The following is a 104538-nucleotide window of genomic DNA, read 5'->3' as shown; positions in this document are numbered from 1 at the left end:
ACAACCCCAAGAGAGGCTTCTACATCAGGTACTCATTAATACTGCACTATACATAATATACAACCCCAAGAGAGGCTTCTACATCAGGTACTCATTAATACTGCACTATACATAATATACAACCCCAAGAGAGGCTTCTACATCAGGTACTCATTAATACTGCACTATACATAATATACAACCCCAAGAGAGGCTTCTACATCAGGTACTCATTAATACTGCACTATACATAATATACAACCCCAAGAGAGGCTTCTACATCAGGTACTCATTAATACTGCACTATACATAATATACAACCCCAAGAGAGGCTTCTACATCAGGTACTCATTAATACTGCACTATACATAATATACAACCCCAAGAGAGGCTTCTACATCAGGTACTCATTAATACTGCACTATACATAATATACAACCCCAAGAGAGGCTTCTACATCAGGTACTCGTTAATACTGCACTATACATAATATACAACCCCAAGAGAGGCTTCTACATCAGGTACTCGTTAATACTGCACTATACATAATATACAACCCCAAGAGAGGCTTCTACATCAGGTACTCGTTAATACTGCACTATACATAATATACAACCCCAAGAGAGGCTTCTACATCAGGTACTCATTAATACTGCACTATACATAATATACAACCCCAAGAGAGGCTTCTACATCAGGTACTCGTTAATACTGCACTATACATAATATACAACCCCAAGAGAGGCTTCTACATCAGGTACTCATTAATACTGCACTATACATAATATACAACCCCAAGAGAGGCTTCTACATCAGGTACTCGTTAATACTGCACTATACATAATATACAACCCCAAGAGAGGCTTCTACATCAGGTACTCGTTAATACTGCACTATACATAATATACAACCCCAAGAGAGGCTTCTATATCAGGTACTCATTAATACTGCACTATACATAATATACAACCCCAAGAGAGGCTTCTACATCAGATACTCGTTAATACTGCACTATACATAATATACAACCCCAAGAGAGGCTTCTACATCAGGTACTCATTAATACTGCACTATACATAATATACAACCCCAAGAGAGGCTTCTACATCAGGTACTCATTAATACTGCACTATACATAATATACAACCCCAAGAGAGGCTTCCACATCAGATACTCGTTAATAGTGCACTACATACTATATATAACCCCAAGAGAGGCTTCTACATCAGGTACTCATTAATACTGCACTTAATACTATACACAGCCACACAAATGCAAAACTGCTACTGCCAGGCTAGTACAACACTATGTACTATATACAACCGCAGCACTGCTACTACCAGAGCATGACAACCCACTAGACTCCAAAGAAAAGCTGTACTGCTTCTATAACTGTCTTCTACCTCTCCTCCATCATTTCCAGGGCCCTGTTTGACTATGATAAGACAGCAGACTGTGGTTTCCTGAGCCAGGCGGTGGGCTTCAGGTTTGGTGACGTGCTCCATGTCCTGGACTGTGGTGATGAGGAGTGGTGGCAGGCCAGACGGGTCAGTCCTCCGACAGAAGCTGAGGAGGTCGGCTTTATTCCCAGCAAACGCAGGTCAGACACCTCACAGCAGGTGTGTGTGTGTGTGCCTGTGTGTGTGTGTGCGCCTGTGTGTGTGCGCCTGTGTGTGTGTGTGTGCGCCTGTGTGTGTGTGTGTGTTGAAGTTTGTGTGTGACTGTATTTCGATCAGCTTTTTCCTTTTAATATACTATTAGTTGTTTTGCTTCTGTATGGGGAACTGCATAGACAGCATGATTGATGCTGTTTTCTATGGTCATGTAGCAGATGTTTGACTTTCAGCTGTTCACACGCTCCTTTCTTTCTGTCTCCTGCTCTTTCTGTCTCACTCTCTTTCTCTCTCTCTGCCTTTTACTGCCTTCTTTCATTCCTAACCCCTTCAGGGTAGAAAGGAAAGAGTGGTCTCGCATGGGCACAAAAGAAAGGGTAAGCACATTAGTTAGTGAGCATCTATGAATGATCTTACATCAGTGTCTTCTGTCTCTGTCTAAACATCTGTTTTCTCTGTGTTGTGTAGGATCGCAGTCGAGACAGCCTCGGGTCTCAAGGTAAGCAGGCGTACAGGAGGGGAGTGGCTCAACCATCAGTAGAGGAAGAATGACATGGGGGTAGCAGCTGACTGACTGCTGACTGACTGACTAGCTGACTGTCTGACTGACTGTCTGTCTAACTTGCTGACTGACTGCTGACTGACTGACTAGCTGACTGACTGACTGACTGACTGGCTGACTAGCTGACTGACTGACTGACTAGCTGACTGACTGACTGTCTGACTGACTGACTAGCTGACTGACTGCTGACTGACTTACTGACTAGCTGACTGACTGCTGACTTACTGACTAGCTGACTGACTGACTGACTGACTGCAGACTGGCTGACTAGTTGACTGTCTGACAGACTGACTAGCTGACTGACTGCTGACTGTTGACTGTCTGGCTGACTGAATGACTGACTGACTAGCAAGACTGACTGTCTAGCAGACTGACCGAATGACTAGTTAACTGACTGCTGACTGACTGACTGACTCACTGACGAGCAAGACTGACTGTCTAGCAGACTGACTGAATGACTAGTTAACTGACTGTCTGACTAGCTTACTGACTGTTGACTGTCTGACTGACTGACTAGCTGACTGACTGACTAGCTTACTGACTGCTGACTGACTAGCTGACTGTTGACTGACTGCTGACTGCTGACTGAATGACTGACTGTCTGTCTGACTAGCTGACTGACTGACTAGCTGACTGACTGGCTGACTAGCTGACTGACTGACTGACTGACTGACTGTCTGACTGACTGACTAGCTGACTAGCTGACTGACTGCTGACTGACTGACTGTCTGACTAGCTGACTGACTGCTGACTTACTGACTAGCTGACTGACTGACTGACTGACTGACTAGCAAGACTGACTGTCTAGCAGACTGACCGAATGACTAGTTAACTGACTGCTGACTGACTGACTGACTCACTGACGAGCAAGACTGACTGTCTAGCAGACTGACTGAATGACTAGTTAACTGACTGTCTGACTAGCTTACTGACTGCTGACTGTTGACTGTCTGACTGACTGACTAGCTGACTGACTGACTGACTGACTAGCTTACTGACTGCTGACTACTGACTGAATGACTGACTATCTGACTAGCAGACTGACTGTCTAGCAGACGACTGAATGACTAGTTATCTGACTGACTGACTGACTAGCAGACTGACTGTCTTGCAGACTTACTGAATTACTAGTTAACTGACTGTCTGACTGACTGACTGACTGACTAGCTTACTGACTGCTGACTGACTAGCTGACTGCTGACTGAATGACAGACTATCTGACTAGCAGACTGACTGTCTAGCAGATGACGGAATGACTAGTTAACTGACTGCTGACTGACTAACTGCTGACTGACTAACTGCTGACTGACTAACTACTGGCAGATGGCTGACTAGCAGACTGGCTGGCTGACTAGCAGACTGGCTGACTGACTAGCTGGCAGATGGCTGACTAGCAGACTGGCAGATGGCTGACTAGCAGACTGGCAGATGGCTGACTAGCAGACTGGCTGGCTGACTAGCAGACTGGCTGGCTGACTTGCTGACTGACTGACTGACTAGCTGACTGACTGACTGCTGACTGACTCTCTGACTAGCTGACTGACTGGCTCTGAGTGACTGGTATTGTTGTGTTCTGCTTCCAGGGAGGGATGATTCTCAACACAGCTATGAAACAGTCACACAAGTGGAGGGTGAGAATACACTCTGAAGTACTATCCTTTCACACTATACTTGTGTTTCTGCTCATTCCATGTCTTTATGTATCCCCTTACCTCTCTCCTCTCTCTCTACGTAGTCCATTATGCGAGGCCCATCATAATATTGGGTCCTATAAAGGACAGGGTAAATGATGACCTGCTGTCGGAGTTCCCTGACAAGTTTGGATCTTGTGTCCCTCGTAAGTATTGACCCTTCACAGAGTAACCATTTGCCTGCTTAGTACTCCAGTGGTTTACATTGATCTATTGACAGGGTGATTGATTGACAGCCTGAATGACCACTTGGCCCTTCCCCCACAGACACCACACGGCCCAAGCGTGAGTACGAGGTGGACGGGCGGGACTACCACTTTGTGTCGTCACGGGAACAAATGGAGAAGGACATCCAGAGCCACCGTTTCATCGAGGCGGGCCAGTACAACAGCCACCTGTACGGCACCAGCGTTCAGAGTGTTCGCCAGGTGGCAGAGCAGGTACAGACAGCACAGACCCTGTGAATCAAGCTTTGGAGATGCATTATCATTGTGATATTTATGTTGTATTTACATGAGAGGGATGACATGAGAGGGTAGCCTAGTGGTTAGAGGTTGCAAGTTCAAACCCCCGAGCTGACAAGGTGACAAATCCCCAAGCTGACAAGGTACAAATCTGTCGTTCTGCCCCTGAACAGGCAGTTAACCCACTGTTCCTAGGCCGTCATTGAAAATAAGAATTTGTTCTTAACTGACTTTACCTTACGTAAAGGTAAAATAATAATAATACATTAGGCCAATCTACATTATTTAATATGCTCACAACAACAGCTGTTCTGTATTGATTGGCTTACGAAGTGAAAAGGGATCTGGCTGATTGAATCCCCTGCCTCTGTTCTCTCCCCCTTCTCTCTCTCCCTCCCTCTGTTCTCTCCCCCTTCTCTCTCTCACTCCCTCTGTTCTCTCCCCCTTCTCTCTCTCCCTCCCTCTGTTCTCTCCCCCTCCCTCTGTTCTCTCCCCCTTCTCTCTCTCCCTCCCTCTGTTCTCTCCCCCTTCTCTCTCTCCCTCCCTCTGTTCTCTCCCCCTTCTCTCTCTCCCTCCCTCTGTTCTCTCCCCCTTCTCTCTCTCCCTCCCTCTGTTCACCCTCCCCTCTCTCCCTCATTCCTCTCTCTTCCTCCATCTCTCCCTCCCCTTGCCCCTCCTTTTCTGTGAGTAGCAAGGAAAACACTGTATACTGGACGTGTCGGCCAATGCTGTCCGCAGACTACAGGCCGCTCAGCTTCACCCCGTTGCCATCTTTGTCCGGCCCAAGTCACTGGAGAATGTCCTGTATGTACACACACACACACACACTTACACACACTTACACACACTTACACACACACACACACACACACACACACACACACACACACACACGGACACACACACACACACACACACGGACACACAGACTCACACACTAGCTATATAATTGTGTGTGTGTGTTGTTGTTGTGCAGAGAGATCAACACTCGACTGACAGAAGAGCAGGCCAGAAAGGGCATGGACCGTGCTCTCAAACTGGAACAGGACTTTCTAGAGTGTTTCTCAGGTAACACTGTCTAGAACACTGTGGGCTGTAATTCCTTTAAGCAGGAATGTGTTGACCTAATTAGCCTCTAACACTGCATGTGTAGTGTGACTTGATCTTGATGTTTGCTCAATTTTTTTTTATTTGTGACACCACACACAGATACATATCTGACATTCTCTCTCTCTGTCTCTCTCTGTCTCTCTCTCTCTCCCTGTCTCTCTCTCCCTCTCTCTCTATCACTCCCTCTCTCCCTCCTTCTCTCTCCCTCTCCAGCTGTGGTGGAAGGAGACAGCTTCGAGGAGGTTTACCACAAGGTGAAGACGGTGATCGAGGAGCAGTCGGGGCCTTACATCTGGATCCCCACCCGGGAGAGGCTGTGAGGCTGCCCCATAACCCACCCCCATCCCCCCAACCACCCTCAGACAGTCTGCCCTCCAGCCCAACCAGGGCAGAGAGACAGAGAGAGAAAGACACAGAGAAAGACAGACAGAGGGACACGTGAAGATAGAGACAGGAGGGTAAACATTATCACACACAGAGAGTGAGAGACACAGAATAAGAGACACATGAATAGAAACACAGAGAGATAGACATGGACGGTATTTAATAAATATGAATATATCATCAATGTGTGGTGAGTACTGACAAAGACTGGACAGGGGTGACCCAGTTGGGTGTGGCAGGGCGGGGCAGGGGGCGTCCCCGGATTAGCACAGGGTAAATGATCCACCATCTCTCCCTCTCCTTCTCTCTGTCTTATTGGCTGCCTTTGACATCCCCGCCGACAAGGTGGCAAAACCATCAGCATCCATCTGATCCTTCCTTTTTTATATCCCTTAGCCTTCTCTCCTCCTCCTGTCTCCCCTCTCCTTTCAGGACATGAAAAGGAGGGAGAGAGAGAGAAGGAGAGTGCATAGACTATGGAAGGACACACAGATCCTATTGGGTTCCTCTAATCCAGAGGAGGCTCTTTTCTAGTGAAGAGACTTTGCTCTATGAACAACATCCCACTAACCAAGACAGGCATTTGCTCAATCACCCACGAAAAGCATTGCAAGAACATTTTTAAAAAGCAGCACAAATGAAAACTCAGAAGTTGAACTTGTGCATGCGTCCTCAGAGGACTCAGAGATGGGAGTTGAGGAAAATGGCGGATATTATGAAGACCCTATAGAGAAAAAGAAGAAGAAGAATGGCCACCCGTCTTTCTGTTTTTCCCTCCTTTTTGATGGTGGGAGGTTTTTAGCATGTCTCTACAGAGAGAGGAGCAGAGCGGTGCAGACAGGGAAAGAGGGGGGTGTCTTTCTTGTGTGCAAACTCACTGTGTGCATTGACAATGGAAGACCTCACAGTATAACCACTGGGTCTCTTCTGTACCGCACACACAGTCAGCCGTACAGTAGTACCATTCTAATCCACCTGGCTGTTCTCCAAAAGCACTGGTTGTTCTGCCTGTTTGCAACAGGCAGGTAGATCCCAGGCTGAATGTTCTCTTAATGCACAACAGCAGAATTCTTATGTTCAGCTCTTTAGTGTGAAGAGCACCGCAGCCAATTCTCTGATCACTCTTCCAAAAAGACCCCTCAACAACCCACACACAGTGTTCTCACTGGCCGCTCTGAGCAGTGGTGTGTGTGTGTGTGTGTGTGTGTGTGTGTGTGTGTGTGTGTGTGTGTGTGTGTGTGTGTGTGTGTGTGTGTGTGTGTGTGTGTGTGTGTGTGTGTGTGTGTGTGTGTGTGTGTGTGTGTGTGTGTGTGTGTGTTCCTCTTCCTCCCGACCACTCTTTCTCTGCCTCTTTCTTTCTTTCTCTCGCTCTATGTTTCGTCACACATGAAGGCAACTTATATATAACACATTTAACAGACAAAATGGCCTATATAAATATATATTTTTAATGACGATTTCTAACAGGAGTTGGAGACTGTAAAATGTAAATCTCTTGAACAATTTTCCATTGCTTTCTTTGGGTAATGTTTCTCTTGTGTTTGGGGATTTGTTTTGGTCATTGACTTTGCTTGATTTCCCCCTCCACACAACACAGTCCTGACAAACAAACACACAAAGAAACACATAATAGCTGAACTGTACCTGAGAAATACCTGAGCTATACCTGAGCTGTACCTAAACTATAACTGAACTATAACTGGACTATACCTGAGGTATACCTGAGCTGTACCTGAGCTGTACCTGAGATATACCTGAGCTATACCTGAGCTGTACCTGAGCTGTACCTGAGATATAGCTGAGATGTACCTGAGATGTACCTGAGATGTACCTGAGCTATACCTGCGCTATACCTGAGCCATGCCTGAGATATAGCTGAGATATAACTGGACTATAACAGAGATGTAACTGAGCTATAACAGAGATATAACTGAGCTATAACTCGATTATAACAGAGATGTAACTGAGCTATACCTGAGCTATAACTGAGCTATACCTGAGATATACCTGAGATATACCTGAGCTATACCTGAGCTATACCTGAGCTATACCTGAGATATAGCTATACCTGAGATATACCTGAGATATAACTGGACTATAACAGAGATATAACTGGACTATAACTGAGCTATAACTGAGATATAACTGAGCTATAACTGAGATATAACTGGACTATAACAGAGATATAACTGAAATATAACTGAGATATAACTGAACTATAACTGGACTATAACTGAGATATAACTGAGATGTAACTGAACTATAACTGTAACTGAACTATAACTGAGATATAACTGAAATATAACTGAGATATAACTGAGATATAACTGAACTATAACTGTAACTGAACTATAACTGAGATATAACTGAAATATAACTGAGATATAACTGAGATATAACTGAACTATAACTGGACTATAACTGAGATATAACTGAGATATAACTGAGATATAACTGAACTATAACTGGACTATAACTGAGATATAACTGAGCTATAACTGAACTATAACTGAAATATAACTGAACTATAACTGGACTATAACTGAGATATAACTGAGATGTAACTGAACTATAACTGTAACTGAACTATAACTGAGATATAACTGAGATATAACTATAACAGATATAACTGAGATATAACTGAGATATAACTGGACTATAACTGGACTATAACTGAGATGTAAATGTAACTGAGATATAACTGAGATATAACTGGACTATAACTGGACTATAACTGAGATGTAACTGTAACTGAGATGTAACTGAGATACAACTGAGACATAACTGGACTATAACTGGACTATAACTGAAATGTAACTGAGATGTAACTGAGATGTAACTGAACTGTAACTGAGATATAACTGGACTATAACTGAGATGTAACTGAGATGTAACTGAGATATAACTGGACTATAACTGAGATGTAACTGAGATGTAACTGAGTCTCAATTATTTATCTCCAGTTACACATCTCACTTCCTGGTTGGAGGTGTAGTATATAGTACAGTAATATTGGATGGGATAAAAAAGATGGTGTGTGTTGTATGTGGGTGGTTGTGCAACTGTGAGTGTCTGTGTGTGTTCTTTCTCGTGTGTGTGAGTGCCAGGCTCTTGAGATTTAGTGCAATGGTGTAATGATGATATGCAATGAGAGTGGGTTCGTGTGTCTTTAAAATATATACAAGCCTAGTAATAATTTGCACTGATAGCATTAATACAGGTATTGAGTGAGAATCAGACAGAATACAACATGAATTCCAGGGGTTTACAGACACTAGTTTGCGTTTATTTAAACATTGTTTATAACTTTTGATTTGATGTTTAAAAGAGTGAAGTTACAGGTGGAAATGACCGTTCATATTTATTGTACCTTTATTTTGGCTCACTTGCTTTTCCCAGTGAGAGATGGAAAGTGTTAATGTTTTGGATTGATTATTTATTGTTAACTGCTCTCGCTCTTTCAGTTTTACTCACTTAGAAGTCTGTATATTTTCTTGTATACTTTTTTGTTGTTGCACATTCTCAGTTTAGGGGGACTGGCCAGAACTATTGTAAATACAGAGATGTTGGGGTCGTGTGGGGCGTGGGACTCTGGCCATGCACACTGCTGATTGGACATTAGAGAAACCATCAGAGCCTCAGCACTGGGACCTGAGCCCACAGCCCTGCAACAACCTCTAATACACAGGAACACGTCACTTTGGGTGGGTCACACACACACATGCACACAGACATGCACACACACACACATGCACATACACACACATGCAGACACACACACAAGAACAAACATTCTACATGAATGGAATAATATGCTATCAATTTGTTTATTTGAAAAATCTAATGTATTTCTTATTCTCTGTTTGTCATCCATATCATAGTGTGATACTCCGAAACAAAATATATATTCATTTTTACTGAAAAGACTGATGATAAATTACGACAAAGTCAACTGATGCTGAAAATATGTTTAAAATTATTTATCTTGCAAAAGATAACAACATCAAGCAAACTAATATGTTTAATTTCAGTGAATTGCTTGTTGTAAATGAGCTATAAAAACATTACAATAATTAAAATAAGCTTTCTGAAAAAAAGCAGTGTCATGGCACCTTTTTGGGGAGGGGGGTTGAAGAAGATTCCATGTTGTTATTTGGTACCAAGCCAGAAACCATGCAGGATAACGTTGGTCCTCAGCCTGGGAAGAGGAAAAATACATTTGGCCTCCAGGGGGTGCTCAAATGTAATTTTTGTAAGAACTTCTCTGCAGTCTCCAGTTCTACCTACTGCAGGCTCTTATCTTCTCCAGTTTCACCTAATGCAGGCTCTTATCTTCTCCAGTTCCACCTACTGCAGGCTCTTATCTTCTCCAGTTTCACCTACTGCAGGCTCTTATCTTCTCCAGTTTAACCTACTGCAGGCTCTTATTTTCTCCAGTTTAACCTACTGCAGGCTCTTATCTTCTCCAGTTTAACCTACTGCAGGCTCTTATTTTCTCCAGTTTAACCTACTGCAGGCTCTTATCTTCTCCAGTTTCACCTACTGCAGGCTTTCATCTTCTCCAGTTTAACCTGCTGCAGGCTCGTATCTTCTCCAGTTTAACCTGCTGCAGGCTCTTATCTTCTCCAGTTTCACCTACTGCAGGCTCTTATTTTCTCCAGTTTCACCTACTGCAGGCTTTCATCTTCTCCAGTTTAACCTACTGCAGGCTCTTATCTTCTCCAGTTTCACCTACTGCAGGCTCTTATCTTCTCCAGTTTCACCTACTGCAGGCTCTTATCTTCTCCAGTTTCACCTACTGCAGGCTCTTATCTTCTCCAGTTTCACCTACTGCAGGCTCTTATCTTCTCCAGTTTCACCTACTGCAGGCTCTTATCTTCTCCAGTTGCACCTACTGCAGCATCTTATCTTCTCCAGTTTCACCTTCTGCAGGCTCTTATCTTCTCCAGTTTCACCTACTGCAGGCTCTTATCTTCTCCAGTTTCGCCTACTGCAGCATCTTATCTTCTCCAGTTTCACCTACTGCAGGCTCTTATCTTCTCCAGTTTCGCCTACTGCAGCATCTTATCTTCTCCAGTTTCGCCTACTGCAGCATCTTATCTTATCCAGTTTAACCTACTGCAGGCTTTTATCTTCTCCAGTTTCACCTACTGCAGGCTCTTATCTTCTCCAGTTGCACCTACTGCAGCATCTTATCTTCTCCAGTTTCACCTACTGCAGGCTCTTATCTTCTCCAGTTTCACCTACTGCAGGCTCTTATCTTCTCCAGTTTCACCTACTGCAGCATCTTATCTTCTCCAGTTTCACCTACTGCAGGCTCTTATCTTCTCCAGTTTCACCTACTGCAGCATCTTATCTTCTCCAGTTTCACCTACTGCAGGCTCTTATCTTCTCCAGTTTCACCTACTGCAGGCTCTTATCTTCTCCAGTTTCACCTACTGCAGGCTCTTATCTTCTCCAGTTTCACCTACTGCAGGCTCTTATCTTCTCCAGTTTCACCTACTGCAGGCTCTTATCTTCTCCAGTTTCACCTACTGCAGGCTCTTATCTTCTCCAGTTTCACCTACTGCAGGCTCTTATCTTCTCCAGTTTCACCTACTGCAGCATCTTATCTTCTCCAGTTTCACCTACTGCAGCATCTTATCTTCTCCAGTTTCACCTACTGCAGGCTCTTATCTTATCCAGTTTAACCTACTGCAGGCTCTTATCTTCTCCAGTTTCACCTACTGCAGCATCTTATCTTCTCCAGTTTCACCTACTGCAGGCTCTTATCTTCTCCAGTTTCACCTACTGCAGCATCTTATCTTCTCCAGTTTCACCTACTGCAGCATCTTATCTTCTCCAGTTTCACCTACTGCAGGCTCTTATCTTATCCAGTTTAACCTACTTCAGGCTCTTATCTTCTCCAGTTTCACCTACTGCAGGCTCTTATTTTCTCCAGTTTCACCTACTGCAGGCTTTCATCTTCTCCAGTTTAACCTACTGCAGGCTCTTATCTTCTCCAGTTTCACCTACTGCAGGCTCTTATCTTCTCCAGTTTCACCTACTGCAGGCTCTTATCTTCTCCAGTTTCACCTACTGCAGGCTCTTATCTTCTCCAGTTTCACCTACTGCAGGCTCTTATCTTCTCCAGTTTCACCTACTGCAGGCTCTTATCTTCTCCAGTTTCACCTACTGCAGGCTCTTATCTTCTCCAGTTTCACCTACTGCAGCATCTTATCTTCTCCAGTTTCACCTACTGCAGGCTCTTATCTTCTCCAGTTTCACCTACTGCAGCATCTTATTTTCTCCAGTTTCACCTACTGCAGGCTCTTATCTTCTCCAGTTTCACCTACTGCAGCATCTTATCTTCTCCAGTTTCACCTACTGCAGGCTCTTATCTTCTCCAGTTTCACCTACTGCAGGCTCTTATCTTCTCCAGTTTCACCTACTGCAGGCTCTTATCTTCTCCAGTTTCACCTACTGCAGGCTCTTATCTTCTCCAGTTTCACCTACTGCAGGCTCTTATCTTCTCCAGTTTCACCTACTGCAGGCTCTTCTCCAGTTTCACCTACTGCAGGCTCTTATCTTCTCCAGTTTCACCTACTGCAGGCTCTTATCTTCTCCAGTTTCACCTACTGCAGGCTCTTATCTTCTCCAGTTTCACCTACTGCAGCATCTTATCTTCTCCAGTTTCACCTACTGCAGCATCTTAAATGTGTTTATTTTTCCTTTTGCTTGTGGTGTTTTTGTGTGTTTCCCAAATTCATTGATTTCCTTTTTTCTATCTTTCTGTGTCCCCCCCACCTTGCTGACACTCAGGGGAGTTCAAGTCCCACCCTTATCCCTTTAGGAAATCACACAACAAAGATGCTTCGTGTGTGTGTGTGTGTGTGTGTGTGCGTGCGTGTGTGCGTGTGCGTGTGTGTGTGCGTGCTCAGTGAAGCCAGAACACATGGCACTGCAATGTGTGAGAGGATGAGGTGAACCCCCCACCTCTTACATTGTAAACCACTTTGAGCTGGAAAATCACTAATCAACAAGTCCTTCACGTGTGTGTGGTCTGTGTGTGTGAATTTTTGTGGATGTGTGTGGCCTGTGGATGTGTGTGGCCTGTGAGTGTGAGTGTGTGTGTGTGTGTGTGTGTGTGTGTGTGTGTGTGTGTGTGTGTGTGTGTGTGTGTGTGTGTGTGTGTGTGTGTGTGAATGCTCTGGCATGTCCCTTCACCTGCGCTCTGTGCTGATGTTCCACCCCACCCTCATGGTGTACAGCCTTTGTTTCATCCACATGTTCCTTACTGTGGTTCAGGACTTCAGGTCACAACAACAGTATTCCATTACTGTTTCATTTATGAGCACATTATACCGTCAGAACTGGGTCAGCTCCTCATAGGGTTGGTTAGCGCAATGAGATTTGAAATCCCAGGACTACGGATGGATACCTCTGTTAAAGGGATGGGATTACATAAGAATTTACAATAATACTACCATTATCATAGGTATTAACCATAATACCTGGGTTTCCTCCCTTTAAGTCAGTATTTAACATCGCTGGTCCTCCAGTACCCCCAACAGTACACATGTATAGTGTATCCCTGGACAAACACATCTCATTCAGCTCATTGAGGGTTTGGTGATTAGTAGACAAGTTGAATCAGGTGTGCTGGTCCAGGGTTACAATATATATGTGTACTGTTGGGGGTAGTGGATGACCAGGGTAACCATATAAATGTGTACTGTTGGGGGTACTAGAGGACCAGGGTTACATTATAAATGTGTACTGTTGGGGGTAGTGGAGGACCAGGGTAACCATATAAATGTGTACTGTTGGGGGTAGTGGAGGACCAGGGTAACATTATACATGTGTACTGTTGGGGGTAGTGGAGGACCAGGGTAACATTATAAATGTGTACTGTTGGGGGTAGTGGAGGACCAGGGTAACATTATAAATGTGTACTGTTGGGGGTAGTGGAGGACCAGGGTAACCATATAAATGTGTACTGTTGGGGGTAGTGGAGGACCAGGGTAACATTATAAATGTGTACTGTTGGGGGTAGTGGAGGACCAGGGTAACATTATAAATGTGTAGTGTTGGGGGTAGTGGAGGACCAGGGTAACATTATAAATGTGTACTGTTGGGGGTAGTGGAGGACCAGGGTAACCATATAAATGTGTACTGTTGGGGGTAGTGGAGGACCAGGGTAACAATATAAATGTGTACTGTTGGGGGTAGTGGAGGACCAGGGTAACATTATAAATGTGTACTGTTGGGGGTAGTGGAGGACCAGGGTAACCATATAAATGTGTAGTGTTGGGGGTAGTGGAGGACCAGGGTAACAATATAAATGTGTACTGTTGGGGGTACTAGAGGACCAGGGTAACAATATAGATGTGTACTGTTGGGGGTATTAGAGGACCAGGGTAACAATATAAATGTGTACTGTTGGGGGTATTAGAGGACCAGGGTAACCATATAAATGTGTACTGTTGGGGGTAGTGGAGGACCAGGGTAACAATATAAATGTGTACCGTTGGGGTACTGGAGGACCAGGCTTACAATATAAATGTGTACTGTTGGCGGTAGTGGAGGACCAGGGTAACAATATAAATGTGTACTGTTGGGGGTACTAGAGGACCAGAGTAACAATATAGATGTGTACTGTTGGGGGTATTAGAGGACCAGGGTAACAATATAAATGTGTACTGTTGGGGGTATTAGAGGACCAGGGTAACCATATAAATGTGTACTGTTGGGGGTACTGGAGGACCAGGGTAACAATATAAATGTGTACTGTTGGGGGTATTAGAGGACCAGGGTAACCATATAAATGTGTACTGTTGGGGGTACTAGAGGACCAGGGTAACCATATAAATGTGTACTGTTGGGGGTACTGGAGGACCAGGGTAACAATATAAATGTGTACTGTTGGGGGTACTAGAGGACCAGGGTAACAATATAAATGTGTACTGTTGGGGGTAGTGGAGACACCAGGGTAACAATATAAATGTGTAGTGTTGGGGGTAGTGGAGGACCAGGGTAACATTATAAATGTGTACTGTTGGGGGTATTAGAGGACCAGGGTAACAATATAAATGTGTACTGTTGGGGGTACTGGAGGACCAGGGTAACAATATAAATGTGTACTGTTGGGGGTATTAGAGGACCAGGGTAACCATATAAATGTGTACTGTTGGCGGTACTAGAGGACCAGGGTAACAATATAAATGTGTACTGTTGGGGGTAGTGGAGGACCAGGGTAACAATATAAATGTGTACTGTTGGGGGTAGTGGAGGACCAGGGTTACAATATAAATGTGTATTGTTGGAGGTAGTGGAGGACCAGGGTAACCATATAAATGTGTACTGTTGGGGGTACTAGAGGACCAGGGTAACAATATAAATGTGTACTGTTGGGGGTAGTGGAGGACCAGGGTAACAATATAAATGTGTACTGTTGGGGGTAGTGGAGGACCAGGGTAACAATATAAATGTGTACTGTTGGGGGTAGTGGAGGACCAGGGTAACATTATAAATGTGTACTTTTGGGGGACTAGAGGACCAGGGTAACAATATAAATGTGTACTGTTGGGGGTAGTGGAGGACCAGGGTAACATTATAAATGTGTACTGTTGGGGGTAGTGGAGGACCAGGGTAACAATATAAATGTGTACTGTTGGAGGTAGTGGAGGACCAGGGTAACCATATAAATGTGTACTGTTGGGGGTACTAGAGGACCAGGGTAACATTATAAATGTGTACTGTTGGGGGTAGTGGAGGACCAGGGTAACAATATAAATGTGTACTGTTGGGGGTAGTGGAGGACCAGGGTAACATTATAAATGTGTACTTTTGGGGGTACTAGAGGACCAGGGTAACAATATAAATGTGTACTGTTGGGGGTACTAGAGGACCAGGGTAACAATATAAATGTGTATTGTTGGGGGTAGTGGAGGACCAGGGTAACAATATAAATGTGTACTGTTGGGGGTAGTGGAGGACCAGGGTAACATTATAAATGTGTACTGTTGGGGGTAGTGGAGGACCAGGGTAACATTATAAATGTGTACTGTTGGGGGTAGTGGAGGACCAGGGTAACCATATAAATGTGTACTGTTGGGGGTAGTGGAGGACCAGGGTAACAATATAAATGTGTACTGTTGGGGGTAGTGGAGGACCAGGGTAACATTATAAATGTGTAGTGTTGGGGGTACTAGAGGACCAGGGTAACATTATAAATGTGTACTGTTGGGGGTAGTGGAGGACCAGGGTAACCATATAAATGTGTACTGTTGGGGGTAGTGGAGGACCAGGGTAACATTATAAATGTGTACTGTTGGGGGTAGTGGAGGACCAGGGTAACCATATAAATGTGTAGTGTTGGGGGTAGTGGAGGACCAGGGTAACAATATAAATGTGTACTGTTGGGGGTACTAGAGGACCAGGGTAACAATATAGATGTGTACTGTTGGGGGTATTAGAGGACCAGGGTAACAATATAAATGTGTACTGTTGGGGGTATTAGAGGACCAGGGTAACCATATAAATGTGTACTGTTGGGGGTAGTGGAGGACCAGGGTAACAATATAAATGTGTACCGTTGGGGTACTGGAGGACCAGGCTTACAATATAAATGTGTACTGTTGGCGGTAGTGGAGGACCAGGGTAACAATATAAATGTGTACTGTTGGGGGTACTAGAGGACCAGAGTAACAATATAGATGTGTACTGTTGGGGGTATTAGAGGACCAGGGTAACAATATAAATGTGTACTGTTGGGGGTATTAGAGGACCAGGGTAACCATATAAATGTGTACTGTTGGGGGTACTGGAGGACCAGGGTAACAATATAAATGTGTACTGTTGGGGGTATTAGAGGACCAGGGTAACCATATAAATGTGTACTGTTGGGGGTACTAGAGGACCAGGGTAACCATATAAATGTGTACTGTTGGGGGTACTGGAGGACCAGGGTAACAATATAAATGTGTACTGTTGGGGGTACTAGAGGACCAGGGTAACAATATAAATGTGTACTGTTGGGGGTAGTGGAGACACCAGGGTAACAATATAAATGTGTAGTGTTGGGGGTAGTGCAGGACCAGGGTAACATTATAAATGTGTACTGTTGGGGGTATTAGAGGACCAGGGTAACAATATAAATGTGTACTGTTGGGGGTACTGGAGGACCAGGGTAACAATATAAATGTGTACTGTTGGGGGTATTAGAGGACCAGGGTAACCATATAAATGTGTACTGTTGGCGGTACTAGAGGACCAGGGTAACAATATAAATGTGTACTGTTGGGGGTAGTGGAGGACCAGGGTAACAATATAAATGTGTACTGTTGGGGGTAGTGGAGGACCAGGGTTACAATATAAATGTGTATTGTTGGAGGTAGTGGAGGACCAGGGTAACCATATAAATGTGTACTGTTGGGGGTACTAGAGGACCAGGGTAACAATATAAATGTGTACTGTTGGGGGTAGTGGAGGACCAGGGTAACAATATAAATGTGTACTGTTGGGGGTAGTGGAGGACCAGGGTAACAATATAAATGTGTACTGTTGGGGGTAGTGGAGGACCAGGGTAACATTATAAATGTGTACTTTTGGGGGACTAGAGGACCAGGGTAACAATATAAATGTGTACTGTTGGGGGTAGTGGAGGACCAGGGTAACATTATAAATGTGTACTGTTGGGGGTAGTGGAGGACCAGGGTAACAATATAAATGTGTACTGTTGGAGGTAGTGGAGGACCAGGGTAACCATATAAATGTGTACTGTTGGGGGTACTAGAGGACCAGGGTAACATTATAAATGTGTACTGTTGGGGGTAGTGGAGGACCAGGGTAACAATATAAATGTGTACTGTTGGGGGTAGTGGAGGACCAGGGTAACATTATAAATGTGTACTTTTGGGGGTACTAGAGGACCAGGGTAACAATATAAATGTGTACTGTTGGGGGTACTAGAGGACCAGGGTAACAATATAAATGTGTATTGTTGGGGGTAGTGGAGGACCAGGGTAACAATATAAATGTGTACTGTTGGGGGTAGTGGAGGACCAGGGTAACATTATAAATGTGTACTGTTGGGGGTAGTGGAGGACCAGGGTAACATTATAAATGTGTACTGTTGGGGGTAGTGGAGGACCAGGGTAACCATATAAATGTGTACTGTTGGGGGTAGTGGAGACACCAGGGTAACAATATAAATGTGTAGTGTTGGGGGTAGTGGAGGACCAGGGTAACAATATAAATGTGTACTGTTGGGGGTTGTGGAGGACCAGGGTAACAATATAAATGTGTACTGTTGGGGGTAGTGGAGGACCAGGGTAACATTATAAATGTGTACTTTTGGGGGTACTAGAGGACCAGGGTAACAATATAAATATGTACTGTTGGGGGTACTAGAGGACCAGGGTAACAATATAAATGTGTACTGTTGGGGGTAGTGGAGGACCAGGGTAACAATATAAATGTGTATTGTTGGGGGTAGTGGAGGACCAGGGTAATAATATAAATGTGTACTGTTGGGGGTAGTGGAGGACCAGGGTTACATTATAAATGTGTACTGTTGGGGGTAGTGGAGGACCAGGGTTACATTATAAATGTGTACATATGGGGGTACTAGAGGACAAGGGTAACAATATAAATGTGTAGTGTTGGGGGTAGTGGAGGACCAGGGTAACAATATAAATGTGTACTGTTGGGGGTAGTGGAGGACCAGGGTAACCATATAAATGTGTACTGTTGGGGGTAGTGGAGGACCAGGGTAACAATATAAATGTGTACTGTTGGGGGTAGTGGAGACACCAGGGTAACAATATAAATGTGTACTGTTGGCGGTAGTGGAGGACCAGGGTAACAATATAAATGTGTACTGTTGGAGGTAGTGGAGGACCAGGGTAACAATATAAATGTGTACTGTTGGGGGTAGTGGAGGACCAGGGTAACAATATAAATGTGTACTGTTGGGGGTAGTGGAGGACCAGGGTAACAATATAAATGTGTACTGTTGGGGGTAGTGGAGGACCAGGGTAACATTATAAATGTGTACTTTTGGGGGACTAGAGGACCAGGGTAACAATATAAATGTGTACTGTTGGGGGTAGTGGAGGACCAGGGTAACATTATAAATGTGTACTGTTGGGGGTAGTGGAGGACCAGGGTAACAATATAAATGTGTACTGTTGGAGGTAGTGGAGGACCAGGGTAACCATATAAATGTGTACTGTTGGGGGTACTAGAGGACCAGGGTAACATTATAAATGTGTACTGTTGGGGGTAGTGGAGGACCAGGGTAACAATATAAATGTGTACTGTTGGGGGTAGTGGAGGACCAGGGTAACATTATAAATGTGTACTTTTGGGGGTACTAGAGGACCAGGGTAACAATATAAATGTGTACTGTTGGGGGTACTAGAGGACCAGGGTAACAATATAAATGTGTATTGTTGGGGGTAGTGGAGGACCAGGGTAACAATATAAATGTGTACTGTTGGGGGTAGTGGAGGACCAGGGTAACATTATAAATGTGTACTGTTGGGGGTAGTGGAGGACCAGGGTAACATTATAAATGTGTACTGTTGGGGGTAGTGGAGGACCAGGGTAACCATATAAATGTGTACTGTTGGGGGTAGTGGAGGACCAGGGTAACAATATAAATGTGTACTGTTGGGGGTAGTGGAGGACCAGGGTAACATTATAAATGTGTAGTGTTGGGGGTACTAGAGGACCAGGGTAACATTATAAATGTGTACTGTTGGGGGTAGTGGAGGACCAGGGTAACCATATAAATGTGTACTGTTGGGGGTAGTGGAGGACCAGGGTAACATTATAAATGTGTACTGTTGGGGGTAGTGGAGGACCAGGGTAACCATATAAATGTGTAGTGTTGGGGGTAGTGGAGGACCAGGGTAACAATATAAATGTGTACTGTTGGGGGTACTAGAGGACCAGGGTAACAATATAGATGTGTACTGTTGGGGGTATTAGAGGACCAGGGTAACAATATAAATGTGTACTGTTGGGGGTATTAGAGGACCAGGGTAACCATATAAATGTGTACTGTTGGGGGTAGTGGAGGACCAGGGTAACAATATAAATGTGTACCGTTGGGGTACTGGAGGACCAGGCTTACAATATAAATGTGTACTGTTGGCGGTAGTGGAGGACCAGGGTAACAATATAAATGTGTACTGTTGGGGGTACTAGAGGACCAGAGTAACAATATAGATGTGTACTGTTGGGGGTATTAGAGGACCAGGGTAACAATATAAATGTGTACTGTTGGGGGTATTAGAGGACCAGGGTAACCATATAAATGTGTACTGTTGGGGGTACTGGAGGACCAGGGTAACAATATAAATGTGTACTGTTGGGGGTATTAGAGGACCAGGGTAACCATATAAATGTGTACTGTTGGGGGTACTAGAGGACCAGGGTAACCATATAAATGTGTACTGTTGGGGGTACTGGAGGACCAGGGTAACAATATAAATGTGTACTGTTGGGGGTACTAGAGGACCAGGGTAACAATATAAATGTGTACTGTTGGGGGTAGTGGAGACACCAGGGTAACAATATAAATGTGTAGTGTTGGGGGTAGTGCAGGACCAGGGTAACATTATAAATGTGTACTGTTGGGGGTATTAGAGGACCAGGGTAACAATATAAATGTGTACTGTTGGGGGTACTGGAGGACCAGGGTAACAATATAAATGTGTACTGTTGGGGGTATTAGAGGACCAGGGTAACCATATAAATGTGTACTGTTGGCGGTACTAGAGGACCAGGGTAACAATATAAATGTGTACTGTTGGGGGTAGTGGAGGACCAGGGTAACAATATAAATGTGTACTGTTGGGGGTAGTGGAGGACCAGGGTTACAATATAAATGTGTATTGTTGGAGGTAGTGGAGGACCAGGGTAACCATATAAATGTGTACTGTTGGGGGTACTAGAGGACCAGGGTAACAATATAAATGTGTACTGTTGGGGGTAGTGGAGGACCAGGGTAACAATATAAATGTGTACTGTTGGGGGTAGTGGAGGACCAGGGTAACAATATAAATGTGTACTGTTGGGGGTAGTGGAGGACCAGGGTAACATTATAAATGTGTACTTTTGGGGGACTAGAGGACCAGGGTAACCATATAAATGTGTACTGTTGGGGGTAGTGGAGGACCAGGGTAACATTATAAATGTGTACTGTTGGGGGTAGTGGAGGACCAGGGTAACAATATAAATGTGTACTGTTGGAGGTAGTGGAGGACCAGGGTAACCATATAAATGTGTACTGTTGGGGGTACTAGAGGACCAGGGTAACATTATAAATGTGTACTGTTGGGGGTAGTGGAGGACCAGGGTAACAATATAAATGTGTACTGTTGGGGGTAGTGGAGGACCAGGGTAACATTATAAATGTGTACTTTTGGGGGTACTAGAGGACCAGGGTAACAATATAAATGTGTACTGTTGGGGGTACTAGAGGACCAGGGTAACAATATAAATGTGTATTGTTGGGGGTAGTGGAGGACCAGGGTAACAATATAAATGTGTACTGTTGGGGGTAGTGGAGGACCAGGGTAACATTATAAATGTGTACTGTTGGGGGTAGTGGAGGACCAGGGTAACATTATAAATGTGTACTGTTGGGGGTAGTGGAGGACCAGGGTAACCATATAAATGTGTACTGTTGGGGGTAGTGGAGACACCAGGGTAACAATATAAATGTGTAGTGTTGGGGGTAGTGGAGGACCAGGGTAACAATATAAATGTGTACTGTTGGGGGTAGTGGAGGACCAGGGTAACAATATAAATGTGTACTGTTGGGGGTAGTGGAGGACCAGGGTAACATTATAAATGTGTACTTTTGGGGGTACTAGAGGACCAGGGTAACAATATAAATGTGTACTGTTGGGGGTACTAGAGGACCAGGGTAACAATATAAATGTGTACTGTTGGGGGTAGTGGAGGACCAGGGTAACAATATAAATGTGTATTGTTGGGGGTAGTGGAGGACCAGGGTAATAATATAAATGTGTACTGTTGGGGGTAGTGGAGGACCAGGGTTACATTATAAATGTGTACTGTTGGGGGTAGTGGAGGACCAGGGTTACATTATAAATGTGTACATATGGGGGTACTAGAGGACAAGGGTAACAATATAAATGTGTAGTGTTGGGGGTAGTGGAGGACCCGTGTTACAATATAAATGTGTACATATGGGGGTAGTGGAGGACCCGTGTTACAATATAAATGTGTACTGTTGGGGGTATTAGAGGACCAGGGTAACATTATAAATGTGTACTGTTGGGGGTAGTGGAGGACCAGGGTAACATTATAAATGTGTACTGTTGGGGGTAGTGGAGGACCAGGGTAACAATATAAATGTGTACTGTTGGAGGTAGTGGAGGACCAGGGTAACCATATAAATGTGTACTGTTGGGGGTACTAGAGGACCAGGGTAACATTATAAATGTGTACTGTTGGGGGTAGTGGAGGACCAGGGTAACAATATAAATGTGTACTGTTGGGGGTAGTGGAGGACCAGGGTAACATTATAAATGTGTACTTTTGGGGGTACTAGAGGACCAGGGTAACAATATAAATGTGTACTGTTGGGGGTACTAGAGGACCAGGGTAACAATATAAATGTGTATTGTTGGGGGTAGTGGAGGACCAGGGTAACAATATAAATGTGTACTGTTGGGGGTAGTGGAGGACCAGGGTAACATTATAAATGTGTACTGTTGGGGGTAGTGGAGGACCAGGGTAACATTATAAATGTGTACTGTTGGGGGTAGTGGAGGACCAGGGTAACCATATAAATGTGTACTGTTGGGGGTAGTGGAGGACCAGGGTAACAATATAAATGTGTACTGTTGGGGGTAGTGGAGGACCAGGGTAACATTATAAATGTGTAGTGTTGGGGGTACTAGAGGACCAGGGTAACATTATAAATGTGTACTGTTGGGGGTAGTGGAGGACCAGGGTAACCATATAAATGTGTACTGTTGGGGGTAGTGGAGGACCAGGGTAACATTATAAATGTGTACTGTTGGGGGTAGTGGAGGACCAGGGTAACCATATAAATGTGTAGTGTTGGGGGTAGTGGAGGACCAGGGTAACAATATAAATGTGTACTGTTGGGGGTACTAGAGGACCAGGGTAACAATATAGATGTGTACTGTTGGGGGTATTAGAGGACCAGGGTAACAATATAAATGTGTACTGTTGGGGGTATTAGAGGACCAGGGTAACCATATAAATGTGTACTGTTGGGGGTAGTGGAGGACCAGGGTAACAATATAAATGTGTACCGTTGGGGTACTGGAGGACCAGGCTTACAATATAAATGTGTACTGTTGGCGGTAGTGGAGGACCAGGGTAACAATATAAATGTGTACTGTTGGGGGTACTAGAGGACCAGAGTAACAATATAGATGTGTACTGTTGGGGGTATTAGAGGACCAGGGTAACAATATAAATGTGTACTGTTGGGGGTATTAGAGGACCAGGGTAACCATATAAATGTGTACTGTTGGGGGTACTGGAGGACCAGGGTAACAATATAAATGTGTACTGTTGGGGGTATTAGAGGACCAGGGTAACCATATAAATGTGTACTGTTGGGGGTACTAGAGGACCAGGGTAACCATATAAATGTGTACTGTTGGGGGTACTGGAGGACCAGGGTAACAATATAAATGTGTACTGTTGGGGGTACTAGAGGACCAGGGTAACAATATAAATGTGTACTGTTGGGGGTAGTGGAGACACCAGGGTAACAATATAAATGTGTAGTGTTGGGGGTAGTGCAGGACCAGGGTAACATTATAAATGTGTACTGTTGGGGGTATTAGAGGACCAGGGTAACAATATAAATGTGTACTGTTGGGGGTACTGGAGGACCAGGGTAACAATATAAATGTGTACTGTTGGGGGTATTAGAGGACCAGGGTAACCATATAAATGTGTACTGTTGGCGGTACTAGAGGACCAGGGTAACAATATAAATGTGTACTGTTGGGGGTAGTGGAGGACCAGGGTAACAATATAAATGTGTACTGTTGGGGGTAGTGGAGGACCAGGGTTACAATATAAATGTGTATTGTTGGAGGTAGTGGAGGACCAGGGTAACCATATAAATGTGTACTGTTGGGGGTACTAGAGGACCAGGGTAACAATATAAATGTGTACTGTTGGGGGTAGTGGAGGACCAGGGTAACAATATAAATGTGTACTGTTGGGGGTAGTGGAGGACCAGGGTAACAATATAAATGTGTACTGTTGGGGGTAGTGGAGGACCAGGGTAACATTATAAATGTGTACTTTTGGGGGACTAGAGGACCAGGGTAACCATATAAATGTGTACTGTTGGGGGTAGTGGAGGACCAGGGTAACATTATAAATGTGTACTGTTGGGGGTAGTGGAGGACCAGGGTAACAATATAAATGTGTACTGTTGGAGGTAGTGGAGGACCAGGGTAACCATATAAATGTGTACTGTTGGGGGTACTAGAGGACCAGGGTAACATTATAAATGTGTACTGTTGGGGGTAGTGGAGGACCAGGGTAACAATATAAATGTGTACTGTTGGGGGTAGTGGAGGACCAGGGTAACATTATAAATGTGTACTTTTGGGGGTACTAGAGGACCAGGGTAACAATATAAATGTGTACTGTTGGGGGTACTAGAGGACCAGGGTAACAATATAAATGTGTATTGTTGGGGGTAGTGGAGGACCAGGGTAACAATATAAATGTGTACTGTTGGGGGTAGTGGAGGACCAGGGTAACATTATAAATGTGTACTGTTGGGGGTAGTGGAGGACCAGGGTAACATTATAAATGTGTACTGTTGGGGGTAGTGGAGGACCAGGGTAACCATATAAATGTGTACTGTTGGGGGTAGTGGAGACACCAGGGTAACAATATAAATGTGTAGTGTTGGGGGTAGTGGAGGACCAGGGTAACAATATAAATGTGTACTGTTGGGGGTAGTGGAGGACCAGGGTAACAATATAAATGTGTACTGTTGGGGGTAGTGGAGGACCAGGGTAACATTATAAATGTGTACTTTTGGGGGTACTAGAGGACCAGGGTAACAATATAAATGTGTACTGTTGGGGGTACTAGAGGACCAGGGTAACAATATAAATGTGTACTGTTGGGGGTAGTGGAGGACCAGGGTAACAATATAAATGTGTATTGTTGGGGGTAGTGGAGGACCAGGGTAATAATATAAATGTGTACTGTTGGGGGTAGTGGAGGACCAGGGTTACATTATAAATGTGTACTGTTGGGGGTAGTGGAGGACCAGGGTTACATTATAAATGTGTACATATGGGGGTACTAGAGGACAAGGGTAACAATATAAATGTGTAGTGTTGGGGGTAGTGGAGGACCCGTGTTACAATATAAATGTGTACATATGGGGGTAGTGGAGGACCCGTGTTACAATATAAATGTGTACTGTTGGGGGTATTAGAGGACCAGGGTAACAATATAGATGTGTACTGTTGGGGGTAGTGGAGACACCAGGGTAACAATATAAATGTGTACTGTTGGGGGTAGTGGAGGACTAGGGTAACAATATAAATGTGTACTGTTGGGGGTATTAGAGGACCAGGGTAACAATATAGATGTGTACTGTTGGGGGTAGTGGAGACACCAGGGTAACAATATAAATGTGTACTGTTGGGGGTAGTGGAGGACCAGGGTAACAATATAAATGTGTACTGTTGGGGGTAGTGGAGGACCAGGGTAACCATATAAATGTGTACTGTTGGGGGTAGTGGAGGACCAGGGTAACAATATAAATGTGTACTGTTGGGGGTAGTGGAGACACCAGGGTAACAATATAAATGTGTACTGTTGGGGGTAGTGGAGGACCAGGGTAACAATATAAATGTGTACTGTTGGAGGTAGTGGAGGACCAGGGTAACAATATAAATGTGTACTGTTGGGGGTAGTGGAGACACCAGGGTAACAATATAAATGTGTACTGTTGGGGGTACTAGAGGACCAGGGTAACAATATAAATGTGTACTGTTGGGGGTACTAGAGGACCAGGGTAACAATATAAATGTGTACATATGGGGGTAGTGGAGGACCAGGGTAACAATATAAATGTGTACTGTTGGGGGTACTAGAGGACCAGGGTAACAATATAAATGTGTACTGTTGGAGGTAGTGGAGGACCAGGGTAACAATATAAATGTGTACTGTTGGGGGTACTAGAGGACCAGGGTTACAATATAAATGTGTACTGTTGGGGGTAGTGGAGGACAAGGGTGGGGTTACTAGTTGTATGGATAGGGTGTCACAAGGATATGGGGTAAAGTGTGGGGTTAACAGACACATACTAGAGGTAATAGGCAGAACTGGTCTGTATTTGGTAACGTTGTTACATCCATCTCAAACATTTGGCGGTGTTAGGATATATTAGGATATATGGGTGTTTGGATTGTGGTGGGTTGTTTTACGATGGGTGGGGCTAAAGGTTTGTAGGGAGGGGTTGTAGTGAAGGGGGGTGGGGTGTGTTTATGTTATGTTGGGATGGGATGGGGGTAGAACCTGGTATGGCAGCATAGTGTATGTTGTATGGTCTGCAAGACTCAGAGGGTCTGGTTTTGTTCGATTGACTTATTGCTGTGTTCTGCTGAAAGTCTCCCTGCTTGCCAAACACGAGACCATGAGCCATGAAACAGCCCTTTCACAGCTCTCTCACCTCTCTCTCCTCTCCCTCCCCCCTCCCTTCCTTCTCCCTTCTCTCTCCCCTCTCTCGCCTCCATATCGGCTACCCCCCTCTCCCCTCCCTCTCCCCTTCCCCTCACACACCCACCCACACACTCTCTCTATGTGTCCTTCATGTCCTTCTCCTCTCCCCCTCCTCTACCTGACACGCTCACTCTCTCTTCCTGTATCCTCTGTGTCCTTCTCCTCTCCCCATCCTCTACCTGACACGCTCACTCTCTCTTCCTGTATCCTCGGTGTCCTTCTCCTCTCCCCATCCTCTACCTGACACGCTCACTCTCTCTTCCTGTATCCTCGGTGTCCTTCTCCTCTCCCCCTCCTCTACCTGACACGCTCACTCTCTCTTCCTGTATCCTCTGTGTCCTTCTCCTCTCCCCATCCTCTACCTGACACGCTCACTCTCTCTTCCTGTATCCTCGGTGTCCTTCTCCTCTCCCCCTCCTCTACCTGACACGCTCACTCTCTCTTCCTGTATCCTCGGTGTCCTTCTCCTCTCCCCCTCCTCTACCTGACACGCTCACTCTCTCTTCCTGTATCCTCGGTGTCCTTCTCCTCTCCCCCTCCTCTACCTGACACACTCACTCTCTCTTCCTGTATCCTCGGTGTCCTTCTCCTCTCCCCCTCCTCTACCTGACACGCTCACTCTCTCTTCCTGTATCCTCGGTGTCCTTCTCCTCTCCCCCTCCTCTACCTGACACGCTCACTCTCTCTTCATGTATCATTGGTGTGTTTCTGATCCTCTCTCATTCCCATCCTATCCCGCTCTCTTTTGCGTAATGAACTATTTGGTGTCTGCGTTATTATTTTAATCATGCATTCCACAGCACAATTTACTACCCTCCCCACACCTTTCTACCCTCCCTGGTCACCATGGCAATGCCATATTTTCAAGTTGTTTCCATTTTGATATCCCAATTACAGATGTGATCATGGTGGGAAGAGGGGGGCTGAGGAGGATTGCAGATGAAAGCATTGGGGGGAATTACAGAGACTGTGCAGTTATAAATTAGTCATTAATATTATGGATGGGAAGACTATTATGGATGGTATTGTGTGGTGCATTTGGTAGAGCATGGCACTTGCAATGTTGAGGTTGTGGGTTCTATTCCCCTATAGGACCAGTCTGAAAAATGTATGCACACGCTGTATGCACACTTTCAGTCGCTTTGCATAAGAACGCCTGGTAAATGACTTAAATGTTGGGATGAGTGTCAGAATCAAAGGGATATCTGAAAGTAGCTATAAACCTTTGGTCATTGCTACCTCACACCTGCTCCACTGTCGGGGGCTAGATAGATGATGGAAGTGTTTTGGCCCGGACATAACAGTAGCATCAAATGCCCTGAAGCCATGGTAGAACAGTGGCTGCTTGATGGCCTTCCCTCCCCATTCACACCACACATGGACTGACGTTGAACCACAGCAGACTTCACACCTCTGTGGCACTGTGCCAGTCTCAGCTCTTCCCGATGTGTCTTTCTTTCACTTATTATTGTGGTTTCCTCTGTTCTGACCTCCACCATGTCTCACCTCCACCGTGTCAGTCTCACCCCAGAGAGAAAAGTCTCACGCAACACCCTCTGAGCTTTTACCATTATATGCGAGGGAACATGGGGTTTATGGCTCACTTTGGATGCAGGCCTTCTCTGAGAAACTTGCTGATCCAACCTTATTCCAGGCCAACTTCTTCCTTGAATGCACATTAACACAGTGGCAGATAGGGTGTTTTCCTGCTGCTGTTGTGTTGTGGGTCGGCAGCCGGGGGTGTTTGTTTTTTAAGGAACTCAGTCCGACTTACTCGTGGAAGTTGTAATAGTACAATGCACGAGGTGACATTTCTAAATTGGGTAGTGCATCATCAGTTCCTCTTCTCATGTCAGTCATTTCATACCTTAGAGAGCTATTTAGATACTAAACAAACATATAAACGCAACATGCAACAATTTCAAAGATTTTACTGAGGAAATCAGTCAATTGAAATATATTTATCAGGCCCTAATTTATGGATTTCACATGACTGGGAATACAGATATGCATCTGTTGGTCCCAAAAAAAGTAGGTGCATAGATGAGAAACACTCAGTATCTGGTGTGACCACCGTTTACCTCGTGCAGCACGACACATCTCCTTCGCATAGAGTCGATCAGACTGTTGATTGTGGCCTACGGAACATTTTCCCACTCCTCTTCAATGGCTGTGTGAAGTTGCTGATATTGGAAGGAACTGGACCACACTGTTGTACACACCAATTCAGAGCATCCCAAACATTCTCAATGAGTGACATGTCTGGTGAGTATGCAGGCCATGGATATTTTTAGCTTCCAGGAATTGTGTACAGATACTTGCAACATGGGGCTGTGCATTATCATGAATTTAGTTTTATTTTACCTTTATTTTACCAGGTAAGTTGACTGAGAACACCTTCTCATTTACAGCAATAACCTGGGGAATAGTTACAGGAGAGGGGATGAATGAGCCAATTGTAAGCTGGGGATGATTAGATGACCAATATGGTATGAGGGCCAGATTGAGAATTTAGTCAGGACACTGGGGTTAACACCACTACTCTTACAATTAAGTGCCATGGGATCTTTTATTGACCACAGAAAGTCAGAACGTTTAACATCTCATCTGAAAAACAGCAACCTACACTGGGCAATGTCCCCAATCATTGCCCTGGGGTATTGGGATATGTTTTTAGACCAGCGGAAAGGGTGCCTCCTACTGGCCCTCCAACACCACTTCCAGTAGCATCTGGTCTACCATCCAGGGACTGACCAGGACCAACCCTGCTTAGCTTCAGAAGCAAGCCAGCAGGTGGGAAGCAAGATGGTATGCTGGCATAAAAGCAGCATGAAACATGAGGTGATGACGGCGGACGAATTGCACGACAACGGGCCTCAGGATCTCAGGATCTCGTCACGATATAGCTGTGCCTTCAGATTTCCATCGATAAAATATAATTGTTTTGGTTGTCCGTAGCTTCTGCCTGCCCATACCATAACCCCACTTCCACCACGGGGCACTCTGTTCACAGTGTTGACATCAGCAAACCGCTTGCCCACACGACACCATACAAAATGACATTGGAGGTGGCTTATGACATAGAAATTAACATTAAATTCTCTGGCAACAGCTCTGGTGGACATTCCTGCAGTCAGCATGCCAATTGCATGCTCTCTCAAAAATTGAGACATCTGTGGCGTTGTGTTGTGTGGCAAAACAGCACATTTTAAAGTGGCCTTTTATTGTCTCCAGGGATGTATACAAATGTGTGCACAAAATGTAAGAGGAATAAGCTTTTGGAAATTTCTCAGATTTTTTGATTTCATCTCATGAAACATGGGACCACCACTTTACAAGTTGCATTTATTTGTTCATTATATCTTGTCAGAAATGTCCAGATCAAAACACCGTTTTTTTTAGCTAGATTTTTTAGCCCATTTTGTAGTAATGTTCGAGTCACTCAAATATCACATGAATACATATTAGACATGGCAAAATGTACAGAATTTCAAGAAAATTTGCATTAAAACTGCAAAATGTGTAGAATTGCAGGAAATAAGCTTTAAACCTGCAATCAAAATGTCTCTCCGCTAACAAGGTTTGTGTCATGAACAGTGCTTGTGCCCATTGAAGTACTGTACACGTGGCATGCACGGGATGTTGGCCAGAGTGAAAAGTTTTGCAACCCCTGTAGTGTCTGAACGGAATCGTGCCCAGGAGTGTGTGTCACAGGATACCATGTGCTTACAGCCGTAAGACAGGCCCGGGATTAAAGCCCAGTCAGACCTGACCCCATTAAACACATTCCTTTGACCCAGTTTATCCACGGGCCGAGGCTTTTTTTGGGCCACCTTGGACTCAAGAGCACAACCGAGTATGCTTCTCACTGCAACACACAGCTGCCTACACCATCTGCACAATGAGCATAGTAGGTAGAGGCAGGTAGCCTAGTGGTGAATAATCTGTCGATGTGCTCTTGAGCAAGGCACTAAACCCTAATTACTCATTTATGTTGATCTGGAGAAGTGTCATCTAAATGAGTAAAAATGTAGGTATGGTTGTGTGCATACCGCTCATATAATATTATTTGTTTAGTTATTTAACCAGGCAAGTCAGTTAAGAACAAGTTCTTATTTACAATGACGGCCTGTCCCAGCCGAACCCTAACGACGCTGGGCCAATTGTGCACAGCCCATGGTACCCCCAATCACAGCCAGTTGTGATACAGCCTGGAATTGTACCATGGTCTGTAGTGACACCTCTAGCACTGAGATGCAGCACCTTAGACCACTGTGCCACTCGGGAGCCCATTTGTGACATATAAGTGTTTCGGGCAAAGTACAAAGTACAGAGCAAATAGCTCAATTCAACACCATTGCTTATAATTCCTTTATTATACACAGTCGATTTATAAGATTATTATCACATTTAGCAAGGTACATTAACTTACATTACAGCATGTTCTGTGTAGGACAAGGAGTTTTAACTCACCTAATGGCTCAAGAGGAAATGCCTGAGAGATATGTGTATGTTAATTCGTCTATGTGTGGTGTGAAAACATTTGTAGAACATTACAAACCATGAAGAAATTAATAAAAAAATTACTTAGAACACAGGAAATGTCCTTGTGTGTCCTGCAGACCAATTCCATAATAAAGGCCAATCATAGTATAGTAAATGTGTATCATAATAAGCATTGTTTATACTTTCAGACACATAGTTTAGACCTAATTAATTCTCAAGCTTTCTCGTTCTCAGCCTGCACTGGCAGTCTTTCGCTGCTACTAATTGTTTTCCACCATGGGTCTTCCAGATCATTTACATAAGAAAAGGACCAACCGCTCCATAACTTTAATGAAGTCACTGCCGAGGAAATAACAGGCCAATCCACAATGCGGCTTCCTGCGACTCTGCATGGAGATAGCGCATTTGCATGGGAATGACATGAAACCAACAACATTCAGGTTTCTTTTCCATGGATATTGTAGTAGCCTGTATTTTTTTATATATATAACTAGGCAAGTCAGATAAGAACATATTCTTATTTACAATGACGGCCTACCCCGGCCAAACCCTAACGACGCTGGGTCAATTGTGCGCCCCCCTATGGCACTCCTGGTGACGGCCGGTTGTGATACAGCCTGGATTCGAATCAGGGTCTGTAGTGACGCCTCTAGCACTGAGATGCAGTGCCTTAGAACGCTGCGCCACTCGGGAGGCCGAGTATGTATTGCTTACAGAGCAGACTGGAATGAAACTAAATATCATATAAGAGAACACTGCAAAAGTATATCAAAAACCTGTTGGCTATTTCAATTTGTGTGTCATGAATGAAACATGATAACTCTCTGGTATGAACAATATCACTCCCGGCACTTAGGCTACCGAAGCTCGCAACAACGAAAAGGAAGTAACAGCTCTCCCCTCTTACATACACAATTGCAAAAAATATCACAAAAATGGGTCGGGCGAATGCGTTGATTTTCATATTCTTTTGACTTACAGCTCGAATTGACCTATGGTTGGCCGAAACTGTGTGCGTGGAGGCGGGGCGTAAGCAGTCAGTGTGTGTTAGTGCTATTCGGCTCTGAATGTGTTGAAATATCCCTAGTGAGAGGTTACTGAGTGGACGGGGATAAGTGCATAACTTTTTGTTTCTAGTTTATTTTCTTGAGAGTGATTTCTCGTAAAAAAAATCTTTCAGCTCTGTGATTTGTACATCGTTCTACATCATTGGGAACAGCCTAAAGACAAGGGCAGAGACACGCAGTTGTTCCCGACCAGCTATCCACTTAATTTTTGGGGAGGAATTTACAGAAATATCAATACAATTTTGGATCTGGTCGTTTGTAAAGAAACAAACAGAACACAGCAGTAACATGATTTTCATTCATCTCGACAATTGAGTTTTTTTGCAAGTGCCTTGACTGCAGACATCGAATTGAGAGGAGATTTGGGAGAAGTCGTCGAGGGTTCATGGACAAAGAGTGGAACGAATACAGCCAATGATACGATAAGTTTTATCTACATGCGTCCCCCTTCTTGAATGTGACAGGGGGGACATGGGACAAGATCATAGGACAACTCCGCTATATAATTGTATAGCCACTATATGCAATATGTTCTAGTGCTATATAGCAACGTTTTTCTTAGTATGAAAGTTAATACTTTATTGACTATTCTAGATTAAAAAAAACTGGTGTTTTTTTATTTTTATCGACTTATTCCATGAGACATTGACTTCCCACCGTCAGTCAGTCAAAGCGAGGTTTTCCTTGTAATATTGTGACCACATTTTTTTTCACTCCTTCCCCAGTGAAACTGGTGTTTGAACTGTTGTCCGTGTCAGATGTGGTCAGTGTTGCGGCCAATGGGTACACGGCCCAGTTGACGGTGCCTGTAATTCACCAGTTTAACCTTTTTGACACACACAACCGAAGCAGTTCGTTTATATTACGGATATTCTGGATGCCATTATGGAGTTCATATCCAGTCGCATTGCCCCACTTTGGCTGGTCCTGCTGGAGTGTTTGCTTCTGTCGACAGCAGAGGAAGGTAGGTCGGATTGGTTCATATGACCTCCTCTACAACGTTCTCAATTAAAAGGCTTCATGTACTGCTTATTGTCGAAGAAAAATGTACTGTGGCGTTATTAGGCCACCTAATAGCTTATTGAAAATATGATTTAGTCCAATTTTTCCTTCAACTTCAGATTGTTGTTACATTGAAACAGCATCACATATTACATTGTAACAACTGCACTGTTACGTTGTAACAGTCGCACGTGCTTGTTACAATGTGACATGCCGGTTGTAAATCATCATGATGGTTAATCAATCCTACACTCCTAAGTTTTTACTGTGTCATATTTTTATTTGTATGAAGAATCATAAGCCTCCACTATCTAACTATTGCAATTAAACTCTGAGTGAGACTTTGCCATTATTGAAGATTCACTTGTTGCACGTGTCTTTATATATATATACACAGTACACACTACCAATCAAAGGTTTTAGAACACCTACTCATTCAAGGGTTTGTCTTTATTTGTACTATTTTATACATTGTACAATAATAGTGAAGACATTAAAACTGAAATAACACAAATGGAATCATGTAGTAACCAAAAAAGTGTTAAACAAATCTAAATATATTTGAGATTTGAGATTCTTCAAAGTAGCCAACCATTGCCATAATGACAGATTTGCACACTGGCATTCTCTCAACCAGCTTCATGAGGTAGTCACCTGGATTACATTTCAATTAACAGGTGTGCCTTGTTAACTTCTTATGGCTGCCATCCCGTTAACGGGATAATTGTCATCAACGACCGCTGAATTGCATAGCACCACATTCAAATAATATTACAAAAAATATTTTTATTAATGAAATCACAAGTGCAATATAGCAAAACACAGCTTAGCCTATTGTTAATCCACCTATCATGTCAGATTTAGAAAATATGCTTTACAGCGAAAGCAATCCAAGCGTTTGTGTAAGTTTATCGATCGCTCGACAAAACATTATGTACACCTAGCATCAAGTAGCTTGGTCACAAAAATCAGAAAAGCAATCAAATTAATAATTTACCTTTGATGATTTTCGGATGTTTTCACTCACGAGGCTCCCAGTTACACAATAAATATTCCTTTTGTTCCATAAAGATTATTTTTATATCCAAAATACCTCAGTTTGTTTGGCGCGTTATGTTCAGAAATCCACAGGAAAGAGCGGTCACGACAACGCAGACAAATTCCAAATAGTATCCGTAATGTCCACAGAAACATGTAAAAGTTTTTTATAATCAATCCTCAGGGTCTTTTTAAAATATTTAATTGATAATATATCAACCGCAACTGTCTTTTTCAGTCAGAGAGGGAAAGGCAATGGCAGCCTAAACTCTGTTACGCATACAAAACGCTGCTGGCACCCGGCCATACAATGACACAATGTTATCTTTCTCGCTAATTTAAAAAATAAAAGCCTGAAACTATATCTAAAGACTGTTGACACCTTGAGGAAGCGATCGGAAAAGGAATCTGGTTGATATCCCTTTAAATGGAGCAAAGGCAGGCTATGGAACATGGAGTTTTCAAAATAGAAGCCACTTCCTGGTTTGATTTTCCTCATGGTTTTGCCTGCAATATCAGTAATGTTATACTCACAGACAATATTTTGACAGTTTTGGAAACTTTAGAGTGTTTTCTATCCAATACTAATAATAATATGCATATATTAGCAACTGAGACTGAGGAGCAGGCTGTTTAGCTTGGGCAACTTATTCATCCAAGCTACTCAATAAAAGACCAAGTCCATATTATGGCAAGAACAGCTCAAATAAGCAAAGAGAAATGACAGTCCGTCATTACTTTAAGACATGAAGGTCAGTCAATATGGAACATTTCATTAACTTTGAAAGTTTATTCAAGTGCAGTCGCAAAAACGATCAAGTCCTATGATGAAACTGTCTCTCATGAGGACTGGCACAGGAAAGGAAGACCCAGAGTTACATCTGCTGCAGAGGATACGTTCATTAGAGTTACCAGCCGTAAGAAATGCATCTCACATCTCAACATCAACTGTTTAGTGACTACATGAATCAGACCTTCATGGTCGAATTGCTGCAAAGAAACCACTACTAAAGGACACCAATAAGAATAATATACTTGCTTGGGCCAAGAAACATGAGCAAGGGACATTAAACCAGTGGAAATCTGTCCTTTGGTCTGATGAGTCCAAATTTGAGATTTTTGGTTCCAACCGTGTCTTTGTGAGACGCAGAGTAGATGAACGGATGATCTCCACATGTCTGGTTCCCACCGTGAAGCAGGGAGGAGGAGGTGTGATGGTTTGGGGGTGCTTTGCTGGTGACACTGTCAGTGATTTATTTAGAATTCAAAGAACACTTAACCAGCTTGGCAACCACAGCATTCTGCAGCGATACGCAATCACATCTGGTTTGCACTTAGTGGGACTATCATTTGTTTTTCAACAGGACAATGACCCAACGCACCTCCAGGCTGTGTAAGAGCTATTTGACCAAGGATAGTGATCATGTGCTGCATTAAATGACTGGGCATCCACAATCACCATACCTCAACCCAATTGACATGGTTTGGGATGAGTTGGACCGCAGAGTGAAGGAAAAGCAGACAACACGTGCTCAGTATATGTGGGAACTCCTTCAAAACTGTTGGAAAAGCGTTCCAGGAGAAGCTGGTTGAGAGAATGTGTGCAAGCAGTTATCAAGGCAAACTGTGGCTACTTTGAAGAATCTAAAATCTATTTTGATTTGTTTAACACTTTTTTGGTTACTACATGATTCCATGTGTTATTTCATAGTTTTGATGTCTTCACTATTATTCTACAATGTAGAAGATAGTAAAAATAAAGAAAATCCGTTGTATGTATAGGTGTTCAAAATTTTGACTGGTACTGGAAATATATATTTATGTATATACAGTTGAAGTCGGAAGTTTACAAACACTTAGGTTGGAGTCATTAAAACTGTTTTTTTCAACCACTCCACAAATGTCTTGTTAACAAACTACAGTTTTGGCTAGTCAGTTAGGACATCAACTTTGGGGCATGACACAAGTAATTGTTCCAACAATTGTTTACATGAAGATTATTTCACTTATAATTCACTGTATCACAATTCTAGTGGGTCAGAAGTTTACATACACTAAGTTGACTGTGCCTTTAAACAGCTTGGAAAATTCCAGAAAATTATGTCATGGCTTTAGAAGCTTCTGATAGGCTAACTGTGGATGTATTTCAAGGCCTACCTTCAAACTCAGTGCCTCTTTGCTTGACATCATGGGAAAATCAAAAGAAATCAGCCAAGACTGGTTCATCCTTGGAAGCAATTTCCAAACGCCTGAAGGTACCATGTTCATCTGTACAAACAATAGCACACAAGTATAAACACCATGGGACCACGCAGCCATCATACCGCTCAGGAAGGAGAAGCGTTCTGCCTCCTAGAAATGAACATACTTTGGTGCGAAAAGTGCAAATCAATCCCAGAATAACAGCAAAGGACCTTGTGAAGTTGCTGGAGGAAACAGGTACAAAAGTATCTATATCCACAGTAAACAGAGTCCTATATCGACATAACCTGAAAGGCCGCTCAGCAAGGGAGAAGCCACTGCTCCAAAACCGCCAGAAAACAGCCAGACTACTGTTTGCAACTGCACATGGGGACAAAGATCGTACTTTTTGGAGACATGTCCTCTGGTCTGATGAAACAAAAATAGAACTGTTTGGCCATAATGACCATCGTTATGTTTGGAGGAAAAGGGGGAGGCTTGCAAGCTGAAGAACACCATCCCAACCGTGAAGCACAGGGGGTGGCTGCATCATGTTGTGGGGGTGCTTTGGGACTGGTGCAGGAGGGACTGGTGCACTTCACAAAGTAGATGGCATCATGTGGGAGGAAAATTAGGTGCATATATTGATGCAACATCTCAAGACATCCGTCAGGAAGTTAAAGCTTGGTCGCAAATGGGTCTTCCAAATGGACAATGACCCCAAACATACTTGCAAATTTGTGGCAAAATGGCTTAAGGACAACAAAGTCAATGTATTGGAGGGGCCATCACAAAGCCCTGACCTCAATCCTATAGAAAATGTCTAGGCAGAACTGAAAAAGAGTGTGCGAGCAAGGAGGCCTATAAACCTGACTCAGTTACACCAGCTCTGTCAGGAGGAATGGGCCAAAATTCACCCAACTTATTGTGGGAAGCTTGTGGAAGGCTACCCAAAACGTTTTACCCAAGTTAAACAATTTAAAGGCAATGCTAATTGAGTGTATGTAAACTTCTGACCCACTGGGAATGTGATGAAAGAAATAAAAGCTGAAATAAATTATTCTCTCTACTATTATTCTGACATTTCACGTTCTTACAATAAAGTTGTGATCCTAACTGACCTAAAACAGGGAATTTCTATTAGGATTAAATGTCAGAAATTGTGAAAAACTGAGTTTAAATATATGTGGCTAAGGTGTATGTAAACTTCTGACTTCAACTGTATATACACTACCGTTCAAAAGTTTGGGGTCACTTAGAAATGTCCTTGAATTTGAAAGAAAAGCAAAGTTTTTGTCCATTAAAAGAACATCAAATTGATCAGAAATACATTGTAGACATTGTTAACATTGTAAATTTCTATTGCAGCTAGAAAGGGCTGTATTCTTATGGCGTACAAAGGCCCATTATCAGCAACCATCACCCCTGTGTTCCAATGGCACGTTGTGTTAGCTAATCCAAGTTTGTCATTTTAAAAGACTAATTGATCATTAGAAAACCCTTTTGCAATTATGTTAGCACAGCTGAAAGCTGTTGTCCTGTTTAAAGAAGCAATAAAACTGGCCTTCATTAGACTAGTTGAGTATCTGAAGCATCAGCATTTGTGGGTTAGATTACAGGCTCAAAATGGCCAGAAACAAATAACTTTCTTCTGAAACTCATCAGTCTATTCTTGTTCTGAGAAATGCAGGCTATTCCATGTGAGAAATTTCCAAGAAACGGAAGATCTCATACAACGCTGTGTACTACTCCCTTCACAGAACAGATCAAACTGGCTCTAACCAGAATAGAATGAGGAGTGAGAATGGGATGCATGGAATAGCCTTCATTTCTCAGAACAAAAATAGACTGACGAGTTTCAGAAGAAACTTCTTTGTTTCTGGCCATTTTGAGCGTGTAATCGAACAACTAGTCTAAAGAAGGCCAGTTTTATTGCTTCTTTAATTAGCACAACAGTTTTCAGCTGTGCTAACATAATTGCAAAAGGGTTTTGTAAGGATCAAATAGCCTTTTAAAGTGATAAACTTGGATTAGCTAACACACCGTGCCATTGGATCACAGGAGTGATGGTTGCTGATAATGAGCCTCTGTACGCCTATGTAGATATTCCATTAAAAATCAGCAGTTTCCAGCTACAATAGTCATTTACAACATTAACAATGTCTGCACTGTATTTCTGATCAATTCAATGTTATTTTAATAGTCCAAAAATGTGCTTTTCTTTAAAAAACAAGGACATTTCTATGTGACCCCAAACTTTTGAACGGTAGTGTATATGTATATATATATAAATATGTATGTATATATTTGTATGTCTTTTAAAAACAGTCTAAGACAACATACCTACATGGATTCATTAAAGATAGAGAGGTGATAATAAATTAGGTGTGTGTGTGTGTGTGTGTGTGTGTGTGTGTGTGTGTGTGTGTGTGTGTGTGTGTGTGTGTCTATGTGTGTGTGTGTGTGTGTGTCTGTGTGTGTGGGAGCATGTGCGTTTTGGAAAGGTGACCCCGCCAGTCCACAGCCTGTATATGTGCACCCTGCCCAGTTCTGTGGTGTTCCACTACCAATCAATCCTGAACGGCATGGCTCCGATTAGTTCCACACTGCATGCTGAAATGGAGACACCTGGTCCCTTCTATCTACAAACAATTAACATGGTGCTGTTTGACAGGCATCGATAACACCCGAGCACGGCTATGGCATTACAGTAGACTTGAAGGGATTAGTTTGGTATGCCTACTACAAGGTCACTAATTAGCCACAGTAACACCACAATCAATTCATGATTATGTTTCATTTTTAAAATTTCAGTTCAGGTCATTGTAGGTCACTATTACGATTCACTCTGCATCTTAGCCCACAACGATACTCTGTAGGCTTGCTTCACTTACCGTTGAGAAGAGTTTTGAGGATCTAGGCCTAGACTGTAGAAAACCCACCTCTAACATCTGCTCTCTACTTTCCTTCTCGACTCACAACAAAAGGAGTAGAAAGAGAATCCGTGAGCTGGGAGTTAGGCTAATCTATTGAATGTGACCTCTTTCCCTTAACTGTGTTAGGGTTTGAACAAACAGGGTAAAAACTGAAACAGACGACTAGAAAAAGCTCAAACCAAGTTTATTCAACACATTGGGTGCCTCAGCTGCAAGCACAACTTATAAGTCACACTAGCACATATTTATACTTTCCGACTATTTTTTATTTGAACCTTTACTTAACTAGTGACAGCCTACCCTGGACAAACCCTCACCCAATTGTGCTCCGCCCTATGGGAATCCCAATCGCGGCAGGTTGTAATACAGCCTGGAATCAAACCAGGGTCTGTAGTGACGCCTCTAGCACTGAGATGCAGTGCCTTAGACCACTGCGCCACTTGGGCGCACTTGGGTCTTCTCCTTGCATGTCTAAGATAAACAATCCTTCTCTGTTGCTAGGCAGAAACTCAGTTGGTTCCTCTTACTGGTATTGTCATGGCCCTGCCTAAGTCCAGGACCCTCATGGGCATGGAAGTGAGTGTGTATGGGACATGACTGTAGTCTGATGGTCTTCGGTGTGGCCCCTATGGCCCCCCCTCCCAGCAGTGTCTTCTCTCTTCAACTGTTGACATTCTTTAGAGTTGAGTTCCACATCCCTCATTGTCCTAGTTCCACAGCAACTTGCCTGCCCTATCAGCAACTGAAACTAGACTGTTGCTCTTGGCCTCTTTCCTTAGAAATATGAATATTCAGCAATAACATGTTTGAACAGAATATGAACTTTCACTTTCCCTTGTCTTACTTAATAACTTTCCATACACAGAGTTCCTATTCACCCTTCATTGACCCCAACATATACATTCCTTATACATGTAAAGTCATCAATAAGTTGTAGCATGGTAACATGAATAGGTATATTTCCAGCCAGAATCCAACAACTGTTAAAGATATATATATATATATAAATGAAATAATATTCAAACAGCATGTGATCATTTTTTAAGCGTTACCTCCATGTGGTCCCTGCAGGGCTGTGAAGGTATTAAAAAGGGCAATGCTGGTAATTATTCATTTGGCAAGTTAAGCTAGGCGTCCGTGGGGTACATTGGATTCGGTCCACAGGGTTAAAATCCTCAAAAGGGCCCTAAACCCTCTGAGATTAGTGTGTGTGTGCGTGCGTGTGTGTGTGTGTAAATGATTAAACAAAGGTTGATCCCTGCGCATATCGTATAACAGATATTTAGTGGTCTTTGTTGAGAAGAGTTTGATGAAAAAACAGACTTCCATCCCAGTGAGCCATTGAGCCAGTGAGCCTTCACAATCAGCCTCCATGATAGAGCTAAACCTCAAAAAAACACCATCCTCTCTGTTGCTTTTCCTCCACCTCCTCTTTTCTCTCATCACCCCCTCGCTCTTTCTCTCTCTTCATACCTTCTCTGTGGATAGAGCGCCGCGATGAGTGACATTCTGCTTCACAGCCCATAAACTCAGTGTCTAAAACCAGCAAACGCTGAAAGAATGTTTTTTATTCAGAGTACAAGAGGCCCTATGTGAAAGAGTTAGGGCCTCGTCGCCCCTCCCCTGCACTCTTTTATTTTGTTACTCTTTCCATCGCCCCTCTCTCTGCTGTGTGAGCGTGTCAGTGCAGTCAGGACTTGCCGACTGTCTCCCCTGCCGCGGAAATGCGGATCTCTTCCCAGAAATCCTATTAAATGGAACCGATTTTTATAAGAAAAGGATTTGCATTTTAAGCAATCCTCCCCCCTCACTGACACCCCCAGACATCATCCTCTGTGGCTTAATCCCACGATTAGCCCCTTGAAGAGTTAAACAGGCATCCGAGTGACGCAGCTGTAATCTACAGGCCAATCGGCCTCTACTCCAGAAACACTTGTTCTCTCTCTCTCTCGCTCTCTCTCTCTCTCTCTCTCTCTCTCTCTCTCTCTCACACTCTCTCTCTCTTTCTGTTTCTTCGCTCTCTCTCACTCTCTCTCTCTGATGAAGTTGCCTCTGCAGACTGTGGCCTCGTCCTAGGCAGATTTTTCTGAGTGGGTATGGGTTGGTTATCAATGATATTTTAGTCACAAATGAGATGTGATACACATGGAAATGTGTCTGGTGGACGGCAGTCTGGTGGACGGCAGTCGGGTGGACGGCAGTCTGGTGGACGGCAGTCTGGTGGACGGTAGTCTGGTGGACGGTAGTCTGGTGGACGGCAGTCTGGTGGACGGCAGTCTGGTGGACGGTAGTCGGGTGGACGGCAGTCTGGTGGACGGTAGTCGGGGTTGATGATGGGAATGAAACAGCCACCAGGCCCACCACCACCACCCCTCCAAGCAATGCATCAATGTCAGTGACACGCTGACAGGCTGGCATGGGGCAAGGCAGGCGACCCTAGTGCTCTCCCCTGCTCCTCCACCCACATGCCACTCAATGTGAGAGGGAGCACACAGAGGAGAGGGAATGAGGCCACAGCCTATCAAATAGGACAGAGCAAGAGAATGACTCTTATGGAGAGGGTCATTTCTGTCAGAGGGTGTCGAGGAGAGACTGTTATCATGTCAAGTAGAAATTAGAAATGGGCTGACAAAAAGTGAGAGGGTGTGTGTGTGTTTTAATGTGTGTGTGTAGTAGGTTACCAACCTTTTCCAGTTACTGTACCACCAATTTAATTTTGCTCTGCCCGGAGTACCCCTGAAGTACCCACTCATGTACATTATACCAGTAAGCCTATGGTCTCATGAGTCTTCTCAAGTACTCAAGTCCTAATATCCCTGGTTGGGAACCACTGCAGTAGGTGATCTGCACCTGGCTGTGAGACAGAGGTGTGCTGTGTGCTGTGATTCATACAAACATTCACACACACACAGAGCATACACATTACATGTTCACACTAGTAATTTCATCCATCATCATACAAGGTTTCATACAAGGTCTTATTTCAATTTGGAACCTAAAAACCTTCCAAAAGGGTTTAGCTCTTCAAAACTCCCTGTCTTAAGCCTCTAAGAACAGAGAACATTGGAAGGAAGATCATGAGCTCTAGGAGGAGGAGGTGTCAAATGAAAGAGGAGACCCATGGAAGTACTCTGTTGTATCAGGGTTTGGATGTGTAGATCTTTGAATGTTTTTTTAACCTGAGTCTGTTGTGCCATTCAGACTGACTGTCCTCCAGCGTCAAGCTGTCCACCTCCCACTGCGGATTAGTCACTGTGTGTGTGTGTGTGTGTGTGTGTGTGTGTGTGTGTGTGTGTGTGTGTGTGTGTGTGTGTGTGTGTGTGTGTGTGTGTGTGTGTGGTATATCTGCATGTTTTCTCTTGTGAAAATATCTATATACAGTTGTAACACAGTTTGTATTACTCTATAACCAATGAGGACCCCAACGTTGATATGGTCAGTATGCCAGACGTTAGCGAGTGGAACCTGACAGTAGATGTTGGTCATATGATTTCTGCAGTCGATGTGTGTACTTTTGCGTCAGAGCACATTTGAGTGCGTATGTAGAAGTGTGTGTGAGAGCTGACCTTTTCTTTGGTTTACGTCTCGGTATTTAGTGTGCTGGAGAATCTCCCAGTCGGTCTGTCATGGAGATACATACAAACCATTTTCTGTACAGAGCTTCTTATAAGGATGAGACTTGAGTGATGTTTGGGGGGAGAAATGGGTCAAGATTGAACAACAGAACCACAAAAAGGAAAAGAAGCACTAAAACACACGACAGTCAACATGCTGAAAGCATATGTAGATTGTGCACACTTTGAAAACAATCCTGTGTGTCCCCTTCAACACACGATGATAATCGTGAACTACTCTTTATAAACTTGTTATAAACCCTTATAAACATCATGAGTTATCTCTGTCACGTTCGTTACCATTGAGTCCCTATCAGTTAAACAGAAACAATTACAGAGAAACAAGGATCCCTTTGATTTGAAGTTGACTTAATCCCAAACCCTTTGTTTTAAACATCAACAGTGGCTCTGGTTTAGTCACGATGCCTATCAAACCATGCCAACTGTACCACTGTCTTTCTCAGTAGTCGGTGAGGCTCCTTGATCATGTAGAAAGCTGTTCCACTGTGTGTCTCTCTCTAGGGAAGGGAGGGAGCTTCTTTGTTCCACTCCAGCTCTCCTTAATTGGTCTTTTATGAAGTTTAATCTCACCCATAGCTCAGTGTCTTTTGTTAGCCAGGGAGGGAGATGTGGGAAGTCATCTGGACTCTTTCAGATCCCCCCCTTTGGTGTGAGATTAGCTACAGAACTAAAATCCAACCAGGGAGAAGAAAAAACCCAGAACATTACTACTGTCAACTCTTGAACAATCTCAGCAATTAGCTCACTGCAACGTGACATAAATGTTGAGTTAAAGCTGCAATATGTAACTTTTTAGGTGACCCGACCAAATTCACATAGAAATTGGAGTTATAAATCTGTTATTCTCATTGAACGCAAGTCTAAGAAGCGGTAGATCTGTTCTATGTGCGCTATTTCTATGCTTCACATTCATAAATTTAGTTTTGCGTCTTTTACTTTAGGTTTTGCAAAATATAACGAACAGTGGTTTAGATGGTACATTGATTCTCTACACTATACTTGCTTGTTTTGTCACATAAACTGAAATTAGGCAAACTATTCGAATTTTAGCAACCAGGAAATGGCAGAGCAATTTCTGCATAGTGCACCTTTAATATTTTCCAACGTTCTGCAGACAACAGTCTATGAATGTTTAAAATTGTTGTCTGTTGTGTGGAAATTCTGCTGTTTCTACTTGAATAAGTTCTGCTGTGGCACAGACATTTCAGCCACCATATTACAACGTTACCCAACATTCCAGGCATTGAGTCAATTGTAACTTGCACATTTCTGAGCCCAAATGAATGCCAGACATGTAGGGTAGGTTTAATACACTTAATCCCCACTGCTAAGGTCAGCCATTTTGGTTCACAGCTGTGTTATTCAACTCTGGCTGAACACCCACACAGAATGGACCCTGTCCAGTAGCCAGTAGCCAGCTCCCTACAGTAACTGGGTCAGGTGATGTCCTGGGAGAGGAGAGAACAAGGACAGTAGTACCACCGGGCTGTTTGACATCCCTGAAGAGGAATAGATGAGTTGGAGTAGGAATAAAGGAGGAAAACATATCTCTCTCTCTCTCTCTCTCTCTCTCTCTCTTTCTCTCTCTCTCTCTCTCTCTCTCTCTCTCTCTCTCTCTCTCTCTCTCTCTCTCTCTCTCTCTCTCTCTCTCTCTCTCTCTCTCTCTCTCTCTCTCTCTCTCTCTCTCTCTCTCTCTCTCTCTCTCTCTCTCTCTCTCTCTCTCTCTCTCTCTCTCTCTCTCTCTCACATGTAGACAGTCACACAGGTCCATGCGCTATCATCTTATGATAAGATTAGAGAGTGAAGTGTTATGTTTTTCTCAGAGGGCCTCTCACTCGGCCTGCTGAATGCACTGTGAGGATGTCAGTCCATCACTCCTCAGCTCCCTTCAGACCAGGAGAGAAGCAGGAAACGGGAAGGAGGGGTGTGGGATTATAGGAGAGGGGGAGACCTAATCTCACAGGCTCAACTCTATGTCAAACACACATAAACAGACACACATCAGGTTTTGAACATACACTACAGATGTAGGATCTTAATTTGAGCCAGTTTGCTACAGCAGAAGAAAAATCCTGCAGCAACAGGAAATGTGAATTACTACGTGGATTATAATGAATGGACATTTGTAGGGGTTGATACATTTTTCATTACGGCAAATCAAGTCTGAAATTTCTACGTGGAAATTACAAACTTTAAAACCCTTTTAAAAACTCAAATACACTGCAAGTTTCCATTTCCTGCTGTGAAGGACAATTCTCAGCAACAAAAGAGTGATCAAATTAAGATCTTACATCTGTATTGTGATATATGACGCACACTCTTGTGCTTGAAGACACACACACGCACACACGCACACACACACACACACACACACACACACACACACACACACACACACACACACACACACACGAAGACTGCAAGGTGGTGTCTTAGTGGCCAAATGCCCTGATAAGCTCCACTAGTCTTTTTTCATCTCTCCTTCTCTGCCTTCATCTGTTTCTGTCTGTTTCTCCCTCCCAGCACTCCCATACATCCTTAACCCAGGTCAGCGCTGTCCAACACTCCTGCACTCTTCTCCCCACCCCTGACTTTCTCTTTCCCTCTCCTCTTAGCATGTTCTCCCATCCTACCCTAACCAGAATCTCCGTTCTCTCCTTCTCAGCCACCTTCCCACTTTATCTCTTCTCTATCTCTCCTCGCTCCTTCTCTCTCTAGGCGTGTAGGGGGTAATTGGCACTCTGGGTTTCCTTAATTAAAGCATGGGTCTAATTGTAGCCAATGCAGAGCGAAGGCTCACAGGCCTATCATTTCCTTATGACACTCCAGAGCAGCCAGAGAGAGAGAGAGAGAGAGGAAAAGCGAGAAAGTGGAAGGGCAAGTAGCAGAGAGGTAGAGAGGAAAGTGAAGAAGTCGGTCTGTAATTAAAGAGAGGGTTTGTGTTCCAACTCTGAATAGGTTGGGTCATGCAGCAGCTATCATATTCAAGGTCACTTATTTAAAGACTGGAGACGTGGGTTTATTCACCTGCTGTGTGGAGTGGATGGAGTTGGAGTCTTTGGAACAGAGCTGGTAGTATGGTAGGGTTCTTCTACAGCAGGGAGAGCCCTGTCCGGAGTCTTTACTGCTCTCTGAGGTCGTGAAAGGTCCGGAGTCTTTACTGCTCTCTGAGGTCGTAGAAGGTTCGGAGTCTTTACTGCTCTCTGAGGTCGTAGAAGGTCAGAAGTCTTTACTGCTCTCTGAGGTCGTAGAAGGTTCGGAGTCTTTACTGCTCTCTGAGGTCGTAGAAGGTCAGAAGTCTTTACTGCTTTCTGAGGTGGTGGAAGGTCAGGAGTCTTTACTGATCTCTATGGAGGTGGAAGTTCAGGAGTCTTTACTGCTCTCTAGGGAGGTGGAGGATCAGGAGTCTTTACTGCTCTCTGGGGTGGTGGAAGGACATGAGTCTTTACTTCTCTCTGTGGTGGTGGAAGGCCAGGAGTCTTTACTGCTCTCTGAGGTGGTGGAAGTTCAGGAGTCTTTACTGCTCTCTGAGGTTGTGGAAGGTCAGGAGTCTTTACTGCTCCCTGAGGTGGTGGAAGTTCAGGAGTCTTTACTGCTCTCTGAGGTGGTGGAAGGTCAGGAGTCTTTACTGCTCTCGGGGGAGGTGGAGGATCAGGAGTCTTTACTGATCTCTAGGGAGGTGGAAGTTCAGGAGTCTGTACTGCTCTCTGAGGTGGTGGAAGGACAGGAGTCTTTACTGCTATCTGAGGTGGTGGAAGGTCAGGAGTCTTTACTTCTCTCGAGGGAGGTGGAGGATCAGGAGTCTTTACTGATCTCTAGGGAGGTGGAGGATCAGGAGTCTTTACTGCTCTCTGAGGTGGTGGAAGGACAGGAGTCTTTACTGCTCTCTGAGGTGGTGGAAGGACAGGAGTCTTTGCTGCTATCTGAGGTGGTGGAAGGTCAGGAGTCTTTACTGCTCTCTAGGGAAGTGGAAGGTCAGGAGTCTTTACTGCTCTCTGAGGTGGTGGAAGTTCATGAGTCTTTACTGCTCTTTAGAGTGGTGAAATGCCCAGAGTATTTTCTTATCTCTGGAGTGGTGGAAGGTCAGGGGTCTTTACTGCTCTCTGGGGTGGTGGAAGGTCAGGAGTCTTTACTGATCTCTGGGGTGGTGGAAGGTCAGGAGTCTTTACTGCTCTCTGGAGTGGTGGAAGGTCAGGAGTCTTTACTGCTCTCTTGAGTGGTGGAAGGTCAGGAGTCTTTACTGCTCTCTGGAGTGGTGGAAGGTCAGGAGTCTTTACTGATCTCTGGGGTGGTGGAAGGTCAGGATGAGGTACGGCTCCATCTCCAATTCGAATTTGAAATAAAGGAAATATAATTGAATTCAGTGAAATTAAATTAAATTAATTTCAAAGGCCTCTTCTATTCTATATTATGTGTAGTCTATACAAATATACATATTGTACATAAAACATCAAACATGTTGTTAATTACATGCATACAAAATATTGTTGAAATAATTGGTTTTCCCTGATAAAGGAAAATGAAACCTGTATGTGAATAGTCTAATTTTAATTATATTTAGTTTCACCCTCAAGTTGACCCTAAGGCCTTCAAAAAGAATCCAACCAAAAGAAATGGTTGGTGTAAATATACTGTAACTGGCTATTCTAAGCAGGAAGGTTAAAAGAGTTTATGAACATTGTTTCCAGAGAAATGTGATATATTGTTTGGTATCTGGAAGTGTGACCTGTCAGATATAATTCAACTCTCATGTCATTTGACTGACTGGAATGTATTTGAATTGTACTCAGTTAAATCTTCTTCCTGTCACTCAAACTCAAATTCTATATCCTGTGAGGTGTGGCCAAATCAGTTTGAATTTCAACTCATGAGTTGGATGGGAGTCAATTCCAATATTCTGAATTGATCCCAACCCTGCACGGTGCTATCTAGAATCTAAAAGGGTTCTTTGGTCGTCCCCATAGGAGAATCCTTTGGAACCAACAAGGGTTCTCCAATGGGGACAGCCGAATAACCCCTTTGGAAGCCTTTTTTCTAAGAGTGTGGTGTGTGTTTGTGTGTGTGTGTGTGTCTGTGCATGTGTGTGTGCTCAGTCAGCCCCAGTGTGTTCAGTCAGTCCCAGTGTGTTCAGTCAGCCCCAGTGTGTTCAGTCAGCCCCAGTGTGTTCAGTCGGTCCCAGTGTGTTCAGTTGGTCCCAGTGTGTTCAGTCAGTCCCAGTGTTTTCAGTCGGTCCCAGTGTGTTCATTCAGCCCCAGTGTGTTCAGTCGGCCCCAGTGTGTTCAGTCGGTCCCAGTGTGTTCAGTCAGTCCCAGTGTGTTCAGTCAGTCCCAGGATGTTCAGTCAGTCCCATCTCAATGATATCCTCCATTTACTGTTGGATGGGCTGTACTGTATCATATAGTTTTACATGTCTGTACATGCATATATATAAACCCTCAGACAAACACACACATGCATCCTGTCTCATAAAACATAATGATAGAGCAGTGATAAACACTGATTACACACACACCTCATACACCCGGCTGCCGTACCGGGCTGTGCCTGGAGGGGGTGACTGCTTTGTTTCTGCTGCTCCTTTTGAATGATCATCATAGGACATCAGCAGGAGCAGGTGAGGAATGGCACAGTGTGTATATGGGTGCGCACGTGACTCCATTCTAAAGTGGTGCACCAGTTACCACCATGAAGACGCTGTATAATTTGTTTTCCTGTGAACTTGAGGCAGAACACAAACTGGGGAAACACCTCACCACCATACCTTCCCATTCCTCCATTCCCCAAGGATGGAGTTACACTTTTTACACTCCTGTCTAAAGCTGAGAGCGACCCTGCCGCTCCCTACATCAGCCCTCATCCTCCTCAACCCTTCACCCCTCATCCTCCTCAACCCTTCATCCCTCATCCTCCTCAACCCTTCACCCCTCATCTTCCTCAACCCTTCACCCCTCATCCTCCTCAACCCTTCACCCCTCATCCTCCTCAACCCTTCACCCCTCATCTTCCTCAACCCTTCACCCCTCATCCTCCTCAACCCTTCACCCCTCATCCTCCTCAACCCTTCACCCCTCATCTTCCTCAACCCTTCACCCCTCATCCTCCTCAACCCTTCACCCCTCATCCTCCTCAACCCTTCACCCCTCATCTTCCTCAACCCTTCACCCCTCATCCTCCTCAACCCTTCACCCCTCATCCTCCTCAACCCTTCACCCCTCATCCTCCTCAACCCTTCACCCCTCATCTTCCTCAACCCTTCACCCCTCATCCTCCTCAACCCTTCACCCCTCATCCTCCTCAACCCTTCACCCCTCATCCTCCTCAACCCTTCACCCCTCATCCTCCTCAACCCTTCATCCCTCATCCTCCTCAACCCTTCATCCCTCATCCTCCTCAACCCTTCACCCCTCATCCTCCTCAACCCTTCATCCCTCATCCTCCTCAACCCTTCACCCCTCATCCTCCTCAACCCTTCACCCCTCATCTTCCTCAACCCTTCACCCCTCATCCTCCTCAACCCTTCACCCCTCATCCTCCTCAACCCTTCACCCCTCATCCTCCTCAACCCTTCATCCCTCATCCTCCTTACCCTTCATCCTCCTCACCCCTTCATCCCTCATCCTCCTCAACCCTTTATCCCTCATCCTCTTCACCCTTCATCCCTCATCCTCCTCAACCCTTCACCCTTCATCCTCCTCAACCTCCTCACCCATCATCCTCGTCTACCTCCTCACCCATCATCCTCCTCTACCTCCTCACCCATCATCCTCCTCAACCTCCTCACCCATCATCCTCCTCTACCTCCTCACCCATCATCCTCCTCCATCTCCTCACCCCCCCAACTCAACTCTCCTTGCCTCCCGGGTGTCCATCTCTTTATTCAGGGTGTTGGACTGTGGTTATCAGCCCTCTGCAGCCTGCTAGTCCCAGGGAAGGATGGGAGAAGAGTGTAGTTGAGAGACGGAGGGAAGGAGGGAGAAAGAGAGGGAGGGAGATGTCAGGGCTCTCAGGGACTGTCAATGGAGAAAGCAAGAGATATGGAGAGAGAGAGAGAGAGAGAGAGAGAGAGAGAGAAGGAAGTGTTTAGCCTGTCAGAGACAGGGAGGGAAGACTGTTAAAGCCAGGCACAGGTATCAAATGAGCCTCAGTGTAACGACAATCTGTCAAACCTGCAGGATTCTTATCAAATTGGAATTATTGATGGCATGATTCTGCTCTGTTCTAAAGACAGCTCACCCAGAGACACACACGTGATAGAAACCTTTCATTCTATCTTTCCAAAAGCAGACTGTGCCAGAGAGTGTACCAAGATAGATAAAAGTAATTCCCTTTTGAGACAAAGGCAGGGTGGGGTGAGAGAGAGGAAGGAAGGAATTGAAGAGATAAAGAGAGATGTTGGTATTTGTGCACGGTGCTCTGAGGAGGTGTAATCATAGATCAAAGGAAGCCTGGTAGTGGGGAGACGATGTGGGCACGGCTGGGGATGGTCATGTGACTGGCTTACCTGCAGACAAGCCTGACCCCTGAGAAGGACCCCTGCAGGGAAACCCCTTAGGTATGGACAAACAGGACACGGTTTTAAAACACACCACTGGGCTTCAGATGGAAGGAAACCTCATCCCATCAATAACTAATGGTCAGCTCACAATACAGGAGCGAGCCAGTCTACTGAGGGACAGCTGGAGGAAGAGACATTTTCACAGGAAAAGAAATCATTTCAGTTCCGCGTGCCTGTGATATTTCTGCATTGTTCCTCCTCCGTTCTCAATCCGTATTGAATTACTCAATCATAGCAGAAATGTTCTGGCTGTAAGAGAGCTGGTATTCGGCCGACGCTTCAGGAGATTACACAAAATCATTTCATTTTTAATCACAGCTCACGGCTGGAGGGGTGTGCATGTTGTTCAGTAGGTGTAGGCGCTATACAAGCGTGTTTGTGTGTGCTCTGTGAATACTTGAGAGTGAGCTTGAGTGTTGTGTGTGTGTCTGTTGTGTTGTGTATGTGCAATTGGAATATCCCCTTGTTCCCACAGCTAGTCCCAATGTCCCCCTCTCCCCCTGAGGACAGAGAGGTTTCTCAGCAGGTTATTTTTAATCTAGAAACAAGGGGGAGGCATTAAGCCAGACCTGTATGATACTGACCACAGACATGGAGGAACGGGAGGGAGGGTGGGAGGGAGCGAGGGAGGGGGAAAGAACAGGGTCTATTTGGCACAGAACTCTGTTTTTCACTGTCTAATGTCCCTCTCAGTAGTGACGTATCATCAACCCCCCGTTACATTGAAGCAGTGGGTATAGCTAGAGCTACTTGATTTATACATGACACAGTTCTACTGCCTCAACCAGTGTGTATATCTGTATTAAAATGTCTCTGGGTCTACTGTTGAAGTGTGTGTGTCCTTAGCATGTTGTTACATGTCTGTCTTCACAGAGGTCCTGATGAACACTAAGACAGAAACGTCAGATCTCAGATGGACCGTCTACTCCCATGACAACCCTCAGGTGTGTATACTGACCCCCAAATGGTTCCTCTCATTATCTTCTACTTTCTTTCTGGGAGATTCTCAATTGGGAAAAAGTCTGTCCTCTTCTCAGCTCCTCTGATCCTCCTGGACCCGGAAACCAAGGTCGAGTGTCAATTCGTTAGTAGGTGAACGGAGGGCTATGCTCCCCCTCCTCGATTACCTACTTCTGCAGAGGATTCACAAGAGCAACACGAGTTGAGATTTCATTTCAATTGAAAAGTTCCAATATAATAAAGACATTTCACTTCATATTAGGTCTATATACAGTATTGTAATGATGTGCAAATAGTTAAAGTACAAAAGGGAAAATAAATAAGCATGAATATAGATTGGATTTACAATGGTGTTTGTTCTTCACTGGTTGCCCTTTTCTTGTGGCAACAGGTCACAAATCTTGCTGCTAGATATGGGAGTTTATTTGTTTTCGAATTCTTTGTGGTTCTGTGTAGTCTGAGGAAAATACTGTTGAAGTCGGAAGTTTACATACACCTTAGCCAAATACATTTAAAATCAGTTTTTCACAATTCCTGACATTTAATGATAGTATAAATTCCCTGTCTTAGGTCAGTTAGGATCACCTATTTATTTTAACAATGTGAAATGTCAGAATAATAGAGAGAAAGATTTATTTAATCTTGTATTTCTTTCATCACATTCCCAGTGGGTCAGAAGTCTACATACACTCAATTAGTATTTGGTAGCATTGCCTTTAAATTGTTTAACTTGGGTCAAACGTTTCGGATAGCCTGCCACAAGATTCCCACAATAAGTTGGGTGAATTCTGGCCCATTCCTCCTGACAGAGCAGGTGTAACTGAGTCAGGTTTGTAGGCCTCCTTGCTCGCACACGCTTCTTCAGTTCTGCCCACACATTTTCTATAGGATTGAGGTCAGGGATTTGTGATGGCCACTCCAATACCTTGACTTTGTTGTCCTTAAGCCATTTTGCCACAACTTTGGAAGTATGCTTGGGGTCATTGTCCCTTTGAAAGAACCATTTGCGACCAAGCTTTAACTTCCTGACTGATGTCTTGAGATGTTGCTTCAATATATCCACCTAATTTTCCTACCTCGTGATGCCATCTATTATGTGAAGTGCACCAGTCCCTCCTGCAGCAAAGCACCCCCACAACATGATGCTACCACCCCCATGCTTCACGGTTGGGATGGTGTTCTTCGGCAAGCCTCCCCTTTTTCCTCCAAACATAACGATGGTCATTATGGCCAAACAGTCCTATTTTCATTTCATTTAATTTTCACACCAGAGGACATTTCTCCAAAAAGTACGATCTTTGTCCCCATGTCCAGTTGCAAAACGTAGTCTGGCTTTTTTCTGGCGGTTTTGGAGCAGTGGCTTCTTCCTTGCTGAGCGGCCTTTCAGGTTATGTCGATATAGGACTCCTTTTACTGTGGATATAGATACTTTTGTACCTGTTTCCTCCAGCATCTTCATAAGGTCCTTTTCTTTTGTTTTGGGGTTAATTTGCACTTTTCACGCCTCCTATCTGAGTGGTATGATGACTGCATGGTCCCATGGTGTTTATACTTGCGTACTATTGTGTGTACAGATGAACGTGGTACCTTCAGGTGGAAATTGCTCCCAAGGATGAACCAGACTTGTGGAGGTCTACAATTTTTTTTCTGAGGTCTTGGCTGATGTCTTTTGATTTACCCATGATGTCAGTACATCCACAGGTACACCTCCAATTAGGGTCGACCGATTATGATTTTTCAATACCGATACCGATTATTGGTGGACCAAAAAAGCAGATTAAAAAAGCTGAAAATTCCGATTAATTGGCCGATTTTTATACATATATATTTGTGAAAATGACAATGACAACAATACTGAATGAACAATGAACTTAACATAATACATCAATAAATCTATTTAGTCTCAAATAAATAATGAAACATGTTCAATTTGGTTTAAATAATGCATAAACAAAATGTTGCAGAAGAAAGTAAAAGAGCAATATGTGCCATGTAAAAAAGCTAACGTTTAAGTTCCTTGCTCAGAACATATGAAAGCTGGTGGTTCCTTTTAACATGAGTCTTCAATATTCCCAGATAAGAAGTTTTAGGTTGTAGTTATTATAGGATTTATAGGACTATTTCTCTCTATACCGTTTGTATTTCATATACAGTGCCTTGCGAAAGTATTCGGCCCCCTTGAACTTTGCGACCTTTTGCCAAATTTTTTTGTGAAGAATCAACAACAAGTGGGACACAATCATGAAGTGGAACAACATTTATTGGATATTTCAAACTTTTTTAACAAATCAAAAACTGAAAAATTGGGCGTGCAAAATTATTCAGCCCCCTTAAGTTAATACTTTGTAGCGCCACCTTTTGCTGCGATTACAGCTGTAAGTCGCTTGGGGTATGTCTCTATCAGTTTTGCACATCGAGAGACTGAAGTTTTTTCCCATTCCTCCTTGCAAAACAGCTCGAGCTCAGTGAGGTTGGATGGAGAGCATTTGTGAACAGCAGTTTTCCACAGATTCTCGATTGGATTCAGGTCTGGACTTTGACTTGGCCATTCTAACGCCTGGATATGTTTATTTTTGAACCATTCCATTGTAGATTTTGCTTTATGTTTTGGATCATTGTCTTGTTGGAAGACAAATCTCCGTCCCAGTCTCAGGTCTTTTGCAGACTCTTACAGGTTTTCTTCCAGAATGGTCCTGTATTTGGCTCCATCCATCTTCCCATCAATTTTAACCATCTTCCCTGTCCCTGCTGAAGAAAAGCAGGCCCAAACCATGATGCTGCCACCACAATGTTTGACAGTGGGGATGGTGTGTTCAGCTGTGTTGCTTTTACGCCAAACATAACGTTTTGCATTGTTGCCAAAAAGTTCAATTTTGGTTTCATCTGACCAGAGCACCTTCTTCCACATGTTTGGTGTGTCTCCCAGGTGGCTTGTGGCAAACTTTAAACGACACTTTTTATGGATATCTTTAAGAAATGGCTTTCTTCTTGCCACTCTTCCATAAAGGCCAGATTTGTGCAATATACGACTGATTGTTGTCCTATGGACAGAGTCTCCCACCTCAGCTGTAGATCTCTGCAGTTCATCCAGAGTGATCATGGGCCTCTTGGCTGCATCTCTGATCAGTCTTCTCCTTGTATGAGCTGAAAGTTTAGAGGGACGGCCAGGTCTTGGTAGATTTGCAGTGGTCTGATACTCCTTCCATTTCAATATTATCGCTTGCACAGTGCTCCTTGGGATGTTTAAAGCTTGGGAAATCTTTTTGTATCCAAATCCGGCTTTAAACTTCTTCACAACAGTATCTCGGACCTGCCTGGTGTGTTCCTTGTTCTTCATGATGCTCTCTGCGCTTTTAACGGACCTCTGAGACTATCACAGTGCAGGTGCATTTATACGGAGACTTGATTACACACAGGTGGATTGTATTTATCATCATTAGTCATTTAGGTCAACATTGGATCATTCAGAGATCCTCACTGAACTTCTGGAGAGGGTTTGCTGCACTGAAAGTAAAGGGGCTGAATAATTTTGCACGCCCAATTTTTCAGTTTTTGATTTGTTAAAAAAGTTTGAAATATCCAATAAATGTCGTTCCACTTCATGATTGTGTCCCACTTGTTGTTGATTCTTCACAAAAAAATACAGTTTTATATCTTTATGTTTGAAGCCTGAAATGTGGCAAAAGCCAGCCTTTGACAATTGGATGTTATAATAGGTACTTTAGTATTGCCAGCCTAATCTCGGGAGTTGATAGGCTTGAAGTCATAAACAGCGCAATGAAGAGCTGCTGGCAAACGCAGTAACGTGCTGTTTGAATGAATGCTTACGAACCTGCTGCTGCCTACCACCGCTCAGTCAGACTGCTCTATCAAATTTCAAATCATAGACTTAATTATAACATAATAACACACAGAAATACGAGCCTTTGGTCATTAATATGGTCAAATCCGGAAACTATCATTTTGAAAACAAAGTGTTTATTCTTTCAGTGAAATACGTAACTGTTCCGTATTTTATCTAACGGGTGGCATCCATAAGTCTAAATATTACTGTTACATTGCACAACCTTCAATGTTATGTCATAATTACGTAACATTCTGGCAAATTAGTTCGCAATGAGCCAGGCGGCCCAAACTGTTGCATATACCCTGACTCTGCGTGCAATGAATGCAAAAGAAGTGACATCAATTCCCTAGTTAATATTGCCTTCTAACCTGAATTTCTTTTAACTAAACATGCAGGTTTAAAATATATACTTCTGTGTATTGATTTTAAGAAAGGCATTGATGTTTATGGTTAGGTACAGTCGTGCAACGATTGTGTTTGTTTCGCAAATGCGCTTTTGTTAAATCATCCCCCGTTTGGCAAAGTTGGCTGTCTTTGTTAGGAAGAAATACTCTTAACACAGTTCGCAACGAGCCAGGCGGCCCAAACTGCTGCATATACCCTGATTCTGTTGCAAGAGAAGTGACACAATTTCCCTAGTTCAAAGAAATTCATGTTAACAGGCAATATTAGCTAAATATGCAGGTTTAAAAATATATACTTGTGTATTGATTTTAAAGAAAGGCATTGATGTTTATGGTTAGGTACACATTGGTGCAACGACAGTCCTTTTTTTCGCGAATGCTCTTGTTAAATCACCTGTTTGGCGAAGTAGGCTGTGATTCAATGATAAATTAACAGGCATCGCATCAATTATATGTAACGCAGGACAAGCTAGATAAACTAGTAATATAATCAACCATGTGTAGTTAATTAGTGATTATGTTAAGATTGATTGTTTTTTATAAGGTAAGTTTAATGCTAGCTAGCAACTTACCTTGGCTCCTTGCTGCACTCGCAAAACAGGTAGTCAGCCTGCCACGCAGTCTCCTCGTGGAGTGCAATGTAATCGGCCATGATCGGTGTCCAAAAACGACAATTACCGATTGTTATGAAAACTTGAAATCGGCCCTAATTAATCGACCATTCCGATTAATCGGTTGACCTCGACCTTCCAATTGACTCAAATGATGTCAATTAGCCTATCAGAAGCTTCTAAAGCCATGACATCATTTTCTAGAATTTTCCAAGCTGTTTAAAGGCACAGTCAATTTTTTGTATGTAAACTTCTGACCCACTGGAATTGTGATACAGTGAATTATAAGTGAAATAATCTATCTGTAAACAATTGTTGGAAAAATTACTTGTGTCATGCACAAAGTAGATGTCCTAACCGACTTGCCAAAACTATAGTTTGTTAACAAGACATTTGTGGAGTGATTGAAAAACAAGTTTTAATGACTCCAACCTAAGTTTATGTAAACTTCCGACTTCAACTGTATGTGTCTCTAATCTGGTCATACATTTGGTGGAGGTTAAAGGTGCAGTTCAGTTTCCATCTCATTTGGTGGGCAGTGTGCACATAGCCTGTCTTCTCTTGAGAGCCACTCTCTCTCTGTAGACCATGGGTCCATCCAATCCTGGGTCCATCCTCCTACCTTTGAACTCTCTTTATACCCTGCATACCTACTATATAATGATGTGTCATTCATGGTCATTCATGGTATCTCTTCTCCTCACTTTCCGCCCTTTGTCTCAGTGGGAGGAGGTGAGTGGTCTGGACGAGGAGAACAATAGCGTGAGGACCTATCAGATCTGCCAGATGGATGGCGCCTCCAGCCATTGGCTGCGCAGCGGGCTGATCCAGCGTCGGGGAGCGTCCCAGGTGTACGTGGAGCTGCGCTTCACCATGATCGAGTGTTCATCCAGAGTCACACACCACCGCAGCTGCAAGGAGACCTTCAACCTCTTCTACTACCAGGCCGACTCTGACGAGGCTACACCCACTCACCCATCCTGGATGGAGAACCCCTATATTAAGGTACACAGCTACTGTACACACACACACACATCAACAGTCAATGACAAAACCCTCCTCGATGGGGAGAACAGCTGTACACATGCTGACATACACACCTACACTGAACACACACGGACCCACTGGAATGGGAGCTCTTCAAGTAGACTTTTGGGATGTTGAATTCTATGTAGAGATATTACTTCCTGTGTTTGTGTTGACCGCCTGCCTCTCCCTCCTGTCATCCTGTAGGTGGACACAGTGGCTGCAGACTTCCTGCTGAGGAAGGGCGGGGAGCGTAAGTTCAATGTGAAGACGCTGCGGCTGGGGCCTCTGTCTAAGAGGGGCTTCTACCTGGCCTTCCAGGCCCAGGGAGCCTGCATGGCCCTGCTGTCTGCCAGGGTGTTCTTCAAGAAGTGTCCCGCCCTGGCCAGCTCCCTGTCCTCCTTCCCTGAGACTGTGCCCCGTACCCTGGTGCAGGAGGCCCAGGGGGTGTGTGTGGACAACGCTGCCCAGCAGGGGCCCCGGCCACGGCCACCTAAACTCTTTTGTGGAGAGGACGGCCAATGGGTGGGCCAGCCCACTACCTCCTGTGGCTGTCTGCCCGGGTACGAGCCAGCCGACGGACACACCCGTTGCTCAGGTAAGGGGGGTTTGAAGACAAGAGAGGATAATATGCTGTCTCATCTGTTTAGATGGGAAGCTATTCTCTCTGTCCTTTTACTCACTCACTCACTCCCTCTCTCTCTCTCTTTCTCACGCTCTCTCACACTCACTCACTCATTCTCACCCTCTCTCTCTCTCTCTCGCTCACTCTCTCACTCTCCCCCTCTCTCTCTCTCTCACACTCTCTCACACTCACTCACTCATTCTCACCCCTCTCTCTCTCTCTCTCTCTCTCTCTCTCTCTCTCTCTCACGCTCTCTCACACTCACTCACTCTCCCTCTCTCTCTCATGCTCTCTCACACTCACTCACTCATTCTCACCCTCTCTCTCTCTCTCTCTCTCTCTCTCACGCTCTCTCACACTCACTCACTCTCCCTCTCTCTCTCTCTCTCATACTCTCTCACACTCACTCACTCATTCTCACGCTCTCTCTCTCTCTCTCTCTCTCACGCTCTCTCACACTCACTCACTCATTCTCACCCTCTCTCTCTCTCTCTCTCTCACGCTCTCTCACACTCACTCACTCTCCCTCTCTCTCTCTCTCTCATGCTCTCTCACACTCACTCACTCATTCTCACCCTCTCTCTCTCTCTCTCTCTCTCTCACGCTCTCTCACACTCACTCACTCTCCCTCTCTCTCTCTCTCTCATACTCTCTCACACTCACTCACTCATTATCACGCTCTCTCACACTCACTCACTCTCCCTCTCTCTCTCTCTCTCATGCTCTCTCACACTCACTCACTCATTCTCACCCTCTCTCTCTCTCTCTCTCTCTCTCACGCTCTCTCACACTCACTCAATCTCCCTCTCTCTCTCTCTCTCATACTCTCTCACACTCACTCACTCATTCTCACGCTCTCTCACACTCAATCAAATAAAAAAGACAGCAATACTAACAATGACATTCATTGTACTGTTGAATGGGATGGCCAATTTAGAGGACAAAACAAAACTTAACTCACACATACACAAAATAAAACAAAATCCTAAAATCCTCTCTCTCTCTCTCTCTCTCACACACACGCACTCTCACACTCACTCACTCATTCTCACCCCTCTCTCTCTCTCTCTCACTCTCTCACGCTCTCTCACACTTACTCACTCTCCCTCTCTCTCTCTCTCTCTATCTCTATCTCTCTCTCTCTCTCTCACACACACGCACTCTCACACTCACTCACTCATTCTCACCCCTCTCTCTCTCTCTCTCACTCTCTCACGCTCTCTCACACTTACTCACTCTCCCTCTCTCTCTCTCTCTCTCTATCTCTCTCTCTCTCTCTCTCATGCTCTCTCACACTCACTCACTCACTCTCACCCCCCCCCCTCTCTCTCTCTCTCTCATGCTCTCTCACACTCACTCACTCATTCTCACCCCTCTCTCTCTCTCTCTCTTACTCATACAGAGAGAGCTGAGGCTTAAACAATGAAACAATGGAGGCGGTGGGTGGAGATGGAGGGCAGGCGAGCGGGGGACAGAAGAGAAGAGGCTTACATAAGCAGTATTATACCAGTGAGAGTGATGGGGCTGGGCCTGGAATATTGAGGGGACTGAGGGAGGTCAGGGGGCGCAGGGCAGAGGTCAGAGGTGAGGGAAGTGTCACAGGGCTAGGTGGCTTAGGGTGGCGTTTAGGACATTGTAGGACTGTTTGTCAGTCAGACCCAGTGAATCAGTCATTAATGGAGGGAGGAGAAGAGAAGAGAAGAGGGAGGAGAAGAGAGGAGGGAGGAGAAGAGAGGAGAAGAGAGGAGGCAGGAGAAGAGAGGAGAAGAGAGGAGGGAGGAGAAGAGCAGAGGGAGGAGAAGAGAAGAGGGAGGAGAAGAGAAGAGGGAGGAGAAGAGAAGAGGGAGGAAAAGAGAAGAGGGAGGAGGGAGAAGAGTAGAGGGGGGAGAAGAGAAGAGGGAGGAGGGAGAAGAGTAGAGGGGGGAGAAGAGTAGAGGGAGGAAAAGAGAAGAGGGAGGAGGGAGAAGAGTAGAGGGGGGAGAAGAGTAGAGGGAGGAAAAGAGAAGAGGGAGGAGGGAGAAGAGTAGAGGGGGAGAAGAGTAGAGGGAGGAAAAGAGAAGAGGGAGGAGGGAGAAGAGTAGAGGGGGGAGAAGAGAAGAGGGAGGAGGGAGAAGAGTAGAGGGGGGAGAAGAGAAGAGAGGATGGAGGAAAAGAAAGGAGGGAGAGTGAAGGTAAAGCATCTTCCGTTACCGGTACATCAAAGCCAACCTGACAACAGAGAGAGAAGCAGGGGGGGTTTTCCCCTTGGGCACTACAACTCCCATAATGAGATGAATTATCCATGTACAGCCACACACACACACACAGGTGGAGAGGGACAGATGGACAGAAATGCAGATACAATGAACAATTCCATGGTGTTCTATCTTCCCCTCCTCCATGTCAGTGGTTAGATGTGGGATGATGCTGCTCTGACAGGTCCCTCTCAGCAGGTTGCTACTGGAACACAACAGCAGATGACTGAAAATGGAAGATAAGAGCACGATAAGGCAATACATCTCTGCCATTCTAACACACTCACACACACACACACACACACACACACACACACACACACACACACACACACACACACACACACACACACACACACACAATGCCACAGGCAGTGGGTTGCCTCTGTCTAGCTAATTAAAATTATGTGAACTTTCAATAAATGTAAATTTTTTCCCGAAATCCCGGTTGGAAAATTCCCAGATTCAGGAAGGAATATGCAGGAAATCCAACCAGGATTCTGTAAAACCAAGGAATTTTTTGAAAGTTCCCGGAATTTTGCAACCTTAGTCACATTCCACACACTGCTCTAAAGAGAAAGGGAACACACACACACTCTATCTCCTCCGCCTCTCTCTCTCTCTCCTCTCTCTCTCTTTCCTCCTTTCTCCCTCTCCTCTCTCTCTCCTCCTCTCTCACCTCCTCTCGCTCACCCTCTCTCTCCTCTCTGTTTCTGTCTCTTAGCACATCAGAATAAACACACAGCCATGCATATCATTCAGCAGACAGTGTTTTAGCTAACTTCTATTGCTGTCTTCTTGTTTTAATGTCTCTCTCCACCAGAGAAGAGGGAAGTGGGTGGTAAAAGGCAGTGTGTTTGTTGATGTATTGAGAGTGTGCCATCAGCGGGAGGGGGGATAGGTCATAAAGCTCTTTAAGTGGCCCAGCTCGAGCCTATCTGTTAGCTATAAACCTCTTCCCCCTGCAGCATCCCACCAGCAGCCAGCCAGTTAGAGGGTATTTATGAACAGCACTCTGATGTCTCTGTCTCTGGGTGGCTGTGTTGCTCCCTGGACTCTGGTCACAGAGGTTGGGCTTGTTAGGGGAAACTACAGATGTAGGATCTTCATTTGATCAGTCTTTTGTTGCAATTTTTTTTTTTTTTTAGTTTTAGAAGGCTTTTAATGTTTGTAATTTCCACTTAGACATTTCAGACTTGATTTTCCCTAACAAAAAAATGTATCAATCCCTATAAAAATGTCAATGAATTATAATCCACATAATAATGCACAGTTCCTGTTGCTGCAGGTTTACTTTCCTGCTGTAGCAAACTGGCTCAAATGAAGATCCCACATCTATCAGTATGATCCTAAGAGCAGTTCCACTCTCTGTCAAAGCCTTTCATTAAGATACATTGTAGACTATGCAATATGCAGGTAAGATTTATTTGATGATTCTTTTGTGATTCTGTAGATATACTTTTGTGTTGCACTCCATAGCTGTTTGCACATGGTTTTAACCCCTGCACTGCTTGGGTACATGAGTTTTTACACAAAGGACCAGCTCAGACACAATAGGGAGAGGGGGAAAGAGAGAGAGACAGGTATAGAGAAAGAGAGAGAGAGAGAGAGACAGGTAGAGAGAAAGAGAGAGAGACAGGTAGAGAGAAAGAGAGAGAGACAGGTAGAGGGAGAGAGATAGACAGGTAGAGAGAAAGAATCAAATCAAATCAAATTTTATTTGTCACATACACATGGTTAGCAGATGTTAATGCGAGTGTAGCGAAATGCTTGTGCTTCTAGTTCCGACAATACAGTAATAATCAACAAGTAACAATTCCAAAACTACTACCTTATAGACACAAGTGTAAGGGGATAAAGAATATGTACATATATAAAGAATATGTACATCATATATATATGAGATGAATAATGTAGGGTATGTAAACATTATATTAGGTAGCATTGTTTAAGTGGCTAGTGATATATTTTACATCATTTCCCATCAATTCCCATTATTAAAGTGGCTGGAGTTGAGTCAGTGTGTTGGCAGCAGCCACTCAATGTTAGTGGTGGCTGTTTAACAGTCTTATGGCCTTGAGATAGAAGCTGTTTTTCAGTCTCTCGGTCCCAGCTTTGATGCACCTGTACTGACCTCGCCTTCTGGATGATAGCGGGGTGAACAGGCAGTGGCTCGGGTGGTTGTTGTCCTTGATGATCTTTATGGCCTTCCTGTGACATCGGGTGGTGTAGGTGTCCTGGAGGGCAGGTAGTTTGCCCCCGGTGATGCGTTGTGCAGACCTCACTACCCTCTGGAGAGCCTTACGGTTGTGGGCAGAGCAGTTGCCGTACAGGATGCTCTCGATTGTGCACCTGTAGAAGTTTGTGAGTGCTTTTGGTGACAAGCTGAATTTCTTCAGCCTCCTGAGGTTGAAGAGGCGCTGCTCCGCCTTCTTCACAATGCTGTCTGTGTGGGTGGACCAATTCAGTTTGTCTGTGATGTGTACGCCGAGGAACTTAAAACTTACTACCCTCTCCACTACTGTTCCATCGATGTGGATAGGGGGGTGTTCCCTCTGCTGTTTCCTGAAGTCCACAATCATCTCCTTAGTTTTGTTGACGTTGAGTGTGAGGTTATTTTCCTGACACCAGAGAGAGACAGGTAGAGAGAGAGAGAGGTAGAGAGAAAGAGAGAGAGACAGGTAGAGGGAAAGAGAGCGAGACAGGTAGTGAGAAAGAGAGAGAGACAGGTAGAGAGAGAGAGAGAGGTAGGGAGAAAGAGAGAGAGACAGGTAGAGAGAAAGAGAGAGAGAGAGGTAGGGAGAAAGAGAGAGAGAGAGACAGGTAGGAGAAAGAGAGAGAGACAGGTAGAGGTAGGGAGAGAGAGAGGTAGAGAGAAAGAGAGAGAGACAGGTAGAGAGAGAGAGAGGTAGAGAGAAAGAGAGACAGAGAGGTAGGGAGAGAGAGAGACAGGTAGAGAGAAAGAGAGAGAGGTAGGGAGAGAGAGGGAGGTTGGGAGAAAGAGAGCGGTAGGGAGAGAGGGAGGTAGGGAGAGAGAGAGAGGGAGAGAGAGAGAGAGACAGGTAGAGAGAAAGAGAGAGAGAGAGGTAGGGAGAAAGAGAGAGAGACAGGTAGAGAGGTAGGGAGAGAGAGAGGTAGAGAGAAAGAGAGAGAGACAGGTAGAGAGAGAGAGAGGTAGAGAGAAAGAGAGAGAGAGAGGTAGGGAGAGAGAGAGACAGGTAGAGAGAAAGAGAGGTAGAGAGAAAGAGAGAGAGAGACAGGTAGAGAGAAAGAGAGAGAGAGAAAGGTAAGGAGAAAGAGAGAGAGACAGGTAGAGAGAAAGAGAGAGAGACAGGTAGAGAGGTAGGGAGAGAGAGAGAGAAAGAGAGAGAGACAGGTAGAGAGAGAGAGACAGGTAGATAGAAATAGAGAGAGGTAGGGAGAGAGGTAGGGAGAGAGAGAGAGAAAGAGAGAGAGACAGGTAGAGAGAGAGAGAGACAGGTAGATAGAAAGATAGAGAGGTAGGGAGAGAGAGAGAGACAGGTAGAGAGAGCGAGAGAGAGAGGTAGGGAGAGAGAGAGAGACCGGTAGAGAGAAAGAGAGGGAGAGAGGTAGGGAGAGAGAGAGAGGTAGGGAGAAAGAGAGAGGTAGGGAGAGAGAGGTAGAGAGAGAGAGGTAGGGCGAAAGAGAGAGAGACAGGTAGGGAGAAAGAGAGAGAGACAGGTAGAGAGGTAGGGAGAGAGAGAGAGAGAGAGACAGGTAAAGAGAGAGAGAGACAGGTAGAGAGAAAGAGAGAGAGACAGGTAGAGGTAGGGAGAGAGAGAGGTAGAGAGAGAGAGGTAGGGAGAAAGAGAGAGGTAGGGAGAGAGAGAGAGTTAGGGAGAAAGAGAGAGGTAGGGAGAGAGAGAGAGAGAGAGAGAGTTAGGGAGAGAGAGGTAGAGAGAGAGAGGTAGGGAGAAAGAGAGAGAGACAGTAGGGAGAAAGAGAGAGAGACAGGTAGAGAGGTAGGGAGAGAGAGAGAGAGACAGGCAAAGAGAGAGAGAGACAGGTAGAGAGAAAGAGAGAGAGACAGGTAGAGGTAGGGAGAGAGAGAGGTAGAGAGAGAGAGCGGTAGGGAGAAAGAGAGAGGTAGGGAGAGAGAGAGAGAGTTAGGGAGAAAGAGAGAGGTAGGGAGAGAGAGAGAGAGAGTTAGGGAGAGAGAGGTAGAGAGAGAGAGGTAGGGAGAAAGAGAGAGAGACAGGTAGGGAGAAAGAGAGAGAGACAGGTAGAGAGGTAGGGAGAGAGAGAGAGACAGGTAAAGAGAGAGAGAGACAGGTAGAGAAAGAGAGAGAGACAGGTAGAGAGACAGAGAGGTAGAGAGAAAGAGAGAGAGACAGGTAGAGAGAGAGAGAGAGAGGTAGGGAGACAGGTCTAGAGAGAGAGAGACATGGAGAGAGAGAGAGAGAGAGAGAGAGAGAGAGAGAGAGAGAGACATGGAGAGACATGGAGAGAGAGAGAGACAGGTAGAGAGAGAGAGAGACAGGTAGAGAGAGAGAGACAGGTAGAGAGAGAGAGACAGGTAGGGAGAGAGAGAGAGAAACAGGTAGAGAGAGAGAGACAGGTAGAGAGAAAGAGAGAGAGAAAGACAGGTAGAGAGAGAGAGAGAGAGAGAGAGACAGGTAGGGGGAGAGAGAGAGAGAGAGAGAAAGACAGGTAGGGAGAGAGAGAGACAGGTAGAGAGAGAGAGAGACAGGTAGAGAGAGAGAGACAGGTAGGGAGAGAGAGAGAGAGAGAGAGAGACAGGTAGGGAGAGAGAGGGAGACAGGTAGAGAGAGAGAGACAGGTAGGGAGAGAGAGAGAGAGAGACAGGTAGAGAAAGAGAGAGACAGGTAGAGAGAGAGACAGGTAGGGAGAGAGAGAGAGAGAGAGACAGGTAGAGAGAGAGAGAGAGAGAGAGAGAGAGAGAGAGAGAGAGAGAGAGAAAGACAGGTAGGGAGAGAGAGAGAGACAGGTAGAGAGAGAGAGAGACAGGTAGAGAGAGAGAGAGAGAGAGAGAGAGAGAGAAAGACAGGTAGGGAGAGAGAGAGAGACAGGTAGAGAGAGAGAGAGAGAGACAGGTAGAGAGAGAGAGACCGGTAGGGAGAGAGAGAGAGACAGTTAGAGAGAGAGAGAGACAGGTAGAGAGAGAGACAGATAGGGAGAGAGACAGGTAGAGAGAGAGAGACAGGTAGGGAGAGAGAGAGAGAGACAGGTAGAGAGAGAGTGACAGGTATGGAGAGAGAGAGAGAGAGACAGGTAGGGAGAGAGAGAGCGAGAGAGAGACAGGTAGAGAGAGAGAGACAGATAGGGAGAGAGAGAGAGAGACAGGTAGAGAGAGAGAGACAGATAGGGAGAGAGAGAGAGAGACAGGTAGAGAGAGAGTGACAGGTATGGAGAGAGAGAGAGAGAGACAGGTAGAGAGAGAGAGAGAGAGAGAGAGATAGAGAGGTAGAGAGAGAGAGAGACAGGTAGAGAGAGAGAGACAGGTAGGGAGAGAGAGAGAGAGACAGGTAGAGAGAGAGTGACAGGTATGGAGAGAGAGAGAGAGAGACAGGTAGGGAGAGAGAGAGAGAGAGATAGAGAGGTAGAGAGAGAGAGAGACAGGTAGAGAGAGAGAGACAGGTAGGGAGAGAGAGAGAGAGACAGGTAGAGAGAGAGTGACAGGTATGGAGAGAGAGAGAGAGAGACAGGTAGAGAGAGAGAGACAGGTAGGGAGAGAGAGAGCGAGAGTGGGTGAAAGTTATACCCTGTACACGGATAACAAAGAGACAGTATATTTACACTGTCTGGGAAAGGAAGGCCAGGGCCACTTGAATTGTAATGATGTCATCTTATTCAGCGATTAGGCTGACGTGGGGCTTTTTTCTGCCGACATGTTGCTTCCTGCCTGGCAGAGTTAGCACCTTAACTGTTTAGCGTCTCTATTTGGTTAATGATAACTTGGCTTGTAGGAGTCGTAAAGTCCTCAACTGTTAGGCAACCTGGCTTAGTATTAACCCTACAACTACCCATTAAACAAGTAGAATAACAACCAAACTGTAGCCCTACCTCACTGCTGATGAATAGAGTAACCATGTTATTCAGTACAATAAAATCCAACTTAATTGTCCCTCATGGGGAAATACAGTTCTTAGATAACAACTAGAACAATGTTCCCACCAGACTGTTCCTACAACCTAATGAAACATTCTGGGTACCTTCATAGAACAGATAAACTATGTTCTGGGAATGTTCTTGTTACATCAGGTGAACGTTTATTGCACCCTAAAAGAAACATTGTAAAATATGTTTTGGTGTTTTGGGAACTTATCTTTTGTGATGTCCCCACAATGTTCCCACCAGACTGTTCCCACAATGTTCCCACCAGACTGTCCCCACAATGTTCCCACCAGACTGTCCCCACAATGTTCCCACCAGACTGTTCCCACAATGTTCCCACCAGACTGTCCCTACAATGTTCCCACCAGACTGTTCCCACAATGTTCCCACCAGACTGTTCCCACAATGTTCCCACCAGACTGTTCCCACAATGTTCCCACCAGACTGTCCCCACAATGTTCCCACCAGACTGTTCCCACAATGTTCCCACCAGACTGTCCCCACAATGTTCCCACCAGACTGTCCCCACAATGTTCCCACCAGACTGTCCCCACAATGTTTCCACCAGACTGTCCCCACAATGTTCCCACCAGACTGTTCCCACAACCTAATGAAACATTCTGGGAACCTTTAAACAACAGACTAAATATGTTCTAGGAATGTCTTATACAAGCATGATATAATCATCAGCATGACTGGACAGTTACTGTGTTATGAGAACATTTGCCGCAACCCAACTAATGTTCTGGGAACTTTAACATATCAAATGTTGGTTTGCTCAGAAACATTACTGGTACATTGTGTTATTACATGACCTGGAAACCTAATGAGAACGTTTGGGGAATGTTCTGTGATGGTTGGTACAGATGTTAGTTTTAGTGAATGTTAGGAGAACATTCCAAGGATATTTCATATAAATATATATATATATATATATATTCTTATCAAAAACATTATTTGAATGTTTTTAGGATGTTATCATCCAAATGTTAGATACAACCCTCACTACAACTTAATGGGAACCTTAGCTAATGTTCTGGGAATGGTTTGCTTGGTCAGAAGTCTGCCTGTTATTATTACTCCGTATGTCACAGAAAATTAGACCTTCAATATCCACTAATGAATACTTATGATGTCCAGTCATATATTAGATGTATTTGAGTAGACTTTTATTCAACAGGAAGTGAACAGAGCATATATTGCAATACCACACTCACGTATACCCTGGCTGAATGAGCCCGGTGGGTCAGGGAGCAGGCTCCATTCATAGGCTGTTTACATGCGTCCTGACCTGACGCACCACGACGGGATGCTGTGCTGCTTTGTGGTGATGTTCAGGGCCATGCTAACTTTCCTTCTCCCCCTCTTCCCCCCTCCCTCCCTCCCTCCCTCCCTCCCTCCCTCCCTCCCTCCCTCCACACAGCTTGTTCTGTGGGTCAGTTTAGGTCTGGCTCGGGGGGCCAGTGCCAGGCTTGTCCAGGGTTCAGCCATGCTGTGGTGACAGGCTCTCCTGTGTGTCAGTGTCGTCCAGGATACCTCCGCGCTGACTCTGACACTCCAGACACCCCATGTACCAGTGAGTACAAGCATTATTATCTACATACTCTACCCTCTATTTACTTTCCCCTGATACTCTCTCTCTCAATGCAGACGTCGTGGAGGACCAACACAATTCCATGCAGACTCTGCTAACCTCTCTCTCTCTCTGTCTCTGTCCTAGTTCCACTTTCAACATGTGTATCTTATTTCCCCTCCTCTTTTGTTGTCCCTTGCAATTTCTCTTCTCCTCTGGTGTTGCTGTGTTGCTCAGCCCCTGTCACCTGCTCTGTGGTCTTTGTCCCAGGGCTGAGAGTATTGAGGTGCAGCTCCTTTGTGACTGTGTAGAGGGGGCCGGGCAGAACCTGGTGGTCACTCCCAGTAAGGGAAGCATTGATTGCCCTGAGTGACACCTCCATGTGGATTCAGGAATTTCAATTCAGCCACGTGTGTGAAAGGGGAGGCATTTTTAATTGGGCACACTCACTCAGAACGGCCATGAAAAGACTTTGCAACTAACAGCAATCTGAAACTCTGTTCCTTGTAGTGGCAGAAGACGGACACCCTGTGGAGGACCAACACGATTCCCTGTAGACTCTGATAACCTCTTACACCACTTCATTTATTTCAATCACTCCTGATTGTTTTGCTCATCACAGGCCCCCCAACCCCCGCCCCCCAAATATAGACTTTTTGAATTTGACGTAAATTGAAACTAAATTAATGTAGGTCTATGTGATGGTAGTCAACTGCCTCCTACTTGTGGCCAGCCCAACCTCCCAGAGAGCATTGTGCCTGATATTACTAAGCATTTTACAGTAGCTGTAAATGGCCTAGCCACACAGCCTCCTTGGCAGGAACAGGAACTCATTCACACTGGCTGAGTGGCGTTGCAATTGTGGCAGCAATCACAATCCCCCTAGTACAATCTTCAGCTGCTGATCATTATCGAAATGTAGACGCGTGTAATTGGAGCACCAATTCAATCCTGCATCTCAATGTTGTTTCCTGCTGTGCCCCTCTTCCCCGGCGGCTCCTCCAAACACTATCTGAACATGTGTCGGGAGCATAACAAATAGCAAATAAAATGCAAGTGATTTAATTGACAATGTAAATGTGAAACAGAGGAATGGTAATAATGCACATCGCTCCAGTGAATTGCCTTCAAATGGAAAATGTCTTTGTACTTGTGGCTGATGAAGTATTTATGACTGCTGATTACCTGATGAGGAGGTGTGTGACCCTCTCCTCTCCCCCGTCCTCCAGGACCCCCCTCTGCCCCACGCAGCATCGTGACCCAGATCAACGACACCACGGTGACTCTAGAGTGGAGCGAGCCCATGGACAGCGGCGGCAGGACTGATCTGAGCTACTCTGTGGAGTGTTCCCTGTGTGGGTCCCCTAGGGGTCCGTGCTCACCCTGCGGGGACAGTGTCAGCTACAGACCCTCTCAGCGAGGCCTGCTGGGCCGCAGGGTGGTGGTCTGGGGCCTCATGCCTCACACCACATACACCTTCTCTATCCAGGCCCTCAACGGGGTCTCCACTTCCAATGGCAAGGGGGCACCCAGCGATAGAGTTAACATCACCACCAGTCACGAGGGTGAGAGAGGGATGTTTGGGTTGGTGTTGCATGGTTAGAAGAGGAAGTTGAATGTTGTTCTATCTTTTAAAGTCATTTATTTGTGTTGGTCTGAGTGCAGTTCCAGTGCTGCTGTCTGTGATCAGGAAGAGTATTTCTACAGAGAGCAGTCTGACTCTCCACTGGTCCGTTCCAGCCCAGCCCCACTACACCATCCTGCAGTACCAGCTACGTTACTGTGAGACGGTGAGGAGAACCAGATCTCTCCTCTCCCACTGACTCACCTCAGGTCTTAGGGAGTTGACTGTTCTATCTCTGTCCATCACTCTGACCTCTCACCCACTGGCTCAACCCATTTTTCTTATCTGCTTTTGTTCAACCTCCATCCCTCTCTCCCTCCATCGTCTCTGTCTCCCTCCATCGTCTCTCTCTTCCTTCATCGTCTCTCTCTCCCTCCATCGTCTCTCTCTCCCTCCATCGTCTCTCTCTCCCTCCATCCCTCTCCCTCCATCGTCTCTCTCTCCCTCCATCGTCTCTCTCTCGCTTCATCGTCTCTCTCTCCCTCCATCGTCTCTCTCTCCCTCCATCGTCTCTCTCTCCCTCCATCGTCTCTCTCCCTCCATCGTCTCTCTCTCCCTTCATCGTCTCTCTCTCCCCCCATCGTCTCTCTCTCCCTCCATCGTCTCTCTCTCCCTTCATCGTCTCTCTCTCCCTCCATCCCTCTCCCTCCATCGTCTCTCTCTCCCTTCATCGTCTCTCTCTCCCTCCATCGTCTCTCTCTTCCTTCATCGTCTCTCTCTCCCTTCGTCTCTCTCTCCCTTCATCGTCTCTCTCTCCCTCCATCGTCTCTCTCTCCCTCCATCGTCTCTCTCTCCCTCCATCGTCTCTCTCTCCCTCCATCGTCTCTCTCTCCCTACATCGTCTCGCTCTCCCTCCATCGTCTCTCTCTCCCTTCATCGTCTCTCTCTTCCTCCATCGTCTCTCTCTTCCTCCATCGTCTCTCTCTCCCTCCATCGTCTCTCTCTCCCTCCATCGTCTCTCTCTTCCTTCATCGTCTCTCTCTCCCTCCATCGTCTCTCTCTCCCTCCATCGTCTCTCTCTCCCTTCATCGTCTCTCTCTCCCTCCATCGTCGCTCTCTCCCTCCATCGTCTCTCTCTCCCTACATCGTCTCTCTCTCCCTTCATCGTCTCTCTCCGCCCTGCAGGAGCGTCGAGGTGAGGAGCAGTTGTGTAGCTACAGGGAGAGTGACAGTAACCAGGTGGTGCTGAGTGATCTCCGCAGGGCCACTCAGTATGAGGTGCAGGTTCGGGCCCGCACCATGGCTGGCTACGGCAGCTTCAGCCCAGCCGCCTCCTTCAGAACACTGCCTGACGGTAAGGAAAGGCCCAGGCTTCACTCTCTGAGAGGGGCCTGTCAATATGGCCTGTCCATATCAGAGAGGCCAACAAAGTCTTCTAGGTTTCTTCTAGTTTTGTGTGTGTTAGGTCCGCCCTGTTCTTCTAGTTTATTACCCAGAATACATCAGTTCATTATTTATAAGGTTTGTTTTGGTGTATTTTTTACATTTCCTTGTTACTAATTGTTTTACTTTTTTTTTTTTTTACTTTTTACACTCCCCCCTCCTTCTCTCTCCTTTTCATCCTTTATTCAGGGGATGACTCTCCTAACCAGCTTCTGATGACCGGTGTCCTTATCGCCATGGGGATGCTTCTGCTCATCACTGTCGTCACTGTGGCTGTTTTCTGCATACGGTGAGAACCAGGAAGAGGGGAGAGGGGAGAGGGGGAGAAAGAGAGGACAAGACAGGGACATCAATTCTGTAATGTGCATTTTACAAAAAGGAAACATGAATCTTATCTTAACATTTGACATGTTGTGTTTCCGTAACCTGTACTAATCATATCTTATATCTTAGATAATAACTCTGCTATATACAAACACTATGTCATATTTCAGCAAAACTCTCAGTAAACCAAATACATTTTCTTTGTGACTTTGTGCTTACGAGGCTAGAAGTTATTCCACTCATTATAACCCTCATTGTTTCAGCAAATAGCCCCACATGCCCTCAGAAAAAAGGTTCTGGGAACTAGAGAGAGTGAGGGGGGAGGGAGGGAGAGAGAGGGGAACGGGGAGAGAGAGAAAGAGAGGGATGGATATATATATAGAGAGAGAGAGGGAGGGATGGAGAGATAGAGAGAGGGGGGATAGAGACATAGAGATAGAGGGAGGGGGGGTGAGAGAGAGAGAGAGAGAGAGATGGATATATATATAAATATATATATATATATATATATAGAGAGAGAGAGAGAGAGAGAGAGGAGGAAAGAGGGAGAGAGCGAGAGAGGGAGGGAGGCGGTCAGAGACAGGATGCAGCCGTCCCAACCCTGTCTCCACAGGACAGGAGAACAATAGTTCTGACCTTGGGGCACACACCATACACACACCATGCACACACATACAGAGTTGTGCACACGCATACATGCGTTACACTAATACGCACACATTCAGTACACAGACATTGCACATACTCTGAGAAATACACAGATGTGTGCAATCACATTTAAACAAACACGCATGCACACAAACACACACTCACAGTAGAGGTCTGGACCAACCGCCAGCTGAGGGTGGGGACAGTCTTGCTATTTTGGGCCTGTGAGAAAGGAGAGAGAGAGAGAGAAGGAGAAAGAGAGAGAGAGAGAATGAGAGAATGAGAGAGAGAGAGAAGGAGAAAGAGAGAGAGAGAGAGGCAGGTGCCCAGTAGCTACAGGGCTGTACAGTCCTACTAGGATGGGGCCAAAGTCTCACTAATGGAGGCCTCCAGCCCAGTGCAGCAGACACACAGTCAGTAACACAGAGCAGAGTGGCTCTTGAATGGGGGAGAACAGTAGAGGAGGGCCCAGGGTCAAGACATTACAATATTTAACAGCCATGTATTGTGTCTGAGACAGATACCAAATGAGCTTGTTTGTGAGAGACAGGGAGAGACAGTGTTATGTCCCCGGGCTAACCACATCTTTCTTCCCTCTATCGCTCTTTCTCTGACACCTTGGCGCTTTTCTCTCTTTCCCCCTCTCCCTCCTTCCTCTCCCACTCTCTTTCCCCCTCTCCCTCCTTCCTCTCCCACTCTCTTTCCCCCTCTCCCTCCTTCCTCTCCCACTCTCTTTCCCCCTCTCCCTCCTTCCTCTCCCACTCTCTTTCCCCCTCTCCCTCCTTCCTCTCCCACACTCTTTCCCCCTCTCCCTCCTTCCTCTCCCACTCTCTTTCCCCCTCTCCCTCCTTCCTCTCCCACTCTCTTTCCCCCTCTCCCTCCTTCCTCTCCCACTCTCTTTCCCCCTCTCCCTCATTCCTCTCCCACTCTCTTTCCCCCTCTCCCTCCTTCCTCTCCCACACTCTTTCCCCCTCTCCCTCCTTCCTCTCCCACACTCTTTCCCCCTCTCCCTCCTTCCTCTCCCACACTCTTTCCCCCTCTCCCTCCTTCCTCTTCCACACTCTTTCCCCCTCTCCCTCCTTCCTCTCCCACACTCTTTCCCCCTCTCCCTCCTTCCTCTCCCACACTCTATCCCCCTCTCCCTCCTTCCTCTCCCACACCCGGTTCTTTTCCACAGCAGACACAGTAGAATGAAGGACCCAGAGCTGAGTGACAAACATGGACAGTACCTCCTGGGCCAAGGTGAGTACACACACACACACACACGCAAATAGTGCATACAGATTTGTTCAAATTCATATTTTAGTCAGTATGTGACCATGGCCGGTTCGTCGTTTAATTCCCCCCTCCTCTCCTCAGGAGTCAAGGTCTATATTGACCCCTTTACCTACGAGGACCCTAACGAAGCCGTACGGGAGTTTGCCAAGGAGATCGATGTTTCCTTTGTCAAGATCGAGGAGGTCATTGGTGCCGGTGGGTCTCAGGCTATCTCTGTGATATTATTAAACAGGCTGGTGGATAGGCTGTCTCTCTGTGATATTATTAAACAGACTGGTGGATAGGCTGTCTCTCTGTGATATTATTAAACAGACTGGTAGATAGGCTGTCTCTCTGTGATATTATTAAACAGACTGGTGGATAGGCTGTCTCTCTGTGATATTATTAAACAGGCTGGTGGATAGGCTGTCTCTCTGTGATATTATTAAACAGGCTGGTGGATAGGCTGTCTCTCTGTGATATTATTAAACAGACTGGTAGATAGGCTGTCTCTCTGTGATATTATTAAACAGGCTGGTGGATAGGCTGTCTCTGTGATATTATTAAACAGACTGGTGGATAGGCTGTCTCTCTGTGATATTATTAAACAGACTGGTGGATAGGCTGTCTCTCTGTGATATTATTAAACAGGCTGGTGGATAGGCTGTCTCTCTGTGATATTATTAAACAGACTGGTAGATAGGCTGTCTCTCTGTGATATTATTAAACAGACTGGTGGATAGGCTGTCTCTCTGTGATATTATTAAACAGACTGGTGGATAGGCTGTCTCTGTGATATTATTAAACAGACTGGTGGATAGGCTGTCTCTCTGTGATATTATTAAACAGACTGGTAGATAGGCTGTCTCTCTGTGATATTATTAAACAGACTGGTGGATAGGCTGTCTCTCTGTGATATTATTAAACAGACTGGTGGATAGGCTGTCTCTCTGTGATATTATTAAACAGACTGGTGGATAGGCTGTCTCTGTGATATTATTAAACAGACTGGTGGATAGGCTGTCTCTCTGTGATATTATTAAACAGACTGGTGGATAGGCTGTCTCTCTGTGATATTATTAAACAGACTGGTGGATAGGCTGTCTGTGATATTATTAAACAGACTGGTGGATAGGCTGTCTCTGTGATATTATTAAACAGACTGGTGGATAGGCTGTCTCTCTGTGATATTATTAAACAGGCTGGTGGATAGGCTGTCTGTGATATTATTAAACAGACTAGTGGATAGGCTGTCTCTCTGTGATATTATTAAACAGACTGGTGGATAGGCTGTCTCTCTGTGATATTATTAAACAGGCTGGTGGATAGGCTGTATCTCTGTGATATTATTAAACAGGCTGGTGGATAGGCTGTCTCTCTGTGATATTATTAAACAGACTGGTAGATAGGCTGTCTCTCTGTGATATTATTAAACAGGCTGGTGGATAGGCTGTCTCTGTGATATTATTAAACAGACTGGTGGATAGGCTGTCTCTCTGTGATATTATTAAACAGACTGGTGGATAGGCTGTCTCTCTGTGATATTATTAAACAGGCTGGTGGATAGGCTGTCTCTCTGTGATATTATTAAACAGACTGGTGGATAGGCTGTCTCTGTGATATTATTAAACAGACTGGTGGATAGGCTGTCTCTCTGTGATATTATTAAACAGACTGGTAGATAGGCTGTCTCTCTGTGATATTATTAAACAGACTGGTGGATAGGCTGTCTCTCTGTGATATTATTAAACAGACTGGTGGATAGGCTGTCTCTCTGTGATATTATTAAACAGACTGGTGGATAGGCTGTCTCTGTGATATTATTAAACAGACTGGTGGATAGGCTGTCTCTCTGTGATATTATTAAACAGACTGGTGGATAGGCTGTCTCTGTGATATTATTAAACAGACTGGTGGATAGGCTGTTTGTCTGTGATATTATTAAACAGGCTGGTGGATAGGCTGTCTGTCTGTGATATTATTAAACAGACTGGTGGATAGGCTGTCTCTCTGTGATATTATTAAACAGACTGGTGGATAGGCTGTCTCTCTGTGATATTATTAAACAGACTGGTGGATAGGCTGTCTCTCTGTGATATTATTAAACAGACTGGTGGATAGGCTGTCTCTCTGTGATATTATTAAACAGGCTGGTGGATAGGCTGTCTCTCTGTGATATTATTAAACAGACTGGTGGATAGGCTGTCTCTCTGTGATATTATTAAACAGACTGGTGGATAGGCTGTCTCTCTGTGATATTATTAAACAGGCTGGTGGATAGGCTGTCTCTCTGTGATATTATTAAACAGACTGGTGGATAGGCTGTCTGTGATATTATTAAACAGACTGGTGGATAGGCTGTCTCTCTGTGATATTATTAAACAGACTGGTAGATAGGCTGTCTCTCTGTGATATTATTAAACAGACTGGTGGATAGGCTGTCTCTCTGTGATATTATTAAACAGACTGGTGGATAGGCTGTCTGTCTGTGATATTATTAAACAGACTGGTGGATAGGCTGTCTCTCTGTGATATTATTAAACAGACTGGTAGATAGGCTGTCTCTCTGTGATATTATTAAACAGGCTGGTGGATAGGCTGTCTGTGATATTATTAAACAGACTGGTGGATAGGCTGTCTCTCTGTGATATTATTAAACAGACTGGTAGATAGGCTGTCTCTCTGTGATATTATTAAACAGACTGGTGGATAGGCTGTCTCTCTGTGATATTATTAAACAGACTGGTGGATAGGCTGTCTGTCTGTGATATTATTAAACAGACTGGTGGATAGGCTGTCTCTCTGTGATATTATTAAACAGACTGGTAGATAGGCTGTCTCTCTGTGATATTATTAAACAGACTGGTGGATAGGCTGTCTCTCTGTGATATTATTAAACAGACTGGTGGATAGGCTGTCTGTCTGTGATATTATTAAACAGACTGGTGGATAGGCTGTCTCTCTGTGATATTATTAAACAGACTGGTGGATAGGCTGTCTCTGTGATATTATTAAACAGACTGGTGGATAGGCTGTTTGTCTGTGATATTATTAAACAGGCTGGTGGATAGGCTGTCTGTCTGTGATATTATTAAACAGACTGGTGGATAGGCTGTCTCTGTGATATTATTAAACAGACTGGTGGATAGGCTGTTTGTCTGTGATATTATTAAACAGGCTGGTGGATAGGCTGTCTCTGTGATATTATTAAACAGACTGGTGGATAGGCTGTCTCTCTGTGATATTATTAAACAGACTGGTGGATAGGCTGTCTCTCTGTGATATTATTAAACAGACTGGTGGATAGGCTGTCTCTCTGTGATATTATTAAACAGACTGGTGGATAGGCTGTCTCTCTGTGATATTATTAAACAGACTGGTGGATAGGCTGTCTCTCTGTGATATTATTAAACAGACTGGTGGATAGGCTGTCTGTCTGTGATATTATTAAACAGACTGGTGGATAGGCTGTCTCTGTGATATTATTAAACAGACTGGTAGATAGGCTGTCTCTCTGTGATATTATTAAACAGGCTGGTGGATAGGCTGTCTCTCTGTGATATTATTAAACAGACTGGTGGATAGGCTGTCTCTCTGTGATATTATTAAACAGACTGGTGGATAGGCTGTCTCTCTGTGATATTATTAAACAGACTGGTAGATAGGCTGTCTCTCTGTGATATTATTAAACAGACTGGTGGATAGGCTGTCTCTGTGATATTATTAAACAGACTAGTGGATAGGCTGTTTGTCTGTGATATTATTAAACAGACTGGCGGATAGGCTGTCTCTCTGTGATATTATTAAACAGACTGGTGGATAGGCTGTCTGTCTGTGATATTATTAAACAGACTGGTGGATAGGCTGTCTCTCTGTGATATTATTAAACAGACTTGTGGATAGGCTGCTGTACTATCATGTATGTATTGTACTGACTCATGTTTCACTTGCTTGTCTCTAGGGGAGTTTGGGGAGGTGTGTCGGGGGAGGCTGAAGGTCCCAGGGAAGAAGGAGAACTACGTGGCCATCAAGACCCTGAAGAGTGGCTACACGGACAAACAGAGGCGGGACTTCCTGTCGGAGGCTAGCATCATGGGCCAGTTCCAGCACCCCAACATCATCCACCTGGAGGGCATCATCACTGCCTCCTGTCCCGTCATGATCCTCACTGAGTTCATGGAGAACGGAGCGCTTGACTCCTTCCTTAGGGTCAGTCTCTGAGCCTTCCACACACACAGAAACGCACACAGACACACACACACAAACACAGACACACACAAACAAACACAAACACACACACAACCCCTTCCTTATGCGTCATTATTTCACTATGTCACTTCTGGTCTCTGACTCTCCCACAACCCATCCCTCTTACACACATATTTAATTGTTTATTCCAGATCTCTAACTCTTTCGTCTCTCTCTCTGTAGTTGAACGATGGTCAGTTCACTCCCATCCAATTGGTGGGCATGCTGCGTGGCATCGCGTCGGGCATGAAGTACCTGTCTGAGATGAGCTACGTCCACAGAGACCTGGCCGCCCGCAACATCCTGGTCAACAGCAACCTGGTGTGTAAGGTGTCTGACTTCGGCCTGTCCCGTTTCCTCCAGGAGAACTCCTCAGACCCCACCTACACCAGCTCTCTGGTGAGACTACTGCACCCTGTTCTTCCTCAACACCAAGCCCTTTGTGTGTGTGTGCATATGGTCATGGTGTATTGTTGTTGACTACAGATGGTCATGGTGTATGGTTGTTGACTACAGATGGTCATGGTGTATGGTTGTTGACTACAGATGGTCATGGTGTGTGGTTGTTGACTACATATGGTCATGGTGTATGGTTGTTGACTACAGATGGTCATGGTGTGTGGTTGTTGACTACAGATGGTCATGGTGTGTGGTTGTTGACTACAGATGGTCATGGTGTATGGTTGTTGACTACATATGGTCATGGTGTGTGGTTGTTGACTACAGATGGTCATGGTGTGTGGTTGTTGACTACAGATGATCATGGTGTGTGGTTGTTGACTACAGATGGTCATGGTGTGTGGTTGTTGACTACAGATGGTCATGGTGTATGGTTGTTGGCTACATATGGTCATGGTGTGTGGTTGTTGACTACAGATGGTCATGGTGTGTGGTTGTTGACTACAGATGGTCATGGTGTGTGGTTGTTGACTACAGATGGTCATGGTGTGTGGTTGTTGACTACAGATGGTCATGGTGTATGGTTGTTGACTACAGATGGTCATGGTGTGTGGTTGTTGACTACAGATGGTCATGGTGTATGGTTGTTGACTACAGATGGTCATGGTGTGTGGTTGTTGACTACAGATGGTCATGGTGTGTGGATGTTGACTACATATGGTCATGGTGTATGGTTGTTGACTACAGATGGTCATGTTGTGTGGTTGTTGACTACATATGGTCATGGTGTATGGTTGTTGACTACAGATGGTCATGTTGTGTGGTTGTTGACTACATATGATCATGGTGTGTGGATGTTGACTACATATGGTCATGGTGTGTGGTTGTAGACTACATATGGTCATGGTGTGTGGTTGTTGACTACAGATGGTCATGGTGTGTGGTTGTTGACTACAGATGATCATGGTGTGTGGTTGTAGACTACATATGGTCATGGTGTGTGGTTGTTGACTACAGATGGTCATGGTGTGTGGTTGTTGACTACAGATGGTCATGGTGTGTGGTTGTTGACTACAGATGGTCATGGTGTATGGTTGTTGACTGCATATGGTCATGGTGTGTGGTTGTTGACTACAGATGGTCATGGTGTATGGTTGTTGACTGCATATGGTCATGGTGTATGGTTGTTGACTACATATGGTCATGGTGTGTGGTTGTAGACTACAGATGGTCATGGTGTGTGGTTGTTGACTACAGATGGTCATGGTGTGTGGTTGTTGACTACAGATGGTCATGGTGTGTGGTTGTTGACTACAGATGGTCATGGTGTATGGTTGTTGACTGCATATGGTCATGGTGTGTGGTTGTAGACTACAGATGGTCATGGTGTGTGGTTGTTGACTACAGATGGTCATGGTGTATGGTTGTTGACTGCATATGGTCATGGTGTATGGTTGTTGACTACATATGGTCATGGTGTGTGGTTGTAGACTACATATGGTCATGGTGTGTGGTTGTTGACTACAGATGGTCATGGTGTGTGGTTGTTGACTACAGATGGTCATGGTGTGTGGTTGTTGACTACAGATGGTCATGGTGTATGGTTGTTGACTGCATATGGTCATGGTGTGTGGTTGTTGACTACATATGATCATGGTGTGTGGATGTTGACTACATATGGTCATGGTGTGTGGTTGTTGACTACATATGGTCATGGTGTGTGGATGTTGACTACATATGGTCATGGTGTGTGGTTGTTGACTACAGATGATCATGGTGTGTGGTTGTTGACTACATATGGTCAGTGTTTGTGGTTGTTGACTACAGATGGTCATGGTGTGTGGTTGTAGACTACAGATGGTCATGGTGTGTGGTTGTTGACTACAGATGGTCATGGTGTATGGTTGTTGACTACAGATGGTCATGGTTTGTGGTTGTTGACTACAGATGGTCATGGTGTGTGGTTGTTGACTACAGATGGTCAGTGTTTGTGGTTGTAGACTACAGATGGTCATGGTGTGTGGTTGTTGACTACAGATGGTCATGGTGTATGGTTGTTGACTACAGATGGTCATGGTGTATGGTTGTTGACTACAGATGGTCATGGTGTGTGGTTGTTGACTACAGATGGTCATGGTGTGTGGTTGTTGACTACAGATGGTCATGGTTTGTGGTTGTTGACTACAGATGATCATGGTGTGTGGTTGTTGACTACATATGGTCATGGTGTGTGGTTGTTGACTACAGATGATCATGGTGTGTGGTTGTTGACTACAGATGGTCATGGTGTGTGTTGTTGTTGACTCCTGTCTTCTATCAGGGTGGTAAGATCCCTATCCGCTGGACCGCCCCAGAGGCCATCGCCTTCAGGAAGTTCACCTCAGCCTCCGACGCCTGGAGCTACGGCATCGTCATGTGGGAGGTCATGTCGTTCGGAGAGAGGCCCTACTGGGACATGAGCAACCAGGACGTGATCAACGCCATCGAGCAGGACTACCGCCTACCCCCGCCCCCTGACTGCCCCACACACCTCCACCAGCTGATGCTGGACTGCTGGCAGAAGGAGCGCTCGGCCCGCCCTCGCTTTGCCGCCATCGTTAGTGCCCTGGACAAGCTGATCCGCAACCCTGCCTCGCTCAAGATCATGGCCCAGGATGGTGCAGGGTGAGTGGGCACAGATCTACAGGCGAGAGGGGTGGTTGTGGAGGGTGTGTGGGAGAGTCAGATAAGGTAGTGTGGGTTTAAACACAAAGCCTGAGGTAAAGACAGAGAAATGACTGTCTAACCAGCTGGAGTACTGTATATCCTGTCCCCTAATAGAGCAACAGTCTCCACTACTTCATTCCTAGAATACAGTCCTGTCTTTCAGAGAGTCAGTCTACTGTCCCTCCTCTGTCCTGCTGTGACCTGTCAGGCTCTAGCTGTGCCTATCCTCTCCCCCTCTCCCACACCAAATACTGACCTGTCACTCACAGCCTGGCCCATGCCCCCTCCCCTCCAGCAGTCATTGTTGTTGCCTGTCACCTATGCAGCCTTAGATCCCGCCCCTACTCCGTAGACATGCCTGTGAGGCCCCTGGTGTGTGTGTGACGTGTCCCTGTGTGTGTCCCCTGTCCCCAGGCCATCCCACCCCCTGCTGGACCAGCGGGCCCCCCCGGCCCCCTCAGCGTGTGGCTCCGTGGGGGAGTGGCTGAGGGCCATCAAGATGGAGCGCTACGAGGACAGCTTCCTCCAGGCTGGATTCACCTCTGTAGACCTGTTGGCCCAGATCACTGCTGAGTGAGTTCATACCTACAACAATATAGCTGTCTGTCTGTCTGTCTGTCTGTCTGTCTGTCTGTCTATCTGTCTGCCTATCTGTCTGTCTGTCTGTCTGCCTGTCTGCCTATGTGTCAGTCTGTCTGTCTGCCTGTCTATCAGTCTGTCTGCATGTCAATCTGTCTATCAGTCTGTCTGTCTGTCGGTCTGTCTGCCTATCTGTCTATCTGTCTGTCTGTCTGCCTATGCGTCAGTCTGTCTCTCTATCTGTCTGTCTGTTTATCTAATAGTATGTCCTTCTTCTCAGGGACCTGCTGCGTCTGGGAGTGATCCTGGCTGGACACCAGAGGAAGATCCTGTCCAGCATCCAGACTCTGACCATGACCAAGAGCCCTGGAACCATACGCTTCTAACCCCAGCACAACTCAACTTGACCCCTGACCTCTTGCCCTGACCCAACACAGACACCAGCACGCACACACCACACAGAACATCGCACACCCATGGACCTATCCAGCACCCTGTGGTGCTGCACCCACGCAGTTCCTCACCCTGGTACCAGTCCCTTCTTAGACATGAAGTCCATCAGTGTCGTGACAGAACCTCAATACGAATTTATTATAGACAACCTTCCCTCCAACCTGTTCAACCTGTCCTTATTGACCACTGAGCGGTCAGTCAGGCCTGGTGCTGGGGTCTGGTGGGAGACTGCCTCACTGGCCAGTTCACCCTCACTACTCCTCCTCTGCTTCACTGCTTGAATGTTTACCTGTGGTCCTGAACACACTGGTGATACTAGTGGAAGCACAGATCAACGTCAACCTAAGGACTATAGCTTTTCTATTGGTGTATTTCATGATGAAGAATATGAACTAGCCAGTAGCGGACGACGCTACTGCAACATGGTGACACTTTCACAAATGTTGTGTCTTGGATTATTCATCCATGTGGATTATATGATGATGTGATTACAGCTCTTTCAGCGGACTGGAAAATGTGTGTTTGGACTCTTACCGGATGGGCCTCACGTTTTCTTTTGGTTTCAAAATGCCTTGCCTTTCCTCAGGTGTTATGGTTAATGTAGGCATTTAGACCAGAACAGACTGTAGTCATACAAGCCTTCCTCTCCTCATCTTCCTCAGTGACTGTGCATGACTCTCCTGGGTCAGCTGTGTGGGAAGAGAGCAGGACTGAGATCAGCACTTTATAGGCTGAACAGAGAAGTTGGGTTTTTTAGTCAGAGATAGAGATCTCTCTGTCTGACTACACCTCTGCTCCTCTCAGAAGCTGCAGTACTTCCTGTGTTTGTCTTGGGGTATGGCTGGCTGGGCATTTCCACCTCCTGTTGCTGCTGGACTGGGCAGCACACTTCCACACACTCAGACTGAAGGAGGTCCCTGACCGTGGTTAACGAGACTAAGAGAACACTGCTTAAGTATTTTCTAATTGGACGACTTGACCTGGACAGACATCAGCCTGGCCTCTCATTACTTGATTGATATTACTGTTGGTGTGTTTCCGTCTTGCTCGAGTGCCATTTGATATTCTATGTGATTTGAAATCAAAATGCCTTTTCTATAAAGTGGAAAGCCCTCCCAGGGTGATACAGTTAGATCTACCATACAAAGTCCCTTCAGATGCCAACAGTTTCACATGTTTATGTTTGGGGAGATTGTGTGCTTCCTTGTTAACTAAAGGATTGTGGGTAAGTGGTCTTCACATTGAGGATCTGTTATGAAAACAGGGACCTATCTTTTATAAAGTTGCCTTTTAAAATATTGTGTAGATAAGTATGTTTTGATTCCCCCTCCTTTCTGTGTGTAATGTGTATTCAGTCACAATAAAGACACACACCAGTGTTTATCACCTAGGACTCCTGCTCCTCTTTTAACAGGGAACTGAGCTTGTTATAACACACACATTACACACACTCCCTTTAGAGTTCGCAAATGCACACACATGAATGCATACACATACACACACACACACACACACACACACACACACACACACACACACACACACACACACACACACATACAAAGTGAAACCCAAGTAAGCCCACACACTCTCATACATACTAAGTGAAGCATCCCAAAAATGGAGTACACACACACATTCACACATATACACAGCCAACTTCAGTATATCATCCATATTCCTAATCGTTTTAAGGTGATCCGTTTCTTTGGCAGCTCTTGTTTCAAACATTCCTCCCCACAGATACTGTGACCTCCACAGTGAGGGAGGGGGAGGGGGGTTGTGGTTTGGGAATTGAGCCTACACCCCCCCCTCCCCCCAACCCTCACCCATTTCAGTTTATCTCCCTCACGGACATTCCTCTCTCTCCTGCTCCTTCCTTCAGACGGACAACCCGTACCCCAGAGACCTCTCAGCTTGTCCTTGACTCTGTTCACTGACCCTCTCCTGTGTGTTCTCCCCCCTGCTCCTCAGCCCTTAGTCCTCTGGAGTAGTGCTCTGCTCTCACTCTGCTACGAACAACCCTGTTAACAGCACGTCCACTGCCCCATCTCAGAGCAGCCCACAGAGAGCTCACCACAGACTGTTTTCTGCTGTTTTCGACTCTCTCTCTCCACCGCACCTGCTGTCTCGACCTCTGAATGCTTTACATTGAAAAGCCAACTGAAATGTACTCTTGAGGCACTGACATGTTGCACCCTCTACAACCACTGTGATTATTATTTGACCCTGCTGGTCATCTTGAAGAATATCTGAACAATCTGGCCTTAATGGCCATGTACTCTTATAATTTCCACCCGGCACAGCCAGAAGAGGACTGGCCACCCCTCATAGCCTGGTTCCTCTCTACCCAGTACAGACAGAACAGGACTGGCCACCCCTCAGAGCCTGGTTCCTCTCTACCCAGTACAGACAGAAGAGGACTGGCCACCCCTCAGAGCCTGGTTCCTCTCTACACAGTACAGACAGAAGAGGACTGGCCACCCCTCAGAGCCTGGTTCCTCTCTACCCAGTACAGACAGAAGAGGACTGGCCACCCCTCAGAGCCTGGTTCCTCTCTACCCAGTACAGACAGAAGAGGACTGGCCACCCCTCAGAGCCTGGTTCCTCTCTACCCAGTACAGACAGAAGAGGACTGGCCACCCCTCAGAGCCTGATTCCTCTCTACCCAGTACAGACAGAAGAGGACTGGCCACCCCTCAGAGCCTGATTCCTCTCTACCCAGTACAGACAGAAGAGGACTGGCCACCCCTCAGAGCCTGGTTCCTCTCTACCCAGTACAGACAGAAGAGGACTGGCCACCCCTTAGAGCCTGGTTCCTCTCTACCCAGTACAGACAGAAGAGGACTGGCCCCCCCTCAGAGCCTGATTCCTCTCTACCCAGTACAGACAGAAGAGGACTGGCCACCCCTCAGAGCCTGGTTCCTCTCTACCCAGTACAGACAGAAGAGGACTGGCCACCCCTCAGAGCCTGGTTCCTCTCTACCCAGTACAGACAGAAGAGGACTGGCCACCCCTCAGAGCCTGGTTCCTCTCTACCCAGTACAGACAGAAGAGGACTGGCCACCCCTCAGAGCCTGGTTCCTCTCTACCCAGTACAGACAGAAGAGGACTGGCCACCCCTCAGAGCCTGGTTCCTCTCTACCCAGTACAGACAGAAGAGGACTGGCCACCCCTCAGAGCCTGGTTCCTCTCTACCCAGTACAGACAGAAGAGGACTGGCCACCCCTCAGAGCCTGGTTCCTCTCTATCCAGTACAGCTAGAAGAGACTGGCCACCCCTCAGAGCCTGGTTCCTCTCTAGGATTCTTCTTCGTTTTCTAGGGAGTTTTTCCTAGCCACTGTGCTTCTACAGTGCCTTGCCCCCTTGAACTTTGAAACCTTTTGCCACATTTCAGGCTTCAAACATAAAGATATAAAACTGTATTTTTTTGTGAAGAATCAACAACAAGTGGGACACAATCATGAAGTGGAACGACATTTACTGGGTATTTCAAACTTTTTTAACAAATCAAAAACTGAAAAATTGGGCGTGCAAAATTATTCAGCCCCCTTAAGTTAATACTTTGTAGCGCCACCTTTTGCTGCGATTACAGCTGTAAGTCGCCTGGGGTATGTCTCTATCAGTTTTGCACATCAAGAGACTGAAATGTTTTCCCATTCCTCCTTGCAAAACAGCTCGAGCTCAGTGAGGTTGGATGGAGAGCATTTGTGAACAGCAGTTTTCAGTTCTTTCCACAGATTCTCGATTGGATTCAGGTCTGGACTTTGACTTGGCCATTCTAACACCTGGATATGTTTATTTTTGAACCATTCCATTGTAGATTTTGCTTTATGTTTTGGATCATTGTCTTGTTGGAAGACAAATCTCCGTCCCAGTCTCAGGTCTTTTGCAGACTCCATCAGGTTTTCTTCCAGAATGGTCCTGTATTTGGCTCCATCCATCTTCCCATCAATTTTAACCATCTTCCCTGTCCCTGCTGAAGAAAAGCAGGTCCAAACCATGATGCTGCCACCACCATGTTTGACAGTGGGGATGTTGTGTTCAGCTGTGTTGCTTTTACGCCAAACATAACGTTTTGCATTGTTGCCAAAAAGTTCCATTTTGGTTTCATCTGACCAGAGCACCTTCTTCCACATGTTTGGTGTGTCTCCCAGGTGGCTTGTGGCAAACTTTAAACAACACTTTTTATGGATATCTTTAAGAAATGGCTTCTTCTTCTTCTTCTTCTTGCCACTCTTCCATAAAGGCCAGATTTGTGCAATATACGACTGATTGTTGTCCTATGGACAGAGTCTCCCACCTCAGCTGTAGATCTCTGCAGTTCATCCAGAGTGATCATGGGCCTCTTGGCTGCATCTCTGATCAGTCTTCTCCTTGTATGAGCTGAAAGTTTAGAGGGACGGCCAGGTCTTGGTAGATTTGCAGTGGTCTGATACTCCTTCCATTTCAATATTATCGCTTGCACAGTGCTCCTTGGGATGTTTAAAGCTTGGGAAATCTTTTTGTATCCAAATCCGGCTTCACAACAGTATCTCGGACCTGCCTGGTGTGTTCCTTGTTCTTCATGATGCTCTCTGCGCTTTTAACGGACCTCTGAGACTATCACAGTGCAGGTGCATTTATACGGAGACTTGATTACACACAGGTGGATTGTATTTATCATCATTAGTCATTTAGGTCAACATTGGATCATTCAGAGATCCTCACTGAACTTCTGGAGAGAGTTTGCTGCACTGAAAGTAAAGGGGCTGAATAATTTTGCACGCCCAATTTTTCAGTTTTTGAGTTGTTAAAGTTTGAAATATCCAATAAATGTCGTTCCACTTCATGATTGTGTCCCACTTGTTGTTGATTCTTCACAAAAAAATACAGTTTTATATCTTTATGTTTGAAGCCTGAAATGTGGCAAAAGGTTGCAAAGTTCAAGGGGGCCGAATACTTTCGCAAGGCACTGTACATCTGCATTGCTTGCTGTTTGGTGTTTTAGGCTGGGTTTCTGTACAGCACATCTGCTGATTTAAAAAATACTTTATAAATACATTTGATTGATTTATTGAGTTACTCACACAGACTATGATCTTAATCTGGGTGTTGGGTTTTTCAAATCATTAAAGATAATGTACGTGCTTCTGTTATCTGTGTTGTTGCTGAGTCAGTCCCAGGTCCCATGGCCCTCCCGTGCCCTCCACTATGCTGTTTCAGAGGAAGTGTGTCACAGAGGCTTTCATGTGCTGCAAATAAACAATGAGAAGATGACCCCTCCAAGCCCACTGACCTCTGACCCTTCCCCCAATGTAAAACAATAAATGCCCTCTCCAGACCCACACTTCGAATCAAATCAACGTTTATTGGGGGTTGCTGTAGAAATATGCCATTCAGTCCTGCTGTTAAATCCCCTCGCAAACAAAAGAGTTGGAGTGTCCCAGTTTGAAATGGTTTTATAATTGGATATTTTCAACATAGGCAGTCCCAGGCGGTGTGCATGCATATGGGTGTGTGTGTCTGTGTGAGTGGGTGTGTGTGAGAGATGGGTGTGTGTGAGAGATAAATGGGTAGTGAGCTAGCTCTGGTTCCTAGTGTCTGTCTGCATGACCTTTAACCCCTATCTGAATGCCTATCCATTAGGGCTGTTGTTGAAGAGATAAAAGACTGGGCCAATCAGGTTTCAGCACTTAAAGGATTGTGTCATTCCCCTTACATTCCTGTGTGCACTCAAGTGTGGAGCCAGGGTGGTGGGGGCCTAGGGAGAGACAGAGCAGAAAGACAGGTGGGTGTGTGAGAGAGTCTGTGTATATAGTGGAGGTTGTTAAGAACTGTCTGCTTACTTTATAACAATCATTCCACATAGACATCTTCTTCTGGGCAGACTCTAAGGAAAGCACCTCTTGGTAGTTGGGGACTGACGTTACAACATTTAGTTTTATCTATTCAACTATAAGTATGTCCATCCATCTCTCTGTCAACCAGTCTGTCTTGTGTCCACAACCAATCTTTACTCAAGCTTACGTTTGTGTTTATATAGTCATCATCACATATCCCTCATCCCCCTTGTCTGTCAATAACTTCCTCTATCCATCTTTCCCCCTGTCCACACATCCACGCCATCCCATCTTGTCCCCTGTCCCTTTATCTCTCATCCAGATCTTCCCCCACCATCTGAGGAGGAAACAAAGGGGCCTTCCTGCACAACCTGGACTCAAGGGTAGAAGTAACGTAGTAAATGTAAATCTGGGACTCTCCAATTAGTATGGTGTGTTACGAATTGCAATTCGTACAATATGTTACGAATTTGCCAACGTTAGCTAGGCTAGGGGTTAGGGTTAAGGTTTGGGTTAGGTTTAGGAGTTAGATTAAAGTGTTAAAGTTAGGGGAAGGGTTAGCAAATATGCCAAGTAGTTACAAATTAGCTAAAAAGTAGTAAGTAGTTGCTAATAAGCTAAAATGCTAAAGTTGTCTGTGATGAGATTCGACCACGCAACCGTTGGGTTGCTAAATGTTCAGGTTATACACCCACCAATCACCGTACTTTTGTTTATGCCTTCAGTAACCTTGTCTTATGTAAACATACCAAACCTAACACAGTCATTTGGTGTCCCGGATTTACATTTACTATGTTACGTCTAGTCTATGAGACTAGGCTGTCCTGCCACACATACCCTGCCTCCCCTCCCAAGTATGCACTGTGCTGAAACTCAAGCCCCAGGCTTCTAGGCCCCTCTGGCTCTTCTGGGAACAGGGGAGTAGTTAATGGGAAAACAGTAGTTATTCCCCCAAAAAATCTAAAAAGAGTCAGAATCAATGACTTTAGGTGAGAGGAGTCATATGACGTGATATATTTATGCGTGTGTGTCTGTAAATGTGGCCATGGTCAAAAGCTGGGTGCCTGTGATGACCCCATAACTTCCTTATCAAGGTGTGTTCAGTTTTAAGGATGAACTTGGCCAGGGTCCCAACTGCTGCTCTTCATTCTCACCAAACTGTTAGACAAGGGGATTTCTTCACTCCTTCTTCACCTTTTAATCCCACTTCATGACTGACAACTCCAGCTGAACTCTCTGATCCCATGACAGCATTTCACAGGCCTCTGCACCTTCATTGCATACAAACCTCGTTCAGAGAGAACATCTGACCTCTTCCATTTGACCTTCTCCAAAGATTGAAGTTGGGCAGGATACAGAGTATGTGAGCGGAGTTGAGTGGTTGGAAATCCCGCTCATCGCTCACCACTCCATGTCCTTTCCAACTGCTCTTTTCTCACTGGAAGAAAGAAACTGCAGCTCCTTAAATTAATTCATTAAAATCATCATCAACATTTTAGCCAACACCTGTCTATTATGGTGACGACCTGGACCAACTATTTGGTTTGGAAGTATTGAAACTAAACCATATGATTTGAATGAAAAGTATTTTAATAAACAACTTGAAAAGGTGACTGTATGAAGCCTGCTTCTGTATGAAGCCTGTATGAACCCTGCTCCAAACATTGTTTTTGACTCTTTAGTGTGTGTACTTAGCACCTTAACACACATGCACTCATTCACACACACACACACACACACACACACACACACACACACACACACACACACACACACACACACACACACACACACACACACACACACACACACACACACACACACACACACACACACACACACACACACACACACACACACACTCACACACACACACACACACACACACACACACACACACACAGACAGACAGACAGACAGACAGACAGACAGACAGACAGACATAAACACACCCACACAGCCCCAGCTTAATCTCTCATCTTAACTCCAACCCCTCCTCACCTCTGACCAACCCCTCCTCACCTCTGACCAACCCCTCCTCACCTCTGACCAACCCCTCCTCACCTCTGACCAACCCCTCCTCACCTCTGACCAACCCCTCCTCACCTCTGACCAACCCCTCCTCACCTCTGACCAACCCCTCCTCACCTCTGACCAACCCCTCCTCACCTCTGACCAACCCCTCCTCACCTCTGACCAACCCCTCCTCACCTCTGACCAACCCCTCCTCACCTCTGACCAACCCCTCCTCACCTCTGACCAACCCCTCCTCACCTCTGACCAACCCCTCCTCACCTCTGACCAACCCCTCCTCACCTCTGACCAACCCCTCCTCACCTCTGACCAACCCCTCCTCACCTCTGACCAACCCCTCCTCACCTCTGACCAACCCCTCCTCACCTCTGACCAACCCCTTCTCACCTCTGACCAACCCCTCCTCACCTCTGACCAACCCCTCCTCACCTCTGACCAACCCCTCCTCACCTCTGACCAACCCCTCCTCACCTCTGACCAACCCCTCCTCACCTCTGACCAACCCCTCCTCACCTCTGACCAACCCCTCCTCACCTCTGACCAACCCCTCCTCACCTCTGACCAACCCCTCCTCACCTCTGACCAACCCCTCCTCACCTCTGACCAACCCCTCCTCACCTCTGACCAACCCCTCCTCACCTCTGACCAACCCCTCCTCACCTCTGACCAACCCCTTCTCACCTCTGACCAACCCCTCCTCACATCTGACCAACCCCTCCTCACCTCTGACCAACCCCTCCTCACCTCTGACCAACCCCTCCTCACCTCTGACCAACCCCTCCTCACATCTGACCAACCCCTCCTCACCTCTGACCAACCCCTCCTCACCTCTGACCCCCACAAGCGTAAATCCCTTTAGCCAATCCCCCTTTTCTGTGCTGCTACATGCTGTGTTTCTCAGCTTTTTCTTCTGATGTTGTCTCCTCTAGTAAGCTCTGTTCTTTCTGAGGTCTGGCTGTCCTTCCTCCTAACAGGGTCTGGTCCTTGTCCTATCCTGGTTTACTCTCTAGCCTATCTGGGTGTGTTATCTTTACTACTGTCTGTTATTTAGACCACTCAACCCAGGACCACATAAATAACTGTTATTTGTCTTCAAGCAAGTCTGGCTCTTCATAGAAGTGCCCAATAGATTGCCGATTCAACAGATTGGGTCAGAATTAGCAGAATGATGATGCCTGTCAGTATTCAATCTAGAGCTCTATTTTAACTTACTGGCTAAACTCAACTCCATGTTTTACAATGGAGTTGAGCAGCGACAAGTGTGGGCGGACTGCAGCTCTGACGTCACATAAAATTAAGTTTTTATTAAAAAAACAATGTATTTCAGCACCCAAAGAATAGCTCACAATCACACAGAACAATGCTGTGTGTACTTGCGGGCTATTCATTGGGTGCTAAAATCAGTCGTTTTTGATAAAAACACACGGCATTGTAAGAAGCCTAATTGCATGGATGCAATATCTAAATATATTGTTAAACACAGCATTCGCCCTGACATACATTAGGAGCCAGGCCTACTGTAAATTGTATTATGTCTGCCATGTCTGAGCCATGGACATGCCAAATGTTGTCAATAAGCAAGTAATAAATTCACTATTGATAAGGCTTAAAAAGAGAGTGAATCATTCAAATCAAATTTGAATCAAAACAAAACAGCAGCTTGTTTTAAACAGGATGAATACAGATAGAGGTACCATAGTTGCACAGTGAATGAAAACTTATGAAAACTTTTCACAGAAGCTGGACAAATATCCAAAATAAAGAGAATGTCCGCTCACTGTTATACTGCTCCCAAATATAATGCTTTATAAACATAGTGGAACCCCTTTACAGATGGCATTCATACTTCTCCAGAGATTGCAGATGGCTGCTAAATTGCACTGCATGCAAGCTGGACCACGAGCCAGGACGGTGAATCATTCATATAAGTTTGCTTTTTCAAATCAAAACCCCCCCAAAATAACTGTTGTTTTTCGTAAACAACAACAAGAGTTGTAAATAGGTTCGGGTCGGATGCATGATATCGTAAAATCAACAGGATGAAAAAGGAAACTTTGCTGTTGTTAAAAATGTCTGTTGAACCAGCCTTCGTAATAGCCTGTTGACCAGGGTCAGGGTAGTCTACGGAGGGCTTGGTTTAAAAATGTCTGTTGAACCAGCCTTCGTAATAGCCTGTAGACCAGGGTCGGGGTAGTCTACGGAGGGCTTGGTTTAAAAATGTCTGTTGAATCAGCCTTCGTAATAGCCTGTAGACCAGGGTCGGGGTAGTCTACGGAGGGCTTGGTTTAAAAATGTCTGTTGAACCAGCCTTCGTAATAGCCTGTAGACCAGGGTCAGGGTAGTCTACGGAGGGCTTGGTTTAAAAATGTCTGTTGAACCAGCCTTCGTAATAGCCTGTAGACCAGGGTCAGGGTAGTCTACGGAGGGCTTGGTTTAAAAATGTCTGTTGAACCAGCCTTCGTAATAGCCTGTAGACCAGGGTCAGGGTAGTCTACGGAGGGCTTGGTTTAAAAATATCTGTTGAATCAGCCTTCGTAATAGCCTGTAGACCAGGGTCAGGGTAGTCTACGGAGGGCTTGGTTTAAAAATGTCTGTCGAACCAGCCTTCGTAATAGCCTGTAGACCAGGGTCAGGGTAGTCTACGGAGGGCTTGGTTTAAAAATGTCTGTTGAACCAGCCTTTGTAATAGCCTGTATACCAGGGTCAGGGTAGTCTACAGAGGGCTTGGTTTAAAAATGTCTGTTGAACCAGCCTTCGTAATAGCCTGTAGACCAGGGTCAGGGTAGTCTACGGAGGGCTTGGTTTAAAAATGTCTGTTGAACCAGCCTTCGTAATAGCCTGTAGACCAGGGTCAGGGTAGTCTACGGAGGGCTTGGTTTAAAAATGTCTGTTGAACCAGCCTTCGTAATCGCCTGTAGACCAGGGTCGGGGTAGTCTACGGAGGGCTTGGTTTAAAAATGTCTGTTGAACCAGCCTTCGTAATAGCCTATAGACCAGGGTCAGGGTAGTCTACGGAGGGCTTGGTTAAAAAATGTCTGTTGAACCAGCCTTCGTAATCGCCTGTAGACCAGGGTCGGGGTAGTCTACGGAGGGCTTGGTTTTAAAATGTCTGTTGAACCAGCCATCGTAATAGCCTATAGACCAGGGTCAGGGTAGTCTACGGAGGGCTTGGTTAAAAAATGTCTGTTGAACCAGCCATCGTAATAGCCTATAGACCAGGGTCAGGGTAGTCTACGGAGGGCTTGGTTTAAAAATGTCTGTTGAACCAGCCTTCGTAATAGCCTGTAGACCAGGGTCAGGGTAGTCTACGGAGGGCTTGGTTTAAAAATGTCTGTTGAACCAGCCATCGTAATAGCCTATAGACCAGGGTCAGGGTAGTCTACGGAGGGCTTGGTTAAAAAATGTCTGTTGAACCAGCCATCGTAATAGCCTATAGACCAGGGTCAGGGTAGTCTACGGAGGGCTTGGTTTAAAAATTATATGAAACAGAAATCAAGCAATTGTTACAGGAAAATAAGTTGTGAATACAAAGGTCACCAGCATCCTCATATCTCTTGTTTCATGTTGGGCATATAAATCTAGCCGACATGAAGACGTTTTACAAACAACCAAAACAGGAGCTGGCTAAAAATGATGTTTTACACACAACCAAAACAGGAGCTGGCTAAAAATGATGTTTTACACACAACCAAAACAGGAGCTGGCTAAAAATGATGTTTTACACACAACCAAAACAGGAGCTGGCTAAAAATGATGTTTACAGATCATTTCCTGCAATTCTACACATTTTGCCATAGGGTGGAGAGGAATGTTTGCAGTTTTTAATATGATATTTTTAGTTAGACTGACTAACAAAATCAATGAGGCTGGTAATTCGACCATGATTACTAAGTTTAGATTGCTGGCCACTAGACTAACGTACCAATCTAAAAAAATTTAGCTGACATGGCTAATTGAGTGACTGTCAGTGACTGATATAACAAGAGAAAAACTGCTGAAACACAACCCAATTTCCAAATTGCATCTTGTGTATTCTACTATGCAGTAAGTTGAGACCAAAACTGAGTTCCCGTAAAACCCTTTTTCTTCCTTTCTATGTATTGCCCTTCCCTGCAAAACAGTTGTCCGCTCACTGTCCTGCTACCCCCAAACTTGATATTTTAAGCTTCAGTGATTAAGATTTATTTCAAAGCCGTCTAAAGAACCAAAAGTAGGCTTGATTACTTGCTGAACGCATTGGGCAGGACATTAAAAACTGCCTTTGTTGAGGGGAGGGGAGACTATGCTTGGTTTTGAATCAGATGAAACCAAATGGAAAAACACATTTGTTTTTTATGTTTATTAATACGAACAGCTATCATCAGTGACGTCTTTAGTTGAAAAGACCCATTTACAGTGAGTGAATGGGAATCTCCTCCCTGGGCTGACATCCCTCTCCAAGTCCCTCAGCCCTCTGCACTCCCCAACTCCACCAAGAGCCCCCATCACCTTCCCCCTGAGGCCCACCCCCTCGAGCCCCCCACCACCTCCCCCCGAGCCCTCCACCACCTCCCCCTGACTCTCCCCCATCTCCCCCCTGAGGCCCCCCACCTCCCCCTGAGCCCCCCCCCCCCCTCCACATACGCTCTGAGTCCCCCCTCACCTCACCCCTGAACCCCCACTTACCTCCTTTTCCTTTCAGACCCATGTGGATGATTTACAGCCCCTCATAATCACTCATTCATTAGACTGAAAACACATGCTCACTCACGCTCATTACTGACCTGTTCTACAAACCGCCAGCATGGTTTATGGGAACTCCCATCATGACGGTCTGCAGGGAACTCAATCCTTTATGCATGTGTGCTTCTTTGAATCCCTGTATCTTTGAATCCCTGTTTCTTTGTTCACCATGCAGATACTTAGAAACTTGAGGACAGAGCATATGGCTTGATTTATCCGGCATCTGGTGTCAATATGCATGTTTTTCAGAGGCTGTGTGTGTGTGTGTGTGTGTGTGTTGTTGGTTAGGGGACCACTGAATTCCTCCAGGAGATCAGAGCACTCAGTATTAGAAGCATGTCTGAGGAAAGCTACTGCAGAAGTTCAATACTTATTTGTCTCAGGCTGCAATGAAATGTAGCCAAACATATTCAATAGCCATAATTGTGTTTATTCTCAAATTACAATGTATAACTACAGGTGACAGTTCATAAAGATCTGTCATCACCTTCTAAAAAGCAGATTTGTTATGTTCAGGGAAGTTTTGAAGATAATGGAAGGTGTTGTTACACAAAATGGCTGCAGTAAATCATCCTGTGGATGCCTCAGTAAAATGGAGGTCAACTACCTCATCTTTTCTCTGTTTAGTCCCACATTAGAGACAGAATATGCATGATGTCACCTTGTAGTGTACCTCACAATACCTGTGTATGTGCGTGTGTGTGTGCTCGCGCATGTGTGTGCGTGTGTGTGTGTGTGTGTGTGTGTGTGTGTGTGTGCGCGCGCGTGTGTGTGTGCGTGTGCGTGTGTGTGTGTGTGTGTGTGAGAGAGAGAGATCACAGAAATGTGTATGTAACAGAGAACAGAACCTACCCTCTCCTTGAACCCCTGGCCCTTCCCTCTGCTGGTAATGAAAGGCAGGTTTCTCTGCTCACCTCTGTAACCAGCAGCAGACCCCTCCCCCAAGGCCCCTGCTCTTCTAGTGGTAAACATGCAAAGGGTAGGAAGAGGGTAGGTAGCTAATCAAGCTGGTCACGTGCCTGCGAGGGTGATACAGAGGGAACATTTAAGGTCAATTTGGGCTCACTTTGATGAAACCCTATCTGTGCTTTATGCTAGGTGCTAGGGCTCAGAATGTATAGACATGTAAGAAAGGTTAGAAGTTAGCTTAGCATCAAACGGTTTTTGCTCATCTTTCTCTAAAATCCTAGATCCATTCAGACCCCCCCCCCCCCTCGCCATCTCTCCCATTACTGCATCTATAAGGTTACATTGCTGTCTTACTCTCTCTAGGGGGCTGGACCAATGTGATATTGCATATGCTACTTTGCCATTCTCTACAGTTCGTTCACTCTTTTTTCATGGTCAGTTCTTTTTCAGTTTCTCTCCACTATTGCTTATGCTTGCGCAGTGTAGGTCTTACTTCATTTCAGAGGCTTCCTAGTACAGATGTAGAGTCTTAAGTTGATCACCCTGTTGCAGTAGAACTTTCTTGTGTAACAGTATACATTTAGTCCGTCCCCTTGCCCCTACCCGGGCTCGAACCAGGGACCCTCTGCACACATAGACAACTGAAACACATAGACAACACCCACGAAGCATCGTTACCCATCGCTCCATAAAAGCCACTACTTCAAGGTCTCAGAGCGAGTGACGTCACCGATTGAACCACCGCTAACTAGCTAGCCATTTCACATCGGTTACACTTGTAACGCAGGAAATGTAAAACTTGTGGTGTACTTGACTTCTCAAGTTTGTCATTTCCACTTTGACATTTCAGACTTGATTTTCCCTTATTAAATGTATCAACTGCTACAAAAGTGTCCATTAATTATAATCCACATAATAATTCACATTTCCTGTTTCTGTTGGATTCAGCGCACTGAGATAATCTTCTGTGACTCAGAGTCCCAAGGGTTCAGGCTGGCATTAATATCAGTTGTTTTATGAGGTGACAGTGAGTCCCTGCTCTAACTGAGGTACCTGGAGTTCTGTGTCTCTGCTAACAACAGTAACTCACTTTCTCCATCACTGATTTCCCTTGTGGTTTTCAAAATTAGAGGCTCATCCATCAAACACGCTGTCACAATATTATGCCACCAATTATCCCCTGCTTCTTCCACATTCCCAGACACAGTTCAGCCCGACCACTGCCTTTTCCCAACACTACCCCTAAAGACCATTTTAATGACTGCCATAACTGACTGTAATAACTGTGTGTTCATTTATCTAATTGAGCCTCTTATTCCATGAAAGTCCTCAACTCCCGAAGGATGCACTGTGTGTATGTGTGTGTGTGTGTGTGTGTGCGTGTCCATGTGCTTGTGCGTGGGATGATGCCTAGTCACTTTATCCCTATGTGCATAGCTACCTCAACTACCTCGTACCCCTGCACATCTACTCTGTACTGGTACCCCGTGTATATAGCCAAGTTACTCATTGTGTATTTGTTCCTTGTGTTGTCATTTTTCGATTCTTTTTCTCTCTGCATTGTTAAAAGCACCCGTAAGTCTGCATTTCACTGTTAGTCTACACCTGTTGTTTACCAAACATGTGACAAATAACATTTGATTGGATTGAGATTTTCTTCAATGCAGTAAGATGTGTTTTTTTTGTCCTCTGTTTTTATACTGCAAACCTCATCCAACATTCACTAATGACACACACACATATTTTCTCTCTCATGTTCTGTCTCTCCCTGGTCTGTATACAACCACTTATTGGCCATTCAGTGACATAGGAGGCTGTTCAGCTGTGATCACTACTACCACATGAATGTACCAACTAGATCACATCCCTCCTCTACACCCCGCAAATCCCACTCACTCATGAACAACTGACATGTTTTCAAAGCTGTCTTTACTCCACAGACTAGAGAGACTATAATTGTCCTGCCATTGAACACAAATATTATTCTAATTGTGTCTCTACGTTTAACTCTTGCAACAACATTTACTCCTGTCATTCAGGTTGACTGAAACCCACTTTTGAGTTCAATCCTCAAAAGCAATAATTATCTCGTTTTCATTTAGGAGTCAGTTTAAATAATTATCTTTAAGCATGATATTGATTGTACACACAACTGACATCTTTGTTTGCTTTCAGATGTTGAGGGGGTGAAGAAGAACCAACGGTGTGTTTCAGATGTTGAGGGTGTGAAGAAGAACCAACGGTGTGTTTCAGATGTTGAAGGTGTGAAGAAGAACCAACGGTGTTTCAGATGTTGAGGGTGTGAAGAAGAACCAACGGTGTGTTTCAGATGTTGAGGGTGTGAAGAAGAACCAACAGTGTGTTTCAGATGTTGAGGGTGTGAAGAAGAACCAACGGTGTGTTTCAGATGTTGAGGGTGTGAAGAAGAACCAACAGTGTGTTTCAGATGTTGAAGGTGTGAAGAAGAACCAACGGTGTTTCAGATGTTGAGGGTGTGAAGAAGAACCAACGGTGTTTCAGATGTTGAGGGTGTGAAGAAGAACCAATGGTGTTTCAGATGTTGAGGGTGTGAAGAAGAACCAACAGTGTGTTTCAGATGTTGAAGGTGTGAAGAAGAACCAACGGTGTGTTTCAGATGTTGAAGGTGTGAAGAAGAACCAACGGTGTTTCAGATGTTGAGGGTGTGAAGAAGAACCAACGGTGTGTTTCAGATGTTGAGGGTGTGAAGAAGAACCAACAGTGTGTTTCAGATGTTGAGGGTGTGAAGAAGAACCAACGGTGTGTTTCAGATGTTGAAGGTGTGAAGAAGAACCAACGGTGTTTCAGATGTTGAGGGTGTGAAGAAGAACCAACGGTGTGTTTCAGATGTTGAGGGTGTGAAGAAGAACCAACAGTGTGTTTCAGATGTTGAGGGTGTGAAGAAGAACCAACGGTGTTTCAGATGTTGAGGGTGTGAAGAAGAACCAACGGTGTGTTTCAGATGTTGAGGGTGTGAAGAAGAACCAACAGTGTGTTTCAGATGTTGAGGGTGTGAAGAAGAACCAACGGTGTGTTTCAGATGTTGAAGGTGTGAAGAAGAACCAACGGTGTGTTTCAGATGTTGAGGGGGTGAAGAAGAACCAACGGTGTGTTTCAGATGTTGAGGGTGTGAAGAAGAACCAACAGTGTCTTTCAGATGTTGAGGGTGTGAATAAGAACCAACAGTGTCTTTTCTGCATATACATTCTCAGGTCGATTGAACTCAATGAATAATAAAGTTGCAGAAAGCCCTTTTCTCCAGGTCACAAGCACAACTGGACACACTGCGGCATCTGCCCACAACTTAAAATAGATGTGTGTTTTTGAACCTGGTCACTTGAAGATGACAGGAAAAGTACAGGGAAACATTTTCAGAGGCTCAGTGGTTTGAGAAGGCCAAGGTTCCATAATGATACGTGGCTTTACTTCTTGACCATCTGACCACTGGTCCAGAGAAACGGATGAAGACTGTTTTCAACATGGAGACAGACAATCTAAAACCCTCTATACTTCTGTGGTAGATGATGAGCAGCAAGAGCCAAGAAGCATGACGGAGCCAGGAATTAGTATCTGGGGGTGGTGGTAATACAGGGACTAATTGTGTGGAACCAGAGTGGTGTAACCACCGTACTCATGCCTCTATAGCCCCGTTTATACCTGATAATAACGTGTGTCCTTTGTCCTGATCTTGTCCACATTCTGATTGTGCCCACATTTTTAGACAGGTGTAGACGATTAAAAGAGTCATTGTGATCTGATTGTTAAAGTGTAAACGAACAAGATCAGGACAATATCAGGATGAAGGACGCATGTTACAACCAGGTTTAAATGAGGCTTCTGACAGAGCATAAGAGGCCTCTTCACACAACCTGTCTTCCTAAATGGCCTGAGGGACCAAATACACCCGCTGACTGAAGTGTTGCTCATCTGTGGAGGCCCTCACATGTAGGCTGAGGCGGATGGGTACACCACACTACATAGAAAGCCGTTTGTTGTGTTTTATACTGACTGCTTTAACGAATGTGTGCTATGTGAAGGGACTGTGCTGTATTCCAGGAGAGAGTTGAGCTCATTGTCCTGGATTGTATGATCTGAATGTTAGAGCAATGACTGCACCACACACTCTCGTTAACAGACATCTGACCACCACTTAGTCAACCTCTCGCCTTTGAGCATTAAACGTTTCAATGTGTTTCCCCCTCTATGAGCTTTGATGTCAGGTTGGAAAATGTTCCACAGTGAGTGATTGTGTCGATCACAGTTTCCAGACCTATTGCCCCTGACTGGTTTTGGCACGGCAGTGTGTAATCCCAAACTCATTATGTGTCCCAGCTCTTAACCATGGTAAACCAACTGTTTAGTTTACAAAGCCTTTGCAATGTATATGAGCAGTTCTGAGCTTAAGTTTTGTTAAATGTGTGGTCTCTGAGCCTACATAGTGTATACTAGCGTCTATTTGTGTTAGTACTTCCATAAAGTCCCATTTCTAAGTTTATCTTTTTGTTCCTGTTTAAAATGTAGACTCGGGCAATTGCTGATTTGCTAATTTGCATGTATAATTAGCATCGTCTCAACAAAAGACCTGCTCCCTAATTAGCTCTGATCAATTATGAATGAAGTCTCCATCACAACAAATCCCCAACTGGCTATCTGTGATTCTGTGTCCACTGTTTTTCTCTCGGGATGTGATGTGAATCTTTATTGGGGATCGTACCAGCATGCAGTTAACAGGAATAAATGAGCTCCCCGAAGTACAGCAGCTTAGTCTCCCAGCATGTTGAAGTCCATGTCGGTAAATTATAGCTGCTTCTGAGTTATTAGGATTTAGGGAGAGACTCAGATGTGCGATACAAGAAAGGATGAGCGTGTGGAGGGGAAAATAAAAGGGATAGAGAAAATTGTTATGGTGGTATAGTACTGGAAGGAAGTACTGAGACCAGAACATCAGGCCATAATGTCTGCCATGGCTGCATGTTTAGTGTAGTGAATTAAAAGCACCAGGTCTCGGATGTAGAGACAGAGACTGATCGACGCTAAGTCTGTTTGAGTGTAAACAGGGTTGTGGGCTGTGGTCAGTGAGTGTTTGTGTTCCTCTCCTTGAGCCACTTCCTGCAGAGAGAGAAAGGGAGAAGGACAACAACACAACTGCTGCTCCTGTGGTTACGGTGATAAATCATCAAATATGCACTGAGCATAACAACATCTCTTGCTACAGCTAAAAATGAACCTAATCGCTCTCTCCTCATATACAGCGCATTGGTAAAATATTCAGACAGCTTGACTTCTTCAAAAATGTGTTACTTAACAGCCTTATTCTAAAATGGATTTAAACATTTTTTTATTCTCATCAATCTCCACATCATACCCCAAAATGACAAAGCAAAAACAGGTTTAGACATTTTTGCAAAAAAATACAAAAAATATATGACATTTACGTAAGTATTCAGACCCTTTACTCAGTACTTTGTTGAAGCACCTTTGACAGCGAATACAGCCTTGAGTCTTCTTGGGTATGACGCTACAAGCTTGGTACACCTGTATTTGGGGAGTTTATCCTATTCTTCTCTGCAGATCCTCTCAAGCTCTGTCAGGTTGGATGGGGAGCGTTGCTGCACAGCTATGTTCATGTCTCTCCAGAGATGTTCAATCAGGTTCAAGATGTTCAATCTGGGCCACTCAAGGACATTCAGAGACTTGACACAAAGCCACTCCTACGTTGTCTTGGCTGTGTGCTTAGGGTCGTTGTCCTGTTGGAAGGTGAACCTTTGCCCCAGTCTGAGGTCCTGAGCGCTCTGGAGTAGGTTTTCATCAAGGATCTCTCTGTACTTTGCTCTGTTCATCTTTCCCTCGATCCTGACTAGTCTCCCAGTCCCTGCCGCTGAAAAACATTCCAACAGCATGTTGCCACCACCATGCTTCACCGTAGGGATGGAAACAGGTTTCCTCCAGATGTGACAATTGGCATTCAGACCAAAGAGTTCAATCTTGGTTTCATCAGACCAGAGAATCTTGATTCTCATGGTCTGAGAGTCATTTAGGTGCCTTTGGCCAACTCCTAGTGGGCTGTCATGTGCCTTTTACTGAGATGTGGCTTCCGTCTGACCACTCTACCATTAAGGCCTGACTGGTGGAGTGCTGCAGAGATGGTTGTCTGTCTGGAAGGTTCTCCCATCTCCACAGAACTCTGTGGAACCATCGGGTTCCTGGTCACATCCCCGACCAAGGCCCTTGTCCCCCGATTGCTCAGGTTTGACCAGGAAGCCAGTTCTAGGAGTCTTGGTGGCTCCAAACTTCTTCCATTTGAGAATGATGGAGGCCACTGTGTTCTTTGGGACCTTCAATGCTGCAGATCATTTTATTTTTCCTACAGAAAATTCCTTCGACCTCATGGTTTGGTTTTTGCTCTGGCATGCAGTGTCAACTGTGGGAACGTATATAGACAGGTGTGTTCCTTTCCAAATCAGGTCCAATCAATTGAATTTACCACAGATGGACACCAATCAAGTTGTAGAAACATTTCAAGGATTATCTATGGAAACAGGATGCACCTGAGCTCAATTTCAAGTCTCATAGCAAAGGGTCTGAATACTTATGTAATGCTTCGTCATTATGGGTTATTGTGTGTAGATTGATGAGGAATTATTGTATTTAATCAATTTTAGAATAAGGCTGTAAAGTAACAAATGGGAAGGGGTTTGAATACTTTCCGAATGCACTGTAGATGGTCTTCTGACGGGGTTGTGACGGCTTCATCCTGTCTCTGACCGCCTCCCTCCCTCCATATCTCTCCCCACTGCTCCTCTCTCCCCCCTCCATCCCCCTCCCTCTCTCTCTCTCTCTTTCTCTCCCTCCTTCTCTCCTTCTCTCTCTCCTTCTCTCTCTCTCTCTCTCTCTCTCTCCCTCTCTCTCTCTCTCTCTCTCTCTCTCTCTCTCTCTCTCTCTCTTTCTCTCTCCCTGCCTTCCACCCTTGCAAATTCTCTGTAAAACACGAAACACAAAGAATATGAAAGGCTGTAATTAATGTAACAGGAAGGGCACTCCAGTGTGTGTAGATAATTACAGAGCTGGATGAGCCTGTAAAATGAGACAGAAACCTCAGGTCTGTAGTCTAGGTATGTAGTAGTAGTAGTAGTAGAAAAAAGGTCTGTAGTCTAACAGGTCTGTATTACAGAGGTCTGTAGCAACAGGATCTCTCAGGATTACTCTGCCTTTCTCCCTTAAAGCAACAATAAACCCAAGGCAGTGGGAGCCTGAGAATTAGTTCGATAAAAAACAAGGCGATACCAGAGGAAGAGAGGAATGTGGGTTTTCGCTGAATGTAAATATTATCTGTGAGCTCTGAGTCCGTTTATATGGTTCTGTCACAAAAAGACAGTTGTAGAAACCATGCTTTCAAGCTTATACAATTAGAAATATACAATTAGATAAACATCCATTATAAAGAGCACAATCCACTTGGAACCCCTTTTCATCTTGCTTGCTTCCTTTCACGTTATCTCTGTTGACTTCACTTTGCTTCATAAACATAGTAAAAACCTCACTTACAGCTAGAGAGACTAGCAGAAAACCTGGGAGGCAAGATATAACGATATGACTATATCTTGTTTATTTAGCTACGTTTACAGTGCCCTCTAGAGTTATATCCAGGACACACGCTATGTAGACCTTCAGACAGCTAGACATGAACCCATTTATGGATATTATCCTATTCTCAAGGTCTCAACTGTGAGAGGTTTGTCAGTGCCAGAGTAGGTGTTGTGTGTTTAGGTATATGCATGCGCTCGCGGCTTGTGTGTTTGGTGACCGTTCACCCTGTTCCATTGTATTCATTTCTGCTACGTTGCAGAGTGTGAATAATACCTGTGTGTCTATACTGACAGTGTACATGGTGGGAAAGGAGCTATCTAGAGATCTGCCTTTGAACACTATCTAGGTCAGGGCGATCTCTCCACTCCGCCTGGAAACCATGGAAATACAAGACCAACACATTTTTGTCAGTGACCATCTCTCGCTCCAATCTGTACCACCTCTACTACCTCTCTGGCCTATTATCAAACTGTGTGGTGTGGATAGAGCAGCTTGCTATGGAACAGGTAAGCCATGCAAAAGTATGTGGACACCCCTTCAAATGAGTGGATTTGTCTATTTCAGTCACACCCGTTGCTGACAACTGTATAAAATTGAGCACAAAGCCATGCAAACTCCACAAATTAAATCAAATTGTATCTGTCACATGCGCCAAATACAACAGGTAGACCTTACCGTGAAATGATTACTTACAAGACCTTAACCAACAATGCAGAGTGAGAAAATATTTGCTAAATAAACTAAAGTAATGAAAGTAACACAATAAAATAACAATAACAAGGCCTTATACAGGAGGTACCGAGTCAATGTCCAGGGGTACGGATTAGTCGAGGTAGTAGAGGTCATATGTACAGTATCAGTCAAAAGTTTGGACACACTTACACATTCAAGTTTTCTTCATTTTTACTATTTTCTATATTGTAGAATAATAGTGAAGACATCAACACTATGAAATAAAATAAATACACTTTTGACTGGTACTGTAGGTAGGGGTAAAGTGACTATGCATAGATAATAAACATTGAGTAGCAGCAGCTTTAAAAAAAAGGGGGTCAATGCAAATAGTCCAGGTAGCCATTTGGTTAACTGTCCAGCAATCTTATGGCTTGTGGGTAGAAGCTGTTAAGGAGCCTTTTGGACCTAGACTTGGCGATCTCGTACCGCTTGCCGTGCGGAAGCAGAGAGAACAGTCTATGAAAAGAGTGGCTGGAGTCTTTGACAATTTTTAGAGGCTTCCCTATACCGCCTGGTATAGAGGTCCTGGGTGGCAGGAAGCTTGGCTCCAGTGATGTACTGGGCTGTACACACTACCCTCTGTAGTGCCTTGCGTCGGAGGCTGAGCAGTTGCCATACCACGCGGTGATGCAACCATGCTCTCGATGGTGCAGCTGTAGAACCTTTTGAGGATCTAAGGACCCATGCCAAATCTTTTCAGTCTCCTGAGAGGGAATAGGCATTGTCGTGCCCTGTGTTTGGACCATGATAGTTTGTTGTCTCAACCCGCTCCATTACAGCCCCGTCGATTTGAATGGGGGTGTGCTCGGTCCTCCTTTTCCTGTAGTCCACGATCATCTCCTTTGTCTTGATCACGTTGAGGGAGAGGTTGTTGTCCTGGCACCACGATGCTAGGTCTCTGACCTCCTCCCTATAAGCTGTCTCATCATTTCGGTGATCAGGCCTACCACTATTGTGTCGTTGGCAAACTTAATGATGATGTTGGTGTTCTCAGGCATAGAGACTATGGTGGTCTGCTTGAAACATGTAGGCATTACAAGCTCGGTCAGGGACAGGTTGAAAATGTCAGTGAAGACACTTGCCAGTTGGTCAGCGCAGGCTCTGAGTACACGTCCTGGTAATCCATCTGGCCCTGCAGCCTTGTGAATGTTGACCGGTTCAAAAGGTCTCACATCGGCTACAGACAGCGTGATCACACAGTTGGAATAGCTGGTGCAATCAT

At 45.0% G+C, this 104538-nt stretch overlaps 2 protein-coding genes across 5 annotated transcripts in view; both read left to right on the top strand.

Moving 5' to 3' along the window:
• The window catches only part of dlg4a (discs large MAGUK scaffold protein 4a), a 180788-nt gene extending 170888 nt beyond the window's left edge, over window positions 1-9900 (top strand). For all 4 annotated transcript variants that reach the window (XM_090226670.1, XM_036968065.2, XM_090226668.1 and 1 more), the window contains 9 exons: window positions 1403-1579; window positions 1927-1969; window positions 2061-2091; window positions 3738-3785; window positions 3890-3991; window positions 4113-4285; window positions 5001-5113; window positions 5286-5377; window positions 5633-9900. In XM_090226670.1, the coding sequence (XP_090082796.1) occupies window positions 1403-1579; window positions 1927-1969; window positions 2061-2091; window positions 3738-3785; window positions 3890-3991; window positions 4113-4285; window positions 5001-5113; window positions 5286-5377; window positions 5633-5739 (886 nt within the window). In that variant the 3' untranslated portion in view covers window positions 5740-9900. The remainder of the gene's footprint in view (window positions 1-1402; window positions 1580-1926; window positions 1970-2060; window positions 2092-3737; window positions 3786-3889; window positions 3992-4112; window positions 4286-5000; window positions 5114-5285; window positions 5378-5632) is intronic.
• A 22174-nt stretch (window positions 9901-32074) lies between these two features.
• Window positions 32075-82875, top strand: ephb4a (eph receptor B4a). The gene is made up of 16 exons (XM_036968062.2): window positions 32075-33109; window positions 51366-51436; window positions 57038-57319; window positions 57548-57938; window positions 67719-67871; window positions 69098-69433; window positions 69534-69658; window positions 70618-70786; window positions 71065-71164; window positions 73025-73089; window positions 73207-73320; window positions 77066-77313; window positions 77536-77751; window positions 80072-80415; window positions 80872-81030; window positions 81317-82875. Exons 1-16 carry the CDS (start codon window positions 33031-33033, stop codon window positions 81420-81422), a joined length of 2958 nt encoding a protein of 985 aa, XP_036823957.1. The 5' UTR covers window positions 32075-33030; the 3' UTR covers window positions 81423-82875.
• Window positions 82876-104538: the final 21663 nt, after the last annotated feature.

Source organism: Oncorhynchus mykiss, chromosome 29 (genome assembly GCF_057628025.1).
Source record: "Oncorhynchus mykiss isolate SJ-2025 chromosome 29, ASM5762802v1, whole genome shotgun sequence".
NCBI lineage: Eukaryota > Metazoa > Chordata > Actinopteri > Salmoniformes > Salmonidae > Oncorhynchus > Oncorhynchus mykiss.
This window is presented reverse-complemented; position numbering and strand designations above follow the sequence as displayed.

Bases quoted from the DNA above. Each gene is read 5' to 3' on its own strand.
- ephb4a (XM_036968062.2), top strand. From the start codon at position 33,031: ATGGAGTTCATATCCAGTCGCATTGCCCCACTTTGGCTGGTCCTGCTG. The intron at 73,321-77,065 runs GTGGGTCTCAGG...GCTTGTCTCTAG, and splicing joins CGAGGAGGTCATTGGTGCCG to GGGAGTTTGGGGAGGTGTGT. The intron at 81,031-81,316 runs GTGAGTTCATAC...CCTTCTTCTCAG, and splicing joins TTGGCCCAGATCACTGCTGA to GGACCTGCTGCGTCTGGGAG.